General features: G+C 53.8%; 10 protein-coding genes across 30 annotated transcripts; 3 read left to right on the top strand and 7 right to left on the bottom strand.

Moving 5' to 3' along the window:
• Positions 1 to 11152: 11152 nt before the first annotated feature.
• LOC114114996 (large ribosomal subunit protein uL1-like) lies at positions 11153 to 11921 on the bottom strand. The gene has a single exon (XM_042250018.2). It carries the CDS (start codon positions 11887 to 11889, stop codon positions 11236 to 11238), a length of 654 nt encoding a protein of 217 aa, XP_042105952.1. The 5' UTR covers positions 11890 to 11921; the 3' UTR covers positions 11153 to 11235.
• A 5848-nt stretch (positions 11922 to 17769) lies between these two features.
• FCER2 (Fc epsilon receptor II) lies at positions 17770 to 30342 on the top strand. Of its 3 annotated transcripts, none has more exons than XM_042250016.2 (11): positions 17770 to 17913; positions 19765 to 19881; positions 20852 to 20971; positions 21197 to 21250; positions 24965 to 25027; positions 25257 to 25319; positions 25436 to 25498; positions 25628 to 25717; positions 27615 to 27766; positions 27881 to 27987; positions 28259 to 30342. In XM_042250016.2, exons 2-11 carry the CDS (start codon positions 19860 to 19862, stop codon positions 28395 to 28397), a joined length of 873 nt encoding a protein of 290 aa, XP_042105950.1. In that variant the 5' UTR covers positions 17770 to 17913; positions 19765 to 19859; the 3' UTR covers positions 28398 to 30342. The 3 variants fall into 3 exon arrangements, with proteins under 3 accessions (XP_042105950.1, XP_042105949.1, XP_012033354.2); XM_042250015.2 differs by having other exon boundaries at positions 27360 to 27766; XM_012177964.5 differs by lacking the exons at positions 17770 to 17913; positions 19765 to 19881 and adding an exon at positions 20179 to 20273.
• Positions 30343 to 33854: 3512 nt separating this feature from the next.
• TRAPPC5 (trafficking protein particle complex subunit 5) lies at positions 33855 to 36179 on the bottom strand. 6 transcript variants are annotated; one of them, XM_042250013.1, is made up of 3 exons: positions 35773 to 36179; positions 34603 to 34743; positions 33855 to 34464 (listed from the first exon to the last, which is right to left on the bottom strand). In XM_042250013.1, the coding sequence occupies exon 3, from the start codon at positions 34453 to 34455 to the stop codon at positions 33889 to 33891; it is 567 nt and encodes a 188-aa protein (XP_042105947.1). In that variant the 5' UTR covers positions 34456 to 34464; positions 34603 to 34743; positions 35773 to 36179; the 3' UTR covers positions 33855 to 33888. The 6 variants fall into 6 exon arrangements, with proteins under 6 accessions (XP_042105947.1, XP_042105944.1, XP_042105946.1 ...); XM_042250010.1 differs by having other exon boundaries at positions 36142 to 36179; XM_042250012.1 differs by having other exon boundaries at positions 36148 to 36179.
• A 506-nt stretch (positions 36180 to 36685) lies between these two features.
• MCEMP1 (mast cell expressed membrane protein 1) lies at positions 36686 to 40497 on the bottom strand. 5 transcript variants are annotated; one of them, XM_012177959.5, is made up of 7 exons: positions 40416 to 40497; positions 40038 to 40127; positions 39346 to 39474; positions 39131 to 39181; positions 38905 to 39051; positions 38528 to 38596; positions 36686 to 38406 (listed from the first exon to the last, which is right to left on the bottom strand). In XM_012177959.5, the coding sequence occupies exons 1-7, from the start codon at positions 40465 to 40467 to the stop codon at positions 38390 to 38392; spliced, it is 555 nt and encodes a 184-aa protein (XP_012033349.1). In that variant the 5' UTR covers positions 40468 to 40497; the 3' UTR covers positions 36686 to 38389. The 5 variants fall into 5 exon arrangements, with proteins under 5 accessions (XP_012033349.1, XP_060272274.1, XP_060272276.1 ...); XM_042250009.2 differs by having other exon boundaries at positions 38352 to 38406; positions 38528 to 38679; XM_060416291.1 differs by having other exon boundaries at positions 36686 to 38596.
• Positions 40498 to 48219: 7722 nt separating this feature from the next.
• On the bottom strand, positions 48220 to 49533 carry RETN (resistin). 2 transcript variants are annotated; one of them, XM_027969185.3, is made up of 4 exons: positions 49493 to 49533; positions 49202 to 49329; positions 48773 to 48850; positions 48220 to 48473 (listed from the first exon to the last, which is right to left on the bottom strand). In XM_027969185.3, the coding sequence occupies exons 2-4, from the start codon at positions 49317 to 49319 to the stop codon at positions 48340 to 48342; spliced, it is 330 nt and encodes a 109-aa protein (XP_027824986.1). In that variant the 5' UTR covers positions 49320 to 49329; positions 49493 to 49533; the 3' UTR covers positions 48220 to 48339. The 2 variants fall into 2 exon arrangements, with proteins under 2 accessions (XP_027824986.1, NP_001293040.1); NM_001306111.1 differs by lacking the exon at positions 49493 to 49533 and having other exon boundaries at positions 48340 to 48473; positions 49202 to 49319.
• A 21887-nt stretch (positions 49534 to 71420) lies between these two features.
• On the bottom strand, positions 71421 to 80147 carry STXBP2 (syntaxin binding protein 2). Its single transcript, XM_027969722.2, has 19 exons — positions 80085 to 80147; positions 78760 to 78809; positions 78419 to 78500; positions 77869 to 77945; positions 77636 to 77714; positions 77435 to 77538; positions 76899 to 77047; positions 76615 to 76699; positions 76396 to 76526; positions 76191 to 76298; positions 75857 to 75914; positions 75653 to 75718; positions 75473 to 75553; positions 74318 to 74456; positions 73734 to 73843; positions 72923 to 73018; positions 72140 to 72225; positions 71885 to 72042; positions 71421 to 71563 (listed from the first exon to the last, which is right to left on the bottom strand). Exons 1-19 carry the CDS (start codon positions 80119 to 80121, stop codon positions 71478 to 71480), a joined length of 1782 nt encoding a protein of 593 aa, XP_027825523.1. The 5' UTR covers positions 80122 to 80147; the 3' UTR covers positions 71421 to 71477.
• PCP2 (Purkinje cell protein 2) lies at positions 76247 to 86367 on the top strand. 4 transcript variants are annotated; one of them, XM_042250008.1, is made up of 4 exons: positions 76247 to 76373; positions 85026 to 85158; positions 85393 to 85517; positions 86175 to 86367. In XM_042250008.1, exons 1-4 carry the CDS (start codon positions 76365 to 76367, stop codon positions 86292 to 86294), a joined length of 387 nt encoding a protein of 128 aa, XP_042105942.1. In that variant the 5' UTR covers positions 76247 to 76364; the 3' UTR covers positions 86295 to 86367. The 4 variants fall into 4 exon arrangements, with proteins under 4 accessions (XP_042105942.1, XP_042105941.1, XP_042105939.1 ...); XM_042250007.2 differs by lacking the exon at positions 76247 to 76373 and adding an exon at positions 84160 to 84471 and having other exon boundaries at positions 85026 to 85140; XM_042250005.2 differs by lacking the exon at positions 76247 to 76373 and adding an exon at positions 84160 to 84471.
• Positions 86354 to 88106, bottom strand: LOC101122597 (protein PET100 homolog, mitochondrial). 2 transcript variants are annotated; one of them, XM_004008556.5, is made up of 4 exons: positions 88068 to 88106; positions 87285 to 87371; positions 87115 to 87147; positions 86354 to 86503 (listed from the first exon to the last, which is right to left on the bottom strand). In XM_004008556.5, the coding sequence occupies exons 1-4, from the start codon at positions 88092 to 88094 to the stop codon at positions 86420 to 86422; spliced, it is 231 nt and encodes a 76-aa protein (XP_004008605.1). In that variant the 5' UTR covers positions 88095 to 88106; the 3' UTR covers positions 86354 to 86419. The 2 variants fall into 2 exon arrangements, with proteins under 2 accessions (XP_004008605.1, XP_060272273.1); XM_060416290.1 differs by lacking the exon at positions 86354 to 86503 and adding an exon at positions 86591 to 86866.
• Positions 88107 to 88382: 276 nt separating this feature from the next.
• On the top strand, positions 88383 to 97069 carry XAB2 (XPA binding protein 2). Its single transcript, XM_004008555.5, has 19 exons — positions 88383 to 88453; positions 89549 to 89697; positions 89968 to 90091; positions 90322 to 90519; positions 91210 to 91344; positions 91419 to 91583; positions 92844 to 92988; positions 93403 to 93554; positions 93662 to 93781; positions 93895 to 94026; positions 94159 to 94290; positions 94434 to 94547; positions 95294 to 95456; positions 95547 to 95737; positions 95925 to 96047; positions 96138 to 96309; positions 96507 to 96636; positions 96753 to 96862; positions 96957 to 97069. Exons 1-19 carry the CDS (start codon positions 88403 to 88405, stop codon positions 97016 to 97018), a joined length of 2568 nt encoding a protein of 855 aa, XP_004008604.2. The 5' UTR covers positions 88383 to 88402; the 3' UTR covers positions 97019 to 97069.
• A 1193-nt stretch (positions 97070 to 98262) lies between these two features.
• CAMSAP3 (calmodulin regulated spectrin associated protein family member 3) lies at positions 98263 to 114758 on the bottom strand. Of its 5 annotated transcripts, none has more exons than XM_042250000.2 (19): positions 114447 to 114758; positions 107454 to 107707; positions 106975 to 107097; positions 106791 to 106886; positions 106575 to 106607; positions 105643 to 105690; positions 105238 to 105376; positions 104287 to 104426; positions 104118 to 104211; positions 103970 to 104024; positions 103740 to 103813; positions 103343 to 103412; positions 101773 to 103246; positions 100376 to 100515; positions 99986 to 100293; positions 99562 to 99661; positions 99121 to 99233; positions 98922 to 99040; positions 98263 to 98834 (listed from the first exon to the last, which is right to left on the bottom strand). In XM_042250000.2, the coding sequence occupies exons 1-19, from the start codon at positions 114592 to 114594 to the stop codon at positions 98529 to 98531; spliced, it is 3834 nt and encodes a 1277-aa protein (XP_042105934.1). In that variant the 5' UTR covers positions 114595 to 114758; the 3' UTR covers positions 98263 to 98528. The 5 variants fall into 5 exon arrangements, with proteins under 5 accessions (XP_042105934.1, XP_042105937.1, XP_042105936.1 ...); XM_042250003.2 differs by having other exon boundaries at positions 101773 to 103195; XM_042250002.2 differs by lacking the exon at positions 105643 to 105690.
• Positions 114759 to 117662: the final 2904 nt, after the last annotated feature.

Raw genomic sequence — 117662 nt, 5'->3', positions numbered from 1 at the left:
GCAGGGTCTTGAAAAGATATTTGCATACCCATGTTTATAGCAGCATTATTCACAATAGCCAACCGGTAGAAGCAACCCAAGTGTGCATCAATGGATGAACAGATAAACCAAACAAGCTCATCCATACAATGGAATGTTATTCAGCCTTGAAAAAGGAAGGAAATTCTGACACATACTATAACAGTATGCTGTGTGAAATAAACCAGTCACAAAGGACAAATACTGCTGCTTAATGGATGCAGAGTTTTGGTTTTGCAAGAGAAACAATTCTGAAGATCCCTTACAGAACAATGTGAATATACTTTTTTTTGGCAGCACTAGGGATCTTAGGTCCTCTAACCACAGAGGCCTAACCACTGGCCCACCAGGGAAGTCCCCAGTGTGAATATACTTAACACTCCTGAAGCGTCCACTTAGAAAACGGTTAATGTGGTATGATTACAAGGGAAGAAGAAATGTTTGGATGGAGGTAGCTCTTTTTCATCACAAAATATATTCATCCTACATATAATACATTTCATAAAATTTTATGAAACATTTCATGATGTTTTTAATAAAAGGCTGAAAATGCAAAAAGTAGTGGTTAACATGGTGAATTTCATCTTATGTGTATTTTTCCATGATTTCAAAATGTTTATTCTCACTTTATGTTTATTTTTGCCAAGCTGCCCACCTTGTAGGATCCTAGTTCCCCAGTGGGGGACTGAACACATACTCCCTGCAATGGGAAGGAGATATCCAAGCCAGTGGACTGCCAGGGAATTACCCCCAATTTTTATTTTAACTGCACTTATTTGCAAGTTAACAAGTTTTGAGGATTGTATCCAACTGTGTAGCCCCCATTGTATTGCAGGTATAGAACATCTCCGTCAGCCCCTAAAATTCCTCCTTGTCCCTTCCCAGTCAGTCCTCATCCTCTTCCTTCCCCCAGGCCACCATGACCTGGTTTCCATCAGTACTGACTAGATTTGTCTTTCCTCAAATGCCATATAAACTGAGTCATACAGTGTAGAGTGCTGTAATTTCTTTTTCTTTTTTTTAAAAAATATTTGTTTATTTTTGGCTTCAACGGGTCTTAGTTGGGCTTGGTGTTGGGACTCTAGTTGCAGCTCATAGGCTCAGATGCCCTGAAGCATGTGGGGTCTTAGTTCCCTGACCAGGGATTGAACCCACATCCCCTGCATTGCATGCTAGATTCTTAACCACTGGACCACCAGGGAAATCCCTGAAGTTTGTTTCTTTTCATTGCCAGATCATATAACTATTGGCTGGCTGGACTGCCTTCTGTGTATCCAATCACCTGTTGACAGATGTTTGGCTTGTTTCCAATATGGGACTATAAATGAAGCTGCTATGAACAATCTTTTTATGGATTTAAGCTTTCACTTCTCTTGGGCAAATACCTGGGAGTAGGTCAGATAGGAGGTGAGGATTAACTTGATAAGAAATTGCCAAACAGTTTTCCAAAGTGGTTGCACCATTTCTGCACCCCCAATGCTCAGCAATGTCTAGAGCCTGCAGTAGCTGGGAGTGGGGGGCATTTTTTAAAAGATTTATTTACTTGATTTTTGCTTGTGCTGGGTCTTCCTTGCTGCACACAGGCTTCTCTAGTTGCAGCAAGCAGGGGCTACTCTTCATCGAGGTGCTTGGGCTTCTCATCACAGAGACTTCTCATTGCAGAGCACAGGCTCTAGGGTGTGCAGGCTTCAGTACTTGTGGCTCCCAGGCTCTAGAGCACAGGCTCAGTAGTTGTGGTGCAGAGGGGCTTAGTTGCCTCGCAGCATGTGGGGGATCTTCTTGAACCAGGCATCAAACCCACGTCCCCTGCACTTTGCACATGGTTTCTTAACCACTGGACCACCAGGGAAGCCTGAGGGTATTTTTGACACAACAGTCTTCAGCAGTTCTAGAATCAGGTGAAGGGGCTTATCTAGAGAAAAGCAGGAAGGCCGGAAGTGAGGGTGGAAACTGAAGCTGATATTGTGGGAAGGCAGGAAGCACGGGATGACACGTGCCTGATAACACGTGTTTTCACAGGAAGACGAGATGAGGGGGCTGGGAAGCAGGCAGCGGGGGCAGGGGTCTCTGCTATTTGGAATGGCACTCACCCACTCACCCAGAGACAGATAGAAGGATGGTTGACTGCACCACAAAGGGAGGCCTTCTGGGGATGACAATAGATGGTGCTTCAGCAGACCAAGGAGGAGGTTGGCCCCAGAGAGAAGCTGGAGAGAAGAGAGATGATGGAAGAGCAAGTCTCCGTGAACAAGGAGCAATTTCGTTCATTCATTTAATACAATCATTTTCTCACCCAGAAACATTTCTTGGGCACTTATAATGCACCAGGGACTGGAGTTATAGTGGAAAACAAGAGGTCAGCAGCAAGGGACATGAAGGAATCTAAAAAATCTTAGGCTGAGCTGAAGCAGCTACCCACAAAATATCAATAGTTTAGATTCTATGAATCCATTTATATGAAGCTCTAGAAGAGGCAGATAATCAAGCAAATAGAGACAATGTTGATTGTAGAAAAGGATGGGTTTTCATTCTAAAACTCAAGCTTTCTGCATGCTTGGAAATGGCCATAATGAAATGTTGGGGTTCAGCCTGTGACTGCTGCCTTCCTGGGGCTCACAGTCTGGCTGGGAGAGGAGGAGATGGTGAGGCGAGATAGAAGGTGGTGAGTCCACATGGGGGGATTGGAGGTGGAACATTCCGGAAACACAGTCCCCCGCTCCTTGCCCTTCTAGCCTAAGGATAAGTAGGGCTTGTGCTGGGAAGCAGGGGGTTTAGGGCAGAAGAGAACCCTTGTGGCCACCTTCTTATCCTTTTCCAGTAGGTGTCCCTACCAACAATCCCTGTGCAACCACATGACCTCACTCTCCAGGGCTGAGTCAGCAAGTCAGAGGTGACCTTGCAGCCCAGCCAGAGTTTTCTGCATGGAACAGCCCTATCCATCACCCTCCTTTCCAAGGAAGTGACCTTGGGACAGAATAGCCTGTCCTTTCCAATCTCACTCCCTGAAATTCCAGGAAACCCCCAGGAATCCCCGGGGGCTCTTACCAGATTGGCTGGGGTGTCCGGGGAAGCCCCCGGGCCAGGACAGAACACATGCTCCTCTGGCCCCCTTGGCAGCCCCTTCCCCATCCACCTCACCTTGACCCCGCCCAACTCTTGCCTCTATGTCCCCACACCCACTCACAGATGGCTCAAATGGATGGACTTCCCAGACACAGGCAGAAAGGTCACACTGCTTGCCTCTCACTCGCAGGGTGAGCCTAGGCATGTGACTCTGCCTCCCTGAGCCTCAGTTTTTGCATCTGTGAAGTGGGAGCAATAATAAAAACACTCATCTCCTTGGGTACTGTGGTCGGTTGAACAATGGACCCCATTCTAGCCTCTGAAACTTCTGAATAGGGAACCTTACAGAGTGAAGGGGACTTTGAAGTGAGATTCAGTTAAAGATCTGAAGTTGGGGAGATGATCTTGGATGACCCAGATGGGCCCAATGTCATCGCAAGAGCCTTTATAAGAGGAAAGCAGGAGGATCAGAGGGGCTTCTCAGGTGGCTCAGTAGTAAGGGATCTGCCTGCCCATGCAGGAGTCCCAGGAGACGCAGGTTTGATCCCTGGGTCAGGAAGATCTCCTGGAGGAGGAAATGGCAGCCCTCTCCAGTATTCTTGCCTGGAGAATCCCATGCACAGAGGAGTCTGTTGAGCTACAGTCCATGGGGTCAGAAAGAGTCGGACATGACTGAGAACAGCAGGCGGATCAGAGTTAGAGAAGGGGATGTGGCCCCCGGGGCGGAGTCAGAGAATGTGGAAAGATGCCACCCTGGTTCAGAGATGGAGAGAGGGACCACAAGCCAAGGAAGGTGGTGGGTGGGTGGGGCGCTCTAGAAGCTGGAAAAGGTAAGAGAATGGATTCTCTCTAGAACATCAAAAAGGCAGGACTTCCCTAGTGGTTCAGTGTTTAGGACTCTGTGCTTCCACTGCAGAGAGGCCACAGGTTCCATCCTTGGCAGGGGGCGGTGGGGGTGGTGGGGGTGAGGGGGTGGTGGGGGGTGGGTGCTGCGGGGACTAAGATCCCACAGGCCCCACCATGTGACCAAAAGAGGGAGGGCCATTCTGTGAGTGCCTTGATTTTAGACAGTGAGATCTGTGTTAGGCTCTGACCTCCAGAACTGCACAACAACACATGTTGTTTAAAACCAAGCAGTTTACAGTAATTCCTCACAGCAGTCATAAGAAACTCGTGCAGAGGCAATGCCTGTAAAGCACCCACTGTGTGCCTAGCCCTGAGCCACAGGCTGGGGACACTGTGGTGACAACAGGCAGGGCACCTCTCCCCCTGGAACTCATGTTCCAACAGGGCACCATGCAAGGAACAAGCAAACCAGACTCATTCACATGTTTCAGGGCCAGGGGTGTTGTTCACTCACTGAGTCATATCCAACCCTTCAAAATCCCATGGACTGTGGCCCACTAGTCTCACCTGTCCTTCACTATCTCTTAGAGTTTGCTCAAACTCATGTTCATTGAATCGGTGATGCCATCCAACCATCTCATCCTCTGTTGTCCCCTTCTCCTCCTGCCTTCAGTCTTTCTCAGCATCAGAGCCTTTTCCAATGAGTCAGCTCTTCGCATCAGGTGGGCAAAGTATTGGAACTTCAGCTTCAGCATCAGTGTTCCAATGAATATCCTGGGTTGATTTCCTTTAGGATGGACTGGTTGGGTCTCCCTGCAGTCCAAGGGACTCTCAAGAGTCTTCTCCAGCACAGCAGTTGGAAAGCATCAATTCTGCAGCACTCAGTCTTTTTTTTATGGTCCAACTCTCACGTCTCTACAAGACTAAAAGACCATTGAAGGGCTGAGAAGCTAGGGACCGGTGTAGCCGGGACCACTTCCCTCCGAGAGCAGAGACCTGGAGGATGAGGAACGACCAGGCAAAGGGCTCAAAAACCAGAAAAGCGTGCAGGTGTGGCTGGAGCTGAACAAAGTGGGAGCGGTGCAATGGGGAAGGTGCCAGCCGCACAGGGTCCTGCTGGCTGTGGGGGTTTGGATTTTTCTCTAAGAGCCTTTGCACTTTAAGTGTGCGTGTTGGGAAGGGGAGCTATTAATAACGGGAGATATGCAACAGCAACATGTTTCAGGAAATAACGCTAACAGGGCTCCCATTTATGGCAGACTTCTCTCTATGCGGCGGAAGACACCTTTTTTTTTTTTTTTTTTTTTTTTTACTGTGCAGGACTTCAGTTCAGTTCAGTTGCTCAGTCATGTCCGACTCTTTGCGACCCCATGAATTGCAGTACGCCAGGCCTCCTTGTCCATCACCAACTCCCGGAGTTCACTCAAACTCACGTCCATCGAGTCAGGGATGCCATCCAGCCATCTCATTCTCTGTCATCCCCTTCTCCTCCTGCCCCCAATCCCTCCCAGCATCAGAGTCTTTTCCAATGAGTCAACTGTGCATGAGGTGGCCAAAGTATTGAAGTTTCAGCTTTAGCATCATTCCCTCCAAAGAAATCCCAGGGCTGATCTTCAGAATGGACTGGTTGGATCTCCTTGCAGTCCAAGGGACTCTCAAGACTCTTCTCCAACACCACAGTTCAAAAGCATCAATTCTTCTGCGCTCAGCCTTCTTCACAGTCCAACTCTCACATCCATGCATGACCACTGGACAAACCATAGCCTTGACTAGATGGAACTTTGTTGGCAAAGTAATGTCTCTCCTTTTCAATATGCTGTCTAGGTTGGTCATAACTTTTCTTCCAAGGAGTAAGCGTCTTTTAATTTCATGGCTGCAGTCACCATCTGCAGTGATTTTGGAGCCCCCCGAAATAAAGTCTGACACTGTTTCCACTGCTTCCCCATCTATTTCCCATGAAGTGATGGGACCAGATGCCATGATCTTCGTTTTCTGAATGTTGAGCTTTAAGCCAACTTTTTCACTCTCCTCTTTCACTTTCATCAAGAGGCTTTTTAGTTCCTCTTCACTTTCTGCCATAAGCGTGGTGTCATCTGCATATCTGAGGTTATTCATATTTCTCCCAGCAATCTTGACTTAGGCACACAAAAGCCTACGTGGGGGCATTGTGCGTATCCCCACTTTACAGATGAAGAAACTGAGGTCCGCAGGGGAGGGGGTGGAGCTAGGACTCCGAACCTTCTCTCAGCAGCTGTTGGTTGTAGGGAGTCACCTAGTGGGAGGGCGCAGTGACCAGGTGTATCCAGCAGAAGGCAATACTCCTACTGACAGATCTAGGGAACCAGCCTGCACAACCTCCAGATGGAGTGGAAAGAACTCACCATGCTAGACAAGATTCCTAAGGGCCTGGGGGCCTGGGGTCCTAGATTTCTGGGTTCCTGAAAGTCAGGACGAGGGTTGTGGAATCCTGGATCTTCTAAAGGCAAGGGGCCTGGGTCCCTGATGATGGAGCCTGGGGTTTTCTGTTTTCTCAGCTGCCTAGAGATTTCTGTATCTCTAGGCAGCTGGGCTACTTCACTTTCACTCATTGGAGAAGGAAATGGCAGCCCATTCCAGTATTCTTGCCTGGAGAATCCCAGGGACGGGGGAGCCTGGTGGGCTGCCATCTATGGGGTCACACAGAGTCGGATACGACTGAAGTGACTTAGCAGCAGCAGCAGCAGCAGCAGGCGCCTGGGAACTATCTGTTGTCTGGTCTGGTCTGGTCCCCACACAATTCCCATCCTCTCTGAGAACCATGGGCAATGTCCCAGAGCAATCCCTGAATCTCCCAGTACAAGCCCTGGAATGCTCTCAGGATTCCCAGGATGGGCCGACTCAGTCCGCTAGTCCCAGGGAGTGTGCTGGGGCCTGGAGGGGCTGAAGGGGGTGGGCCTGGGGCCTGGGAGTCTCTCCAGAGGGGAGAATGTGGACAAATCAAGCTCTGTGTCCGCCTCACCCTGAGCCCCTCTCCAACCCTTCCCTACCCTCCCAACAAACCCAGCTCCAGACATCAAGGCTCCAGGAGATAAAAATGCAGAGCCAGCCCCTCCGCATGCCACTCAGGCCTGCCCTCTTCCTGCTGACCTGTCTCCCTCCCCCCACCCCCAGGTGAGGAGGAGCTACGTGGCTGTGAGCTCAGGGCCCCTCCAGGAAGGGTGCCCAAGTTCCATCCTCTAAAAGCTCTGGATCCCAGGAGAGCTCAAGTATTGTAGATGGACTGGGGTAAGAGGGATACAGGGGCCTCAGAGGAGGCCCCCTACCTGACCTCTGCAGGCAGGAGGCTCCTTGCAAACCGTCACTGCAAGCCAGCTTGACGCCCTAGGAGTAGGAGCTGCCAGTGCAAAGGCCCTGAAGTGTAAGTGTGTGCCTAGGGAGTGAGGGTGGGGAGAGATGGGGCTAGAGCAGGTTAAAGCCCTTGAACTTCAGGCAGGGGAGCATGGGGAGCGGTGGCTGGAAGCAGGGGGAAGATGTGGTCATGTGGCTGCCAGAAGGGGGGCTGCTGCCATTTCCCAGGGGGGAGGATGGTGATCAGGGTTGAGATCATGGAGGAGAGACCCTGAAGGAGAAAATGGCAACCCACTCCAGTATTCTTGCTGGGATAATCCCATGGACAGAGGAGCCTGGTGGGCTGCAGTCCATGGGGTCACAAAGTTGGACACGACTGAAGCGACCAAGCACACACGCACGCCCACAAGAGGAGAGACAGACAATGAAAAGATAAGGAATGCGGATGATGAGGGTGGGGAGGAGCGGGTGATGGTGGGCAATGCTGTGCTCAGCCCAGGGCAGGGGCGGCATCTGGGCTCTCTCTGCTCATCACACCAGCTGACTTGATTTGCTCCAACACGCCCTCCACCATCCAGCCCAGGGGATCCCCAGGTGTGGGCAGAAGGGGAAGATGGCAGTTTCACAGGGCTGTGTGGGCTCTTCTTTGGCCTTTGCACGTGCTGTTCCCTCTGCTGGGAACCCCTCCCCCATCCGTGAAGCTGGGGATTCTTATTTCCTGCAGGGGTCCCAGCCCAACCATTACCCACTCTGAGAGCCTTCCTGGATCACTAAACAGCTCTGGGGTTTCCCTGGTGGCTAAGTGGTAAGGAATCCACCTGACAACGGAGGAGACATGGGTTTGATCCCTGGTCCAGGAAGATCTCGGAGAAGGCAGTGGCACCCCACTCCAGTACTCTTGCCTGGAAAATCCCATGGACAGAGGAGCCTGGTAGGCTGCAGTCCATGCTAAGGGTCAGACACGACTGAGCGACTTCACTTTCACTTTTCACTTTCATGCATTGGAGGAGGAAATGGCAACCCACTCCAGTGTTGTTGCCTGGAGAATCCCAGGGACAGGGGAGCCTGGTGGGCTGCCATCTGTGGGGTCACACAGAGTCGGACACGACTGAAGCGACTTAGCAGCAGCAGCAGCAGCAGCAGCAGCAGGAAGATCTCACATGCCATGGAGCAAATAAGCCACAACGATTGAGTTTGTGCTCTAGAGCCTGGGAGCTGCAACTACTGAGCCCACATGCTGCAGCTCTGAAGCCCTCGCGCTCTGGAGCCCGCGCTCTTCAACTAGAGAAGCCACCGCAATGGGAAGCATGCACCACAGCTAGAAAGCAGCTTCCACTCGCCGCAACTGGAGAAAAGCACAGCAGTGAAGAGCCAGCACTGTCCACGATAAATACATGAAATTACAGTAAATAAACAAACAGCTCCTCTGACGCCCCTCCTCCCGTCTCCTTTATGACTCTTCCTGGCGTTCAGCACCCTCTGACATTTGTCTGTCTCTCCTGCTAGAACGTCAGCTTCAAGGGCATAGACGTTTGTCCAGTTGGTTCATGACATCAGTCCTAAGGGCCCCATTATGGTGTCCGGCGTCTTACTGAGTGAATGAATGAGGGAATGAATGAGTGCATGACAGCAATGAAATAAAAATTCACATTTTAGGGCAAAACAAGACGAATTCAGACATAAAACTTTTCCTCTGCCCTTTGGCCTCCTCCCTCACTCTCTTGCGTGCACTGGACACCTGTGTTATGTGTGAACCAGACCCCTGCAAAGATAGAGATAACCTGCTTCACCATAAAGATCAGTTTTCTCTTCCTGCACCAGGCCCCGTAAGTCCTTAGACGGCGACATCCCTTCCACAGTCTGAAAGGGGTCACGATGACCTCTCGCCCTGTAGGCACAGACACCTCCAGTGGACTTTATGTACAATGCCAAATAAATCATTTTGCTTCAAGGCAGAGATGGATGCAGAACAGACTGGTCAGATGACCTGGGGTAAACCTGGGCTCTACCTAATGGATACTACTTTATCCATTACATGGATTATGTATCCATTACATGGTTAACGTACCTAACGGATAAATAATACCTAAGTGTTTCGCTTAAATACTTACTTATGGGAGATCCAACCAGTCCATCCTAAAGGAGATCAGTCCTGGGTGTTCACTGGAAGGACTGATGTTGAAACTGAAAGTCCAATACTTTGGCCACCTGATGTGAAGAGCTGACTCATTTGAAAAGACCCTGATGCTAGGAAAGATTGAGGGCAGGAGGAGAAGGGGACGACAGAGGATGAGATGGCTGGATGGCATCATCGACTCAATGGACATGGGTTTGGGTGGACTCTGGGAGTTGGTGATGGACAGGGAGGCCTGGCGTGTTGTGGTTCATGGGGTCGCAAAGAGTTAGACACAACTGAGCGACTGAACTGAACTGAACTGAACTGACTGACTTATGACCTTATTAATGCCACTAGCTACACAACTTGTGCTCTCCCTGTTTGACCAGATAATTGTTTATTGCATCACCAAATGTGTGATCAAGCCTCAGGTAAATTTAAACATGATTAGATGCCTTGAAAGACTTGATTAAATGCGCAGTCCTATAAGATCAATGACTGTAATAGTGTAACTCTAGCTAGGGGAAGAAGCAACAAGAGGGAACAATTTCCTGGACGATAACAGGCTAGTAAGACAGGTGGTGCAGGAGCTTTTGGCTGTTGCTTGTTCGGTCTTTTTAAAAATATCTTTAAGGCGTTTCCTTGGTGGCTCAGTGGTAAAGAATCCATTTGCCAATGCAGGAGACACAGGTTCAATCCCTCATCTGGGAAGATCCCACATGCCGCAGAGCAGCTAAGCCTGTGCGCCACAACTATTGAACCTGTGCTCTAGGGCCCAGGAGCCACAACTACTGAGTCTTTGTGTCACAACTAGTGAAACCTACACACCCACACTCCACAAGAGAAGCCACCACGTTGAGAGGCTTGTGCACTGCAGTGACAGAGTAGCCCCCAATGTTTGCAACTAGAGACAAGTCCATGCAGCAACAAAGACCCAACACAGCCAAAAGTAAAGAAAAGTATTTTTCACTCTTTTAAAATTTATTGTTGTGTCATGCGGGCTCAGTAGTTGCGGTGAGCAGGCTTAGTTGCCCCATGGCATGTGAGATCTTAGTTCCCAGACCAGGGATTGAACCCGTGTCCCCTGTATTGCCAAGTGGAGTCTTAACCACTGGACCACTAGGGAAGTCCCTTTCGGCCACTGTTAACAGTCCACTAATAGCACATTGAGTGGCTCTATCATGAAATCCTTGCCTGATCTGTGTGTGTGTGCTTAGTTGCTTCAGCTGTATCTGACTCTTTGCAACCCCATGGACTGTAGGCCACCAGGCTCCTCTGTCTGTGGGGATTGTCCAGGCAAGAATGCTGGAGTGGGTTGCCATGCACTCCTCCAGGGGATCTTCCTGGAGACCCCGGGATGAACATTTCTAGCGCCATGGGACAAACTGGTCACAAAATACCTCCCAAACTCAGTCAAAATTAAGACCAAAAGGGAGGGGGTTGTAAAACAAAGAATGTTGCACATTCTTGATTCCTCAAGAATCAAGTCATTAGCCACTGCAGTCGCTGACCTATAGCAAGAAACCCAGAGTGAAAATCAGAATGAGGCACTTTGTGCTCTAGGAAAATGGAGAGAACTGGCCTTCAGATAGTTAGACAGTTCCTTGTATTTGCCCAACCTCAAGGAAGCACTAAAACCATGAAGGAAGATATCTGTTTCTTGTGAATAGCAGCAACCTTCTATCAAGATGAGTGCTCAAATATGAAATAGGAAAAAAAATATGTATAACTGAGTCGTTGTGCTGTACAGCAGAAATCAACACAACATTGTCAGTCAACAACTTTTTTTTATTTTTTTAATTTTTATTTATTTATTTATTTATTTATTTTTTTTGATGGTTTAGTATGGTTTATTAAGCTGTGCCTTAGTACAGACGCTGGGGCTTGCCCATGGTGCTCTTAATGTACAAGGCCCTAACGTTCTGCCAATTTTTCTTGAGCAATGATACCAGGAAGTTGACAGCTAAGTGGATGTTGTACACAAGCTCATCATCTGTCATCTTCACGTGGCCAACAGCCACTGCCAGACACAGCACCTTCTTCATCTGGAACTTGATCGTGGACTTCACTTCATCAACTTTGGCCACCATGTTCTCATTGTGGGTCAGCAAGGAAGGGAACTTGCCAGCCTTGTTCAGGCCTGGGCCCAGGATTCGGGGGATCTGCTTGATCAGAGACTCTGAAGCCAAAAAGGCATCATATTTCTTGGCCAGCTTCTTGACCAGTTTCTTATTCTTGTTGAGTTTTTTCAGTGCCTCGATGTCCATGTGGGGGATAGCCACAGCCTTGGCCTCATCACAATGCTGCTGGTCCCCCAAAACACACACGGAGAACTTGGGGCGGGGAGTGGACTTAAGCCTGACGGTGCCCGAGAAACGTTTGTCCTTCTGAGGGTCATAGTTCTTCAGGCTGATCTGAAGCTCCACCGTCTCCAAAAACTTTCTGCGCTTGCGCTGGTTCCCGTGCAGGACTTCCCGCACCGCCTCGTAGAGGGTGTCGCGGGAGACTTTGCTGCTCATAGTTCCCTACGCCGCGATAACCGGAAAAGAGCAACAACTTTTTTTTAAAGGTGAAGGACTTCCCTGGTGGTCCAGTAGTTAAGATTCCAGGCTTCTCATGCAGGGGTTGCAAGTTTGATCCCTGGTTGGGAACTAAGATGCCACATACCACATGGCATGGCCAAAAGTAAAAATTTTAAAAATGTTTAAAAGATGGATGCTCAATTGTATGAACCCCTCTTCTCCAAAATCACATCTATACCATCGTCCCCCTTTATTTCTTTCGAACAGCCCTCAGAGATGAGAGACTGTCTCCTGGGTTATCATCCTCAGGTTGGCTCTAATCAAATTTTCCACTTCTTTCTTAGATTGTTCATGAGTGTTTTCATCGCATGAACAAATGTCACAAGAGATGCACACGGCTAAACAGAGAGATAGTGGAAGTAGAAAGGATGGGGAGTGATTTAAGCCAGATGGTGGTACAGAGCTGGAGGGAGAGGTCCTGAGGTTAAACTGAGCCCTGCAGCGGGGAGGAGGGCTGAGACTAGCAGAAGGGCTGCTGCTGAAGGGGCCTGCTTCTGTCCATCACACCCTCTATTGAAACAGTTCTGCAGAAGCCCAGCAGAGGGCGCACGCGCACGCGCGCGCGTGTGTGAGAGAGACTGTGTACCTGTGTGTGTGTGGTGCATATCTGTGCTGTGTGTCTCTGTCTGGGTGTCTTGTTTGTGTGTGTTTCAGTGCATTTATATGTGTGCTTGTGTTTATGTGTGTGTGATAACATGTGTGTGTCTCTGTGTGCTCACTGGATGTTTATCTCGTATCTGTAGTTCCACTGTGCGGCACACAATGTGGGTGTCTCTTTCTGTGCATTTACACTGGGGGTGTGTGTGTTGTGTGTACCTCTATGCATTTCTGTGTATTTGCATCTGACTGCATCTATGTGTGTGTGCTGTGTGTGTGTGTGGTTTGGTGGTGTCCTGTGGTCTGTATCTTTGTGTGTGTGTTGTGTAGATGCCTCTAGGCTGTGTCTGTGTGTCTGTGGTACATGTGTGGTTTTGTGTTGTGTAGGTGTCTGTGATTGGATTGTGCCTTTTGTCAGTGTGTGTGAGTCTTTGTATTTGTGTTTTGTTTCCATGTTGTGTCTTATATGTGTGTGTTGTGTGAGTGTGTTTGGTTCATTTGGGTAGTGACTGTTTTGTGTCTGTGTTGGGTCTGTGTGTGTGTGTGTGTTGTGTAGGTGTTTGTGGTTCATTAGTGTAGTGACGGTCTTGTGTTTGTGTTGGGTATGTGTGTGTGTGTGTGTTGTGTGGATGTTTGTGGTTGTCTGTTTTGTGTTTGTGTTGGGCCTGTGTGTGTGTGTTGTGTAGGTGTTTGTGGTTCATTTGCCTAGTGGCTGTCTGTTTTGTGTTTGTGTTGGGTCTGTGTGTGTGTGTTGTGGGTGTTTGTGGTTCATTTGGGTAGTGGCTGTCTGTTTTGTGTTTGTGTTGGGTCTGTGTGTGTGTGTGTGTTGTGTGGGTGTTTGTGGTTCATTTGGGTAGTGGCTGTCTGTTTTGTGTTTGTGTTGGGTCTGTGTTTGTGTGTGTTGTGTGGGTGTTTGTGGTTCATTTGGGTAGTGACTGTCTGTTTTGTGTTTGTGTTGGGTATGTGTGTGTGTGTGTTGTGTGGATGTTTGTGGCTGTCTGTTTTGTGTTTGTGTTGGGTTTGTGTATGTGTGTGTTGTGTGGGTGTTTGTGGTTCATTTGGGTAGTGACTGTCTGTTTTGTGTTTGTGTTGGGTCTGTGTGTGTGTGTGTTGTGTGGGTGTTTGTGGTTCATTTGCCTAGTGGCTGTCTGTTTTGTGTTTGTGTTGGGTCTGTGTGTGTGTGTTGTGTGGGTGTTTGTGGTTCATTTGCCTAGTGGCTGTTGGTCTGTGGTGTGCCTGTGCGACTCTGCAAGTGATGTTGCAACACTTCATGCCTCTGTGTGTCCACATTGTTGGGGCCCCTAAACCCCACATCCCTCACCCCAGTGAGTCACTCTGGACCCACCCCAGTTCTTCAGAATTCCTACTTCCGCACAGCGCTGGGGGCCTTCAAGAGGCTATGACGAAACCTGTGGTCCTGCCAGGGAGGAGCTGATTGGTGCTCCAGGGCTCCCAGGAGTCCAGTGCTCTCCTCCATAGGGAAAACTGAGACCTATGGGGTCTGTGTGTAAGTCACAGGGCCAAGGTCAGGGGAGGCTGCAGGGCCCCTGGCCCCTCTCTGGGACCTGGGGCCTCTGGGAATGGATGGTGTGGGTTTCCCCTGACTGTGAGAGCATCCACTCATGACTTAGAGGCGGCAAAGCCCAGGGGAGCAACTGGCAGCATGAAACACTTAGACAAAAGTCCAGCAGCAGGATCTGCTTCTCCAGGGGTGGTCTCCTCCGATGCCCCCCTCCCCCCAGGTTCCTGAGTCCTCAGGTCTAAACCAGCTCTTCCTCTGCGTAGCCCCCACCCTGCTCTCCACCACCTGAAATTGTCCTGCGGATTGATGAATTTTAAACTTTGTTTTTGTGCTGCAGCAGGGATGAACCTTGGGGACCTTCCACTCAGTGAAGTGAGCCAGAGGCTAAAAGAAAATTACTGATTGATTCCACTGCTAGGAGGTCCCTAGAGTAGTCAGATCTACAGAGACAGGAAGTAGAGTGGGGGGCCAGGGGCTGGGGGAGGGGAGTTAGTGTCTAAGGGGGACAGAATTTCAGTTTGGAAAGGTGAAAACATTCTGGGATGGATGGTGAGGATAGTTGCACCCCAACAATGTATTTAATGCCATTGAAAATGATTAAATGGTACATTTTGCGTCAAATATATTTGTACCTGTAATATAAGCAATATGATCCTTGTGTATACTGTATATACAGAATTAAAACCGAAAATCTTTGTTTTCCTCTCTCAAGAGAGCTGGGACTTAATCTTGTCTGCAATGTGGCACACAGTAGGTGCTCAGTGATTGTTGAATGAATGAAAGGGGTCAGAGTTCATCTGTCCACAGCCGATGCAGAGAGAGAGAGGGAGACAGAGCGAAATACAGAAAAGCCTGAAGCCAGTACTTCTCCACTGGAAATCTGCTACGAAGCAGTAGTCCTCAACTGTGGGTGACTCTGTGGATGACCCTCAGGGGTCATCTGGAGTTGCCTGGACATTTTTGGAAGGGAGAGGGGAGGTGCTAGGCAAGCGGCTAGTGGAGGCCAGTGCGCATGCTCAGTGTCTAAGTCGTATCCGACTCTTTGCAACCCCATGGACTGTAGCCCGGCACGCTCCTCTGTCCATGCGATTTCCCAGGCAAGAATACTGGAATGGGTTGTCATTTCCTCCTCCAGTGGATCTTCCCAACCCAGGGATCAAACCCGCGTCTCCTGCATTAGCAGGCAGATTCTTTAACACCGAGCCACCTGGGAGGACCAGAGCAGAGACCGGGGCCATTGCTAAATACCCGGTAATGCACAAGACCGCTCCCCGACGACGAGGAATCATCTGGGTCCAACGTCAACCAGTGCAGAGAATGAGAAACCCAGCTTTAAAGACACCTCGCCTGGAAGTCCTCCTGAAGTTGGCACACCTACTTGCCTCCCCCACCACACACTCACACGCCCTTTCCTTGCCCCTCCTCGCAACATCGGGGAAAAACTGGACAGGTGGGGTGAGCGCTGAGCAGTGCCAGGACACAGTCCGGGTCAAGGTCGCGAGGTTCCTTCCTTCATCACAGCTGCTTTGAGTGTCGGGCCCTGTCCCTGGTGCTGAGAGTCTGCGTGGGCGCCGCACCGTGGACCGGTTAGTGTTGGGGATGGGAGCCTCGTGGGGGACGAATCAGGGTCCAGGGGGTCCGTGTTGTGGCTGGGATCCTGCCTGAGAATTGTTTGCAGTCATTGCCTAATCTCTGACCAGTTCCTACAGAGTCCAGATCCAGGAGTGACTGGCAGCGATGCAGGGATGCCGGCCCTGAAAGCAGAACCGACACCTTTGGGTCACAGCCCACATCCGCGTGGTTTCCTGTTTATCCCCTAACGTCAGTGAGAGACGTGGGTTGTCACTGCCGAAGGGAAGAGGGAGCAGGCGGTCTGTGATACGGTCCCCCGCCCCCAGATTCCGGGTGGGGGGGCAGTGCGTGCCCTTCAAACATCCTCTTGTCTAAATTGAGTCTTGGCAGAGACCCAGAAACGCAGTGAGCCCTCGAGCCCCAGTTAGAATACAGAGGACCAGTGGGCACCAGTAGAGATCGGGGCTGAGTGCATCCACCTGCAGAGCTGTCAGAAGCTGGGAATCTCCAGACTCCATCACTAGCCTCTACTCCGGCCCGCAGCCTGTATCCAGGACTCTGTCCTGAGGCCTAGCCACAGCCCAGCAGGACTTGTTCCCAAACTTTCTCCTCCTCTTCCGGTGTCCTCAGTGCCCGGCTGTCCACCCAGACACTCCTGCCAAGACTGGTCATTTTCCATAGCATCTTCTGAGCACCCGTCCCCATCTCTTTCCTATCACCAAGACCATCTCACCTCAAACCTACCTGCGTCTCTTCATCTACATAGCCACTGCCCCCGGCCACTTCCTCTGGTTCCTGGATCAGATGACAGCCCCCACCACTGTCCCCATTGCCTCCTGGCCCCCATGGACATCCCCCAGTGTCCCCACTCCCCAGGCTTCCTGCCATCTCTGGCCGCTCAGTGGCTCCCTGTGACCTCTCTCTGATGCCCAGCTGATAACTCTCTCCCCAACTTAAAGTGTTTCTCCTCTGTCACTCGGCAAACCATGCCAAGGGTTCAGGCCCCCCCAGTTAGCCCAGATCAAGGTTGCAAGGGACATCTGAGGGCCCAGTATGAGCAGCCTCAGGCCACCAGAGTCATTCGTTCAGTAGACAAGTGCTGAAGGCTACCCATCCCCAAGCCGGGGATACCCTGTGACATGAGCAAGCGCAGTGCTCGCTGTCCTGCAGTCCGCCGTCCAGGGACACGCCAGCCAGCCCCTTCCTGCTTGGTGGACAGCCTGGCCTAGTCCTGGTTGGGAAGTGGAACATGGTGGGCACAGGTTTCTGAGAAGCAGAGCATCAGGCCTGGGGCGGGAAGGCAGCCCAACCAGGAGTTCAGCACAGGACGTTTCCCCACTGAGAAGCCCTGGATTAAGGATCAGGAGACACGTTTCAGGGAGAAAGAGCAGGACGCATGAGCTGTCAGGAAGTTCCCTGTCAGTACAAGGCTAGGTGCATGGTGGGGAAGGCTGCAGACTCAGGACCCACCCCACCTGGGTTCAAATCCTGGCTCTGCCATTTGTGAGCTGTGTGACCTTGGAAAGCCACTTACCTTCTCTGTGCTTTCCATCTTTCATCCGTAAGACAGCATTGGTAACAAAACTGTCTGCCTGATAAGCTGGTTGGTCAGGAACGTTACATTTGTTAATGCATCTAAGACACAGAGGACTGTGCCCAACATGGGCTGCTACTAAAATAAACCATATAACAAAACTCTCAGTATTTGACCGGAAGGTTATCACATTATCTCATATGTTTCTTTTTCATCCTTCCCTCCCTCCCTCCTTCCTTATTTTCTTCTCTCTCCTCCCTCCCTCTCTGTCCATCTCTCCATCTCTTTGTCTCTCTTTCTCTCTCTCCATGTCTCTCTCTCCCTCTCTCTCTCCATCCCCCTCTCTCTCCATCTCTCTGTGTCTCTCTCCCTCTTCCCAGCATGATGATTTGGTCATTTTGGGGTGCAAATCCTGACTCTATCACTTAGCCCCTTTGGCAGTTTGGGAAGGTGACTTGGTGCCTCAGAACTCAGTTTGTTCGCCTGAGAGATGGAGCTCAACATAGCAGAGACCTGCCTGGGTGGCAGGGAGCTTCAGAGGAGCCCATGCGTGGACTGGGGTTATCCGGGTGGCGAGCCCATAATTAGGTCTGTGAAAATACAAGCAGTGGGTGAATCTAGTTTCAGAAGAAAGTATCTCTCTGGGTTTAAACTCCTCGCCACAGCCCGTGGCTTCTGCCAGCCTCTCCCATTGGCCCCAACTGACCAGGAGGACAGCGACACACTCAAAACTCATGTGAGTATGCAACACATGTGATTGTGTGTCCGTGCCTCTGAGTGTGTGTGTGTGTGTGTGTGTGTGTGTGTGATGGTTGTGGAAAGTGTAAAGGCTTCCTGGAAGAACTGACCTCTGGACTGAGGCTCAAGGGATGACCAGGAGGAGGACTGCCTATGAAACGGATGGTGGGCAGGGGGGCAGGGGGGGATGGAATTGCCAGGTGTGTGCAGGGGCCAGGCTCAGGGAAGTGAAACCCAGGCGACTGGCATGACTGAGCAAGAGAGATGGGCTCGGTGGGTGCATGAGGGTCTGATCGTGCCGGACCCTGGGGAGCTATAAAGGCTGTAAGCAGGGGAAGGAGTGCTTGTGTTAGAGAGGTGGGCTGGCATGGGACCCTGTCACCCCAGCCCTCAGCAGCACACACGCACCAGGAGGTCATGTCTCCCAGGGGTGGAGCCAATAGGTTCTGCGGTCACTCAGCCTGGTTTCTAGGTCCAGTCCCACCGCAGTGTGATGTGGGCAGATTCCTTCCCCTCTGAGTCCCTTAGTTCACCAACAGTGTACCAGCACCTCCAATGCTGCCTCCAGGATAGCCAGTGTTGCCACTCGCCCCGTTTACAGATGGGCAAACTGAGTCATTTGTCTAGGGAGAAGCCAGGACTCGGTCCCAGGTCTGGTCAGCACGGGCTCGGGCATGTCCGGCCACAAGACGGTGACCCCTTTGGCTTCCTCCAGGATGGCGAAAGACCCAGTTTGAGCGACAGCCTGGCTGTCCCCTTCTCCGTTTCTCTGAGACTCAGAGAGGGGAAGCAACTTGCCCATCGTCACCCAGCAAGGCAGGGCAGCTAGTGGACCCCAGGCTTCTCTGATGGCAAAGCCCGTGCTCTTCAGCACCTAGTAGGTACTTTAGAGTCAAGAGGCTTTTAAAAATGCCTTGGGCGTGTCGGAAGAGAAAGAAGCTGAGGCCTGGATGACAGAGTCTGCATTTCCCAGCAGGAACTGGCACAGAATGGATACTTGATATAGATATTTAAGACCTAAAGACCCACTGTGTGCAGCTGTGCCACAAGCCTTAAGTCCACTGTTATCTCATTTGGTCTTACCCTGGCTCATGGGTTTCCCCATTTTACAGAGGGGAAAACTGAGGCTCAGAAAGATTGAGTCCTGGGCTGAGGTTGCACTGGCAGCAACAGTAACAATAGCTGATGGTATTTTCGGTGCTTGCTATGTCCCAAAGCACTTTACACATTCACCTAGAGCAGACCACCCTATGGAGTTGCTGCTGCTAAGTCGCTTCAGTCGTGTCCGACTCTGTGCGACCCCATAGATGGCAGCCCACCAGGCTCCCCCGTCCCTGGGATTCTCCAGGCAAGAACACTGGAGTGGGTTGCCATTTCCTTCTCCAATGCATGAAAGTGAAAAGTGAAAGTGAAGTCGCTCAGTTGTGTCCGACTCTTCGCGACCCCATGGACTGCAGCCTACCAGGCTCCTCCGTCCACGGGATTTTCCAGGCGAGAGTACTGGAGTGGGGTGCCGTTGCCTTCTCCAGGGTAGAGTACCTTAATTTTGTCATGTGGTGGATGAGGAAATTGGTTTTGAGGTTAAGCCACTTGCCAAGATGACTCGGGTGCACACTGATGGAATACCTGCTCTGCGCCTCACGTGTGATGGAGCCCTGGCTGCCCACCTCTGGCTTCAGGCCGCTCAGCCTCCGCTCCAGTTGCATCCCCCAGTTAACTGCAGCATTGATTTCCAGTCATCGACTAAACAAAGCCAGCCAATGGTCACTGCACTCCTCAAGTCCCAGGTGCTGGCCTGTGTGAGTAACTAGAGCCTGACATCTAACCCTCACCCCCTGTTAAAACCCAGATCCCAGCCAGGACTGCCACCACTGTGCCCGTCAAGTGGGCTGCCTTGACAGACAGTGAGCACCCCATCACTGGGAGAATCCAAGCAGCGGTGCCATGGAGGAAAGTTCCTACTCAGGTGAGAGAACTCTCTGAAGCTGACCCTGGTCAAATCAAGAACCCTGACCTCCTATTTTCCACCCAGGAGAGGAGTGGGGCTCCAAGGTCCCTATTTGGAATGAAGAGTGATTTTTTTAGCAAAAGCCCAGCAAGGGAAGGGAGGTGAGCCCTGACTGGGGTTCTTGGCACAGAACCAGGCAGACAAAGGAAGCTTCAGGCCACTCCCTTCCCTGACTCAACACCCTCAAAACCAGAAAAAAAAAAAAAACAACCCAGCTCCAGCTGGGGCACGGGGGAGCCTGATAGACTGACAACCATATGAAGGGGACTCAGAACAAGTGGAACCCAACACAATGACTCCTCAGAGCCGGGCTGAGGGCAGGGGACCCCGGCCTGCAATGGAGCAGCAAGGTAGAGTTCTGGGGGAGCCCCAAGGGGGTGAGGGAAGAGTTTGGATTTGGGGAAGAACTGAGACCCAGTGTCTGGTGTTTAGGGAATAGGCATCGGGGTGAGGGCTGGGGGGCCCAGGAAGGAGGACCCAGTCTTCCTGAGATGGTGCTGGGGAGCCAGCATTAGGGTCAGACGGGTAACTGAATCCATACAAGGGAGAAGGGAAGGGGGGTCTGTGGAGGAGGGGGGATCTCAGCTCCTGGCCCCAAGACCCATCTCTCTGGACAGTGACCTGGCACCACGTCAGGCTTGCTGGCTGCTGGAGTGTGGGCAGAAGGAGCAGGCGTCTTTGGGCTGGACTGGCAGAGGGACAGACTCAGAGATGCAGGGACAGACGAAGATGAGGGGTGGTGGCAATCGCTGACGGACAGGAAAGCAGTGTGTGGGTGAATGTCCAGAGCAGGCTGGGGGTCCACGGAGACCCTCTGCTCCATCGTGGGCTCTGGATGAGCTCCTAGGACTCTGGGTGATGGGAAGTCCAGCCGAGCCAGAGCCTAGCCTCACCCTGCACCCCCTGTTGCTCCCCCTGTTCCTGGCAGAATTCACGAAATTTTCCAGAAGGCGGAGGCCGTGCTGCTGTAGGGGAACGCAGCTGGCCCTGCTGGCGCTGGTGACGACGGCGCTGTGGGCTGGGCTGCTGACTCTGCTTCTCTTGTGGCGTGAGGACACCCCTGACCCCTGAGACCCTCATCTCGTGTTCCCTCCCAGACCTCCACTCTCAGACCCTGGGGAGCCCAATTTCCCTCATCCCCCCACCTTGGGACACTTACCACCCCAAACCTCCATCTCCAGCTGGCAAGTGGGGTGTGGATGGATGGGAACACCCGAAATATACCCTTTCTCTCCTCTCCTCTCCCTCATCCACCCCTTCTCCCATGCTCCAGACTGGGAAAGTGCACGAAACCTAAAACAGCTGGAGGAGACCGCTGCCCAGAACGGTATGGAGGGGCTGTGGGGGGAGGCGCGGGGCAGCAGCGGGGCAGAAACCAGGCTCTTGTCTTGCTTCTGCCACTGACTGGTGTGGGATGAGAGACAAAGTCTGGGCTCCAGGGTCTCTCCCAGGATCTAAGGGTCAGTCTGTGCTCACCCGAGGAGGTGGGGTGGGGGATGAAAACCCAGAGACTCTTGGAGGAGAGGCTCTGAGCTGTGCCTGATGGAACTGATGCCTACCTGCTCTGTACCTCAGCTTCCACACCTGTAAAACAGGCATCATGTTAGTGCTAAGTAAGGCAGGGAAAAAACAAAACCAAAAAAAAAAAAAAAAAGACTTTTGAAGAGCTCAGAACCGAGTCCAGTGAGCTTTTGAGAAATGCCTGCTGCTTCTGCATTTTGTTCTGGGTGGAGGAAGGGTAAATAGGTTCACTGGACTCTTGCCTGCACTTGCCTAAGTACGGGCAGACCTCAGACATATCAAGGGTTTGGTTCCAGAATAAAGCCAATGTCACAGTAAAGGAAGTCACAGGAATATTTTGGTTTCTCAGTATATGTAGAAGTTATGATTACATGATACTGCGGTCTGTTAAATGTGTAATAACATTAGGTCTAAAAACAGTGTACATACCTTAATGTAAAAATACCTTCTTGCTAAAAAAATTGCTGATCATCTGAGCCTTCAGCGAGTCATAATCTTTTTTGCTGTTGGAGGGTTTTATTCTGAGATGGCAGCAATTTAGTCCCATCTTCAGTGAAAGTGTTAGTCGCTCAGTCATGTCTGACTCTTTGCAAGCCCGCCAAGCTCCTCTGTCTATGAAATTCTCCAGGTAAGAATACTGGAATGGGTTGCCATTCCCTTCTCCAGGGGATCTTCCCAGCCCAGGGATTGAACCTGGGTCTCGTGCTTCTTCTGCATTGCAGTCAGACTCTTTACCGTCTTTACTCTTCCCACCAGGGAAGCCTGTCTTCAGGTTCGCCTTCTAATTAGAATTCTCTCGCTGTTTCCATTGCATCTGTAGTGATTTCTTCCATTGAAGTCTTAAACCCTCTTGAGGGCTGGAATCAACTCCTCCCAAACTCCCATTAACGTTGGTAGCTTGACCTCTTCCTGTGAATCACACTTGTTCTTCATGTCATTTGGAGTGGCGAATCCTTTCCAGGTTTTCAGTGGACTTTGCCCAGATCCATCAGTGGAATTGCTGTCTGTGGCCACTCGGCGTGCTTAGTCGCTCAGTCATGTCCAACTCTTTGTGAACCCTTGGCCTATAGCCCGCCAGGCTCCTCTGTCCATGGGGATGACCAGGCAAGAATACTGGAGTGGGTTACCATGCCCTCCTCCAGGGGATATTCCCAACCCTCAGGGATCAAACCCAGGTCTCCTGCAAGCGGAGGATTCTTAACCGTCTGGGCCACCAGGGAAGCCTGGCAGCTCCAGTCTTACGAAATGTATTTCTTAAAGAATAAGACTTGAAAGTCAAAATGCCTCCTTGATCTATGGGCCACAGCGTGGATGCTGGGTTAGCGGGCATGAAAGCGACATGAATCTCCTTGTCTGTTTCCATCAGATTTCTTACGTGACCGGATCATTGCCAATGAGCAGTCATATTCTGAAAGGAGCTTTCTTCTCTAAGCAGTAGGTCTCAACAGTGGGCTTAAAATACCGAGTAAAGCGTGTTGTAAACAGGTGTGCTGTCATCCAGGCTTTGCTGTTCCATTTATAGACCATGAGATGAGTAGATTTAGCACAGTTCTTAACGGCCCCAGGATTTTCAGAATGTTAAATGAGCACTGGCTTCAACTGAAAGTCATCAGCTGCACTAGCCCCTAACAAGAGAGTCAACCTATCCTTGGATGCTTTAAAAAAAATTTATCTGTTGACTGCTCTGGGTCTTCATTGCCACATGCAGGCTTTCTCTACTTGTGGAGAATGGGGGCTTCTCTTGTCGTGGGGCTCAGGCTCTAAGGCATGCAAGCTCAGTGGTTGCAGTGGTTTTGTTGCTCTGAGGCATGTGGGATCCCCCCAGACCAGGGATTGAACTCACGTTCCCTGCATTGGTAGGCTGATTCTTAACTGCTGGACCACAGGGAAGTTCCATCCTCTGAAGCTTTGATGCCAGGCATTGACTTTTCCTTTCTAGCTCTGAAAGATGGCATCTTCTTCCAGTACAAGGCTATTTAATCTACAACAAAAATGTCTTGTTTAGTGTAGCCACCTTCATGAATTAGCCAGATCTTCTGGAGAACTAGCTAAACCTTCCGCACCAGCACGGGCTACCTTCCCCTTGCTCTTTCATGTTATGGGGGCGGCCTCTTTCCTTAAACCTCATGAACCAACTTCTGTGGGCTGAACACTTCTGCCACTTCCTCACCTCTCTCGGCTGTCCGAGAACTGAACAGCGTCAGGGCCTTGCTCTAGACGCAGCTTTGCTGTTGTTCAGTCACTAAGTCACGTCCGACTCTTTGCAACCACATGGACTGCAGCACACCAGACTTCCCTGTTCTTCACTATTTCCCAGACTTTGGTCAAATTCAAGTCCATTGAGGTGGTGATGCCATCTCAACCATCTCATCCTCTGCTGCCCCCTTCTCCTCCTGCCCTCAATCTTTTCCAGCATCAGGGTCTTCTACAATGCGTCGGCTGTTTGCATAAGGTGGCCAAAGTACTGAAGCTTCAGCATCAGTCCTTCCAATGAATATTTAGGGTTGATTTACTTTAGGATTGACTGTTTGACTTCCCTGAAGTCCAAGGAACTCTCAAGTCTTTTCCAGCACCAGAGTTCGAAAGCATCAATTCTATGGCGCTCAGCCTTCTTTGGCTTTGACTTCATGAAATGTTGTGGCTGGTTTGATCTTCTCTCCAGATCACGAGAACTTGAAAAAGTATCAAGTATCAAAACTGAGAAGTATCAGCTATGAGGCTGTTTCACTTCCATATCATTTGTGTCTTTATTGGAGTAGCATTCTTAATTTCGTCTGAGAACATTTCCTTTGCATTCACCACTCAGCTAACTGTTTGGCACAAAAGGCTTAGCTTTTGGTCTGTTTCAGGCTTCCAGGTGCCTTCCTCACTAAACTTCATCATTCCTAGCTTTTAACTTAAAGTGAGTGACATGTGACTCTTCCTTTTACTTGAACACTTGGAGGCTGCTGTAGGGATATTCACTGACTTCATTTCAGTATTGTTGTATCTCAGGGGATAGGGAGGCCCCCAAAGAGGGACAGAGATGGGGGAACCGCTGGTCAGCGAAGCAGTCAGAACACACACAGCACTCATCAATTAAGTTCACCATATATGGGCGTGGTTCCTGGTGCCCTAAAACCATTATCAGAGTGACATCAAAGACACTGACCACAGACCATCATAACAGAGACAGCCAGAATGAAAAAGTTTGAAAAATTGCAAGAGTTACCAAAATGTGACACTGAGACAGGAAGGGAGCAAATGCAGCTGGGAAAACGGCACTCACAGACTTTATCAAAGCAGGGTCGCCACAGACCTTTGTCTTGTAAAACATGCGTTAGCTGCCAAGAGAAATAAAACCAGATCTGCTTGTACTCGTGTCCTTGGAATTAAGAACAATTTTTAATTGCTTTTAAATTAAGCAACAGCTGCAGTTATCCAGATGACGTGTTGGGGGTCTGTGCACTTGGGCTGGGGTGGGGGGTGATTCGCCAGCCTGCACTCCTAGCTCAACAGGTCTTCTCTCCCCCTGCCCCAGTCTCTCAGGTGTCCAAAGACTTGGAAAGACACAAGGGTGACCAGATGGCCCAGAAATCCCAGGGTGAGTGAGCTGAGCTTGGGGTCTGAGGAGGATGGATGAACATGTGAACACAGGGCTCCAGCCCTCCATGAGTTGCAAAATGGGCAAGTGACTCTAAAGACTCAGGCGAAGAGACTACGCTGGTGGCAGGATTAGGGGGTGGAGAGTGGGAAAGGAGGTGTCAGGAAGGGACTACTGGGGGGTGAGTCTGAGAATTTGCTTACCACTGAGCCCCCTCCTCTGCAACCAGCTGCCCAGATGATGCAGGACATGGAACGAATCCAAACTGAACAGAAGAGAATGGAATCTCAGGGTGAGAGCTGGGGGCGGGGTGGGGTGCAGCCTTGGGTTCTAGAGCTAAGGCGGGGCTGTGCAGCTTGGGGGCATCATCCCTGACACCAGCCCTGCTCCCGCCACCACCCCCACCAGAGTCTGAGCTCTCCTGGAACCTGGATGGTCTTCGAGCTGACCTGAGTGACTTGAAGTCCCGCGGTGAGTGGCTTGGGAGGAACAGGGGGGTAGGGGGCAAGGAGGTATGCTTGGATCTGTGGCCCGCCCCTCCGCAAATTAAGAACAAACACTTTGACTCCTACCCCACTACCCCTGACCCAACCACTCAAGGCTTGAATGAGATGCGTCAGGCCTTGGATTCACTGGGAAGACTCCAAGAGGAGGTGGGAAAGTTGTGGATCGAGCTACGCGCGTCCAACGGTGAGCATGTGCCCCTGCGGGGGGTGGGGGTGGGGAGGGGGCTTGCTGGCGCATGCGCGAGACCTTGGGTGCGACCTGTTCCAGCCTGCAGTAGAGGTGTGCGCGTGACAGTGTGGATGGGTGTGTACTCGTGTGTGTGCCTGGACTGACATGGGGACACTAGAGAAAACCCTTTCTGATTCCAGCAGCTCCCCTCCACTGACCTGGATGGGGGGCTTCCACGCTTTTTCCTCCTCCAGGTAAAGATGTTGAGCATTCACCAAAAATGGGTTCTCTTTACTGATCTCACCTCTGCCCATCTCCACTCAGGGGAGGGTAGTGGGTAGGAGGCCCTCAGCCACAGCCCTCGGGGAGGACTGTCTGACCCAGCCAGGGGGCAAAAGAGGGAGTCACCTCGCAGTAGTGCGGACCAGGGGAACCGTGGGGTCTTCCCAGGGGTGACAATGAGAGAGATGATGCTGGCAGTCCTGAGGGTCATGGGGTGGTCCCAGCAAGGTGCAGAAAGGGTTCAATCACTGTGCCTGGAACCTGGGGTGGAACCTGGGGGTTCCTGCCTGAAGACCCACCCCCTCACCCCTCTGGGAAGCCCCAGCTGGGTCAGAGAAGAGGAAGGATCTCTGCTCTGTGTGGAGGAGTCTGTCCCCTGGGGCCTGGGGTGGCTGTGGGAATCCCAGCAAGAAACCCCGCCGTGCCCTTCCCCCCACACCAGAAGCTGGATCTCATTCGTTTTGACCCGACTCCTTCCCCCCAAATCTGGCCCCATGGCCTGGGTTCTGAGCCCAGCTCGGTGGCTGTCTCTCCATGATCATGTGACCCAGAGCCAGAGCATCATCCCCCAAAGTTATCCTGAAGGACCAGAGATGCCCTCTTCTGTTTTAACGCTGTTCCCCCCAGAGGGCTGACTTCTAGTTACAGTGGGATGTGTGAGAAGTCTCCCCAGGGCTCCTCAGAGTTCGGTGGACCCATGGCTCCTTAGAAAAATTCCACCCAAGCTATGGAGCCCTCCATAACTTCACTCTAAGAAAATCTAATTTAAATAATCAGAGAGTCAGTCCGATAAGAGTGGTTTTAACCTCCCAGCTGGCAGTGCTGGTGGTGATGAGTGGCTGAGAGTTTCCTTGGGGTTGGGGCAAGGGAAGAAAGACCATGGTGGTCCCTGATGGAGATCGTCAAGACCCAGCCCTCCAATCTTCTCCTACCCTACCCCCACCACAGACTCCCCTGACCAACTAGAAGAAAATCATCTCAATTTCCCAGAAAGTCACCAAGAGTGCTGGTTGGGGGGTGGTGGCCGTGATGGTGGCGAGGGCTACTGCAGGGGGGCAACTGTCGGTGGGGATGGTAGCGGAGAAAGTGACACTGGCGGTGTTGGCCTCCTCGTGCTGTTGGCACTGGACACTAAGATGTGGCTGGCTTGGCACTGGCCGTGGAGCTGGTGGTGGAGAGATGCTGCTGGCCATTGAGGGTACCTGTGGTGGGGGTGCTGGTGATCACGATGTTACTGACAGTGAGGGGGGTGTGCTGATGATGGTGGTGGCTGAGGTGCCCCTGCCGTGGAGATGGTCTCACATGTACATCAACATGGGAGCTCCAGGGAAGAAGGAGACTTTCTGTTAGGCCCTGGGGTTGATCTGCTTTTCAGCCCAGACCCCAGGAGAGATGCTGCCACCCACCCTGCCTGTGGTACCCACGGCACCTGCCATTGCGCTCTCCACGGTACCCAACACAGCATCCACCTTGGTACCCACGACAACAACATCCACTACAGCATCCACCACGGTGCCCAGCACCACAGCAACTACCACAGCAACCACCACAGCAACCACCATGGTGCCCACCACAGCAACCACCACGGTGCCCACCACAGCTGCCCCCCTCAGCCTCTCCTCCACCCCAGGCTCTGTGTGCGACACGTGCCCCGAGGCATGGATCTATTTCCAGAAGAAGTGCTACTACTTCGGGGAGGGCGCCAAGAAATGGATCCAGGCCCGGTATGCCTGCGAAGACCTGGATGGGCGGCTGGTTAGCATCCACAGCCCAGAGGAGCAGGTGGGCCTGGGTTCTGCAGGGGAGGCAGCAGATTCCCACCCCGATCTCTTGGGGGTGAGGGCGGGGGAATCCAGGCACATCTCCCCAGCCCTCCAGCCCTGTCCTCCTCCCCAGGACTTCCTGACCAAACGCGCCAACTGGAGGGGCTCCTGGATTGGCCTTCGGGACCTGGACATTGAGGGGGAGTTTATCTGGATGGACAATCAGCCCCTGGACTATAGGTAAAGAGGGGGGGAATGTAGAGGAGGGGCCCCTTGGAGGGGAGCCTTTCTGTGATGGGAGAGAAGGGTTTTGGGGGGTATGTGCCTTGGGGAGATTGTGGATGGAACCCAAGGGAGATGGTTAGGGTTTGGATTCAGACTCGACTTGGAGGAGGGAGGGTGGTGTCTCCAGGCTGCTGGGAATTGTGATGGGGATCCAGTGATGGGGTGGGGAGGGCCCAGGGGACCCTTCCTCCTTCCTCATCCTCTGACCTGAAGCCTTCTGCTCCAGCAACTGGCAGCCAGGGGAACCCAACGACGGGGGCCAGGGTGAGAACTGCGTGATGATGCTGGGCTCTGGGAAGTGGAATGATGCCTTCTGTGGCAGCGACCTGCACGGCTGGGTGTGTGACCGGCTGGCCACGTGCTGAGCGTTGGCCTGCCACCTCGGCCCTGGGTGCCCTTGCCCACCCTCCAGCTGCACCCTTCTTCGTCACTCCTCCACCTTGAGCACGGGAACAGCTCGATCCACAGCAAGACCCTGAGGACCCCCAGCAAGCAGAAGCAGCAGACTCATTCCCGTGTCCCCAGCAACATCCCCAAGGGCCCATCCCTTGCCTCTCAGCCCAGCGGGCCATCACCACTGCCCTGCCCTCAAGTGCTTGGAGTTCCCAATCTGAGAATCCCCTGCCCTCCAGTTTGGAGGCTAGAAGCCCCCTTCCCTTTGGGGCACAGCGCCTGGCAGCCCAGCCTACCAGGGAGCAGCAGGGAACACCTGAGACCGCAGTGTGCCTCCTCCATCCCCAGCTCACCCTCTCCTGATATAGACCCATATCCTGGCCCCAGAGGACAGAGACCTCAGCTCAGGCCGCCAGTGCACCCCCGCCACCGATCTGCATCAATAGGATGGGGCCATGACGGCCCCTCATGCCCTCTCCTCGGGGCCTTGCTGGCTCTGGTCTCCAGGTGTGCAGCAGGGGTGCTGGGGGTTGTAGGACATGGTGCCTGGGGCCACCCCTGAGTACCAGGAACTGAAATGGCATGGATGGTTCCCCTTTTTTGTTTTTGTTTTTTTTCCTACTTCATTATAAGAAGCATTTACTAGGCAGGACCTGAAGATGAAGACTCGGGTCTGATGAAGCAGAGTACACCCCTAGACACTCAGGCATATTGCAGGGCAAGGCAGTGGACTGCCGTGAACGTAGTTCTCAGTCCAGAATAGGGCCCAGTACACAGAAGGCTGGAGAAGCTCATGGGGGAGGTGGGCAGGTCGCCTGGAGGCCTGTTTGGGTCCTCAGCTGCTGGCCCCACCCCCACACAGGGTCTGGGAGGCCGGGGCAGCACCAACCCCAGATTTGACCAAGGTCAGCCGCACATCTCTGGGGAGCCATGGAGGGAGGCAGACCAGGATCTTAGGCTGCCCCTGGTTAAGCACCTCACCTGCCCACCCTGTTTCTTGTCTAGAAAAGGAAGAGCCAGACATGCTCATGTGATTCTCGGGCACACTTGAGAAAGAGGAGAGACCCATAATGGGCCACCCAGGACCATGCAGAATCCTAAGAGTCAAGGGCCAAACTAAGCCCCAGCCACACGTTTGGAGGCTGTGGAGGGTTCCCTGGGGCCCAGAAAAGGGTGGGGACAAAGCCGACCCCTTGAGTGAAACATGGGCTAGAACCCCCACTCAGCTGTTCACTCTCCCTGGCAGCACCCCGAGATTTTTCTTTCCCCCAAACCCTTCCTCAGAACCCTGAGCCAGTGCACAGCTGCCTACCTAACCTCTCCTCATGGGAACTCAGGCTTCTGCCTCCAGGCTGCTCAGGTTGACAGGGGGTCACCCTCGCCACCTCTTTCTCTCACCAACCCCCTCCCAAACCCATGAGAAAGAGCCAAGGCCCCAGTCAAGCCACATTCAGAATCCCCCCCCTTCTTACCCCCTCCGGCTTCAGCCTTGGTGCAGGCCCCTCCTTGCTCACCCAGGTCTTCCTTTTCACTGCCCTAAGACCCCCAGAAGTTTCCTTCCAGCTCAGGGAAAAAGCCAGAGTCTCACAGGCTTCTTTCTGATTGTGTGGACCCCTCCTGCAGGCTGTATCTCCCCAGGTTCTCCTCCGCCAGCATCCTCACTGCTCCTTCAACATTTAGGCTAACTCCCACCACAGGGCCTTTGCACATGCTCCTCCCACTGCCCTCTCATTTAGAAGGACATCTCTGACTCCCCATCCCTTCTACCCCACTGTGCTTTTGCACCAAAGCCTCTTCTCCTTTCAGCAGGTTGTGTAAGTTACTGATCTGTTTCAGGTGAGCAGGGGCCTTTGTTCTCAGCGGTGTCCCCAGAGCTTGGCACAGAGTAGGCGCTCAATAAATATCGGTTGAATTACATTGACATGTGACTTGCTCTCGGCACCTGCTTCAGGGGGCTTGAAACGAAGGATGCTGCCTGCCTGCCTCACCAAGGACTGGTGCTGGGTTCATCGTCCTCACTCCACTCCCCTCCATCTGGGGGCTTCAGTCCCAAGCATCCGAAGTCAGAGCCCCTGTGATGGGAACCTGCAGGACTGTGGCTGCTAGTTCGTTCCCTGCATCCTTCCCTTGCCCTTAACAGGTACCTGGCCCCACAAGCCTTCTCATCTTGTCCCAAACCTTCTCCCTTTGTCCTGAGTCCCGACATATCTGCAGGGAGCAAAAGACCCTGGGCTCTCCTCTCCCAGCTCCCAAGCAGCCTATGGAGACCAACTGTATCTCCTTCCCCCCTGTCCTATTTCCCTAGGGCAGGGGTCCCCAACTTCTGAGATCTAATGCCTGATAATCTGAGGTGGAGCTGGTGTAATAATCATAAAGTGAACAGTAAATTTAATGTGCTTGAATCATCCCCAAACTCCCCTCTCCCATCCCCCATTCATGGAAAAATTGTCTTCCACGAAACAGGGGAAGGCTGGGGACCACTGCTCTAGGGCATCCTTCATTGCTGGGCTTCTTAATGGAGCTTGTCCTGCCACCCCGACCTCCTGCCCCTCGCTCCTACAATCTGGCCCTGCCCCAGTGGGCCCGGAAGCCTCTCTCTCTAGGGTCCCTGAGGACCTCGGGTTGCTCAGCCCGCAGGTGATTCCCAAGGCTCCCTCTGAAATCCGGCTTCCCAGAGCCTCTGGCTCGCCATCCTCCAGGCACCGCCACTGCCTCCTCACCCCTGGTTCAGGCTGCCACCCCAGCTAGCCCTCTCCCAGCTGCCCGGGGCTGCCTCCCCTCCAGCCCCCCCCCCCGACACCCCCACCCCAATAGCCATTTCCTGATTATCTGTGCGCTACACAGGGTTGTTTTGTTTCTCCTGTTGACACCCAGCACCTCCTTGGCAATGTGCTGAGCCTCATCTCTCGCTGGGATGACTGAAGCTGCCCCCGACCAAGTCTGGCACTCCCACCCCACCGCACCCCCACCTCCCCATCTTGTATCCCCCTCCAAACAGTCTGTGGAAAAGCTGCACCCACTCTGCCCTTAAACCCTTCTCATAAGCCGTGAAGGGGACCCAAGCAAAAGCGTCTGAGATTCCCTCTCAAAACACACTTGTTCAGGTCTTGGGGCTGGGAGAGACAGGAAGTGAAAATTTGAAGAAATTTCCCCCCCAAAAGTCCAGAAGGGCTTTCCTTGGGCGGGGGGGGGGGGGAGGAGGGGAGGAAGGAGTGATCAGGAACCAAGGGTGGTGGGCACAGGGCGCAATTCACCTCAAGTGTAATCATCCTCCTTTTCGAACAAGGAAGGTGTGTCCAGGCATGGCTCACATGTTCAGAAATTAACCGCAAACTATTTTAAGCGCCCAGATGATTCTGCAGAGAGCCTGCCCATTTCCCCTTGAGAAGCAAGCCGCAAGGGCCAGGGTTCTCAAAATGAGCCCCCTCCCCGACACCTCCCCCTTCGGAGTACCAGCAGTTCCTGGGAACTTGTTAGAGATGCAAATCCCCAGCTGGGGCCCAGATCTGCAGAACTGGAAACTCTGGGGAGTGGGGGCCGGGGGCAGCCACCCCAGTGTGCACACAGGAATCCCCTGGGGACCTCACTAAAATACAGACTCTGATGGTTAGTCTGGGGTGGGCCTGAGCGTCTGCATTTCCGACAGGCTCTCAAGATGTGATAGAGACAGAGAAAAGGGGCTTCCCAGGTGGCTCAGTGCGTGAAGAATCCACCTGCAATGCAGGAGAGGTGGGTTTGATCCCGGGGCTGGGAAGATCCCTTGGAGGAGGGCATGGCAACCCACTCCAGTATTCTTTCCTGGAGTATCCCAGGAGGATTCTGGAGCCTGGCGGGGCTACAATCCATAGGGTCACAAAGGGTCAGACACAACGAAAGCGACTGAGCATGCACGTATGCAAACAGACAAAGTAGGTTATTAGATAGCTAATCCTGCTAGGGGATTTTAAGTAGAAAGATATGGGAGATCCCTGTAAATTAATGATTGCTCAAGAAAGCAGATTTGCTTAACCACAAAACTAACCAGGCTTGCTTAGCAACATAACCGTGTATCAGAAGCTCGGGACATGACCCAAAACAATAAAACAATGGTGACATGAGCCCCATCTCCTGCCCAGAACGCTCAGTAAGTTAGTGATTCCTGGGACAAGCTCACTGCACACAAGAATAATTTGCAGCCCTAGTTGGACCACATGGGGACAAGAAAGCTCCCCTGCCCACCCAGAAGCAGCTGATGATAGAAGCATGACGTCTACTCAAGAAAGACAAAGGAGGTCTTCTCCCCCTCCGCACTTTTCCTTTGATTATAAACCTGTAGCCCAGTTAAATTCTCAGGGTGTGGCATTTCTCACCCACCTGCTTGTAAAGCCTTGCTAGTGTCTTGTTCTAATCAATCATTTCTTACCTATCACGTCGCCACTCACTGAATTCTCTTCTTTGCTGAGACATAAAGGACCATGGTACCGGGGCCCTTCAGAGCCCCCAAGATGACACCCAATTGGTTTCAAATGCTGATGCCAAGCCCCAGGACCGCACTGGGAGTAGCAAGGGTCTAAAAAAAGGTGGGGCGGAGGGGAGTTGACAAACTACCTTCTGCTTGTTTTCTAGATGCGCAGCTACATCCACTCCTCGACCTACTGCTGCCTACCCCTGTGGGCGCAAAGTAACCAGAGAGGCTGGGGGGTAGGGAGGCAACTGCTCACTCTGGTTTTTTACATAAAGTAAAGCCAGCCCCTGGTCTAAAGGAAACTCCCTCAGCCAGACCCCTGCCAGAACCCTACCTGAACCCTAATCACCACCGCCCCACACCTCTTCTGCAGATGGATGGCCTCCAGCTGTGATTCCAGAAAGTGCCAGCATTCCCCCCACCCCCCCAGCCAAACCAGCAGGGGCCTTCCCTTGTGGCTCAGCTGGTAAAGAATCTGCCTGCAATGAAGGAGACCTGGGTTGATCCCTGAGTTGGAAAGATCCCCTGGAGAAGGGAAAGGCTACCCACTCCAGTATTCTGGCCTGGAGAATTCCACGGACTGTATAGTACATGGGGGTTGCAAACAGTCGGACCGAATGAGCGGCTTTCACTTTTGGAGCCAAATCAGCAGCTCCTTGGGCCTGGTTTCTCTGCCCTCTGCCCGGCCCCCGCATCCCACCCCACTTCCCATAACCCTCAAGCTAGGTCAAATCTGCCCCCACCCCCACTTCTCCATTGTATTAGGACTCTGGCCACCCTCAGCAGCCTGAGGCAAGGGCCTGGGTCACGGTGGGGTTTGTTTTGTTTGGCAGGGCCCTGTGTGGCTTGCAGGACCTTAGTTCCCCAACCACATTCTCAGCAGTGAAAGTGCTGAGTCCCAACTGCTGGACTGCCAGGGAAGTCCCCGGTCGAGGTGTTGAGGGGATCTCCGAGGCCCTCAAACAAGACACAAGACACACTTGGGAAGGGGGCTGTCTGCTTCCTTTATCTTGGGGGGATCAGCGGCCCTCCAGGGCCCGGTCTCGGGCTATGACTGCCTCCTCGAACTTGATCATCAGCGTGGTGCCCTTGTGCCAGTGCGCTGTGACCTTGGCGGGGAAGCCGCTGTGCGTGAGCACCGCCTCCACGATGCCCGCGGTGAAGCTGGCACAGTTGAGCGTGCTGTTCTCCTTGGGCACGGAGATGTAGGTGTTGATGAGCGGCTCGCGCTCGATGATGTAGAAGGTGCGGGCATCGTCGTTGGCCTGCTCCAGCTTGTCGGCCTCCTTGCCAAAGAGCGCCTTCCACACGGCGCCCTTAACGAACAGCAGGGCACCCAGCACCTTGGTTTCACGCCGGGCACCCTTTTCGCGAGCCACCAGCGCATCCAGGACGCGGGCACCCACCTGGCGGCCCAGTGCCGCCAGGCGCGCCTGCAGCTCTGCCACGGAGAAGACGCGGCTCTGGCAGTGCTGAACCAGCTCGGAGAAGAGCAGGGCAAAGGCACTCAGGCTCACCTCGGTGCGCGGCCGGGCCAGCGCACGTTCCAGCAGTGCCGACTTCCCACGCGTGAAGCGCGCCTCCATGCCGCCTCCCTGCAGGGAGAAGAAACGTGGGTGTCAGAGGCGGGAAGGAGACCCCTCCCAACCACCTCCCGCGTGCATGCCATTGCTGATTTCCCACGTGGGAAGAGATGAGAAGAAAAGGAGAATCCACCTGCGTATAAAGCATACCTCCCTTATGAGGCTTATACCCTTGTCCAGGAGAGGGCTTGGGAGGGAGGCAAGTGGAGGGCTTCCCTGGTGGCTCAGATGGTAAAGACTCTGCCTGCAACGTGGGAGACCTGAGCTCGATCCCTGAGGAGGGAAGATCCCCTAGAGAAAGGAATGACAACCCACTCTAATATTCTTGCCTGGAGAATCCCATGGGCAGAGGAGCCTGGCTGGCTACCATCCATGGGGTCGCAGAATCATGACACAACTGAGCAAGTAACACTTCTATTCTCTGATGGAGAGGGAAAGTGGGAGGAGAGATACCCAGGAGGCACTCGAAACCTCCCCAACCCATGAGTTCCAGGTGATCTTTGTGCATTAAAAGCATCGTCCTGAACCCTTCAAGCCGGGGCCAGTAACGAGAAGACACGTGTGTGGGGAGGGGGCAGGGCATCAGACCTAGGGCAAGGAGGGGACGAGGGTGAGGAGCCGTGAGAGGACACAGCAGTAATCCCTCCCCCACCTCAGGCTCTCCAGCAGCAACAGCGCTGATTTCCCAGGGTGAAGTCAGAGGAGAGAAGTAAGGGGGTGTGGTGAGACCCAGGGCCAGGAGGGTTTGGGGCCTTGGGGAACAAGCAAGGCACATGGAGAGAGCCAGGAGAGGATGCTGGCAACCCTTCTAAACCCGCACCCTCGGGCACACCGAATTTGTCAGGCACGAAGCATGCCTCTTGGAGTAGACCCGCGTTGGTAAAAAGAGGGGAGGGGTGGCCAGGGAAGGCGCTGAGAGCCCCCCACCCTCGTGCTTTCCAGAAAACTAGCTGCACTGTGGGAAACAAGACGGAGGAGGCGGACTATCGGACCCGGGATGTGAGCGGAGCCAGGAGGGGGCGCCGTGATCCTCCCACTCCAGAGCGAGAAGCCATCGGTGGCGGGAAAGACCCGGAAGTGGGGCTGTGGGGAGAAAATCCCTAGGGGATGCTGAGACAAACACACTGTGGATCTGCGATGAGAATGGCCGCGGATGGGCGATGTCAAGGGCTCGGAGACACACACACAAACCCACCGTCAGGAGGGGTAGCTGAGAGCCCCGACCCCCCACTACGCAGGGACGGGACCAGAGGCCGGACGGGTCTGGGGAGGCTGAGACAGGGCCCCAACTAGGGTCAGCGTGGAGGATGAAAAGCGCACCGGAGGGAATTTTAGGAGCTCCAGGGCGTCCCTGCCCCGCTGCGCAGCCGCCTACATGGGGAGGGCCCAGCGCGCGAGATGGGACGGAGAGCGTAGAAACCCCTCCACCCGGCTGCCACGGGGTTGGTGAGCTAAGCCACGGAAAGACCGGGATCCCGTGACCTCGGCGCGGGTGTGGACCAGACAACGGTGCCGGGTAGGAGCCCACCCTCCTCGTGCTCCCCACCCCCGGCGGATGGGACGAGGTGGGGGATGACCGGGGATCGCGAACACCGAGACCCTGGCCCAGGACCCAAAGGCCCGCGGGGAGGGGGTCGGGAAATGGACGCGGCCCGGGCCGGGGAGGGGTCGCGGCGGGCGGGATCTCACCCGGACCTGCGGCCGCCGATTTGGCCGAGCTGCTTTACGGCGCCGTAAAGGGGGGGGCGTGCGCAGGCGCAGCGATGGGACGGGCGTGTGGGCAGGGCGCGCGAGGCGATGCCGGAGAGCGGCCGCAGTGGGGCGCACGTGTCCGTGGAACCCGACGTAAGGGCGCAGGTACCCGGGCAGGGGCCTCGCTGGCCTCGGTTAGCCCACAGTCAAGGGGACAGGGGCATGGGTCATCCCCTGCTCAGGAGTGCACGTCTGATGGTAAACAAGGGGCTCTGTGTCAGGCACGTGTGCGTCTGCTCGTCTTGGGTCACACGTACGCTCACCTTCCGGACAAACATGTCCGTGTGCATGCCCGTGGGCACAAGTTATCTGAGGGAACTTGCGACCCTGAATACATGCTTTGTGGACAGATAACATGCCGGAGCACAGTACCGTACTCAGGGGCTTATATATCCGTGAGGCCAGGCACACTTAGGGAGACGTTAATGTCAATATCTTGATTCTCTGTGCACCGATGTCTAACAGAAGCACGGAGACTACGTTTGGACGAGAAAAGAAAGAGGAGTTTTATTTTTTGCCAGGCAAAGAGGGAACGCAGCTGCCTGGGGCCTCAAGACCATTCCCCAGCCCCCAACCCCAGCCCCGGCCCTGAGGAGTCAGGAGAAGTCTAACAGGTGGGACTTCGAGTCCGGGGGTGCGGGTTGGTGGCAAGGATCAAAATGATGAAGGTCTTGCGTTTTTCTTCTTACATTATTTCAAAACAGTCAGAGCTAGTGTCAGGTGGCTCAGAAGGGAAAGAATCCGCCTGCAATGCGGGAGCCCTGGGTTCAATCCCTGGGTTGGGAAGATTCCCCGGGAGGAAGGGATGGCAACCCACTCCAGTATTCTTGCCTGGAGAATCCCCATGGACAGAGGAGCCTAGAGGGCTACAGTCCATGGAGTTGCAAAGAGTCGGACATGACTGAGCGACTAAATACACAGTGTCAGGCAACCCAATAATTGGGTCCATTGCTCTCCTGGTTATTTACTGGCGACCTGCTTTCTGAAAGGCAGAATGCTGCAAGCAGTGATTTGCTACAAGGGAGTGTAAAACAACAGGAACAGGATGTAATTCACACAGAATTAGAGTGTTAGATGCTGGGTGTAATTCACAGATTCAGAGAGTGTTAGAGGTTAGCCTTGTGAAGGACAGAGTTACAGACACTACAGATTAGTAACATTTAAAATAAAGCTAGGATTAATTAACTCTTCCAGGCCCGTTTATGCTACTTTTCTAGTCGGTTCATTTTTCCCTATATTTTCCTTGTTATCAGAAGAAAACCCTCATTTCTGTTTTGGTCCAAGAGCACACTTAGTGTTTGGTCCACAAACACTTAGTCACCCCTGGGTACAGGTTCATGGACACACAGTGATCCACTGGGTGCATTGGATCTCGCACTCCCTGCTGCCCCCAGGGCTCCTGGCATCAGGTCCACATGTTCCCCACATGACCTTTCCCATTCTCCATTCGGCACACTTACACACCCTCCCCGACCAGGTCCCAAAGCCCCCTAGCCGCACCAAACAGACGGGAAAGCCATGTGGTCTCCCTTTGGGGTTTATCATCGTGAATCATAAAATGTGAGCGCAGAAACAAATGGACACATGCGGGGACTGCTCTGAACCCTCGGCAGCGCAATCAGGCACACTCGTGTTGACACGCACTTGTTCACACCGGCATAGCGTGACAGGACACTCATCCACAATTACAGTGATACCTTCCCACGGCGTACCCACCATTCCACCCCCTCACACCTGCATCACACAACACCCAGCAGGACACATGCGTGTGTTTACGCTGACGGTGAAGTGGGCGCCTGCAACACATGTCACCGACACCCACACCTAGAGTGACACGCCTTTGTGGTCCCCACAGCCGCACACAGTGACACGAACTACACTCACGCCACGCCACAGCCCACACATGTATGTATGCCTATGCACAGTGACCCGGAAGCACACCACACTCACCACAACACCTTCCTGTGCGACACACTGAAATACCCACCCTCCTTGAAGAGCTTACCCTGACACACGCACGCACATGCACACATGCAGCTCCACAACACTCATTCGCAAGACATGAGATGTTCTACGTGTGGGAGGAAGGGCAGCTTCAGACCAGCGTGGGTCCCCATGTTCCTTCTTCAAGGAAGAAGTGCTGTCATTCCTCCACGGTGCAGCCAGGGCTGTGAGATTTTCTCACTCATTGAGGTGTGGGACCTGCAGAGAAGGGGCTGTGGTGAAGGATGGAGACCCGAGATCATACAGATCCCATTCTTGGAAGAGAGCCTGGAGCCAAATTCGGGGCCGCCCTCATTTGCTGCCCCTGGCCCCAGCTTACTTGGTTTTGACGTCTTCAGTATACTGAGGATTTCCTGTAGTGTTTTCTTGACTTCATCGATGTTTGGGACTGGAGTGGTGGGGAGACAGGAAAAAGCTGAGATGGGACACTCTTAGCTTTATTGGAAGCCTGTTCCCTGCCCGACCCCCAACCTGCAAAAGATGTCACACAATCCCAATGTACTTGGAGTTCCCAGCAGCATATATATACTCCCTGAGTGACTCGGGGTATGTTTGTCGGGGGTGACATCCGTCACCCTTCCAAACCTTGTGCTCGGGGAGGGCAGGACCCCTGCTGTCCCCTCCCCAGATTCCCCAGCACCCAACCCAGTACTGGGCACGGAGGCATATTCTCCCCGGGGAGGTCTGCCAGGGCACCTGTGGCCAGCTGCCTCCGTTTCGGGTTCCCTTCCTGGACGTTCCTCATGACTGTGTCGATGCTCTGCTTGGCTGCCGTGACACGCTGTTCCACGTTGCCCCACTGAGTCTTCTGCTCTTCCTGGTACTCTTGCACCGAAGTGGAGACTAAGGGTGTGGACTGGAGTTGTCAGAGTCACCTTCACTCCCCCTACTCCCCCAACCCCGACCCAGCTCTTCCCCTCACCGTTCCAGAGCTCCTCTTTCAAGACCACCAGCTCCCTGGACATCTCGGAATCTGTTCAGGATGTGTGGGGCAGGGGGCAAGAAAACCTTAGAAAAACTTTGGAATCACCCGAGTTCTGCAGTCAGGAGCAGCACTGGGCCTCCCCAGCTTCTGGGGACCCCTCCCCACTGCCCTCAGCCCCTTCCTCCGCCAGCAGAAAGAAACACCCCACTCACTCTTCACCAGAACCACAGCTAAGAGGACCATGCAGGACAGAGTCAAGAAGGTGTTCAGACTCATCATGGCTTTAGGCAACCAGTGGTGTCCCTGGGCAGTGTCTGAGGGTGGCCTGGACTCGGCTGGCACTGGGATAGAGGTAGGACAGCTCATCCCCAGGGCCCAACACCGCTGCTCAGCCCATCGGCACTGACTCTAACACCACTGACAGCTCTTCACCTGTACCTACTGTTCTCAGTACCATCAGCAGCTGTGGCCATCACACACTGCCCCTAGCATGTACCCCAGCCAGCACCACCAGCAGTGGCCCCTAGCACTGTCCCCATGATGCCCTCGTATGACCCCATCACCAGCATCAGTACTTGTCCTTGCCAGCACTGTCCCTATCAACAGGTCATCAGGACCTCATCAACACTTTCATCAGCTCTGTCTAGATGATCCCGTCCCAATCCACCAGCACCACCGACACCCAGAGCTTCACCAACACCTCCACCAGCACAATCACATTGTCCTCTTCATCATCGCCTACCCAGCTACCCCCCGCCACTGTCACACAAAGCCTCGACACCACCACTCCCCCACACCATTGACCCTGAGCTTCACACACTGCCCTTTGTCCCTGCAGGGCCCTCCCACAGACCTCTCCCAGGGCCGTGTGATAGGGGCTAGGGGGCAGAGGGCAGCTGCTTACCCTTGTTCTTGGGTGGTGAATGACTGCCCTTTGGCTGGTTCTGGTTTTTGAAGGTAAAGGTGATGTTCTCATAGTTAGGGTCATCTGCAGCTGTGGGCAAGTCATTGAGAGGCTTGAGGAAACCTGCCCGGAGCTCTGGGGCAGGGGTGAGTATGGGAGAGGAAGCTCAGACATCTTGGTTTACTGAATCCTCCACACAACAGATTTCTTGGGGGCAAAGATAAGGAGTAGGGAACTCTGATCTTCATCTTAATGCATGTGAGCCTTTGGGTGACACACACACATTTTGGGGAGTGGGGGAGGAGCCCTCCAACCTTCACTTTCAGCTCCTCGCTCCTCCCATCCCAACCTCTCCCCACCTCGCCCGAGATGCCTAACCTTTATTGCCTGCGGATCCCCGTCTCTTGTCTTTGAAGGCTACCGCCTGCATCTTGACCTTCTGGTTTATGTTGATTTCCTCAGTCTCTATGGCCCCCGGCAGCAAATCTGTCTTCACACAGCCCCACCCACAGGAAAGTGTCTGGGGAGATGAGGAAATCTCTGGGTTGAGGTGGAGAAGAGGAAGCAGAATGTAGGCTTCCTGCTTTCAGGGATCCAGGAATGCCCCACCCTTGGGGGCATCCTCACCCAAACCCCGGCTCAACGGGAGTCTTAGGCATCCACCTGCCAACGCAGGAGACACAGGTTGGATCCCTGATCCGGGAAGATCCGGCAGTTAAGCCCCTGCACCACAACCACTGAGCCTGTGCTCTAGAGCCCAGGAGCCACAAGTATTGGGGCCCACAAGAGAAGCCACCGCTGTGAGAAGCCCTCCCTCCGCAACTGGAGAGTAGCCCCCACTCGGAGTCTTAGGAGACCAGAGGTCTCAGGAGGGACAAGAAGAGATTCACACAGACCCAGAAACAGCACAAGATGGTCAGCAATTTGTGGAAGAGGTATTAACTAACGCCCTGTTGGTAGTTCAGATGATAAAGATTCTGCCTGCAATGCAGGAGACCTGAGTTCCATGGGGATCGTCATACTGCAATCGAAAAATGTATCAAATCAATATATTGAACATCGTAAACTTACATAAAGTCATGGGTCGATTATATTCAATAAAAATAATTTTGAAATAGGATAGTCAGGAACTTTACAGGAAGCTCTGTGTGTATCTGTGTCCACCTGGGTGAAGCTCATCCTCCCATCTCTTGCTCTCATGGTAGATACTATGGCACCCCACCTTTTGGGGCAAGATTCGTAGGTCCCCACACCTACCTTCCCTCTGCCCTAGTCCCACCCCTCAGCTCCACCCAGAGAAGTACTTCTTCTCCAAGGCCCTTTGGAGGAGAAGAATGGATATGAGGCAATGGGGCTAACCACTGGAAGTCCACTCCCACATCTGGGACTGAGGCCAGATGTCACCTTGACCTAACCCCAAAGCAGTTCCCCTTCCACCTGGAGACCCCCTGCAAAGGAACACTCAGAAACACATTCACACTCATCCACGCGTCGGCTCACCTACCCAGACCCACACACATACTCTTGCACACTCACACTTCTGAATACCCCCACTCGCACATCTGTACACGTGTACATATGGTGTGGTCATTTGCATGCTTGTACATATTCATGTGCGCACACTGTCTCTACTCTGTCTAGGTATCTTTAAAGCTTTCCTTATGTCTATCTGACCTAAAATGAGGCTAAGTCTACAAAAAAGATCTTCATGACCCAGATAATCATGATGATGTGATCACTAATCTAGAGCCAGACATCTTGGAATGTGAAGTCAAGTGGGCCTTAGAAAGCATCACTACGAACAAAGCTAGTGGAGGTGATGGAATTCCAGTTGAGCTGTTTCAAATCCTAAAAAATGATGCTGTGAAAGTGCTGCACTCAATATGCCAGCAAATTTGGAAAACTCAGCAGTGGCCACAGGTCTGGAAAAGGTCAGTTTTCATTCCAATTCCAAAGAAAGGCAATGCCAAAGAATGCTCAAACTACCGCACAATTGCACTCATCTCACACGCTAGTAAAGTAATGCTTAAAATTCTCCAAGCCAGGCTTCAGCAATACGTGAACCGTGAACTCCCTGACGTTCAAGCTGGATTTAGAAAAGGCAGAGGAACCAGAGATCAAATTGCCAACATCCACTGGATCATGGAAAAGCAAGAGAGTTCCAGAAAACATCTATTTCTGCTTTACTGACTATGCCAAAGCCTTTGACTGTGTGGATCACAATAAACTGTGGAAAATTCTGAAAGAGATGGGAATACCAGACCACCTAACCTGCCTCTTGAGAAATCTGTATGCAGGTCAGGAAGCAACAGTTAGAACTGGGCATGGAATAACAGACTGGTTCCAAATAGGAAAAGGAGTACGTCAAGGCTGTATATTGTCACCCTGCTTATTTAACTTCTATGCAGAGTACATCATGAGAAACGCTGGACTGGAAGAAGCACAAGCTGGAATCAAGATTGCCAGGAGAAATATCAATAACCTCAGATATGCAGATGACACCACCCTTATGGCAGAAAGTGAAGAGGAGCTAAAAAGCCTCTTAATGAAAGTGAAAGTGGAGAGTGAAAAAGTTGGCTTAAAGCTCAACGTTCAGAAAACAAAGATGATAGCATCTGGTCTCATCACTTCATGGGAAATAGATGGGGAAACAGTGTCAGACTTTATTTTTGGGGGCTCCAAAATCACTGCAGATGGTGACTGCAGCCATGAAATTAAAAGACGCTTACTCCTTGGAAGAAAAGTTATGACCAACCTAGATAGTATATTCCAAAGCAGAGACATTACTTTGCCGACTAAGGTCCGTTTAGTCAAGGCTGTGGTTTTTCCAGTGGTCATGTATGGATGTGAGAGTTGGACTGTGAAGAAGGCTGAGCGCCGAAGAATTGATGCTTTTGAACTGTGGTGTTGGAGAAGACTCTTGAGAGTCCCTTGGACTGCAAGGAGATCCAACCAGTCCATTCTGAAGATCAATCCTGGGATTTCTTTAAAGGAATGATGCTAAAGCTGAAGCTCCAGTTCTTTGGCCACCTCATGCGAAGAGTTGATTGATTGGAAAAGACTCTGATGCTGAGAGGGATTGGGGGCAGGAGGAGAAGGGGACGACAGAGGATGAGATGGCTGGATGGCATCACGGACTCAATGGACGTGAGTCTGAGTGAACTCCGGGAGATGGTGATGGACAGGGAGGCCTGGCGTGCTGTGATTCATGGGGTCACAAAGAGTTGGACACGACTGAGTGACTGAACTGAACTGAACTGAACTGAAGTATACAAGGAACTTTCTCTTTCAGTCTAGAGCAGTTGCCTTCTGTTAGAAGTAAATATAATGTGAAACACATGTGGGTTTTGGGCAGATTTTTTTCCTCCTTGTTTTTTGGCTGCACTGACCTAGATCTTAGTTCCTGACCAGGGATAAAACCCATGCTCCCTGCATTGGGAGCACAGAGCCTTAACCATTGGACCACCAGGGAAGTCCCTGGCAGGGTTCTTAAAAATTGAAATGTAGTTTACTTATAATATTTTGTTAGCTCCAGGTGTATAGCATAGTGGTTCAATATTTTTGTAGATTATACTCCATTTAAAGTTATTACAAAATAATGGATATATTTCCATGTACTGTAAAATATATCCTTGTTGCTAATCTACTATATACATATTAGTTTGTATCTCTTAATCTCTTGCCCTTATATTGCCCTTCTTCTCTCGCCTGTCTCTGCTGGTAACCACTAGTTTGTCCTGTCTCTGAGTCCGTTTCCATTTTGTTACATACATTCCTTTAAACATTGTTTTTAGATGCCACACAAGAGTGCTAACATACACTAACATGACATACAACTATTTGTATGTCTATCTGAGTTACTGCACTAAGCATGTGCGTGTGTACACTCTCAGGTGCTTCAGCCAAGTCCTATCCTTTGTGTCCCTATGGACTGTAGCACACCAGGCTCCTCTATCCATGGGATTCTCCAGGCAAGAATACTGGAGAGGGTTGCTATCAAGCCCACGTCTCCTGCACTGTGGGTGGATTCTTTACCCACTGAGCCACCTGGGAATCCCACACGAAACATAACACCCTCTGAGTCCATCCATGTTGCTGCAAATGGCAGAACTTTATCCTTTTTGATGGCTGAGTAATATTCCTTTGTGTGTATATATGTGTGTGTGTGTGTGTGTACGTACCTGAATACTTCCAGTTGCACGTCTGCTTGTGTGTACATACGGCATGTCCAAAAGCCATCTCCCAGCTGTCGATCAGGGGGCAAGAGCTTTAAGGGGAATTTTAGGAGTGTATAGGTGGAGGGAGTGGGCGGTGTGCAGAAACAGTACCTCAGTTCTGACAATCATCCTGAAGTTGCTTATGCAGTGGTCTGATCAGTGTCATCTTGATTGTTTTAAGTGCACTTAATCTTCAGTTCCAGGGTTGGATTGTTCCCATTTCCTTGAGGCCAGTTCTTAAAATTGTGTAAGATGTAGCAGCTTAGGTCATGGCTATAGTCTGCTCATCATGTAGTTAGTTTCCCCCCCCGCCGGGGGGTTTGGTAACTGCGAACCAGCTCCAAGCATATGACACAGTATTATCTATAGCCCTTGAGGAGGGACTAAATGTCTTTGACTTGGTTTAATGGTTTATTATTATTTTATTCTGTTTGATCATTTTTCTTTGTTTCTGCACTTTTAAATTTTCTTTGATTAAATTTATTCTTTGGATAAAATTTTTCTGTAGACAAGAGACAGTCAGAGACGTGGGGGGGAGTTGGCGTCTGTCCTGGGAAGGCCCATAGGGTCCCACTCTGTTACACTCCCTTTGGAAAAAATTGGATTAAAACTTCCTATGTGTGAGAAGTGAGTATGTTTTAGGTTTAAAATCTGTGATTAAATTTTAAGTAACTTTGGGCTTCCCAGGTGGTGCTAGTGGTAAAGAACCTGTTTGCTAACATGGGAGATGTAAGACACACGTGTTCAGTCCCTGGGTCAGGAAGATCCCGTGGAGAAGGGCATGACAACCCACTTCAGTACTCTTGCCTGGAGAATCCCATGGACAGAGGAGCCTGGCAGGCTAGAGTCCATAGGGTCACAAAGAGTAGGACACAATTGAAGTGACTTAGCATGCATGCAAGTTTGGAATTACCCCCGAGATCTGGCTGGTGAGGATGATGTTCTCTTTCCTGAAGTATTGGCAATCTTGGGACTTCCTGAGTCAAGTGATTAAGACTCTGAGCTTCCACTGAAGGGGCTGTAGTAGATCCCTAGTTGGTGAACTAAAATCCCACATGCCACACAGTGCAGTATAAACAAACAAAAAGCATTGCCAGTCTCGTCTGCTCAAGGAAGATCAGTTTAACAATAATTAGATGCCAGCTCTTCCATCTCCTCTTACAAAGAAGTCAGTCGTTGAGAGACGTGGCCTCGCCTCCGCTGATGATACAATAGCTGCAGAAAAGATGGACCAATGGGAAACTGACTCTGCTCTGATGGACAGGCATAGGAGGCGGGTCTGCAGCATTGCACATTTCCCTGATTGAAATGAAGCCAAAACCGGGGTAGAGCCCTCTGGACTTGGAGAAAAGGGTAGCCCTGGAACTGAAGACCCACAAGCAACAGTGTCATGGTGGCCTAAGAGGACTCCATGGGGTTGGCTGACCCGATGCTTTCATGGGGCAACAGTCTGAATTTTCTTTAAAGAATGATCCAGGTCCAGCCAATCAAAGACCAAGATTTGGCAGAGAGCGGGTGGGCAAATGAGCCAGACTCAACCAATGAAACTCAGGCCTGGGGCTTTTGTTGGGTTAACCAGGTGAAGGGGCATTCTCTCTTTCCCAGTTCTGTCAGACTGCCAGGATATAAACCTGGAGCCATGACAGGGGAGAACTTGCTTAAAAGTGAGGTCAACACTAAGGAAAGCTGACATGACAAGGACTCGAGTCCTGGAGACATTGTCTGAAACCCTGGATTCAGTCATTCCTGAGTCTGTTGTTCTGAACCAGAGCCTCTCATTTAGGTAATCCAGAAAATATCCTTTCATTTTAGCTCAAACTAGGTTGAGGTGGGATCTGTGGGGCTGGCAACCAACAGTCTTGGCTACTATAGGGGGTTGCTGTTCAGTCGCTCAGTCGTGGCCGACTCTGCAACCCCATGGACTGCAGCATGCCAGGCTTCCCTGTCCTTCCCTATCTCCAAGAGTTTGCTTAAACTCATATCCATTGAGTTGATGATGCCATCCAACCATCTCATCCTCTTTCTCCCCCTTCTCCTCCTGCCCTCGATCTTTCCTGGCATCAGGGTCTCTTCTAATGAGTTAGCTCTTCACATCAGGAGGCCAAAGGTTTGGAGCTTCAGCTTCAGCATCAGTCTTTCCAATTCCTGAATATTCAGGGTTGATTTCCTTTAGGATTGACTGGTTTGAGCTCCTTGCTGTCCAAGGGACTCTCAAGAATATTCTCCAGCACCACAGTTCACCTCTCACAGGGGGCTGGGCAGTTAGCAAATGAGGAAAGAGACTTAAGTAAGGGCTTTGCCTTTTGAAGTCTACACTCTGGGACAGGAGGAAGACTGTGTTGGAACTGAGAGCTCAAAAGAGGCCCTTCTTGCGGTCCAGATACAAGGGGACAATTGTGGGTCTTGAAGACAGAGGCATTCACATGAGAGTCTGGGGACAGTGAGGGGGCAGGATGGGCAAGGTACAATGCTTGCCCTCTCTGGTCCTTAACACATTTCTGACTCTGTGATCCCACTCTAACTCCGAAGCCAAAGTGTTTAAGAGGGAGGACCTAGGAGGGGAATCCCTGGATTGGCACGTAGTGGCTTCCATGAGCACCAGGCGTGTGTGATCTCAGTTCACGATCACTGCGACCAGACTTGAGGGGGTGGTGTACCACCATGGGGGGTGGTTGTCAGTGGGAAGAGTCCAAATCGTCCTGAAAACCAGAAACCCACCCTGTCACCCATTCTTCAGCCTCTGGAGTGTGCTGCTGGGGACTGTGCTGTTTAAGTCTGGAGTCCCTCTTAAACCTGGGCACCAAGTGTTCTGAAGTCTCTGTCTGCATCTCTCAGGGACTGGATTTTAAGACTCCTGGGTTAGGGTTCTCAGGAAACTGGACCTTGAATCACCTGGATTTGTACCCCCAGTGATGCTGAGAATTTCTCTTCTGGGGCATTGACTCCAGACTGAGACCAGCGTCATCCAGGCTGGGATGGGGACTTGATGTTGAAGGCACGAGAGTCCATCCGAGGCACACGAGAGTTCCTGTGTCCCCAGCTCCCTCCCCACAGTTGGCATGTGTGTGTCTACAGGGCGTGGCGCACTTGTGTGACCACGGGAACCGGGTTGTGTGTTTTGTGTGCACAAGGCCATATGTCACTGTGTATATAGGCATAGCATGTTGTACCCAGGGGGTGTATTCACCTGTGTGTCTGGTTGTTTATTCAATGGACATTTCCTGAACACCTTCAATGTGCCATTCTCTCTTCTAAGCAGGATATACCAAAGAGCCAACAAGTCCCCTACGCGTGTTGTCATATTTGAGTGTTCATGAGGAATAGGAACGAGTGTCCCTGTTGCACGTGGGGAGTGAGGGATGGAGCTCAGGTCTCTGGGTACAGCGATGAATAGGGATGCACCCTGACCCCGAGGCTGCTCATGACAAGGCTCTGGAGTGTATGTGGGGTAGGGGTTGGTGGGGGTGGGGTGGTTCCTGTCCTGTCCAGACCCAGATCCCCGAAGAGGCATCATTGTCGGGGAGAATAACCCAGCAACTTCCCAGGAGGCCTAGGACCCTCGCGTGGCCGTCAAGGTGGCCTCAAAGGTAACAGTACGGGACTTCCCTTACTGTCCAGTGGTTAAGACTCCCGAGTTTCCACGCACGGGTTCCATACCTGGTCAGTCAGGGAACTAAGATCCCACATGCCGTGCAGAGAGGTCCCCCACAAAAATAGTCTAACGCTCGCTTCTCCTTTGACAAAGACCATGAGCCTTGAGCGTGCATGTCATTAAAGGAAGTTAGGGCCCCATTTTCAAAAATAGAAGCTGTGGACAACAAGGCAGGAGAGGGGAATAGGGAGAAGAAAAGTTGCGGTTGCCCCCCCAACCCCTCCGGTGCTGATGCACCTTGCTCTTTTTGGAGACGCCACCTCAGTCACCCACACCCCACAGAAGACACAGCTCAGGGCCTGGGCCCTCCCCATCATCTTCTCAAGGAGGTTTATTTCCAGCAGGGGCCTGGCCCAGCCCCTCAGAGATATGACCCGCCCCCAAATGCCTGGCCGCGCCCCCCAGACCTGCACCACGCAAGCGCAGTATTAGGCTACTGGATCCGCAGGCGGCAGCAGCGAGCGCCAGTCCAGTCCATGCCTGCGCACTGGCAGTGGCACGTGGTCTCAGCACGCACGTCCCACGAGCCGCAGGCAGAGCCACACGTGCAGCTAGTGACGGCGAAGCCTGCGAGAGGGAGCAAGGAGGAGAGAGCTTGGACCCCGAGCCAGAAGCTTTGAGTTTGGGCTTCCAGGGGGCTGGCAGCACGGGTGGCGGCGAGGCTGGGGGCCTGGACACCAGTGTCCTGAGGAAATGGGGCCCAGGAGTTGGGGGAAGGGACAAGGCCAGGAGTGCAGACCAGGATATTAAGGAATTAGAGGGTGGGACTCTGTGGTTCTAGAGAAATGGAGCCTAAACACAGTGGAGTGGGGTATGGGGTGCTGAGAATAGAGCCGGGAGACTGGACAACGGAGTTCTGTACCTACCTGAAGGGCAGGTGACCAGGGACCCCCGGGAGGTGACACTCTGGCAGTCCAGGCCAATGTTCCTTACTGCCTCAGGAACTGCAGGAAGGGGTGATGCAAAGTAACTGTGAGACCAAGCTGCCCCAACACCCTTCTCTTGCTGCCTCGGCCCTGGTGCTTTGGAGATGGGCAGAGGGTCAAGGAAACGCCCCTGGGGAAGGCCCAGTAGGTGGGGAACTCCCCACCTCCAAGGATTCTGTCCTGGGTGGGTGTTTTTGAGGGAAGAAGGTTTTGAGCTGTAGTTAGAGGTGGAGACTGGTGGAGATTGGCGTTGGGCTGGGTTTGGGGTTGAGATTTGGTTGGGGTTGGGGCTGGCCTGGTGTTCACTCCATGTCAGGAATCAGAGGGGCCCCTGAGGGCCTGGCTGAGGTTGGATGGGAGGGTTCTCACGTAGGGAGGTGGTGACATCCTGGATCTTCTTACTGACGGCTTTATCTATGGGGCACAGTGACTGGCCACACACCAGCAGCCCCAGGACTGGGATGAAGAGGAAGGAGAGAGCCTTCATCCTGCAGGTGCTGCAAGAAAAAAACCAAGAGATCCCCCAGCTGGGTCTACCTCTCCCCATCCTGGGGAAGCTCAGACCCACAGAGCACATGGGATTGGGAGCTGTGGGTCCCAACTGAGGATGGGGCTGGAGACCCAGGTTTGCCCCTACAGGCAGGAGCGGCTGTCACTTACCCTCTCTGTGGACTCAGCAGGCCAAATTTTGAACACTAATTCCACACCTCTGCCTCCGCTCCTTCTTTAAGGCTGCTGGGTGTGCAGCTTCCTGTCTTGGCTAAGACCCTTGGCATCCTGGGCCTCCCTTCCCACATCCGGGGCTAAGAGGAAGCCCCCACGGTAGAGTCCAGGGACCTAGTATTGCCACAGACTCTGCCTTCCAGAGCCTTCCCTGCCCACATCTAGGCTGGGGGGCTGGTCCAGAGGATAGTACCTGGTGGAATACTTCCAGGAACCTTAGTCAGAAGAGCAGGGAGAGAAACCAGCTTATGTGGAGCAGTGGGAGGGCACACACATGTGACCAGAGTCAGGTCCTTGTGTAAGAACTGCACGCTGGGCTTCCCTGGTGGTCCGGTCGTTGAGGATCTGCCTTGCAATGCAGGAGGCACCAGATCGATTGCTGATCCTGGAAGATCCCGCAGGCCTCAAAGCAACTATGCCCATGCGCCACATCCCCAGAACTCACATTCTGCAAATACTGAACCCTCGACCTTAGAGCCTGTGCTCGGCAACAAGAGAAGCCACTCTCATGAGAAGCCCAAGCACTGTAACTAGAGAGGAGCCCCCACCTCACTGCAACTTGCGAAAGTCCAAGGGCAGCAGTGAAGACCCAGCCCAGCCAATAAACAAAGAAATAATTCTTTTAAAAAGAGAACTACATGCCATGTTCGTTCCCAAATGCCTATCACAATAGAAAATAAAACCACGATTTATTTCTTCAAAGGAATAATGGACAACTGAAGTTGTCAAACTATGGCCCATGGGCTAGATCTAGCCCAGCATCTTTTTTTTTTTTTTTTCTTTCTGGCTACACCATGCATCATGCAGGGCGTAGTTCCCCAACCAGGCATGGAATACCTGTACCTTCTGCGGTGGAAGCTCGGACTGTTAATCACTGGACCATCAGGGAGCTTTGCCCACCATCTATTTTTGTACAACCCATGAGCTAAGAATGGTTTTTACATTGTTTTGGTTTGTTTTTGTTTCCAATATGGAAGTTTTAAATACTGTGGTAAAACACACATAACATAAAATGTACCATTTTCAAGTGTACAGTTCATCGGCACTCGGAGTAACCACCGAGGCAGACACTGGACTGTTGTGGCCGCAAGTAAAAGGATGCCAGCAGCCACGAGAAGCTGGAAGAACTCAAGAACTGATTCTTTCCTAGAGTCTTTAAGGGGAGTGTGGCTTGATTTCCAGTGCTGTGTAATCATCTCCTCTGTCCATTTCCACAATTTAAAAAAATCATTCTAAACTGACTTTACCCATAACCGCTAACTCCCACTTCCTCTTCCTGAAGCCCCTGGTAACCTCTAATCTACTTTCTGTTTCTATGAATTTGCCTATTCATACCACAAATAACTGGAATCCTAGGATGGTTACCCTTCACTAGTGTAACCCTTCACTAGCATGACATTTAAACATTCATCCGTGTTGTAGCATGGATCAAAACCTCATTCCTTTTTCAGGCTAATATTCAATATTATGTACATACTGTATTTTGTGTGTCATCCATTTGTTGATGGACAGTTAGGTTGTTTCCGCCTTTTAAAAACAATGTTTCTTTTCAATGAAATTTTTTTTTTTGCTGCGTTGGATCTTTGTGGCTGCGCACAGGCTTGCTCTCGTTTTGGTGAGGGGGGCTGCTCTGCAGTTGCAGGTGCGGGCTTCTCATCGCAGTGGCTTCTCCTGTGGAGCATGGGCTCTAGGCGCGCAGGCTTCAGTACGTGCGGCACACGGACTTCATTGCTCCATGGAATGTGGGATCTTCCGCGACCAGGGATCGAACCTGTGTCACCTGTGTCAGCAGGCAGATGCTTAACCACTGGACCATAGGGAAGTCCTGTTTCTACCTTCTGGCTGTTGCCAAAGATAGTGCTCTGAACTTGGGACCGCACGTATCCTTCAAGTGACTGCTTTCAGTTATTTTTGCCTTAAACCCAGGAGTGGAATTTCTGGGTCCTTAAACCCAGGAGTGGAATTGGTGGGCTTCCCTGGTGGCTCAGAGGTTAAAGCGTCAGCCTGGAATGTGGGATACCTGGGTCGGGAAGATTCCCCTGGAGAAGGAAATGGCACCCCACTCCAGCACTCTTGCCTGGAGAATCCCATGGAGGGAGGATCCTGGTAGGCTACAGTCCATGGGGTCGCAAAGAGTCGGACATGACTGAGCAATGTCACTATGGTGACTGTACCAATTCTATATTTAACTTTTCGAGGGACTGCCAAACAGTGTTTACATTTTTAAATCATTGACAGAAATTTAACATTTAGTGAAATAGGAAGAGTATGTGCAATTCAAAGTCCAGAGTGCATATAAAATTTTCTCAAAACACAGGCATGCCCGCTTTTGAAGATACCATCCATGGCCACTTTTATGAAGTCACTCACAGAGCTGAGAAGTCACGACAGTATCCATAAGGACCCACAAAGCCGACTGCATTTGCTGTCTGGCCCTTTACAGAGAGGGCTTCCCAGGTGGCACTAGTGGTAAAGAATCGGCCTGCCAGGGCAGGAGACACAAGAGATCCCTGGATGGAGAAGATCCCCTGCAGTAGGAAATGGTGACCCACTCCAGTATTCTTGCCTGGAAAAGTTCCATGGATAGAGGAGCTTGGCAGGCTATGGTCCATGGGGTCGCAAAGAATTGGATGTGACTGAGCACACCTTTACAGAAAAAAAGCTTTTGCCCACCCAGTAGCCATGAGTGTGAATACATAATGGCCATATGAATTTCAGGCAGCTACACGGAACCATCTGGGTGATTTCCACCAACCTAGCGGCGAGCAAAGGAACCCAGGGACAAAAGAGGACATGTTACATCAATCCATCTATTTTAAAGGACCAAAACTAGGAGTCCAGTGGTTAAGACTCAATGCTTCCAATGCAGGGGCTGTGGGTTCAATTCCTGGTCAGGTAACCAAGATCCTGTGTGCTGTGAGATGCTGCCAAATAAATAAAAACTTAAAGAACACAAACCAAAACAAAACAAAACAAACAAACAAAAAAAAACCCACTAAAGCACAGCTAGTCTGTGCTGTTGGGAATAAGAATGAAATTTTCCTGGAAGTAATGAATAGAGATGAGAAAGGAGCAGAAGGAAGGCTTCTGGGAAACTCGTGAAAATTTCCCGCTGCACGTGTGAGTTTGCACATTTTTCTTTATGCATATTAATCTCAGTAAAAGTGTTGTTGTTGTTTAGGCTCCGAGTCCTCTGTGACTCTTTTGTGACCCCATGAACTGTAGCCCACCAGGCTCCTCTGCCCATGGGATTTCCCAGGCAAGAACACTGGAGTGAGTTTCCATTTCCTTCTCCAGGGGGTCTTTCTGACCCAGCGATCGAGCCCGAGTCTCTTGCATTGGCAGGTGGATTCTTTACCACTGAGCCCCCAGTGTGTAAAATGGCTGTGTAAATACAACGGTGTTCACATGGACAAAGTGTAGATAGTATTTATTGAGCTCTTACTAGTGTGGGAAAGATGCTAAACATTGGGCATCCAGTAGGGATCAAAGGGACACTCTTGCCCTCTCACAGTCTGCCCTGTCACAGGAAGACAGACGCCAAGAGAGCACTCAGTCAGCCTCAACCTCCACCTGTCCTTTTCTCCCTGAAGCAGAGGAACCCAATTCTAGGAGGATTTCTGACACAAGAGTCAGTCAGTCAGTCAGTTCAGTCGCGTCCGACTCTTTGCGACCCCATGAATCACAGCACGCCAGGCCTCCCTGTCCATCACCAACTCCCGGAGTTCACTCAGACTCACGTCCATCGAGTCAGTAATGCCATCCAGCCATCTCATCCTCTGTCCTCCCCTTCTCCTCCTGCCCCCAGTCCCTCCCAGCATCAGAGTCTTTTCCAATGAGTCAACTCTTTGCATGAGGTGGCCAAAGTACTGGAGTTTCAGCTTCAGCATCATTCCCTCCAAAGAAATCCCAGGGCTGATCTCCTTCAGAATGGACTGGTTGGATCTCCTTGCAGTCCAAGGGAATCTCAAGAGTCTTCTCTAACACCACAGTTCAAAAGCATCAATTCTTCGGCGCTCAGCTTTCTTCACAGTCCAACTCTCACATCCACACATGACCACTGGAAAAACCATAGCCTTGACTAGACAGACCTTTGTTGGCAAAGTAATGTCTCTGCTTTTGAATATGCTATCTAGGTTGGTCATAACTTTTCTTCCAAGGAGTAAGCGTCTTTTAATTTCATGGCTGCAGTCACCATCTGCAGTGATTTTCAAGCCCCCCAAAATAAAGTCTGACACTGTTTCCACTATTTCCCCATCTATTTCCCATGAAATGATGGGACCAGATGCCATGATCTTCGTTTTCTGAATGTTGAGCTTTAAGCCAACTTTTTCACTCTCCTCTTTCACTTTCATCAAGAGGCTTTTTAGTTCCTCTTCACTTTCTGCCATAAGGGTGGTATCATCTGCATATCTGAGGTGATTGATATTTCTCCCGGCAATCTTGATTCCAGCTTGTGCTTCTTTCTTCCAGCCCAGCGTTTCTCATGATGTACTCTGCATATAAGTTAAATAAGCAGGGTGACAATATACAGCCTTGACATACTCCTTTTCCTATTTGGAACCAGTCTGTTGTTCCATGTCGAGCTCTAACTGTTGCTTCCCGACCTGCATACAGGTTTCTCAAGAGGCAGGTCAGGTGGTCTGGTATTCCCATCTCTTTCAGAATTTTCCACAGTTTATTGTGATCCACACAGTCAAAGGCTTTGGCATAGTCAATAAAGCAGAAATAGATGTTTTTCTGGAACTCTCTTGCCTTTTTGATGATCCAAGAATAGAGGCCCCTAGAAAACCTGAATAGACATTCCTCCAAAGAAGACATACAGATGGCCAATAGGTACATGAAAAGATGCTCAACATCGCTGTTAGAGAAACACAAATCAGAACTACAGTGAGATATCAACTCACACCTGTCAGGATGGCCATCTTCAAAAAAACTGCAGATAAAACTTGTTGATGAGGATGTAGAGAAAAAAAACCCCGTGTACACATTGGTGCAGTCACAATGGAGAACAGTGCAAAGGGGCCTCAAAAAACTAAAAGTGGAACCACTACGTGATCCAGCAATTCCACTCCCGGGCACATATCAGAAGACAAGGAAAACACTGGTTTGAAAGGATACATGCGCTCCAGTGCTGTTCATTGCGGCAGTATTTATGATAGCCCAGATATGGAAGCAACATAAGTGCCCATCAACAGATAAGTAAAGATGTGGTATATATATACATATATACACACACACATATATGGCGATGGCGCCCACTCCGCTGCTTTTGCCTGGAGAATCCCATGGGCGGAGGAGCCTGGTGGGCTGCAGTCCGTGGGGTTGCGAAGAGTCAGACACGACTGAGCGACTTTGCTTTCACGTTTCACCTTCATGCATTGGAGAAGGAAATGGCAACCCACTCCAGTGTTCTTGCCTGGAGAATCCCAGGGATGGGGGAGCCTGGTGGGCTGCCATCTATGGGGTCGCACAGAGTCAGACACGACTGAAGTCAGACATCATATATACGTATGATGGTATATTACTCAGCCTAGAAAATATTATGCTTAGTGAACTAAGACAGAGAAGGACAGATACTGTATGTTATCAGGACACACGTAGAATCTAAAAAATACAACATAGTAGTAAGTATAACAGGAAATAAAGAGAACAAGCTAGTGGTTGCCAGTGGGAAGAGGGAAGGAGGAGGGGGGGGAAAGAGGGGTAGGAGATTAAGAGGTACAAACTACAAAGTATAAAATAAATAAGCTACAAAGATACATATTGTACAGCAAGGGAATAAAGGTGACTTTACAATAATTATAAAGGAATGTAATCTAAAAAAATTTCAATTTTTTGAAATTTTACAATTTAAAATTTTTATTTACAATTTTACAAATTTTACAAATTTACAATTTACAACTATGTTGTACACCTGAAACTAAGGCAAAAGTCATTTTTTGAGTGGTCTGATTTTCTCAAAACCCTTTAGTCTCGGAACTTTTCAGATAAGAGCTTTTGAAGGAAGCAAAAGAAGTGGGCAGCTCTAACTACAGGAGAGGTGAAAAACAAGGACAGTGGGTGGAACCCCCTGGGATTCCCTGGGGACTCAGTTTGAAAACCCCTAGTTCAGCAGCAGGAAAGAGGTATACATGCCCTGATAAAAGAAAGGTTCACATACTGAGGTCTGGAGAAGTCATTCTGGCTTCTACCTGAGTTAGCTTGAATTTTATGGTAGCTAAAATAGCCTGCTTGTGACCTATCAAACCTACATTGTATACTTGCTTTAATTATTAAAGAAAAGGGCACATTGACCAGAGTCAAGAATGTCCATGTTCAAAATAAAGATTAAATGCCTCCCTTCCTGGGACATCAATGCTGGTCCTCCTTTAGTGATAAGACTCCCTTCCCAAGCTCCAAGGCCATGCTGGCTGACTACGCACATGCTGGTCTTGCTTCTTTGAAACTTTGAAGGAGTGTCTCTCTGACTTGTCTGACACTCTTTGCTCTGACAAGACATAAAGTGAAAGTCATCCAGTCGTGTCTGACTCTGCAACCCCATGGACTGTATCAGTTCAGTACAGTTCAGTCACTCAGTCATGTCTGACTCTGAATTCCAGGATGTCTGGCTCTAGGTGAATGATCACACCATCGTGATTATCTGGGTCATGAAGATCTTTTTGTACAGTTCTTCTGTGTATTCTTGCCACCCCTTCTTAATATCTTCTGCTTCTGTTAGGTCCCTACCATTTCTGTCCTTTATTGAGCCCATCTTTGCATGAAATGTTCCCTTGGTGTCTCTAATATTCTTGAAGAGATCTCTAGTCTTTTCCATTCTATTGTTTTCCTCTATTTCTTTGCATTGATCGCGGAGGAAGGCTTTCTTATCTCTCCTTGCTGTTCTTTGGAATTCTGCATTCATATGGGTATATCTTTCCTTTTCTCCTTTGCTTCTCACTTCCCTTCATTTCACAGCTAATTGTAAGGCCTCCTCAGACAGCCATTTTGCTTTTTTGCATTTCTTTTTCTTGGGGATGGTCTTGATTCCTGTCTCCTGTGCAATGTCACGAACCTCCGTCCATCATTCATCAGGCACTCTGTCTGTCAGATCTAGTTCCTTAAATCTATTTCTCACTTCCACTGTATAGTCATAAAGGATTTGATTTAGGTCATACCTGAATGGTCTAGTGGTTTTCTCCACTTTCTTCAACTTCATGGAATTCTCCAGGCCAGAATACTGGAGTGAGTATCCTTTCCCTTCTCCAGGGGATCTTCCCAACCCAGGAACCAAGCCCAGGTCTCCCTCATTGCAGGTGGATTCTTTACCAGCTGAGTCACAAGGGAAGCCCAAGAATCCTGGAGTGGGTAGCCCATCCCTTCTCCAGTGCATCTTCCCGACCCAGGAATTGAACGGGGGTCTCCTGCATTGCAGGTGGATTCTTTACCAACTGAGCTATGAGAGAAGCCCTGACAAGACATAAAACTGCACTGAAAAGCCATACCTCTCCGGAGCACTTCCTCAGAGTAATCTGAGAGGCTGTATTCTAAGTTATAGTCCTCAGTTTGGCTCCAATAAAACCCTATTCTATTCCTATTATAGATGTTTATTGATTATTGTCATCAACAGTCCCTTAATTATCTTCTTTTAAAAAATATATTTTACTTATTTATTTTATTTGGCTGCACTGGGTCTTAGTTGCAGAGTGCAGGATCTTTAGTTAGGGCACGCTAACTCTTAGTTCGGAGAAGGCGATGGCACCCCACTCCAGTACTCTTGCCTGGAAAATCCCATGGATAGAGGAGCCTGGTAGGCTGCGGTCCATGGGGTCGCAGAGTCGGACACGACTGAGCAACTTCCCTTTCACTTTTCACTTTCATGCACTGGAGAAGGAAATGGCAACCCACTCCAGTGTTCTTGCCTGGAGAATCCCAGGGATGGGGGAGCCTGGTGGGCTGCCATCTATGGGGTCACACAGAGTCAGACACGACTGAAGTGACTTAGCAGCAGCAGCAACTCTTAGTTATGGCATATGGGATCTAATTCCCTGACCAGTGATCAAAGCCCGGCCCCCTAAATTCACAGGGGGTTTAAGCCGCTGGACCACCAGGGAAGTCCCACTTAATTCTCTTTTTAAAAAATCCTTTCATTCTCCCTGATTTCTGCCAACAAAAGTGAGCTCTAGTGGCTGTAATTTTACATCTTATACTACCTAATAGAATTCTAGAACCAGGTCTTTTAAAAGTACAATAGGACAATCACCCATCTATAATTTTTAAAGATAGATTTTGTGTGTAATTTCATAAACTAAAATATGTCTATGTTAAGTGTTCAGTGGGATGCATTTTGACAAGTCTATATACCTGCATACTGCATCAATGTTTTGTTTTTCCCAAGTATTGGGTTTTATTTTTAATTGTGTATAATTGACATACAGCAAAATTCACTCTTTTTACTGAGTGACAGAGGATGAAATGGCTGGATGGCATCACTGACTCGATGGACGTGAGTCTGAGTGAACTCCGGGAGTTGGTGATAGACAGGGAGGCCTGGCGTGCTGTGATTCATGGGGTCGCAAAGAGTCGGACACGACTGAGCGACTGAACTGAACTGAACTGAACTGAACTGATGAGTTTCAACAAATGTGTACAGTTGTGTAACCATCACCACCAAATATTTATAATTCAAATTATAATTGGAAAACAAGGAGTCTCCCAAAGAGCTGAAGGTAATGTATGTCCTGAAGTCACAGAAAAGAAGGACTTTTCTGCCCAAACAACTGTTTTTTTGTGCTCTGCAGATCCCTTGAATATTTGTAAGTGTTACTAGCTTGTTCTTGCCTCTGTTAATATACATCTGCCCTTGAAGTAGTTTTGAACAAAGAGGCCAGTATCACTTGGAAGAGGGGAAACTGTTGCCACTTCCTGCCTTCCTGCAGAGGCAACCCGCAATTCTGACTGGTTACTCCCTTGCTTCATAACTTGGCTAATGCCTATGTAGCAATGACAGGTAGCCCTGCCAATCAGAAAAGAATCATTGACACTTGCTTCCTGTCCCACATGAATGACAGGAGATAAAAGTAAAAGTCTTGATAATTATAAGAGAAATGCAAATCAAAACCATAGTGCGATACCTCATGCTGGTCAGAATGGCCATCATCCAAAAGTCTACAAACAATAAATGTTGGAGCGAGCGTGGAGAAAAGGGAGCCCTCCTACACTGTTGGTGGGAATGTAAGCTGGTGCAGTTCCTATGGAGAACAGGGTGGAGCTTCCTCAGAAAACTACAAATAGAGTTGCCATAACAATCCAGAAATCCCAGTCCTGGGCATATATCTGGAGAAAACTAGAATTCAGAAGGACACATGCACCCCTATGTTCATAGAAGCACTATTCACAATACTCCAGAAAGAATCTCAATGTCTGTCCATCAACAGATGATGGGTAAAGAAGATGTGGAATATATATTCTGTTGACACATATATGTCAGTTGAATATTACTAAGCAATAAAAAAGGATGAAATAATGCCATTTGCGGCAACAGGGATGGACCTAGAGATTCTCATACTAGATGAAGTAAGTCAGACAAAGCAAGACAAATACTATATGATATGGCTTATACATGGAATCTAAAAAAAGATACAAATGAACTTGTTTACAAAACAGAAACAGATCCACAGACACAGAAGACAAAATTATGGCTACCAAAGGGGAAATCGGGGAAGGATGAATTAGGAGGTTAGACTTAATATACACCCTGCTGCTGTTGCTGCTGAGTCACTTCAGTCGTGTCCAACTCTGTGTGACCCCACAGACGGCAGCCCACCAGGCTCCCCCATCCCTGGGATGTTCCAGGCAAGAACACTGGAGTGGGTTGCCATTTCCTTCTCCAATGCAAGAAAGTGAAAAGTGAAAATGAAGTCACTCAGTTGTGTCCGACTCTTCGCGACTCCATGGACTGCAGCCTACCAGGCTCCTCCATCCATGGGATTCTCCAGGCAAGAGTACTGGAGTGGGGTGCCATTGCCTTCTCCCAAATATACACACAGTACTATTATAAACTAAATGACCAACAAGGACCTCCTGTATAGCACAGGGAACTGTACTCAATAATTTATAAGAAGTTATAAGATAAATGAATCTGAAATATATATATGTGTGTATATACATATGTTTGGAGAAGCCAATGGCACCTCACTGTGGAAAATCCCATGGATGGAGGAGCCTGGTAGGCTGCAATCCATGGGGTCGTGAAGAGTTGGACACAACTGAGCGACTTCACTTTCACGTTTCACTTTCATGCATTGGAGAAGGAAATAGCAACCCACTCCAGTGTTCTTGCCCAGAGAATCCCAGGGATGGGGGAGCCTGGTGGGCTGCCGTCTATGGGGTCGCACAGAGTCGGACACGACTGCAGCGACTTAGCAGCAGCAGCGGCATATACATATGTTATATATCTAACTGAATCACTGTTCTGCACACCTGAAACTAACACAACATTGTAAGTCAACTATACTTGAATAATAAAAAATAATATAATTTTAAAAGAATAAAAGATAATGGTGTGGGGGCAGAACGGAAAGCCTGGCCAAAGCTTCCTGAGAGCCTCCACTATGTGCCCCATTTCACAGATGGGAAAACTGGTGTTAGGTGGTGAGACTGAGTCACTTTCAAAGGGAAGGTTTCAGATGCAGATTTGTTAGGTGCCAAGGTGCTTAGTCTGTTTTCCGGCTGCGGTGTGGGTCTTGAGGGATCTTAGTTCCCGGACCAAGGATTGAACTCATGCCCCCTGCAGTGGAAGCACAGCGTCTTAACCACTGAACCACCAGGGAGAACCCTCAAAGTCCTTACTTTTAACCAAGGCATTTTCCCCCCATACCATGAGGTGGGGGGAACACATGGAGGACAAAGTAAGGGGCAGCCCAGCTCTTGGGGCCCTGCTGGCCCAGGATGAGCTCTCTCTCCAGCCCCTTTCTGCTGCGCTCTCCACCCCCGCACCCACCCTGCCCAGCATATCCAAACAACAGGAGCAGATGCTAAGGAGTTTTAAGTATGCTGGGGGAGTGATGTCCAGCTTCCTTCCTGGGAATCCCAGCTCAGCCATTAACTAGCTGCATGGCTTTGAGAAAGTGGCTAAAACACCTCTGGGCCTCTGTTTTCCCATTCGTAAAATGGGAGTATTCTCAGTGACTACCTCACACGGCTGGGGTGACGACTGAGTGCTCCTCCCGCAGCTTTACCAAGATAAAGCTGACGTAGCGTTGTGTGGGTGTAAGGTGTGTAACGTGAGGATGTGACATGTCTGTGTTGCAAAATGGCTGCCACATAAGGCTGGTGATCACCCCCATCATCTCCCGTGATTATCTTTTCGTGTGTGTGGTGAGAACACTTAAGACCTTCTCTCTTAGCAACTTCCCAGCACACAGTACAGTGTCAGTTGTAATCACTGTGCTGTATGTTAGGTCCCCAGAATTTATCCATCTTCTAACTGAAAGTCTGTCCCCTTCGAGAAACATCTCCCCATGTCCCCGTCCACCCAGCCCTTGGTCACCACTACTCTGTTCTCTGTTGCTCTGGCTCAGCTGTCTTAGATTTCACTAAGAAATAAATCTGTAAAAACAAAATCAAACTCATAGAAAGAGACTGGCGTTTGCCAGGGCCTGGGAAGTAAGAGAAATGGGTTAAGACTTGTCGAAAGGCACGAACTTCCAGTTATGAGGGGAACAAGTTCTGTCTGGGGGTGTAATGTACGACATACGGATGATGGTTAACAATACTGCATATTGTGTATTGAAAGGTTGCTAAGAAAGGAGAATTGAAAAGTTCTTGGAAATTCCCTGGCAGTCCAGTGGTTAGGGCTCCACCTTTTCACTGCCAAAGGTGCTGATTCAATCCCTGATCCGGGAACTAAGAGCCCATGAGCTGGGCAGTGTGGCCAAAAGAAGAAATAAAGCTAAAAATTTCTCAGAACACACAGGACAACTATGTGAGGAGTTGGATATACTACCTAACCTTATTGTAGTTATCATTTTGCAAAGTATTGTCAACACAAATAATCAATAAATCGTCTGTGTGCATGCCAAGTCACTTCAGTTGTACCTGACTCTTTGCAACTCTGTGGACTATAGTCTGCTGGGTTCCTCTCTCCATGAGATTCTCCAGAAAGAATACTGGGTGAGTTTCCTACTCCCGGGCTCTTCTTCACCCAGGGATCCAACCTCCATCTCTTACATCTCCTGCATTGGAAGGCAGGTTCTTTAACCACTAGTGCCACCTGGGAAGCCCAAACCATCTCTAATAGAAAAGAGTTTTTTCCTTTTTTCTTTTTTGGCTGAGGCCACCCAGCTCGTGGCGTCTTAGTTCCCTGACCAGGAATCGAAACTGGACCCACAGCTGTGAGAGCGCAGACTCCTCACTACTTGACCGGTACGGAAGTCCAAGAGAAGAGTTTTATTTGTGCCAAACTGAGGAATATAGCCCAGAAGGGAGCCTCTCTGATGACTCCGAGGAACTGCCTCAGAGAAGCATGATTTTAGCTCTGTTGTATGTCTTGTTAAAACAAAGAACATCAAACAAGTCAGGGAGACACTCCTTCAAAGTTTCAAAGAAACACACTGGCACCTGCACAGCAAGTCAGTGACCTTGGCACCTGGGAAAGGCATCTCATTACTGAAGGAGGACCGGCGCTGCTGTCCCAGGAAGGGCGGCATTTAATTCTTATTTTGAACATGGACATTCTTGACTTCTGGTCAATGTGCCCTTTTCTTTAATAATTAAAGCAGAAGTACAATGTAGCTTTGGTAGGCTAACAACAGGCTGTTCTAGTTAGCATCAAGTTCAAGTTAACCCAGGTGGCCCAATGGTAAAGAATTCCGCCGGCCAATACAGGAGACACAAATTCGATCCCTGGGTCAGGAAGATGCCCTGGAGAAGGAAATGGCAACCTGCTCCAGTATCCTTTGCCTGGAAATTTTCATGGATAGAGGAGCCTGGCAGGCTACAGTCCATGGGGTCGCAAAGAGTTGCACACGACTGAGCACACACGTAGAAGCCAGAATGACTTCCCCAAACCTCAATAATGGGAAGATTTCCTTTATCCGTATATATGTATTAAATCACTACTTTGTACATTGTAAGCTTACCTCCACACAGCTAGGAGAAAAAAGTAAGTAGATTCCACAGTTAAGTGAGATCAGACAGTATTTGTCTCCCTGTGACTTATTTCATCCAGTGTGTAATTTATGTGAATGACTCGATGGATGCGAGTCTGAGTGAACTCCGGGAGTTGGTGATGGACAGGGAGGCCTGGCGTGCTGCGATTCATGGGGTCGCAAAGAGTCAGACACGACTGAGTGACTGAACTGAACTGACATAGACAATGCATGATGAATGTTTCATAAATGTCTTTTTTGTTCATTATTTCCCCAGAATTTTCCCAATTGCTGGCAGGGATCAAAGCTCCAAGTGGTCACTGAAGGTGGAGGGGCCCCCAACCCAGACTTCCTCTTCCTGTCCCAACCCCTCAACCTCCTCAGCCCTGGGGACTCCATCCTGGCCCCACAGGAATGGAACTTTCCCACTCTTGGGGCTATTTCCACACCGCCAGGAGCCTTTTCACAATATTCTTAGCAGGAGCTGTTGGTTAATTTCTGTTTTCAGATTTTGAGCAACTTTACAGAAAAGAAAATAAGGAAGCTTGCTTTGCTTTCTTGATGTCTACTGGGTTCCTCAGAAACCCTCAGCTCCTCCCCTGGAGGCCTTGGGCACTTCTTGTTCTGTCAGGGTCCCTGGCAGGGGGCGGAGGGTCACCATCCCAGCTCCACCGTCCAGGCTCAGCTGGCAGGTCCAGTGTGTCCCAGACCCTCACTTTTTTTGTTCTTTTTAAAAGCAGCTTTTGTTATTCAGTCACTAAGTCATGTCTGACTCTTTGCCACACCATGGATTGCAGCCCACGAGGCTCCCTCGTCCTTCACTATCTCCCAGAGTTTGCACAAACTCTTGTCCATTGAGTCGGTGATGCCATCCAACCATCTCACACTCTGCTGCTCCCTTCTCCTGCCCTCAATCTTTCCCAGCGTAAGGGTCTTTTCCAGTGAGTCGGCTCTTCACATCAGGTGGCCAAAGTATGGGAGCTTCAGCTTCAGCATCAGTCCTTCCAATGAATATTCAGGATTGATTTCCTTTAGGATTGACTAGTTTGATCGCCTTGCTGTCCAAGGGATTCTCAAGAGTCTTCTCCCAATACCACAGTTGGAAAGCATCAATTCTTCAACACTCAGCCTTCTTTATGGTCGAACTCTTACATCCCTACATGACTACTGGAAAAAAACATAGCTTTGAGAAGCAGCTTTATTGAAGTATAATTTACATGCTACAACATTCGATGATCTGCAGTAAAATTTCACAGGGTTGTGCAGCCATCACTGCAATCCAATTCTGGAACATTTTCATTGCCCTTAAAAGGAATCCTGTGCTACTTTTTGGTCCCTGTCTATTCCTACTCCCATCCCTAGGCAACCACTTTCTGTCTGTGAATTTGCTTATTCTGGACATTCCATATAAATAGAATCATACAGTATGTGGTGTTTTTGTTTTTTTTTTAAGATTTTTTGATGTGGACCATTTTGAAAGTATTTATTGAATTTGTTGCAATATTACTTCTGTTTTTCATGTCTTTGGTTTTTTGACTCCGAGGCAAATGGGATCTTAGCTTCCTGACCAGGGATGGAACTGTCACCCCTACGTTAGAAAGCAAACTCTTAACCGCTGGACCACCAGGCAAGCCCCCCAGTATGTGTTCTTTTGCATCAAGCTTCTTTCACTTAGCATAGTGTGTTTGAGGTTTATTCATGTTGTAACAAGTATTTTGGGCTTCTCTGGTGGCTCAGATGGTAAAGAATCTGCCTGCAATGCTGGAGACCTGGGTTTGATCCCTGGGTTGGGAAGATCCCCTGGAGAAGGAAATGGCCACCCACTCCAGTCTTCTTGCCTGGAGAATTCCATGGACAGAGGAGCCTGGCATGCTGCAGTCCATGGGGTCACAGAGTCAGACACGACTTAGCAATTGAGCACACTTTTTTTTTTTTTAAGTAGAGCAAATTCAAGACCACAAACCTTTCCCTCCTGTCACTTGGGGAAGATAATACTTTAGAAAAGCCCCCTGCCCTGCATAGCATGAACTGAGAACCAACCCCTGCTGTGATGGGTTCCCAACCTCCCCTCCGGAACATCAGTGCTCACCACCCCAGGGGTGCCCTCCTGACCTTCCCAAGCCCTGCTGCTCACCTGAGGAATTCCCTTCTCACTTTGTGGGGCTCTCCTTCTTAGTACATCCTGGGAACTACACCACCCAGCCCAGAGCCAGACCCCTTTTGGGTGTTCAATAATAATAATGAGTTATTACATCAAGACTACATTATTAGAGTGTCTATTAATATTACATCCGTATATTATTATCACTGTGGCAGCCAGGGGTTCCTAAGTGTTGCCTCTAAGGTTATACTGTGACCCAACAGTGACTCTGGCGTCTGTTTGCACCCCAGGCCTCCCTGATGAGCTCACATGTTCAGTTGTCTCCTGGGGATCCTGGGGACCTAAGCCACACCCACAAGTAATAGGTAAAAAGCCTTAGGTTGCTACTTTCCCTACAAACCAACTACAGTTGTTTCTGAGGGACAGTCCTTCTGAGGGACTTCCCTGGTGGTCCAGTGGCTAATACTCCATGCTCCCAGCGCAGGGGATCTGGGTTCAATCCCTGATCAGGGAACCAGATCTCATAAGCTGCACCTAAAGACCTGGTGTGGCCAAATAAATACATATTAAAAAATTAAAAAGAAGGATTCTAGCTGATTCCAGTGTGAGGAATGACAGGGATGAAAATAATCCTCAAGAGTTATTGGCAATAGATAGGTATATAGATTGGAGTAGGAACTGGCAACTCACTCCAGTATTCTTGCCTGGAAAATTCCATGGACAGAGGAAGCTGGCGGGCTACAGTCCATGTGGTTGCAGAGTCTGACATGACTGAGCATGCACACACACAGTTACATCAAAGTGTTAGTCGCTCGGTTGTGTCCAACTCTTTTGCGACCCAATGGACCGTAGCCCACCAGGCTCCTCTGTCCATGGGATTCTCCAGGCAAGAATACTGGAGAGGGCTGCCATTTTCTCCTCCAGGGGATCTTCCCGACCCAGGAATCAAACCCAGGTCTCCTGCATTGCAGCCAGATTCGTGACGGTCTGAGCCACCAGGGAAGTTTCAATACTGGGGGGAAAAAGATTTAGGAATTCCCTGGCTATCCAGTGGTTAGGACTCCTTGCTTTCCCTGCGGCCTGGGTTCACTCTCTGGTACAGGAACTAAGATCCTGCAAACCTCCAGACACGGCAAAAAAAAAAAAAAAATTGAAAAAGGGAGATGGAAGGAATTCCCTGCGGGTCCAAGGTGCAGGCGGCAAGTTTCAATCCCTGGTAGGGGAACTAGGATCCTGAACGTCCCCAGGCAGAGAAAAAAAATTTTTTTAAGGTGTAAACTGACAGGAATCCACGACTGCTAAAATACCTTTATGCGGAGAGTTGTTGGGAATCAGAGACCTCCCCCCTTGCCCTCACCCCGCCCACCGACTAACCGTAGGGACATGACATCATGGAGCCCCTGACGTAATGCATCATGGAACGCAGAGAAGTTGGAGTTCACGCTCCTGAGAGGGTTTGGAGAAGTCTGTGCAACGCGTGTGGGGCACTTGGCGTAATACCTGGGGGCGTGGTCAGGACTGACACTACTGGCTGGCTGCTCTGGTCCATGGTGGGTGGGGTCCGTGAATATTCTTAGAATAAAATGCCCTTAGGTGGGAGATTTTACAACATCATTTAGGTACAAATAAGTGGCCAAGGCCGAGGCGACTTAAACAGTTTCGTTGGGGCTGAGAACTACGGAGTAACTCATGACCTACTCTCCCTCCTCCAACCCCCCTCCTCCCGCCCTGCCACTGCCGAGGTCTCTAATTAGGGTCACCCAAATTCCCGGTTACAGACGCTTTTTGATCTTTCTATCAAAGCCACCGGCAAGTTGAGCCACAGCGTCCCCTTGCGCTCAGAGCGCTTACCTGCCTAAGCGGGCCCCGGAGGGAACACCGTGACTTCCCAGTTCAGTTCAGTTAAATTCAGTAGCTTAGTCGGGCCCAACTCTTTGCGACCCTATGAATAGCAGCACGCCAGGCCTCCCTGTCCATCACCAACTCCCGGAGTCTACCCAAACCCATGTCCATCGAGTCGGTGATGCCATCCAGCCATCTCATCCTCTGTCGTCCTCTTCTCTTGCCCCCAAGCCCTCCCAGCATCAGGGTCTTTTCCAATGAGTCAACTCTTCGCATGAGGTGGCCAAAGTATTGGAGTTTCAGCTTCAACATCAGTCCTTCCAATGAACACCCAGGACTGATCTCCTTTAGGATGGACTGGTTGGATTTCCTTGCAGTCCAAGGGACTCTCAAGAGTCTTCTCCAACACCACAGTTCAAAAGCATCAATTCTTCTGCGCTCAGCTTTCTTTATAGTCCAACTCTCACATCCATACATGACCACTGGAAAAACCATAGCCTTGACTAGATGGACCTTTGTTGGCAAAGTAGTGTCTCTGCTTTTTAATATGCTGTCTAGGTTGGTGATAACTTTCCTTCCAAGGAGTAAGTGTCTTTTGATTTCATGGCTGCAATCACCATCTGCACTGATTTTGGAGCCCCAAAAAATAAAGTCCCACACGGTTTCCACTGTTTCCCCATCTATTTGCCATGAAGTGATGGGACCAGATGCCATGATCTTAGTTTTCTGAATGTTGACCTTCAAGCCAACTTTTCCACTCTCCTCTTTCACTTTCATCAAGAGGCTTTTTAGTTCCTCTTCACTTTCTGCCATAAGGGTGGTGTCATCTGCATATCTAAGGTTATTGATATTTCTCCTGGCAATCTTGATTCCAGCTTGTGCTTCCTCCAGCCCAGTGTTTCTCATGATGTACTCTGCATAGAAGTTAAATAAGCAGGGTGACAATATACAGCCTTGATGTACTCCTTTTCCTATTTGGAACCAGTCTGTTGTTCCATGTCCAGCTCTAACTGTTGCTTCCTGACCTGCATACAGGTTTCTCAAGAGGCAGGTCAGGTGGTCTGGTATTCCATTCTCTTTCAGAATTTTCCAGTTTATTGTGATCTACATAGTCAAAGGCTTTGGCATAGTCTATAAAGCAGAAATAGATGTTTTTGGAACTCTCTTGCTTTTTCCATGATCCAGAGGATGCTGGCAATTTGATCTCTGGTTACTTTGCCTTTTCTAAAACCATCTTGAACATCTGGAAGTTCATGGTTCTCGTATTGCTGAAGCCTGGTTTGGCCAGTTCAGTTCAGTCACTCAGTTGTGTCCGACTCTTTGAGACTCCATGAACTGCAGCACACCAGGCTTCCGTGTCCATCACCAACTCCCAGAGTTTACTCAAACTCATGTCCATCTAGTCAGTGATGTCATCCAAACATCTCATCCTCTGTCGTCCCCTTCTCCCCTCTTCAAACTTTCCCAGTATCAGGGTCTTTTCAATGAGTCAGTTCTTTGCATTAGGTGGCCAAAGTATTGGAGTTTCAGCTTCAGCATCGGTCCTTCCAATGAATATTCAGGACTGATTTCCTTTAGGATTGATTGGTTGGATCTCCTTGCAGTCCATGGGACTCTCAAGAGTCTTCTCCAACACCACAGTTCAAAAGCATCAGTTCTTCTGAGCTCAGCTTTTTTTATAGTCCAACTCTCACATCCATATATGACTACTGGAAAAACCATAGCTTTGACTAGATGGACTTTTGTTTAATATGCTGTCTAGGTTGATCATAGCCTTTCTTCCAAGGAGCAGGCGTCTTTTAAATTTCATGACTACAGTCACCATCTGCAGTGATTTTGGAGCCCCCCAAAATAAAGCCTCTCACTGTTTCCATTATTTCCCCATCTATTTGCCATGAAGTGATTGGAATGGATGCCATGATCTTCGTTTTCTGAATGTTGAGTTTTAAGCCAACTTTTCACTCTCCTCTTTCACTTTTCATCAAGAGGCTCTTTAGTTCTTCACTTTCTGCCATAAAGTTGGTGTCATCTGCATATATGAGGTTACTGATATTTCTCTGGCTTCCCAGAGCAAGGTTTAAATGTTCAATTTTGAGGTCTATCTTCCCTGGTGAAGTAGTTAGAACCCACTCTTCCACTGCAGGGAGACGCAGGTTCCATCACTGGTCGGGGAACTAAGGTGCCCCGCGGCCAAAAATAAACAATTTTTTTTAAAGTTGAACTTTTAAAACCATCTCCCTCCCATTGCATCTCCCACCAGTTGAAAGGCCTGCCTGCTGAGTCTGTGAAGGGAGCCTCGCATCTAGGGCGGGATGTCTCAGGGGTCCGAGATGACCCACTTTCTTCCCTGCATCCTATCTACTTGCATGTCCATCTTTCTGCCGTCAGGAGTTTCTTGTAAGTCTTAGTTGTTGCTATTGTTGTTGCTTAGTCACTCAGTCATGTCCGACTCTTTTGCGACCCCATGGACTATAAGGCTGCCAGGCTCTCTGTCCATGGGATTCTCCAGACAAGAATACTGGGGTGGGTTGCCATGCCCTCCTGCATCTCCTGCATTGGCAGGCAGATTCTTTCCCACTTAAGCCACCAGAGAAGCCCTGTAAACCTCAGAAGAAATGCTGAATTGGAGGGGCTTTTGCTTCTCCAAGGCCCCAGCTGCAGAACTGTGTGTGTGATTTTTCTGGTTAGGGTGTCTTTAGATTTCTCCAGATTCTCAAAAGGAGAGGTGACCTCAGGACTTCCCTAGTGGTCCAGTGGTTAGGATTCCATGCCCCTATGCAGGGGGCAGGACTGTGACTCCCGGTTGGGGAAACTGGGATCCCGTATGCTGCACAGCCTGCCCCCACCAAAAAAACAAAAAGGATAGGTGACCTCAAAATCAGGACCAAGTCTTCAGTGGGTGGGAAAGGAAGGGCCTAGGTGTCCCGTTTCTGCCCACACTCTCTTGGTCCCAACCTCAGATGGGCCACAACTCCGATTACAGGTGGGGTAGTGCTCTACCTGGAGGGGGGTGGTCACGAGATTCAGCTTATCCCCCCATCAGGGTCCCCTTCCCAGGCACCCATCCCAGCTGAGCCCCATCAACCACATTACACTTGGACCCCACCTGACCCTGCTGAGATACCTTCTGCAATTTCCCATCACTCCAGCAGGGGTCATATCCAGGGGTCATATTCTCACTCAGGCCCCAGGTGGCTATTAGACCTTGACCCCTTTCTCTTCACATTAAGTGCCCCCTCCTCCAGGAAGCCTTCCCTGACTGCCCCAGGCTGAGTGGATTATGGTGTTCTCAGGGCTCCCTTAGCCCCATGTGGTACAGACTTCTGACCAGGCTATGTGTCTGTGCCCCCAGAGGAAAGGGCCTTCATAGCTCTCATTCAGGCTGTAAAATTCACATCTCATTTTAGCTGAGGGTTACGGACTGAACTGTGTCCCCAGAAAATTCATATGCTGGAGTCCTAAGCCCTATGTCTCAGAATGTGACTCTATTTGGAGATGAGACTTTCAGAAAGATCATTAAGTTGGGAGTTCCCTGGTGGTTCAGTGGCTAAGACTCCATGCTCTCAATGCAGGGGGCAGACGTTCCATCCCTGGCTGGGGAACTAGATCCCACATACTGCAACAAAAGATCCTGTGTGCTGCAACTAACAGGCGCTGCTGCTAAGTCACTTCAGTCGTGTTCAACTCTGTGCGACCCCATAGACAGCAGCCCACCAGACTCCCCCATCCCTGGGATTCTCCAGGCAAGAACAATGGAGTGGGTTGCCATTTCCTTCTCCAATGCATGAAAGTGAAAAGTGAAAGTGAAGTCGCTCAGTCATGTCCGACCCTCAGCAACCCCATGGACTGCAGCCTTCCAGGCTCCTCTGTCCATGGGAGTTTCCAGGCAAGAGTACTGGAGTGGGGTGCCATTGCCTTCTCCGAATTAAGAGTCGGTACAGTTCAAAAAAGTTTTTCTTTGACAGTGTCAGTCGGGGAGAATAAATCAAAGGGATGATCCAGATTGGAGAGAAGTGATTAAAAAAAAAGATAATTAAGTCCAAATGAGGTCAGTAGTGTAGACTCTAAGCCAATGTGACTGGTGTCCTTAAGAGGAGACTAGGATACAGACACGCACAGAGGCAAGAGCACGCGAGGACACAAAGAGAAGACAGCCATCTATGGGCCAAGGAGAGGGGCCTTTGAAGAAATCAACCCTGCTGACACCTTCATCTTGGACTCCTGCTTTCCACAAATGGGAGAAAACAATTTCTGTTGTGTAGGTCACCTGGAACGTGGGACTGGGTTATGGCAGCCCCGGCATACTAATCCACCCAGTAAAGGCCCTGATAAGTCCTGCAGTTAGGAAGCCCTGTGAATACCCTGCCGGAAATGGAGAGGAAGAAGCAGGAGGAGCTCCAGCTCTCTGGGATGGGAGCTGGGCGGGCATCGTGTGCCGTGCTCCTACAGGAAAAGGAAAAGACTCCTGATCTGTGCGGCTGCAAGTCCCAAGGAGACAGTGCCAGAAGGGCTGGGGAAGTCTGTCTGGTCTGCTGATGCCCTACTACAGACAGTCCCATCAGAGTGGTCAGGAGAACCATCACTGGTTCCCAGGTTCTGGAAAGGCCAACCCAAGACGCTGGCTGGAACCTGGAAGCTAGTAGATCTTGGAGTCCATGTTCACCTTAGAGTGTGGAATGCCCTCCAGAAGAACAGGGTTGGGTGGGGCCTGAGGCACAAAGTCAGGGGACGGGACCCAAGAGAGGGGGGCCCCATATGGCTCCTTTGAAAAGCAAGCAAGGTGGGTGCCAGCTGGCAGAAAGATGGGAGTTTATTTCTCTGGAAAGGGACGCAGCAGGTCAGGCAGGGGTCAGGGCAGGGAGACATCCTCTAGTTTCTGGTCCAGAGTCTTCAGATCATCCAGGAAGCGGGTTGGGGTGAGGATGTGTGAAGAGCCTGGGCGGGAGGGAGGGGGTGTGGGAGTGGCCTTGGCCCCTGACCCTTCCACCCAGAGGGTTGTTCAGGAAAACCCTGGCTCTCAGGACTTAGGAGTCTCACCTCTTGGAAAGGGAAGGGTTCACTCCCAGGGGACCCCATCCCTGGGAAGCCAAGCCCTAACCCCTCTCACCTAGGGCTCCCAGACGCCAGCCCTGCAGAGGCTCCAGGGTTTGGGGACCCAGAAGGCACACAGCTATCAGTTCCCTAGGAACCCACAGGCGGGAGAGTCGGGCTCCCAGCCCCTGCCCAGCCCAGGAGACCCCAGTCTTGGCCACTCACCGATGAGCACCTCCCACTTGCCCTCAGTGGCCCTGGTCACTTCATAGGCGGCCCGCATCTCTGACATGGCCACGCCACCCACGATGTAGACAATAAGCCGGGGCCCTGCCCGGGCCTCCACGCCCGCCTTGTTCTTGTGCCAGTGGCCGAAGCGGGCACTGTGCGAGGAAGGCAGGCAGAGGTCAGACTGGATAGCAGATCACCCCCTCACCCAAGCCTCACTTCCTGTGGGTCTGGGCATGTCCCTGGCCTCACCTGACGGCAGCCTGGGAGCTGGGTGTGGGGGCAGGGTCAGATACAAAGGGCCACAGCTTTCGGTCCAGCCGGTCTTCCACAGCATCCTAGGGCCGGAGAGGGAGGCTGAGGAGAGGGGCCCAGGCAATGAGGCCCAAGGTCTGGAGCGTCCTCCATCGGGTATGTTCACAGGCCAAGATCCTGGCAGAAAGGGGCTGCCACCTGTACCTCCGGCCCCTTAATGACCCAGGGACCCGAGCTCTTAGCTTCTTAAGGACCCTGCTCCTGCTCAGCTCCTCAGTGACCCAGGAGTGTGGACCTCCAGCCCCTGGAGAAGCCAAGATTCTGAGCCCCCCACCCCTCAGGAACCCAGAGGTCTAGGCATCCAGGATCCATAGGGATAAGGGGGCCTCTAAGCAGGCAGAGATGCCAGGACTCCATACAGATGGCAAGAAGCAAGAAGCCAGGTCTTTTAGGCTGCCACTGCTTTTGGCTCCCCCAGTGGGGCGGGGGCTGGTATGGGCAGGGCAAAGGGGGACCCAGGTGGCGTCCTGGGGGGCAGGAGTGAATAGAGAGGGACAGAGGAGGGGACCAGCAAGTGGAGAGAAGATGAAGCTCTTCTCTCTCTCTGCTCCCCAGTTCCTCCAGTGTGGGATGGGGTTGCCCCTAGAACCCAGGCAGAGCCACGGAGATGCCCATAATGAGGGATTTTCTCTTAAGCCCTGGGGCTTAGGACAGTGAGCAGGGAGGGGGCTGAGGGTGGCCTGGATGGGGGAGGTCAGATCCCACCCCTACCAGCAGTACCTCCATCACGTCCTTGATGATGGGGGTCCAGCGAGACAGCTGATAGGTGGGCTCTGAGCGCTCCCTCCGCTCCAGTCGGCTGGTGGTCCCAGAGCTCTACAGGTGGGGCGGGTGGGGTCGGTGGGGGAATTAGGGAGAAGGAGGCAGGTCACAGATGGGGCCTGTCGGGCTGGGGGAGGTTGCAGACAGAGCGAGGAAGGGAAAACAAGAGAGAGGAAGGAAGAAATACACAGGTGATGAAACCTAGATGAGACAAAGAAGAAGATCAGGACTGAGAGAGAGACGGGGACGGACGACAGAGGACGTAGAAACAGGGGAGCTGAGAGGCGGTGGACAGGGCGACAGGCGGGGGCCCGGGAGAGGGGCAGAGGACAGGCACTGGGAGAACATGAGAGGCACCCGCAGTCGAGCAGCAGCAGAGGGCAAGGTCGAGGGCGGAGGCACGTGCCGAGAGCCGAGCCCAGGAAGCTGCTGTGTGTGTTCCGGCTGGACTGGTGGCCCTGAGGCCTCCGGGAGCCCAGGGTCACCCCCGTGCCCCGTGCTGGGGACCCAGCTATCGGCCTGTGGGACTTGGACTGCATGCCCCACACGGCAGCACCACTAGGATTCGGGCTCCATGCCTCGTAGGCCCCACTTCTCCTGTGACTCTCAGACTGGGAACAGCCCTGCTGCCCCCCCACCCCCAGACCCTACTCAGGGCTCCCTGTGCTCCAAGAACCACAGCACGCCTGGTGTGTCCCCGCCCTGGTAATGTGCCCTCTGACCCCAGTCACTCCCCTCTGACTCAGTGTCCTCTCCCTGCCCAGCGTACCCCGGGGTTGGTGACAGTGCCCCCCAGCTGCTCCAGGTTCCTGATGAGGTTGCTGTACGCCTGCACATTGGCGTGCTGAATCAGCTTGGCCAGGTTCTCCTCGCTCACACCTGGAGGCGGCCAGAAGGCGGGGCTTTTGTGGAGGCTCACAGGGTGGTGGTGGGCAAGGGGGAGGGTACAGAGGTAGCCACGCAGGCTTCTGGGTTGAGGGGCTTGGGGTGGGGGCATCCAGCAGTCGAGACACCCTAGGGACCGGGGGAACCACCTACGCTCACAGAGAGGGCGGATTCCTCATGTTAGAACTCTGGATGGGAATCCCAGAGGCGGTGATAGATTGGGGGAGCCTCTGGAATCAGCTGAGGGGGCCAAATTTGGAGGAGTCCTAAAAATAGATTCAGAGGGTCTCCATGCCAATGGAGGCCAATGGAGGGTGGCCCAAGGTCCAGAGGGGTATCTGTGGGGTTTGGCATACCTGGTGTGTGGGGGCATCTGTGGGAGTGAAAGCCTCCCACAGTCACCGGAGACCGGAGTGAATGATGGTATACCAACCTCCTCCCCCCTTCAACTCCAGGCCCCCTACCTACCATTCCGTAGCAGGATGTAGAGCAACAGAACCCGGATCTTGTCGTAGGCTGGCACAGCGGCGTCCAGCAGCACCGGTACAATCAGCTTCATGGCGTCCTTGATCTTCTCGCCCTCTGCGTCTGAGCCCATGGCTAAGTCCTGGGGCAACATGGGGGTTAGCCACCACGTTGGGGGACGGGGCAGGGGAGGGACGTCCCCATGGGCCTCGGCAAGACCTCTGGGCTTCATTTTGCTCTACCAGTCTCTGAAGGTTCTACACCTGTTCGCCATGAGGCCCCACCCCTCACACAGGCCCCTCCTAGCCATAGGCTTCACCCTCTCCGAGGTTCAGCCTCTTCCCCTTCAGGCCACATCCCTCGCACAGGCCACACCTCTCTATAGGCCCCACATTTCCAATGGTCTGTGTGTTAATTCAGAAAAGGTAATGGCAACTCACTCCAGTACTCTTGCCTGGAGAATCCCATGGATGGAGGAGCCTCGTAGGCTACAGTCCATGGGGTCACTAAGAGTTGGACACGACTGAGCGACTTCACTTTCACTTTTCACTTTCATGCATTGGAGAAGGAAATGGCAACCCACTCCAGTGTTCTTGCCTGGAGAATCCCAGGGATGGGGGAGCCTGGTGGGCTGCCATCTATGGGGTCGCACAGAGTCAGACACGACTGACGCGACTTAGCAGCAGCAGCAGCGTGTTAATTGCTCAGTGGTGTCGGACTCTTTGTAACCCCATAGTCTGTAGACCACCAGGCTCCTCTGTCCATAGAATTCTCCAGGCAAGAATACTGGAGTGGGTTGCCATTTCCTTCTCCAGGGGGATCTTCCTGACCCAGGGATCAAACCTGGGTCTCCCTCATTGCAGGCAGATTACCGTCTGAGCTCCTTAGGCCTGCCTTCCCCACAAGAAACTGCCTCTCCAAGGGGCTGGCCCCCACAGGCCCCACGCCCACACTCCAAGTCTCCTCTCCACAGATCCCACCCCTCACACAGGCCATACCTCTCCAGAGGCCCCAGCCCTTACCCAGGTCCTGCCTTTTTCCAGGCCGGGCCACCACCCACAAGCCACAGACTGCCCCAGAAATGCCTCTCCACAGGCCCTGCCCCACGACTCCCAGCCCAGCCCATACAGACCCCACCCCTGCCCAGGGCCCACCCACCTGCTCCACGCTGCACAGCTTCTCCACGCAGCCCTTGAAATGCTTCATGCAGTCATCGGCTAAATGCAGGTGCGTCGAGTACTGCAGGGTAGGTGTGGGAATCGGGGGTAACACTCAGTTAGGGTGCAGACGGGGTGACAGTTGGAGGCGGCAGGTTCCTGGTCCCCGCTTACCGCTCACCTTGTTCAGCTCCTTCTGGTACTGTGGCATCTTTTTCAGGATATGGGACAGGTCTTTGATGTCGGCCTGGGAACAAGGCTGAGCGTGAGGCCAGGCCCTGCCTATCCAAGGCCCCCAATCCAGGTTAGGGCTCCAGACTGAGGCCCCACCCCTCCCAAGTGGCCCACCCTGCCCCGGGCCTGCACCCTACACCCTACAGCCTACCTTGTCTGTGGTCAGCCTCTTGCTCTCACAGAAATTCTTTAGGAGCTCCGTGACCTTCCTGGCGGTGAGAGTGGGCAGCGGTAGGTTGGGGACTGGTGCCAAGATGGTCATTTGAGGGCAGAGCTGGGGGGTGGGGGAGTCACATGGCCCGGGGATGCCAGCCAGGGGACACAGGCCCACACTGGAGAGGCGTGGGGAGGCCAGCAGAGGGGTGTGGCTTGTTGACAGGCATTCATGGAGTACAGGTCCACAAGGGGATGAAGGAGTGGGGACTGCGTGCCAGAGGGCCCACAACCCCAGTGCCCACCACGAGCACACACACGCACACACGTACTTGGACACGTCCGCGATGTGCATGTGCCGAAGCTCCACCCACAGGTCATCATCCTCGTCCAGCAGCACCGCCTTCTCCCGGGCCTCACTGAGCCCGGTGGTCTCGTACCTGGGAAAACCAGAGACATGAAGGTCGCAAGCACTCGCTGAAGACCAGGGACCCAGGCCTGCAGCGATGGCAGGGGTGAGTTCCAGGGTCTGCCCACCTGTAGGTGTCCTGCTCGATGTCCAGCAGGTCGTAGGCCATGGCCTGGAAGGTGAGCTCATGCAGCAGTGGGGACACGGGGTCGGCCGCCCGGTCCATGATGAGCAGCTGCGAGCGAGTCTTCTCAGGGCCCTGGGGTGCAAGGGGTGGGCAGGGGGATGAAGCCCTTGACCCTGACCCTGGCTGGGGCCTCCCTCCACCTCCCCAGAAAGCCCCTCACCTCGCCCAGGTTGGGAGTGTCTGCCTTAAAGGCGTTCAGCTTGGCTAGGACGGCGTGGGCCAGCTGTGCCGTGTCCTCTGGGCCCCTGCAGGTGGGGTGGGCAGACACGGGGTGGGTGCCTCAGGGTGTGGGGTTGGGGAGGGCCAGTCAGCACAGACTGGGAGTCAGGGATGGGGTTAGGGATGGGAGTCAGGGGTCAGGGTGAGGTCTGGAGCTGGGAGAGAGGTGCAAGGTTGGAAGCAGGATGGGGTCAAGGTCAGGGCGGCATCTGGCTGGGGACCCACCTGCGGTAGCGGATGGCCGGGTACTCTTGCAGTGTGGCGCACAGGGTGGCGATCTGCTGGGCCAGCACCTCCAGCTGCCGCGCTCGCTCGCCCGCCCGGAAGGGGCAGTAGAGGTTGTAGGTGCTGTGGGGGGCATCCAGGGAGAACACCTGCGAGAGCACAGAGCCGCCACCACTGGAGGTGCGCCCCTGCCCAACTCCAGCCGCGGCCATGTGCCACTCCCCGGGGCTTCCTCTGGTCTCTGGAGCCTGCTTTGCAGGCCTGGGGGAGCCCCCTAACTACTGTTTTCTGGAATACCGCAGCCCCCTCCGCCTTGGGTGGGAAGACAGAGCGGTGAGCTGTATGCTGCCCCCTGCTATTGCCCAGGGAGACAGAACTCCAGGTGACTCCCACTAAGAGCTCATTCCACCGGTTGTTAGCTGCTTTCCTTTCTGATTCAGCACCCCCTTTACTTATCGCCTTGCCTATTTCCGAGGGAACCTGGGATATTTGGTGACGAAGCCCCACTTCCTACCCAGAACTAGGCTGGGCTATACCTGAGCTTCGTAGGGGAGGAAAGCAAGGTGGATCTCTTTCAGCGTCTTCACCACCTTTGCCAGACGGGAACGACCCAGCTCGCTGAACAGGGGCTCAGGGCAGGCTGGGAATGGGCAAGATGGGGCATCAGGCCAGGGCAGCCCTCACACCCCCTTACCCTGACCCCCACACCGCACCCCTACCCGGCTCTCCTCACTCACTGTCGGTGAAGAAGACGTGTGCTGCTTTGTAGGTGAAGGTCGGGGTCCCCCGGAAATCTGCGATCAGGGCCTGTACCGACTGGGGAAGGCGGATCACTCTCCAGGCTTGGCCCAGTACCCTTAGACAGACCATCCCCTGACCCAACCTCCCAGCCACTGCCTGCTCCTCAGACACATACAGACATGCATGCCGGCACACACGCATGCGCACACACACCCACTATCATAGGCACCTTCTCCGTGGGGCTCAGCAGATAAATAGCCTCCAGGCTGGGGATGGGTTCTCGCCTTTTGTTGATGTCCTCCACAACTAGTAGGAACAGAGAAAGGGGACACGTGTGGATGGCACTGGGGCCAGGGCACATGCAGAGTCGCACACTCAGGGAGCTGGACACTTGGGGTGCAGAGGCAGCAGGGGATATGCACACTCCCTGAGGGTCCTGAGCTTCAGGGGACACATCCATGGATCACAAGAGCTACATGGGCAGGGCTCTGCACATGCAGGATCACACAGTCATCGCCTCCTGGGGATCGACCTTAGAAAGTTACACATTCTCGGGGTCACATGCTGAGAGCTCCACACAAAGGGGTTGCACAGCTGGGGAGGCTGACCCCTTAGGGGTTGCAGCTGGGGAGCCCCTTGCGTGGGAAGCCTGCCTATCTAGGGGTTGCCATATCAGGGCTGTCTGTACAGGAAACTGCATTCTTGGAAGTCCTGGACAATTTCAGGGGACCCAAACTCTGGTCCCAGCTGGGAAGCCTGGGGTTGGGGCAGCCACTCACTGGTGATGCCCTCGGCCAAGATGTCTGACATCTTGCAGCAGGACGACAAGATGCGCATGCTCGGGTGGTCCATGATGAGCACCTGTCCAGATGGATGGAATGGACAGAAAAGAGGGTGGGAGAGGCTGAAGCTGTCCCTGAGGAGGGGCTAGAGCCACGGGCAAGTCTGTCAGCTTCATGAGCTGATTGAACAAGAGGACCCAGGACCCCACCCAAGCCCATCCCAGACCCACCCACGTGACCTCTGTGGACCAGCAGCCTCCTCAGGGAGCTGGAGGGGGGCTGTCCCACATTCAGGGCCCTGACATGGGTTTAGACAAGGCATTCTATCTCGCCCCTACCTTCCACTCCCCATCTTTCTTGACGCTCCGAATGACTCCACTCAAAATTTCTGCAGGGAAATGAGGGGCGGGCTCAGAATGTGGGGTCCTCTGGCCCCACGGTGCCCCCCAACATTCTGGGTCCTGGGCTGGACTTCCATTGGAACTCCATTTACTCGTCCCCCTCAGTCCTTTGAGGTAGCTCCTGGTCACCCCCAAATTATAGTCAGGGCCACTGAGGTTCAGAGAGGAGAAGTAAGTTGCCTAAGGACCCTCAGCACCTAAGTGGCAAGTGCCTGGAGCATAAGTAGTAGATAAATATGCTTTAGATAAACGAATAACTCGAAAGCCACGACTCACATAACAGGTCTACCTGCCTCCAGAACTGGGCTCTCCATCCCCCTATCTACTGGAGTACTCCTGGCATGTAGATTTCAGCCACACCCTCATTCCACCTCCATCGTTTACCCTGAACCAGAACGCAGGACCCCTGGATCCCTGTCTGAAACATGCGTGGCTGTGGTTATCCCATTACCCAATATCCAGCCTCAGTTTCCTCATTTGTAAGATGGAATCAGTGACTCTCCTGTGTCTCCATCAACCCCTTCATAGGAGGAGGCCCCTTTTTCAGTTGGGGTCTGGGGAGTTTGAGCCACACTCGGCTCTGCCTAGCGGAGGGAGTGGGCAAAAGTGCCAGGGCGGCCCCGGCCAGCGAGAGTGTCTTGTCCACTGTTATCAGCACTGCCAGGGCGGAAGGAGACTCTGAGGCCGGAACTACCGGAGGTGGGGGAGGGGACGACCTCCAGTCCCCCCGCGCCATCCCCCCACCGCCCAAGAACCCGGCCCGGGAGGCCTGGATGCCAGGGTACCCAGGCTACAAGGGACTCTTGGGGGCCGGGCAAAGAGTAAGGCGTCCCCCGCCCTTGGATCTGCATTGGAACCTGGACGCGCATCCTGAGCACTCTGACCAGCTGGGGTCGCTGACCAGCGCACCCAGGCCCGGCCGCGGTCCGCACCATGGGGCCCCAAGAGTCCAGCCCGCCGAACTTTGCCAGGTTCAGAGACCCGGGAGCCTGGCTGTCCAGCGGTGCCCTCCCCACGCCCATTCTCTAGGGGGTCCAGAAGTCCATACCCAGCGCCTGTCTATGCCACCCTTAGTCTGATTCCTTTGGGTCCCCGCAGTTTAGTCTCCCAACTTTGTTCCGCTCCTTCAAGGGAGAGCCAAGTCCCCGCCCACCCCCTCGAGGGTCAGGTGCTCGACGCCCTGCCAGGTCCCCAACTCCCCGCCGCTAGACTCCCAGAGTCCGTGCGCCCCCGGCCCCCCGCCCCCAGGGGGCGGCACTCACTTTCTCCTACCACCGCCTTCAGCCCTGAGGGCGCCATCTTTCCCTAGGGGCGCCGCCGCTTCCGGGTCTGTCCCAAGGTGGGGGCGTGGCTCCGCGCGTCATCCACGTGGACCCCGCCCCGCGGGTCCGGGACACGCCCCCTGCCCACCTGGCCCCGCCCCTCCACCCGTTCTCAGAGAAGTTGTGTTCCCTGCTGAAATGACAGGCGAAAGTGTCCCAGCAGAGATCTTTAAAGTCGCCGGAGGAGCACGGCCCGACGACACGTTCATAGACGTGAGCTCAGACACACTTCCTTAGCTTGTGGGCAGCGAGAAAGCGGGATCGCAAGGCAATAATAACCCCTTTATCTTCCCCAGGCATAGTTCCACCCTGGCAGAAATTTCTCCCCTGTGTCTAGAGGATACTGTGTATGCCTACCTGGAGCTACGGGACCACAAACCCGTGATCCAGTTACCTTCTGTTCCCGAGTTTAGTAGCAGCAATGGGCTTGGGCAACACTTGATAAGGAGGCCTGGGGGGAAGGTTGGAGCTAAGCCAGCAATTATTGGGTGCTAGGTTCTCAGTCGGGGCTTCTCTGGTGGCTCAGATGATAAAGAATCTGCCTGCAATGCAGGGGTTTGAAGATCTTCCCTGGGTCGGGAAGATCTCCTGAAGAAGGAAATAGCAAACCCACTCCAGCATTCTTGCCTGGAGAATTCCACAGACAGAGGAGCCTGGCGGGCTACAGTCCATGGGATCACAGAGTCTGACACGACTGAGCAGCTAACATGCATACACAGGTTCTCAGTCTACCCTGCAGAGGCCCTGATGGGCAGTGGAGGTTGGACAATGAAACTAGCTCGGACTGACCCTTGTCCAAGGCCCGGTGATGGATAGGCCTATTGCAGTCTGAAGCACGAGTCGGTCCCAGGAGGTATGCTAGTCACAGACTTGCTGATGCACACGTGAACTCAGTGGCATGTTCAGCCGCTTGCACACATACATACACACACATCTCAATTTACAATCGACTTAAAGTATCAGGGCCTGCCCTGGCTGTGTGCCAGACAAGGGCTGACACCTTATCACACAGCAGGCACAGTCCAGCCATCACCTTCTCCTTTCGATGAGGATTTAAGGTGTGTGACACTCATGTGTGGATGCAGACTCCTGAGCTGGCTCAGTCCTGAACGCATGCTTTTATCTGGCCATGTTTTTTTAAAGAGTTTAGCCGAGTGCCATGCCCTCTGCTACTTTCACAGGACGGGCATGGGACCGACCATAATGAGTAAGACCAGAAAGCCTGCCAGGCACACTTAAAGTTGAATGGAGGAGGAGGGGAGGGAAAATGATCAATCATGCTTTAAGGAAAGAAAGTGATATGATAGCAAATTTGGGGGTGGAGTGCGGGCACTCTATTGGGGGTGGTGCCAGAGGGGTATCCTGAGGGGGTGATCTTTTAACCCTGAGTGATATTAGGGAGCAGCCGTGCATAGAGAAGCAGGAGGTGAGATTGGAGGAGTAGCTGGAGTGAGATGAGGGTGGGGATGCCCCCCTCCCCGACAGAAGCTGAGGTTGGAGGGGCCACAGAGACCAGACCCCAGTGGGACATGGCAGGACTAACCTAGCCCAATCTGCATGGGATTGAGAGGTTTTCGGGACCCAGGGCTTTCAGTGATAAAACTGGGACAGTCCTGGCCAAACCAGGAGGGCTGGCCTGTCTACAAAGGAGCTTGGGTTTTTCTTTTTTCTTTTGTTTCTCTCTCATCTTCTCTCTCTCCCCCTCTCTACCATCCTTTTTTCCCCCCTTTTTGTTTCTTAGCTTTATTACAATATAATTAACATACAATTTAACCACAGAGAAGGGACAATCAATGGCTTTTGCCATATTCACGGTTGTGTATTCATTACCTGTCAATTTAGTTTACTGAAGTAGAGTTGATTTACAATGTCAGTTTCTACTTTACAGCAAATGATTCAGATATACATGCACGTTCTTTTTCATATTCTTTTCCATTATGGTTTATCACAGGATATTAAATACAGTTTTGTGCTATACTCTATATAGAAGTTTGCATTTGCTAACCCCAAACTCTTAGCCCACCCCTCCTCCACCCCTCCTTGCATGTGACCACCACAAGTCTCTTTTCTATGTCTGTTAGTCTGTTTCTGCTATGTAAATAATTTGTGTTGTATTTTAGATTCCGTACATGAGTGAAATCAGGTGCTGTTTCTCTTTCTCTTTCTAACTTACTTCACCTAGTATAATAATCTCTGGGTCCATGTTGCTACAGATGGCATTATTTCATTCTTTTTAATGGTTGAGTAATATTCCACTGTGTATGCGCGCCACATCTTTATCCATCCATCTGTTGATTCTCCATCTGTTACCCATTCATCTGTTGCTTCTGTGTCTTAGCTCTTGTGAATAGTGCTGCAGTGAACACTAGGGTGCATGTATCTTTACAAATTACAGTTTTGTGCAGATGTATGCCTAAAAGTGGGATTGCTGGATCATATGGTAGCTCCATTTTTAGTTTTTTGAGGAACCTCCAATACTGTTCTCCATAGTGACTGCACTCTCTTACATACCCACCCACAGTGTAGGATGGTTCCCTTTCCTCCACATCCTCTCCAGCATTTATAAGATTTTAAAATGATGGCCATCCTGACCGGCATCACCAGTCAAGTTTAGAACATCTCCACGATCTCATGGTATTCAGGTTTTCTCCTGAGGACAATGGGGGCCAAGGGAGAGTTCTGAGTGGGGGAGGGAGGAGACCCCTGTGGTTCCTGGGAGGAAGGATGGATTGTAGGGGCAATGGGGAGGGGAGAGGGAGCTGGAAAACCCGGAAGAAGCTGGGACCACCTCTAGCATCTGTCTGTCCTCTGGTGGTGAGACTCTGTAGGGTCTGGCTTCACTCTATCAGGTGAGGATAATTGTCTACTGCTGCTATGGGCTCAAGGGTGTGCTAACCACCCCCTTGAAGAAAAAAAAAAAGTACGTTACAGCCCTCACTCCCAGCACCTTAGGATGTGCTGTTTTGGATATATGGTTTTTGCAGGTGCAGTTAGTAAAAGATGAAGTTGTAGGGTGAGTCCCCAAAGCAGTGTAGCTAGCGTCCATGTGTTAGGACAGCCGCGTGAAAACAAGTACATGATGGGGATGTCTGTGATGACAAAGGCAGGGACTGAAGTCCTGCAGCGACAAGCCACAGGACACTAAGGACTGCCGGCAGCCACTCGAACCCAGGGAGAGGCAAGGAAAGATTCTCTCCTCTGCATGGCCCTGCCAACACCTGGATTTTGGACTTCTGGCCTCCAGAACTGTATGACAATAAATGTCTGCTGCTCTAAGCTGCCTCGTTTGGCACACTTCATTAAGGCGCCTGGGAACTAATACGTCTGCGGAGGAGGAGGACAGCACTTTGGCATTTGGGATCATGGGGCCACGGGGAGGATGTGGACAGGGGCTCCAGAGGGCAGTGGGCTGTCTGGGGAGGAGGACCAAGCTTTACAATCTGGCAGAAGTGGTCATGGTGCAGCCCCTTTATCCTGCGAAGAAACTTTAACTGGTTTCCAGAAAGACATCCTGGGGAGGGGGTGGGGTGCACATGGAGTCCTCCCAACCCCTCTCCCGGGGCACTGATGGGGAGCTGCTCAGGGGAGGGGAGGGGGTTTCCTTCTTGCCTCCCTCGCCAGGACTCTAGCCTCTCATTCCTAATTGGGACTGGGAGAGGGGGGGTCAAATGGGAGGAGACAGGCCAATTTGGCATTGGTGATGGGGAGACAAGTGCTCCCATAAATTCCAGTTTTGGGGGGCATGGGGTGGGGACAACCAGGCCTGCGGACAGTAGTAGAAGGGATGGCCAGGAGACAGAGGTGGAGCCAGGCTAGCTGGTGGTGGCTCAGGTGTCCTTGAGCTTCCTCTCCTCCCACCACCTGTGGATGGCAACTGCCTTTCCAGCAAATACGGGTGGGCAAGGTGGATGCAGATCTCACCTGAGCTGTCCCATGGTCCAGTCCTCTCCCAAGGGGGTCCAGTCAGCTCAAGCTCTCCACTGCGGAGACCCTGCACTCCACCTGAGTCCTTGAGGCCCAGCAGGTCCTAAACCCAGGTCACCCTGCCTCCTGCCCCCACAGCAGCCCCAGCCTCACGCTGCAAAAACAATTATCTGGATCATCTTTATGGGGCTTAAGCTTGGGTGGGAGCAGATGGGGCATGAGCTGGGGATTTGGGGCTGGGTATCCACTACACACCCCCCCCCCAATATCCCAGTCTCTTAAAAAGCCTTCTCTGGTCTGGGACCGGGGCAGAGGCCAGCAGAAGGTGGACGGGATCCAGGGGAGGGCAGCAGGGACAACGATGGACCAGGAAGAGGAGAATGTGGGCTCTGCCTGCAACAAGGTGAGCAGGCCCCACCCTCCCACCCCCCACTCAAGGGCCTGTGAATGACAAGACTAATTCATTTGTAGGGCACCTAATTAGCAAGGAGTCTTCTGGGACCCCTGACCCAGTTGCCACCTAAGAAGGTGCAGGAGGGCACTTGAGGCTCTGAGTGCCTAGTCCAGCCCCCAGTGAGGTCAGGGCTCTCAGTGATGACCCTATGGGGGAAGGAGGTTGGGATAAGGGAGCAGCCCCCGGGACGGTCCCCTGGCTAGTGTCCCAGTCCCGGGCCGCCCTGCAGTCAGGCCCCTATGTAGGACGTCAGCCCTCTCTCGGGGCAGTGCTGCAGTCACGTGACACTGCTGGTGGGGCCCCTGGGGCAGGGGCCAGGGTGAGATTGAGAAGGAGACTCATGTCTCATTTGGAGCAGCTCTGCAAAGCAGCACATCGGCGGGGACCATGGTGAGAACCACGGAGAAGCTCAGGGCGGGCCTGGGAGCCAAGTGGAAGCTGGCTGGCTGCGTTGACAGGTCTCCTGGTTGAGGCCGGCTGGACTGAGCATATCTGTTCCCCAGGCTGGCTCCCCAGACCAGGAGGGCTTCTTCAACCTGCTGAGCCACGTGCAGGGCGGCCGGATGGAGGAGCAGCGCTGCTCGCTGCAGGCGGGGCCGGGCCCAGCCTCTGACAGCCGTGAGAGTGGGCAGCAGGGTGTGCAGAAGTGGCTGTGATGTGGGTGGCCGGGCATGAAGGGGGCAAGTGGCCACCTGGGGGGCCTGCGGGCAAGAGTCTGAGAAAGTGAGCTGGTGACTGGGGACAGAGATGCCCACGGGTTGGGGGCAGATACCAGCATGCTTCTTGGAGGATGTGAGTGGGGGGTGGCAGGGTGGGCTGGGGGGCTCCAGCTGGGCTGTCTGAGCTCCCCACGGCCTTGGCTCCACGCAGAGAGCGCCCCTGCACCCGAGATGGACAGCCTCATGGACATGCTGGCCAATACCCAGGGCCGCCGCATGGATGACCAGCGAGTGACGGTCAGCGCCCTGCCTGGCTTCCAGCCTTTGGGCCCCAAGGTAGGTGATGTTCTGTCTGGGCTGAGGAGAGACCGACCAGGCTGAGGTCTTTAACCCTGCCTTCCACCCCCAGCCAGGAGCGCAAGGGGCCCCACCCCCACCTCTGTCCGTCCATTGTCTGGTCGGTGCACTCATCCTGAGTCCCTGCCAGTCACAAGACCCCGGTGGATCCAATACCCCAGTTCAGAGGGAGGGCAGAGGCCCAGACAGGGCTGAAAAGGGATCGAGGTCATGTCTGGGGCATGTTCAAGTCAGAGACATGGCGGGAACTCACAGCTCCTGAGCCCGAGTGTCTGAGAGCTGAGGAGGTGACAGAGCATAGACCCCTTCCTGGGAAGGCACCCCGAGGGTGGAAGACAGGTGAGCTTGTGCACAGGATGCATCCAGACCCCCACATGTCCACATCACACATACTTGCCCACAGCTTGGGTTCTGATCAGGACCCCAGTGAGGCCCCCAAAACCCACCAGCCCCAAAATACCACCCTTAATGTTGAGTAACTGAGGAGCACAGAGGCTCAGGGACGGTGGCAGCAGGTAACGGGAGGGGGGAGGTGTGACCCAGTTGCCATCTGCCGCCTCCCTCCAGTGTCTGCGTCCCCCTCTGGTTGGCACTACCCTCGGCCCCTCTCTCTGGTTGACCCCTTTGTATCAACAGGATGGAGTGCAGAAACGAGCTGGGACCCTCAGTCCCCAACCCCTCCTCACCCCCCAGGACCCAGCTGCTCTCAGCTTCCGTCGGAACAGCAGCCCCCAGCCCCAGACACAAGCCCCCTGAGGGCCTGAGGTGTCCTGGGCCCCACTTGGCCCCTGAGAACCGACAATAAAGCACTTCCATGAGCAACAAAGAACCGTGTGTGTGTTATTCTGCGAAGCAGGCTGGAAATCCGGCACGTAGAGGCCTCAGGGACTCTGCTGGGCAGCCCGAAGGAGTTTCTCCTCCCGCTGCTTCCGTATCCTCTCTTTGAATTCTTCTAGCTCCCGGCGCTGGGGAGGTGAGATGGGAAGGAAGGAGAGGCAAATGCACCTCAGGGCCTGGATCTTGTTCCCAGCCCACCTCCCCTTAACCCCCCAGACCGTGGCTTCAGAGTTCCTGTCTACAATGAAGCCTGTGCCAATTACAACCCCAGATTAGCTTCGACCTTCAGGGAGTTCCCTGATAGCTCAGTTGGTAAAGAATCCACCTGCAATGCAGGATACCCCAGTTCAATTCCTGGGTTGGGAAGATCTGCTGGAGAGGGGATAGGCTACCCACTCCAGTATTCTTGGGCTTCCCTTGTGGCTCAGGTGGTAAAGAATCCGTCTGCAATACAGGAGACCTGGGTTTGATCCCTGGGTTGCGAAGATCCCCTGGAGAAGGGAAAGGCTACCTACTCCAGTATTCTGGCTCAGCGAATTCCATGGATTGTAGAGTCCATGGGGTCCGCAAAGAGTCAGACACGACTGAGCGACTTTCACTTTCACTTTCAGGGAGAGGGCAGTTAAGGAAATCATATGTCCCTCCACTCTAGGTTCCCTGCCCACGACTGAGGGTCCCATCATGGCCACAGGAATCCAGGCCCCTCCCCCCTCCGGTGGGAGGAAAATTACATGCTTACCTGGTCCTCCTTCTCAGGGGGCCACAGCTCCCTCTGTAGGGACAAAGTCATAGATGGAGTCACAAGCCAAAAGCCTCCAGAGCCCCGCATCCAGGGCGGGGTCGGCTCAGGGGAGGCTGACCCTGCTCCCTCATACCCTTCCCCACCCCTTGGAATGAACTGATGCCCACCTTGCGCTGTATGACATAGTCCTCAAACCACTCGGCCTGATTGGCAATCCAGAACATAGCCACAGGGAAGGTGAGGTAGATGGTCATCTGGAAGGGAAGGGGAGGGATGAGTAGTCAGGAATTACCATCCCCGCCTCCACCCCTACTGTACAGCGGCTGCTCAGAGTCGGGAAAACCATCCTCTGGCCGAGACCAGAGGTGTTTCCTCAGGACCCTCCAGAACCCCAAAACTCCCAGCAAGGGTGCAGAAGTCACACACCTTGAAGTCTAGTCCCCAGAATCCAAGAGTCACCCCCCACCTCGAAAGCCCCCTCCGAGTCTAAAAGACTCTTTCTCAAAGAAAGACAGACATATTGGCCCCGGGGCAGAAGAACTCGTACAATAAAGGCATCTCTCTGAGACCTCAAACCACCCCCAGCGAGATTCCAGAGCGCCCTCAGACCCAGAACTCATTCTTCGGAGTCTAGGAGTCGGTCTAGGAGAAAGACGCACACCCACTGTAAACCAGAGAGCTCCGCCAGAGCCTGAAGTCTTCCTTCTTAGAGCCTCCTTCCCAGGTCACATCTCTCAGAGGGCTTTCCTCACACCTGCCCTCCCAGAGCCCCCAACCCAGAGCCCCCAACCCAGAGCCCCCTCCTCTACGTCTCCAACTGTAAAGGTCCCTTTCAAATCAATGGAGCTTTCGCCCCAGAGCCCCTCTCTCGGAGGCCTCCCTTTTGAGCCTTCTCCTCATCCAGGAAGAACCCCGCGCCCAGCCTTCCGACCGCTCCATTGCTCACTGACCCGAAACACCTCAAGCTTCACCCCCATGTTCCTCCTCTTAGGCTTCACAGCCGCTTCCGCCCAAAGCCAACAGCCCAACAAGACAGTAGGTCATTGGGAGTCGGCGGGCTCCACTGCTAAAGTTGATTGGTCCAAGTAGCTTCGTGATGACGTCATCTTAGAGCGCTCGCCTCTGCTTCCGGTAGCTGGGGTGGTCGAACGGAAAGTCAACAACACCTGGCGCATGATCGGGAAGAGTTCAGCCAATGGGAAATTAGTTTGGGTCGAGAGAGCAGGCCTTTAGGCCTAGACGTCATCATACCGCGACTCCTGTCCGTACCTGGAGAGCCTGGAAAATGGTGGTGATGGCGCGGCTCTCGAGGCCCGAGCGACCGGACCTTGTCTTCGTGAGTCCGCGGCGGGCCGGGGGTGGCATTCATAGGGGCACCGGGGGTTAGATACCTCAGGGGATTGGGGCTTGGCCACTTGGGGTATTTAGGCTAAAACTGTGCCGGTCTGAGAGCAGGAGGACCCTTACGGGCCGAAGACCGGCTCGTGATGTCTGGACCAGGCTGGTCAGGAGCAAAGATCTGGTGCCGGAGCCCAGGTGACCTCAGTAAAGAGCAAATGGTCGAAGTTAAGGGGCTGGCATCCCGGATCTGGGGCGGAAATGGGAGCGCGCGGGGTGTGGGCGGGAACGGAAATTCCTATAGCTAAACTTTGAGAGGCCTGGTGTTTGAAGTAAAAGTATGGTGACTAGTCCAGGTTTCATTGGTAAAATCTAAATGTTCCGGGTAACGGTCCAGGTCTGGTCCTGAGCGTTGTAGTTTCTGGGATAAAGGCATGGTGTCTGGACCGGGAGAGTCTTGGGAAAAGAAGTAAAGACCTGGTTATGTGGAGCTGAGTGGGCGACGGCCAGTAGAATCCTGGAGAGTCAGTCTTGGTGTTTGGAGTAGAGGCGTGGCATTTTCACTAGATTTATTCTTGATGTCTCGAGTTAAAGGCTAGGGAACTTGTCCATACCTTTCTTCCTGAGATAAGGATCTAGCTTCCAACTTCTGGGGGAGAGTTGAGCTAAACTGGCTGGTGGGAGCCTGAGATGCCAAAGGTCTGGTGTCTGGGGAGTCATGCTCTGAGGAGGTAAGACTTGGTGACTAGGGCGGAGGCCTAGCGTTGGACCAGAACCTTGGTGTCTGTAGAGTCTGGTGACCTGGGCCAGAAAGTGGATAGCTTGATTCGGAAGGCCAAGAGAGTGATATCTGGGTGATAGTTTCATGCCTGGCCTGGAACCCGGTGACCGAGGAGTCTGATAGTCTGGGTCACGTTGTAGGTCATCAGATTCTGAGAGGTAGAAATCTGGTCCATAGTCCTGGTATCCAGGTGACTGGGCTCCAGGGGTGAGCAGTGGCATTTGGGACCTGGGTCGGGGTCCCAGTAGGAGTGGTGCTGTGCGCAGGCTCTGAGAGCAGGTCTGTCCCTTCTCCACACCCCGGCCCTGGCAGGAGGAAGAGGACCTCCCCTATGAGGAGGAGATCATGCGGAACCAGTTCTCCGTCAAGTGCTGGCTCCGCTACATCGAGTTCAAGCAGGGGGCCCCCAAGCCCAGGCTCAATCAGCTGTATGAGCGGGCGCTCAAGCTGCTGCCCTGCAGGTGAGATTGGCAGCAGCTGCCCTGCCTGCCCCCGCCCCCTGCCCCACCCTATCTTATCCCATCACACCAGAACTGGCTAGTAGGTCCCAGGTCCCTCTTAGGTGTTGTGTCAGCGAGTAGACATCCCAGGAATTGCCGAGCACACCTTCCCTGATGTCCTGGCCATTCTCCCCAGGCCCCTGCTCCTAGCACTTGTCTCATAGGGCAGAGGGAAGGGTCCTGGGAGTCCATAAAAGCTGACCAGTCACTGCCCCTCCCTCCAACTCCCAGCTACAAACTCTGGTACCGCTACCTGAAGGCCCGCCGGGCGCAGGTGAAGCATCGCTGTGTGACCGACCCCGCCTATGAAGATGTCAACAACTGCCATGAGAGGGCCTTTGTGTTCATGCACAAGGTGGGGAGGGGGCATGGCTGGGCCAGGGAATGAGTAGGGAGGTGGGGCTCAGAGTCCATGGAGGTGGACAGAGCAGGGGTGGGAATTCTGTGACCTTTGTGCATGCCGGGCTGAGTGAGATTTAGTTCCAGGGCCACTGTGGTTCTGGGTCCTGCTGCAGGGGACATCCAGCATCCTGGGGCCCAGTGGTGAGGCTGGCAGCTCAGCCCCTCCTCTCCCTACCCCTCCAGATGCCCCGGCTGTGGCTGGATTACTGCCAGTTCCTAATGGACCAGGGACGTGTCACGCACACACGCCGAACTTTTGACCGGGCCCTCCGGGCATTGCCCATCACCCAGCACTCTCGTATTTGGCCCCTGTACCTGCGCTTCCTGCGCTCACACCCCCTGCCTGAGACTGCCGTGCGGGGCTACCGGCGCTTCCTCAAGGTGAGCCCCCTAAAAGGGCAAGATGGGGCCAGGTTCAGGCAGGTGGGCCAGTACCCTAGGTCAGGACTTTCCAAAAACGCGCTCACTGGGGGCACCGTCTGCCCTGACAGACAGGAAGTGGGAACATGGCTCGTGGAGACACACAGGGTTTTATTTGTGAGTTCTGTGTTCAATTTCCAGAGAGTTTGTGAGCAACCGCTCTACGTCAGGCATTGGGATACAGGTTCTGAGGATAGCGTGGCTAAGACAGTCCCTGCTTGCATGGAGTTTTCAGTCTCACCTGGCAGACAAATGCTTGTGACCTGACTGCGTAAACCAGAGTAAATCTGCAACCGTGAGAGGGCAGGGAACAGGAGATAAACACATAACAGGCAGGGCTGAGAGTCGAGGGGCAGATGGTATGGAGGCCTCCTGCGGTTTCCCCAGATTTATAGTCTCTAATGCATCGTGAAGTCCTTGGTGCAGTGCTGTTTTAGGTAGGGGGCTTATGATGAAAGCAAGGCCTGGTCTGTGCAGGCTGGACTGCTGGTGTCTAACCCAGACCAGCGAGGGCTGGACCTGGACTGGAGAGGGCTGGGGCTGAGACTGGAAGTGCAGCACTAGCTCCTGCCCAGGACAGTGGTGGGGGGCTGACCCGAGGTGGGGTGGCCCTGTGGCCCCACTGACGGCCGGTGGTGTGTGGGTGCCCAGCTGAGCCCCGAAAGCGCTGAGGAGTATATCGAGTACCTCAAGTCAAGCGACCGGCTGGACGAGGCGGCGCAGCGCCTGGCCACCGTGGTGAACGACGAGCGCTTCGTGTCGAAGGCCGGCAAGTCTAACTACCAGGTGGGCCCTGGGGTGCTGGCCGGGCGGGAGGGCCAGCCCCTTGGGGCCGCGGCTGACTTTCCCTCGCCCCGCAGCTGTGGCACGAGCTCTGTGACCTCATCTCCCAGAACCCTGACAAGGTGCAGTCTCTCAACGTGGACGCCATCATCCGCGGGGGCCTCACCCGCTTCACCGACCAGCTGGGCAAGCTCTGGTGCTCACTGGCCGACTACTACATCCGTAGCGGTCACTTCGAGAAGGTGCCTGGGCAGGCAGGGGTCTGGGAGCAGGGCGGGACCTCCCTCCAGCACTCAGCCTTTGGGGACACCTGTGGACGTGCATATGGGCAGGAAACACGTGCCAGTGTATTGCTAGTGCACACTTTTGCACGTGCTTTCCTTAAGGTGGGGCGAGGCAGACTGGCCCTGCCAGCGAGCGCACCCACCTTGAACCAGCGAGACCTAGTTTTCCTTGGTGGTAGCCTTGGACCTGTTTTAGCTTGGGTGTCCTCGTTTGCTGAAGTTTCCTGAGAATGAACTTTTGAGAGTGACAGTTGCCTTCCCACCTATTGGGACTCAGGCTGGAGTCGGGGTTTGGTGTGAGTTTGGTGTGAGGGTCCCTGCTGAGGTGCTGGTGTTGCCATCTGTTCACGTTGCTGCTCTCCTTGTGACAGTGGAGTGGCAAGCTTGGGGATGGGGGCCATGTGGGGGGGCTCTGAGAGGTCCCTGGAGGAGCTGGCTGAGGTTGCAAGGGAGGGGAGGGGGTGGGCCAGGGGCCATCAGAGCAAGAGGGTGGATTGGGGCCCAGAGGGGGCTGTGCAGGCCTGGGGGAAGAGGGAGCCCTGCAGGCCAAGAAGGGGCCGACTGTGTCCCGCTACAGGGAGCTGCCAGTTAGCCAGCCGTGAGCAGGACACAGGCCTGACCAGCTGTGCATTTTACAAAAATACAAAGACCCTTCAGGCTGACACTGAGTGGACCGCATAGGCCGGGGCCAGCAGCAAGAGACGGGCCAGGCAGGGGCAGAGTGATGGGGCCTCCCACCACTTTCCTTTCATACTACCCGTCCCCTCAGGGTTTGGGGGATGACTGGGAGAATGTGTGCTGGAAAGAGGGGTCAGACTGGTGTGAGGGGCACTTTGTAGCAACAGGTGAGCCCTCCGTGGCCTGCTGAGGTTCAGGTCCAGGCAGGGTGGTTGGTCCCCCCTTGGGTCCCATGGGGGCTGGGCCGCCATGTATCTCACTTGAGCCCCATGGTTACTACACGAGGAGCTGTCACGCTGTTTACTGATGAGGAGCCGAGGTCCCCAGATCATCTGGCAGAAGAGGGGAAGGGAGAGCTCCAACCATTGTTGGGTGCTGGCAGGGCTGGGCAGGCCCCAGGGAGTACCCTGCGGGGATTCTGATTTGGGACGGGTGCTCAGAGGCCGGTTCTGTCAGATGCCTAGGCTCTCTGTGGTGGGCACACACGCCTCTCCCCTGCACTTTCCTTACACCCTCCTCCCCCACTTCCCTTCCCTGCAGGCTCGGGACGTGTACGAGGAGGCCATCCGGACTGTGATGACCGTGCGGGACTTCACCCAGGTGTTCGACAGCTACGCCCAATTCGAAGAGAGTATGATCGCAGCGAAGATGGAGACCGCCTCGGAGCTGGGGAGGGAGGAGGAGGGTGAGCTGGGGGAGAGGAGTCCCTAGTGACTTGCTTGGGAGTGAGTGAGTCTTGGGGTCAGAGGACAGCAGCAGGGGAGTGTGAGTGGGTGGGTTGCTAGGACTGGGGACACTTTTAAATGGGGCTTGGGTTGAACGCTGGTGGGAAGGGAGAGCAAGGTAGACAGCGAGGTGGAGAGGGGGCCTGGGCCAGAGCTTGGCAGGGAAGGAGGGCTGGTGTGTGGGGGGGTGGGATTGAAGGGTTTCCATGGTAGCCTGGACCCTGCGCAAGTGTGGGTTCAGGGTGGCCCTGGGGCAGCTCGGGGAGGGAGTGCTCAGATGGACAGTGGGGGCGGGTGGGGCTAGGGACCGGCTGCGAGCAGGAGGTGCCCTGGGTAAGTGAACTGACGCCCTCCACCCTGCCCCGACTTCCCAGACGACGTAGACCTGGAGCTACGCCTGGCCCGCTTCGAACAGCTCATCAGCCGGCGGCCCCTGCTCCTCAACAGTGTCCTGCTGCGCCAGAACCCGCACCACGTGCACGAGTGGCACAAGCGTGTGGCCCTGCACCAGGGCCGCCCCCGGGAGGTGTGTGACGGCCCCGCCCCCAGCGCCTGTCTTCGCCCCGCCCTCCTCCGAGGCCCGCCCCTCCCCACCAGGTCCCCGCCCAGCCTGACCCAGCCCTTCCCGCACAGATCATCAATACGTACACGGAGGCTGTGCAGACGGTGGACCCCTTCAAGGCCACCGGCAAGCCCCACACGCTGTGGGTCGCATTTGCCAAGTTTTACGAGGACAACGGGCAGCTGGACGATGTGAGTGTGGGTGTCAATGTGAGTGTGGGTGTCGCGTATGGACGTCTTATGAGTCCTCTGCCCCACCCCTCTTGGTGGGCGGGGTCTCAGCCTGGCCTCTGCCTGCCCCGCAGGCCCGAGTCATCTTGGAGAAAGCCACCAAGGTGAGTTTCAAGCAGGTGGACGACCTGGCCAGTGTGTGGTGTGAGTGTGGCGAGCTGGAGCTCCGGCATGAGAACTATGATCAGGCCTTGCGACTTCTGCGGGTGAGCATAGGCCCGTGAGGGGTGGGATGGGCAGGTGAGGGGTGGGATAGGCGGGCTTGGGTGCTGCAGGGTGTGCAGTCAGGGTTCCGGACGCCCCCTGAGCACCTACCCCTGCTGTCCTTGCTCCTGCAGAAGGCGACAGCGCTGCCTGCCCGGCGCGCTGAGTACTTTGATGGCTCAGAGCCTGTGCAGAACCGTGTGTACAAGTCTCTGAAGGTGTGGTCCATGCTGGCCGACCTGGAGGAGAGCCTCGGCACCTTCCAGGTGAGTCCCTGGAACGGGGTGGGTGGGATTGCACCTTGCAGCGGAGTCCCTGGGATGGGGTGGGGGAATGGGAAGCGTTCCCTGGGGAGAGGAAGGGGGCTGACTCCACCCCCGGGGTATGCCGCCCTGTCCCCGCTCCGCAGTCCACCAAGGCAGTGTATGACCGCATCCTGGACCTGCGCATCGCCACGCCTCAGATCGTCATTAACTACGCTATGTTCCTGGAGGAGCACAAGTACTTTGAGGAGAGCTTCAAGGTACGGGGGTCCCCACCCAGGTGTCAGGGACACTGTGTTCGTGTGCTCAGGCCACCCCACAAGGTGGAGGCTTAACCACCCACTGGGCGGCTTAACCCACAGAGGTGCGTTTTTTTCGTCGTGGAGGCCTGAAGTCTGAGATCAAGGTGTGGGCAGGGCCGTTTCCCTCCGAGAGCCCCCTCCCTCTGGCTTGCAGAGCTCGCCTCTCCGTGGTGTTCTGGCGTGGCTACCTCTGCTCTCATGAGGATGTCAGTTGTGTTGGAGTGAGGTCACCTTAGTCATCTCGTTTTAACTTGTGTTACATCTTGTAAAATTTTTTTCCAAACAGTCTTGCTCTGAGGTACTGGGAGCTAGGGTTTCGACTTGAATTTGGGGAGGGCACGGGGACACGGGGGGCTGTTGTACACACGTGAGTGCCGCCTCTGAGTGTCAGGCCTGCCCCTGCCTGTGTGACCTTTCTCCTCAGGCTTCAGTGTCTGTGGAGCTGAGGATCTACTCCCATTTTCAGCCGTAAAGTTGCTGAGTTACCTTAGTGAGTCCTAGTCCAGCTCTGTCTAGGGTCCTGGCAGCCTATAGAGGGAGACAGGCCACGCACTAGCCGCCAGGCTGGGTTTTGATTGTGTGATCACGGGGAGGAGCAGGAGGGAGAGGCAGGCAGGCCAGGGGCCCGCTGAATGAGCCAGAAGGGGACATGGGCGTGAGGGGTCCTCCTGCTGAGGGCTCACACACAGCACTCCCTTGGGCAGGCATACGAGCGCGGCATCTCGTTGTTCAAGTGGCCCAACGTGTCGGACATCTGGAGTACCTACCTGACAAAGTTCATTGCCCGCTACGGGGGCCGCAAGCTGGAGCGGGCACGCGACCTCTTTGAGCAGGCGCTGGATGGCTGCCCTCCCAAATATGCCAAGAGTAAGGGGGGCCAAATGGTCTTGGGGGGTGGGGACGCATCCCGGGCCCAACCGCTGACCTCTGACTCCACCTCCCTTCGTTCTGCCGCAGCGCTGTACCTGCTGTACGCGCAGCTGGAAGAAGAGTGGGGCCTGGCGCGACACGCCATGGCAGTGTATGAGCGTGCCACCAGGGCTGTGGAGCCCGCGCAGCAGTATGACATGTTCAACATCTACATCAAGCGGGCGGCTGAGATCTACGGGGTCACCCACACCCGCAGTATCTATCAGAAGGCCATTGAGGTGCCCGCGTGAGGGGGTGGAGGGCAAGGGGGGAAGAAGAGGGTCTTGCAGGCAGGGAATCTGAGTGAGCCTGTGTGTGTGTGGCAGAGGGCCGGCTCACTGCCCAGGGGCCAGCCTAGTGTGCAAAGAGGGGTGTGTGCACCCCCGCCCCCATCCCAGCCTCCCTGACCCGTCCCAACCCCACCAGGTGCTGTCTGATGAGCATGCCCGGGAGATGTGCCTGCGGTTTGCTGACATGGAGTGCAAGCTCGGGGAGATCGACCGCGCCCGGGCCATATACAGCTTCTGCTCGCAGATCTGCGACCCCCGGGTAGGGACGGTCCTGAGCCTGGGGAGGGATTGGGGGGTGGGAGGTTGTGGCCAAGCTGACCAGCTCACGTTCCTGCTACCCTCTCTGCAGACAACCGGGGCCTTCTGGCAAACGTGGAAGGACTTTGAGGTCCGGCATGGCAATGAGGACACCATCCGGGAGATGTTGCGGATCCGCCGCAGCGTGCAGGCCACGTACAACACACAGGTCAACTTCATGGCCTCGCAGATGCTCAAGGTGTCGGGCAGCGCCACGGGCACTGGTGAGCAAGCCCTTGCTGTGGGCGCTGGCCTCCCAGGTCAGAGCGTCAAGGTTCACCCTGTCCCCCATGCTTCAGGCTGGGAACTCCCTGGGGGACCGGGGCCTCAGGCTCACGTTGGGGGTGCCCAGCAGCACCCAGAGCAAACCAGGCATGGTCCGCACGGTGTCTGACCTCCCATTCCCTGCCCCCACCCCCAGTGTCCGACCTGGCCCCGGGGCAGAGCGGTATGGATGACATGAAACTGCTGGAGCAGCGTGCCGAGCAGTTGGCGGCAGAGGCGGAGCGGGACCAGCCCTCAAGGGCCCAGAGCAAGATCCTGTTTGTGAGGTGAGGGGGTCGCCCTGAGGCTGGGGCTCGGAGCCAGCCAGCTCTCAGGAGGGGAGGCACCGGGAGGTGGGGGGCCGCCGGGCCTGGCTGAGCAGTGTGGCCCCTGCCTGCCCCAGGAGTGACGCCTCCCGGGAGGAGCTGGCTGAGCTGGCCCAGCAGGCCAACCCAGAGGAGATTGAGCTGGGCGAGGACGAGGATGAGGATGAGATGGACCTGGAGCCCAACGGTGAGGGGCCAGTGGGCCAGGTAGGGTAGAGGGTGGGGGCGAGAACTGCTCCCAGAGAGTGACCAAGTCCTCCTCACACCCCACCCCCATCCAGAGGTGCGCCTGGAGCAGCAGAGCGTGCCAGCCGCTGTGTTCGGGAGCCTGAAGGAAGATTGACTCCTGCCCCTGCCCACTCTGCCTCTCCCCTCAATGAAGCTTGTGTTTGTACATCCTGGTCTGAGCCTCCTTCCTGCTTGCCCTCTCCTGCTGCCCAGGTGCCTGAGGGGTTTGCCAAGTCAGCGCTCCGCCCCCCTCCACCCCTGGATTGGCTCGTGTGGGAGGTGGGGCAGCTGGGCTCCAGGCCAGGGCAGGCACCTGCCCCACCCTCACCCCACCAAGCCAGTTCTGGACTCTGAGAGGCCAGTCTCTCTGCGGCCTGAGGGCCTGATCCTGGAGGGCCCTGCCCTGCTTCCCATCAGCAGGTAGACAGCACCCCACCTCGAACCCTTCCTCCCTGGGCGAGGGCGGCACCCCCCCACCCTTGGGAGGTGACTAGTCTGAGAGCTTTGGAGGCAGGCAGGCCCTGACCACCTCTGTGATCTTAGCAAGGCTATTCTCTACCTGGACAGCAGCCAGGAGCCAGGCCTCGGCCCTGGGCCACAGCCAGGGCGTGGTCCTTAGTCCTAAGCTCTGGGAAGCCATTATCGGGCTCTAAGCTATTAAAGGATTTGAAGCATTCAGGGACTTAATCAGATTTGTGCCCTTAACAGGCCAGGCAGACTGCTGTGGGACCGGCTGGTGGCAGGAGGTGACTGGGGATGCAGTCATGGGGACAGAGAAGCGAGTGAGCAGGTAGGCCTTCAGGAGGCGACTGTGCAGGATCAGGTGACCTTGGGGAGGCTGAGGTTCCCCACTTGAGCTTGTGACATAGCTCCTCCATCTGAGACATCCGGGGGCCACGCCCAGGTGCAACCTCAGACCTGGAGCTCCGATGAGAGAAACAGGACCCCCTGGCCCAGAGGCAGTCTAGAAACGTAGCCAGGCGGCTTGGGGAGAGAAGATCAAATTTAGCAGTTGGCCAAAGACCAAATGGCAGGAGGGGCTGATAATAACAGCCAGGCTGAGGAGGAAAATGAAGCCAGTGGGGGTGGGGAGGGCTGGCCGGAAGCCCCAGGTGCCCAGGAGTTCAGCGAAGAGGCAGCTGGGAAGCGGCCACGGGGCCCTGGCAGGGGAGTCATGCCAGAGCTTGGCAGGAGCTACACCAGAGCCATCGAAGGGGGCAGACAAGAGGCTGGAGCAGGATCAAGAGAGAACTGGGAGACAGGAAATGGTTGGCGAGTGTGGGAAACCCTCTCCTGCAGAGATGTCCCCAGACCCCCAGCCAGCCTCGGGGAGATGCCAGTAGTCTCCAGTAGTCTCACTCTCTTTAAATTACTTTATTCAAGAAGGTGAGGAGGACAGACAGTTGGGGGGGACTGAGCTGAGCCCTGAGTCCCTGAACCTCCCAGCTCAGCCCCCCACAGCAGGACGGGACAAAAAATAGGGGGTGGGGACTCCAGCCCCACCCAGATAAGGTCGGGGACAGACAGGACCCAGGAACACCGACTGTCTGTCCTCCGGGCTGGTCCCTGGAGGGGGCGGCAGTCGGAGTACACAGGGCCCGGCCTGCGGACCACCCAGGACGGGGCTATTTGGGGGTGCTGCTGCCCTTCTTGGGGGTGGTGGGCTTCTTGCTCTGCCAGAGGTGTCCCTGGATGGTGAAGGCATCCACGCTCATGGACATGGTCTTGGCGGGGATCTGCGTGAAGCGCTTGCGGTCTGAGTTGTACTTGTAGATGCCCTCGACCATGGCTGGTGTGACCGTGCGGGGGCCGTAGCCCGCCAGCCGTGACAGCTCCTCTGTTTCTGCGGACAACGTGTACAGGGCCCGAAACTGGCAGCTCGAGTCGCGGAAGAGGATCAGGAAGTGGTTGGCCTTGCTCTTCTCGATCTCCTGGTGGGCGGCAGACACAGTTAGCCAGGCCACCAGAGAACCCCACCTGCCCCCGACCCCCCCCATAAAGCCCTGGTGAGGGCCTACCTCAAGAATGCGGTTCTTCTGTGGCTCATTCACCTTGCCTGCCAGGCAGCAGTGTGACAGGGCATTGTGGATGATGAACTTGTTGGACTTGGCACTCGGCTCCTTGTACAGCCGCGGACCTAGGGGGCAGGGCAGTGAGCAGGGACTCGTGGGGGCTGGTGCTCACCACCCCGCCACCCCCAAAAGTCCCACCACCTACCCGTATACTCAGGCACTGAGGCCGGGGAAGATGCATTGCTGCCATTGTCCCACTCACGTTCACGGCTGCCGGGCAGGCGGCTTGGGGACATGAGGCCAGATGGAGATGGAGCCCTGCAGGGGGAGGTGGGATGGGGTGGGGGTGCAGTCAGTGGTGGATGAAATCAGTATGCAGTGAGACCCAGCAGGGGTGCGCCCAGGACACGGCAAAGCAGGATGTATCCACAGATTCTGTCTATGCTCCTAAGTCCCTACAGGGCCAGGGCCAGCCCTGGGCATGCTGAACATGAGAGCAGAAAGGCTCATCCTTGGGTTCTGTCTCAGGTATGTGACCTTTCATCTCTGGCGCCATATCACACTCCTAGGTGCACACACACACACACACGCACACTCCAAGAGGCCACCTGCCACATAAGCACCTGCACGTCCAGGCCAAACTCACCGAGACGTGGGCCTCTTCACGCCAAGGCTACCGGGGGCCTCGTTGGCCACCGTGGACAGAGACAGGGTGGACTGAGAGTAGATTTTGCTGAGCCGAGAGCCTGGGAGCAGAGGGTGCCAGGTCAGGCACCCCCTGCCAAGCCCCCTTAACTCCACGTATGCCCGGGGGCCCGACCTGGCCAGTGGGAGAAGGCATATGGGGGTCAACCCTGCCTAAGACCCTCACCCTACACTGACCGCCCCCCGTCCCCCGTAAGCCAGGCTGTAGGGAAGCAGTACCTGACCTGTTAAGCTGCAGAGAGAACTCTGGGCCAGTACCCTTTACCCTGCTGTGGCCCCCACATCCTTCTGGAAGCCTTGATCCCCCACACCGCAGCCCTGTGTGTATACCCCAAGCCGCCCTGCTTGCCCCCGGGGGGCCTCACCCAGCAGTCCACGGGCTGGGCTCCGAGCCAGGGCCGAGTCATCACAGCAACCAGAGCGTGGCCGAGGGGCCCTCCGACCGCCGCGGCCCGGCCCCCCACTCCCCGATGCCCGGGGCCGCAGCACCTTATCAAGATCGTCCATCAACTTCAGCTGGGCCCGGCGTTCATACTCCAGCCGTGTGAACTCCCCCCGCCGGGGGCCCACCTCCTCCTCAGGGGGGGCCCGGGCAGCTGGGGCTGGGGTTGCAGCAGAGGCTGTAGGAGCTGTGGGTGCAGGGGGGCTGGGGGCCACCTCCTCCTGGGCCAGCCTACACACAGAGGAGATGAACACAGTCAGACAGGTGGCTGGGTTGCCGGGGGCAGAGGTCCTGGGGCTGAGCTCAGCCTCACCTCGAGGCCTCCTCCCTCCGCTGCTCCTTCTCGGCCTCCTGCCACTGTTTTCTCCGCCTCGCCTCCTCTGCTCGCCGCTGCTGCCGCTCCAGCAGGCTGGCCCGCTTCTGGGCCATCTCATCCTCGGGCTTGTCTTCATCCTGGGGGCAGGCATCGAGTGTAGCTGGCTGTCTCTCCCCTGGTTTGGCTGGAGTCTGTTTTGACCCAGCCTGCCAGCCACTCGAATGTCCTTGAGTTTTTGTCATTGGTCTGAAGGCATTTGGTGGGTGCCTGCTGTGTGTGTGACCCCATGCTGGGTTTTGGACACACAAAGGCCTCAACCCAGCTAGGACACAACACTGGTGAGCACACTGGTAGGGCAGGATCTATCCTAGTCTGGAGATAGCAGGAGAGGCTTCCTGGAGGAAGCAGCCTAGGAGAATGAGGTGGATTGAACTGGGTGGGGTTGAGTGGTGAGGAGTGCATTCTGGGGAGGGAACAGGAAGTGCAAAGGCCCTGAGACCAGAGAAGGTTGAGCAGGTGTGGAGCAGGGAGGCCAGTTTATTCTAGGAGCAAAGGGGAGCCACAGGAGGGTTTTAAATAGGGGAATGTGTGTTAGTCACTCAGCTGTGCCCGACTCTGCGACCCCATGGACTATAGCCTGCCAGGCTCCTCTGTCCGTGGAATTCTCCAGACAAGAATATTGTAATGGGTTGCCATTCCCTTCTCCAAGGGATCTTCCCGACCCAGGGATCGAACTCCAGTCTCCTGCATTGCAGGCAGATTCTTTACTGTCTGAGCCACTGGGGAAGACCACAGACAGGGGAGTGACAAGGTCCAATTTACATTTTAAATAAATGCTAACTGCTCACTTCACAGTGGCCAGGGATTGGTGTGTGGTGAGGGGTGGGCAGTGGAGACCAATCAGGACAAGACTGCTGGTGTCCAAGTAAGAGGTGCGGGCCCAGGCTGGGGATGCCAACAGGAAGAAGAGTGATTGGATGTGGAAGAATCAAAAGAATTAGTAGGGCCATGCTGGGAGTGGGGAGGAGAGAACAGGAGGGAGGGGCTGCTGTGGAAGACGCCAGCCTCATCTGTCTGTCTACCTGTTCCTGTTCATCTGTCCATAACCCACCCACCCATCCATCTACTGGGCCACCCCTGTCCATCTGTCTACCACTTACTTTCTGTTCACCCACTACCCACCCCATCTACATGTCCATCTGACCGCAGCTTGTAGGTCTGCCTGCTCCCACCTGGCTAACCATCTATCTGTCTCTGTTCCCCTACCAGCTCTGTTTGATCATACACTGAGAAAGCCCCATCCGTGTGACCACCTGTCCACCTGCCTGTCTGGTCATCCATCCATTCGCCCACCTGCCCCCCCCCCCCCCCCACCCCCCCGCTCAGGTGCTTACCTTATAGAAGAAGCCCAGTCCGGTGCGGGGCTCTCCCTCTGAAGACGCTTCCTCCTCTAAGGAGTCCTCAGCCCCAGGGGGGCTCCCATCTCCCTCGTCCTCAGCCGCTGGCTCCTCCAAGCTGCTCAGTGGGATCTCGATGAGGCCAGGCCGTGCTGCAGGCTCCTCAGGGGGCGGCCCCTCAGCCAGGAGGATGGAGGAGCGCGTCTGCACCGGCACCTGGCTCGGCGAGAACTTGCGCAGGTGGGGAAGGCTGTCCACGTCGTGTGGGGGAGTGAGCACCCTGGTCAGGGGTGCCAGCCGCAGCTCTGCTGGCCGCGCGTGTTTGGGGCTGCGGGGTGTGGGGCTGGGGCCGGGGCTGGGGCCCGGCCCGTGGCTGCGCCGGGCAGCTGGGGTGCGCCGGGCGGGGCTGGGGGATGCAGCTTTGGGGCCCGCTGTGGGACCAGGGATGACCCACGCGGCGGCCGCAGGAGTAGGGGCAGCCGCGGAGGGCTCGGGTGGGGCCAGGAGCCGCTGCTGCTGGTCTGTGAGCCTCTGCATGTCCCGTTGCAGAGAGTTTAGCGCTGCGCTCAGCTTGCTCACTGCCCGGTTATAGTCCCCCAGTCCTTCGGGGGGCACCGGGCCCAGTTCTGGTGAGAAGGTCACCGCCTTTGGCCGTGGGGACGGCTCACCCTGGCCCTCACCCGCTGGCCGCTCCCCGCCAGGGGCCGGGCCTAGCTCTGCCTCCGCTTCCCCACCGGCCTCCCGGGGCTGCACCTGCAGGAAAGCATTCTTGCCCAGTCGCTGGCGGTGCTTGGCAAAGATGGCCTCAATCCGTCGCTTCTGGGCCTCAATGGCCCGGCGTTTCTCCTCTAGCCGGGCTCCAAGCTCACTCATCTCCGAGCTCAGGGCCTCCGGTGCCCCTGGGGTAGCCACCGGGGACCCGGCCTCGACCTCAGCCTTCACCAGCTGCTTCTTGCGTTCAGCAAAGCTGGTCATCTTCACTTCAGAGTTGCTGGCTGCTGGGGACGAAGTTGCCACCTTTGGGGAGCCCTCAGGCAGGGCTGGTGGTTTTGATACCTCCCCAGCTGGGCAGGGAGCCGGTTTTGAGGGGCCCTCGGGGTGGGGCAAGTAGGCAGGTACTTTGGTGGGCCCCTCAGGCAGTGGTTTCGAGGTGCCCTCCGGTGGGTAGGGGGAAGCCAGCGGCAGTTTGGAGGACCCCTCAGGGGAGTGGAGGTAGAAGCTGCCATCGGCAGCCCCGTCTGGCAGCAGCCGGGGCTCGGCACTGTGGATGATCTGCAGGGCCTCCTCGATGGTAGGCAGGTCGCCAGTCTCCGGGGGTGGCTGTGCGGGGGTCCGGGCTGGCACAGGGCGCTGGGGACCCAGGCTGTCTGAGCTGACGGAGCGCAGTAGGACGGGGTCTCCCATGACAACATCCACGTCGCTGTCCAGGCCAAAGGGGGTGCTGAACGACACGGCCTGGGAAAGGGGACGGCTGGGCGGCCGGAGGGAAGGGTCAGCCCCTGGGACAGGTCCAGGCCCCACTCTGGCCCCTCTGACTCCACTGCCCGGGCCCTTTCGATGTGCTCACCTGAGCTGACGGTTCCAGGCTTTGCCGAGGGCCTCCATGTGGGACATGGACGGGGAGGACTTCAGCGAGCCTGGGGAGGGGTGATGAGTGGTCATTCTGGGGTCACTGGGGACCCTGGGTGGGGTGAGCCATGGAGTGTCAGTGGGTGAGTCACTGATGGGGCATTATGTGGATGGATAGCTGGGGGCCACGTGGTGTCACTAGGGGGTCCTTGTGAGCCCCTGGGGAGGTCATTGTGGGGGCCAGTGAATGTCACCAAGGAAGTCATTCAGGTACCAGACAGACCCAATGGAGGGGTCACAAGGTGCCCACATGACGTCAGCAGGGGCAGTCTGGGGGTGGGGGTGGGGGTGTGGGGGGGGCGGATCTCCAGTGACAAGCCCTCCCCTGCCCTCACCTGTGGATCCTCGGAGTGGGGACTGGGGGCCCCCAGGTGACAGGAGTGGATGGCGGAAATTGAAGACAGGAGAGCTGCCAAGACAGGTGTGTCAGCCAAGGTCCCCCCCTCCCTCCCCATCCCCCCCGGGAGTGGAGACCAGAGTGCCCCCCCACACCTCCCCTCTAGCTGACCCAGTCAGAGGAGGAACCTGTCGTGGCTGGGAAGTCTCCACCTGCCAGGGGATGTACCTGCTGCCGCTGTTGTTCTGGGGAGTAGAGGCCTCTGTGGCCTGGGGGGAGGCGGCTGCACACAGAGTAGAGGGTCAGGCAGGGCTTGGTCTTTTCCCCACCATCCCCCTCAACCCCACCCCACCCCAGGCCCAGGGCCAGGCCTTACCGTGACCATCAGGCAGATCCTTGACCTGCACAAAGTCGGGTTTCAGCACCTCGAAGCACATGAACAACTCAGCCAGCAGCACCATCAGGTTGACCTGGAGGCGAGAGGCAGGGTCAGCCACCTGGACCCACAGCCCCGGATGCCCATGAGGCCCACGAGGTAGCCTTACCTTGAGGGGCGGTGGAACATAGAGAAGGTCCTCCAAGGACAGCGGGCAGCCCCGAGGGAGGCGGGAGGCACAAAAATCCTGCACCAGCTGGAGGTTGTACAGGCTGTCTGCCACAGACATGGGGTCCTTGAGGCATACCTCTGTAGGGACAGGATGCCTGGGTCCCTGGCTCTCCGGGAAGGAGGACAGGGTCCCAGCACACAATATACACGGACACCTTCGACTGATGAGCTGAGCCGGGCCCCCTTCATAAGGTGGGTGTCATGACAGGCTGTCTGTCCCTCAGGTCTTTGCATCTACTGTCCTCACCGCCTGGAATGCTAGTCCCCCTAGAACTCAAATGGCTTCTGACTACCCAGCACCTAACAAAGTACCTAACATCCAGGACATTCCTCGAGATGAACTTATGGTTCATTCTCTCTCAACTACGATGTGAGCCGCCTGAGGCCAGGGGCAGGTCCATATTGGTTTGGTTGGATCTCTTGGTGCCTACAATAGGATCTGGCACACAGTTTGTACTCTACTCATATTTGCTGCAGGACTGAATTATGGAATCAAACAGTGTGGCTCAGATGGGAAAGAATCTTCTTGCAATGCAGGAGACCTGGGTTCGATCCCTGGGTTGGCAAGATCCCCAGGAGGAGGGCATGACAACTCACTCCAGTATTCTTGCCTGGAGAATCCCATGGGCAGAGGAGCCTGGCGGGCTACAGTGGGGTTACAAAGTGTCACACACGACTGAGCAACTAACACACACTGAATTACAGGCAGCACAGAGAGGTTTAGACACTTGGGCAAGGTCACACAGCTCATTAATAGAAGACCGAGGTTCAAACTCGGGTCTGCCAATCCTGGGAGCTACACAAAATCTCTGCGATACCTGGAGACAGGAGCCAAGGCCTGGGCGCCAGGCTCGTTGGGACAGGATCTGGCTCAGAGCCGCTCACTCACCCTCAAGTCGCAAGAGCTGGGGGCAGTAGCAGTGGATTGTGGCAGCCAGCGCAGCCCCGCTTGCCAGGTCCTGGAGGCTGGTCACCGTCGGAAAGCAGGGGGCACGCCGGGCCACCGCGCGGTCCTTGCGGTATCGAATCTGCGGGTGGGAGTCATGTCAGGTCAGAGGTCGGGCTGGCCTCCAAGTCAGCGGTCATGCAAGCTGTGTGGGGAGGCCTGGGGTTTCTACCACGAAGGGGCGTGAAGCCAGGGGGCGTCCCAGAGCCAGAGTGGGAGGGGGGCCAGCCTAGAGCAGGGTGGGGAAGGGCAGCAGCAAGAGGCAGAGGAGGTGTCTGAGAGCAGCCAGGCCAGCAGCGGGGGCTGGGGGCAGGGACTCCTGAGACCCTGGGGTGGGGGATACATTACCATGGGGGGTTTGCTCCCCGACTCCTTCAAACAGAAGGCAATTGCGTGCTGGGGGGGAGAGGAGCAGCCGTCAGCAGGGCGGGAGGGGTGCTGACTTGCTGGGCCCCCAAGCACACCTCTGGGATGGGGGACGGCCCTGACCCCTGTCCTGAGCCCTGGCCGTCCAACTCCCTGGCTGTGCTCTGGCCGGCTTTGGGGACCCCAGCACCTCCCAGCATGGAGGGACCCAACAGAGCAGCCTCTCATGCAGGAAGTCCTCCCCCACCCACTCAAAAGACGCAGGCCCCGGCTGGGGAGGGGATGCAGAGGAAGCAGGTAGGCAGGAGAGGAGCCCCCGACCCAGGCCCTAGGGTGGGGGGAAGGAGGAGGCCCTGAAGTGAGCAAAGGCAGGGGCTTCAGCCCAAAGCACCCCCACCCTCACCCCACTTGCAGTGGTCAGTTTCCCCTTGTTGCACTTCAGGGATGGACACCCCAGTGCCTCCAGAGCTGGGAGCAGGGAGCTGTCCTTAGGGAAGCTGGAGGCTCAGTTAGGAAGGTTCCTCTCCCCTCTTTTGGGTCTGATGATCTTCCTCTTGGCCAGAGGGGTCTTCTCCCTGTGCCCTGCCTGCTGGGGTCAGGATCCATGGGTCTGATGGGTTGGGGTCCTCCCTTCAGAAGCCCCAGAGGTCTCCCCACCTCGGCTCAGGTGGACAAGCCTCTGGATTACTGGGAGGGGAGTCATGTACCAGGGGAGAAGTAAGAGCAGAGATGACCCTCTTGCCTTGGTTCCCCAAAGGGCTTCCCTCTGTCCCCCAGGGCTGGGTCCCACTTCCTTTGCTCATAACTGGGAGCAGGGGAGAATAGGAGAGGGAGCGGGACAGGCAGGCAGAAAGAGACACACAGACAGCGACAAGCGGGGCAGGCAGACAGGGCAGAGAGACAGCCCCACTTACAGGAACCAGCTTCCAGTACCAGCGTGTGGGGCACTGATGCCAGAGAGGCAGAGAGGAGAGTGTGGCAGGAGTGGGCAGAGGCAAGGGGGCAGAGAGAAAGAGAGAGTCACTTCCGGCCCCCCCAAGAGCAGGAATGGCCTCGAGGCAGCCCCGACCTACCCATCCAGCCCTCAAAGATCCGCCCCTCCATCCTTCCATCCATCACCCCAGCCTCACCGAAGGCTGCGCTGGGGCCACCCCATCTGCAGGGGCCGCCGGAGATGCTCTCTGGGCAGCTTCCTGCTCCGTCTTCTCCTGCAGCCGCCGGATGGTCTGCGGAGCAGGGAGAGGTTAGCACTCCAGTCACTGGACCAGTCCTGGCCACCTCCCGCACCCCCATCTTGGCCCAGCCCCCACCTACCGTGTCTACCCAGAAAAGGAGCTTGTGCTCCAAGCTGGCTAGGGCCAAGGGACCAGGCAGTGTCTTTGTCCACTCGAAGGCGAAGGCAACCATGAGGGCATCAATGACAGCTAGGTGGGCTCCCTGTGGGGGCAAGGGCTGAAGGGTGAGCCCAGAGCGCAGGTTGGAGGCCTCCAAGGGAAAAGAAACAGGAAAAGCCTGGAGGTGGGAGGGGCTTACAGTGGGACGGGCTTGGGAAGCAGGCCAAGCTTGAACAGGAAAGTTAAAGTCGCTCAGTGTCTAACTCTTTGCGACCTCATGGACTATACAGCCCATGGAATTCTCCAGGCCAGAATACTTGGAGGTCACAAAGTAGGCCTTAGCGATCTGGCGTCCAGAGTAGCGCCTTTTGGGGAGGTGCCTGACTTGGTAGGAGGAGCCAGGCATGATGGGCGGAGCCTTGGTGGGGGAGGGACCTTGTTTGGTGGGGCGGGGCCTACCATGAGGATAGGCTGGTGCCTCAGGTCGGCCTCCTGCACCGGGCGCTCGGGCAGCGCGGGCACTGTGCCCCTCCGTGCCAGCAGTGCCAGAAGCGCAGAGGGGTTAGGGGGTGCTTCTAGCTGAGGCAGCGCCTGGCGCCAGGCCCGGCAGTACAGCTCGGCCGAGAGCAGCAGCCTTGTCACCGGGGGCTTCACATGCTCCTGGGCGTACTGATCCGTGTAGAAGGGCTCCCACAGCTCCGAGGGCACATGCTCTGCGGGGGCGGAGTGGAGGTAATGGCAGGGTCAGGGCCACGGGGCACAAACCCCCATACTTGCAACCCCATGGACTATGTAGCCTACCAGGCGCCTCTGTCCATGGAATTATCCAGGTAAGAATACTGAAGTGAGTAGCCATTCCCTTCTCCAGGACTCAGGGGTCAACCCAGGGATCGAACCCGGAACTCCAGCATTGCAGGCCGATTCTTTCCCGTCTGAGCCACCAGGGAAGCCCTTACATACAATTACTACTGCCAAGTCTCTTCAGTCGTGTCCGACTCTGTGCGACCCCATAGACGGCACCCCACCAGGCTCCCCCGTCCCTGGGATTCTCAAGGCAAGAACGCTGGAGTGGGTTGCCATTGCCTTCTCCAGTGTATGAAAGTGAAAAGCGGAAGTGAAGTCGCTTTGTCGTGTCTGACCCTCAGCGATGCCATGGACTGCAGCCTTCCAGGCTCCTCCATCCATGGGATTTTCCAGGCAAGAGTACTGGAGTGGGGTGCCTTCTCCATTACATACAATTACATGGCCCCAATTAAAGCAGGGGGTGGGTGGGATGTGGGTTGGGGCAGGTCTGTGCCAAGGAGGATGGCACCAAGATGGGAGAATAGGGGAGCTGGGCTAAGACAAGAGGCGCAAATGTGGAGGAGTTTCCCAGAGGAAGAGATGCTGGTGTTTCTGGCAGGGGGATCTGCATACAAAGGGGAGACGGTGGGACGGAGCACCGTGCCTAGAGGAAGTGGCGGGCACTTGGACCCAGAGTGGAAATGGAGGTCAGATAGGCGGGGTCTTGAAGCCACGCCTCTCATCCTCACCTAAGAACAGCAGTGACTAGAAGGGTTAATGGACATTCCTGGTGCTTCCCCTTACAGCAACCCTAGGAAGAGGCAGCCTGGACACGAGTGGTAACTCCGCTTTATAGATGAGGAAACCTAGGCACCAAGGCCCCACAGCTCATCAAGGCTGGGACTTCGCTGGTGGGCCAGTAGCTAAGACTCCGCACTCCCCTGGTTAGGGAACTAGATCCCACATGCCGCAACAATATCCAAACAAATAAATATTTAGGAAAACAAAAAAAAGGTTGGGACTGGGATTCAAACCCAAGTCTCAAGGAGACTACACCCTTAGAGTGGAGGCTGGAGGTGGGATGAGCTGTGGAGCACGGGGCTGGCTGGAGGGGCATAGAATGGAGGAGGGGACAGACTGCAAACACATTGAGAGGGGTGAACGGCCTGAACTTGGTGACTGAAGGGAGGGGGTGGGGGGAAGAGAGGCACCCAGAGCCCTATCTGGATGGGGAAGACAGGCGGGAAAAAGAGGGTGTTGGCTGAGATGGGGGTACAGGAGCACCTGGGACTTAGAGGCAGCCAGGGAAACTCTGAAAGAGAGGGACAAGGTAAGACGAGGAGGCTTGAGGAAGCCCTGGGGGAGGGGGGCAGTAGCAGAACCCCAACCAAGTAGAACCCAAGGGTGAGGAGGAGAAAAATCAGAGCCACTAGGAAGGACTTGGGAGGTAGAGAAGGAGGATCCAACCCTCCTGGGCCTGCCCTCCTGGGCCTTCCAGGGAGCCCCAAGTCTTATCCCAGTCAGAGCTGCTGCTCTGTACACTTGGGTTCTGCCTGTGTTGGAAGAATGTGAGGAGGCGGGATTGTACTGTTTAGAAACATTTGTTTAGAAACATTTGAACGTGATATACCAGGCCTTCCTCAGGTGCCTGAATTCACAGCAGTGCTCCCCCGGGGTCCTGGCCCTCAGCTACCCTCAGCTTCAAGGACCCAGGCACCCTTGCCTTCAACCCCTCCCTGGCCCCCCTGATCTTTCCCCACCCCTTAAACTCACACTTGACCTTCTTCCCACTTAATACCTAAACCTTGCAAAGAGTTGGGCCATCTCCCTGACCCTTGAAGGGAAAGTTCCCCAGAGCGAGAGATTATATTATGTGAAGTCAGACAGAGAAACACAAATATCAAACCCCATCACTTGGAATATGTGGAATATTCCATATGTGGAATCTAAAAAAATGATACAAAGGGGCTTATTTACAAAACAAGACTTACAGACACAGAAAACAAACTTAGGGTTACTAAAGGGGAAGTGGGGAGCGATTAATTAGGAATTTAGGATTAACATATACGTAGTACTATGAACTAGATAACCAACTAGGACCAATGCAGAGCACAGAAAACTATACTCAGTATCTTGTAACAAGCTATACTGAAAAAGAATCTGAAAATGAATGTGTGTGTGTGTGTTCAGTCATGTCCAGCTCTTTGCAACCCCATGGACTGTAGCTCGTCAGCTCCTTTGTCCATGGAATTTTCAAGGCAAGAATCCTGGAGCAGGTTGCCATTTCCTACTCCAGGGGATCTTTCCGACCCAGGGATTGAACTCATGTCTCTCGCATATCCCTCACTGACAGGTGGAGTCTTTACCATTTTGCCGCCTGGGAAGCCTATATATGTATGTATAACTGAGTCACTTTGTTGTTCACGTGAAACTAAACACAACATTGTAACTATACTCCAATTAAAAAAAAGAAAAAAGAGTTCTCCAGGTTCTCTTTCCTTCCACCCTACTCCCGATCCAACCCCTCCCCATCCTCCCCATCCGTTCCTTCCCTTGTAGCTCCCAGCCTTCCCAAGGCCAGCAGTGGCCTTCCAACACCCACTATCTTGCCTGGGCTCTCTGCCGAGCACCTCCTTCTTTGGGAAGTCTTCCTCCCTCTGGTGTCTCCCAACATCCTATCTCTTTTCTCTTTCTCCCACCACTCAAGCCTGGCTGCCTGCCTCCATGCCTTTTCATTGCTGGGCTCCTGATAGTTCTGTCTGAGCAGCCCTGTCAATGGACACGCTCTCCCCACCTCCTTCCCACCGCAATGATGGCTTCCATAGTCATCTGAGCACTGCCCCCTGCTGCAGCCCAGGCATTGCCCCTAATCCTTAGCATCTTTCTCCTTCTCTCTTCCCATCACAGTGAGAGAACACCATCCCTCCTTCTCTCTCCCCACCTCCAGCATCCAGCTTCGACTCACTGGGCTGCAGCTCCTGGCATCCCCTGAAGCCAAACCCTCCTCCCTCCCTCTCTAGCTCCAGGTTTCTTTCCTGCTCTCATCAACAAAATGAAACAAGTTTCTTTCCTGCAGGACATGTCAGGGCCTTGAAGATGACAACTTGAGCTAGAGCTACTGATGGCTACTGTTTACTAAGGGGCTTCCGAGGTCAGGGGCTTCCCAGGTGGTGCGGTGGTAAAGAATTCACGTGCCAATGCAGAAGACACAAGAGATGTGGGTTTGATCCCTGGGAGGGGAAAATCCCCTGGAGGAGGGGCATGGCAACCCACTCCAGTATTCTTGTCTGGGAAATCCCAGGGATAGAAGAGCCTGGTGGGCAACAGTCCATAGGGCTGCAAAGAGTCAGACACAACCAAGCACTCTTAATGTTTATCAAGTACTTAGGTTATACTAGTGTGTCTTTGCCGAGGCACAACTGGGATTTGTGATGATGTGTGTTTAGTGGGGCTCTAGGTGTGGGGAATTGGGGCAGGGAATGCTGTTCTGGGCATTGTAAAATGTTTAGCAGGCTTCCTGATCTCTCCTCAAGAGCTGACAAGAGCACTGTCGTCTCTAATAGTGACAACCAAAGATATTCCCAAACACGGCCCCTAAGTGACAAACTCATCCTCGGTTGAGAACTGCGGCTCTATGCTATTTTTATTGGCTCTACGCTATGTTTATCGGAGCACTTAATACTGTCCAACAGGAATAGAATACGAGCCACACAAGAAGTTTAAATTTTTCGATTGCACCGTTTAAAAAGCAGCAAGGAGTAACAAGACCTTATAATATATCTCACCCTATATATATATATATATATATATATATATATATAGGTAATATATATCTTAGTAACATATCTCTCACATATATATACCCAAAATATTATTTCAACATGTCAACATAAAAACATTATTAATGAGATGTTCACATTTTTTTTCTCTCACAAGTCAGATCAGCCACATGTTGCTCTTGAGACTCCCTTGGACTGCAAGGAGATCAAACCAGTCAGTCCTAAAGGAAATCAACCCTGAATATTTATGGGAAGGACTGATGCTGAAGCTGATGGCAAACACACTGGACAGCACAAGTAGCCTTTGGGCCACCCTCCCGTGTGCATCTGCTCATGGCATTCCTCTTCTTTTTTTAACTGGAGGATAACTGCTCTACGATGTATTGGTTTCTCCCATACACCGTGAATCAGCCATAAGTATTCATATATCCCCTCCCTCTTGAGCCTCCTCCCGCCCCCCTTGCTCATGGAATTCTTATGAAACTTATCCATGGTACAGATGGGAAAACATAGACCCAGACTTGGCCAAGATCAAAGAGCTAGTAGAGGGTGGAGCCGACAGGACCCTAGCTCCCTAGAGCATCACAGGGAAGTTCTGGCGGCCTGAGGGACTGCACGTAGTGTTTCCCAAACTTGTGTAAAGATGGCACCCTTCCTTATCTTATCTCTGAGCTCACTGTGGAGCCCACTAGCCTGCATTCCTGCCCAACCTCCTCAGGCCTGTGCCCTGGGCCACCAGAAAGACCCCTTCCCCCTAGCCATTTTTCCCCAGAGGGGCAACTGCATAGCTGATCTCATCTTCTCAGTCCCCAAACACCTTCCCCGGCTCCCCAAGGCCCTTAGATCCCCACATGTGGCCTGAGAGGACCTCTCCAATGGCACCAGACTCCCTCATCATCCCCAGCCACTCCTGGGCACAGCACAGAGAACTCCCTGTGGGTCTCCTCCCCCTAGAAAACTCCTACACACCCTTCAAGGTCCAAATGCTCCCTCTAGTGAGCTGTCTGTCCTTTCTACCCCCTTCCCTGGAAGACTTCTAGGATTTCCTCCCCCAGCCCCTCTGCAGGGCTGGCAGCCCTCTTCAACACTGCTTGGACATCACCGGCTTTATCACCAGAAGAAGCAACCGTCTGGTTTCAGGGCCCATCATCCTCTCTCCAGAGTTCATCCCCATCTTTTCTGTCCTGAGAGCCCAGCACTGGCCTGGCACCCAACAGGCATCAGTAAAGAGTTCCAGAGTTCATGGATCAAGCAGGGCTCTGCTCACCACTTCCTGCTTAGAGCCTGGGGTCCCCCCTTCCTCAGTCCCCCTCTGTTCAGAGAACATGGGTGAGGGGACAGACTGAACTTGACCCTCCGGGACCATATCACACAATTTGGGGGAGCTGAGTCAGTGAAAACAGAACTGGGTGAGTCAGGGCATCCTCCCAGAGACCTGACTTTTCTTTCTGCAAAATGGAATAGTAATTTCTCTTTGGTCCCCTGGCCAGAGGACAAATAATATTATCTTTAATAAAAATACCACCAGTCATGGCAGCAGAAACAGCGACATCCACTTAGTGTGTACAGTGGGGCCAGACACAGAAGAATCCCATGGTCTGTCTGTCTCACCTTGTGAAAGATGGAACTGGGACCCCACTCACCCCAGCACTGCCCTGGGGCTTAGTGGACAATTGTGAAGTGGATAACAAAGTGAATACATGCTTTCTTTTACAGAGGACTCAACAGAAGCTTAGAGAATTGGGTTAATTCGGCCACATTCTGGGGGAGCGTGGCACTCAACCCAGCTGATTCCCAAAGCTGAGTCCTCTGCGGCCTCCTAACTTGGGATGCCGGGGACTGGGGCAGGCTGGGCTCTCTCCCCGCCAATCCTTCCTCTCTTCCTCAAGCAGGTATTTGGGGGTGGGTGGGCCCTCGAGTGGGCCCTGCCTGGGAGACTGCAGGGAAAGAGACTGGGAGAAAAAGACAGGCTCAGGCAGAACCAGGAGACAGACGGACAGCTGTCACCAAGACCCACACCCAGAACAGGTTGATCTGGGAAGGCCACTGAAGGGGGGATGGGCTGCGCTCAGCTGGTGCCAACACCAGTGGGCAGGACCCGTAGGCGGGCAGGGCGTCCCCCCAGAAGGCCCAGACCTTAATTAACTCCTCTTCCCCATGGCCAGGCCCTGACTCCTGGCTCTGGCATAAGGCCATGACTGAAACTGCCTTGGGCCTCAAATCCTAGGGATGTACCCGCATCCTCCTCCCCCATGGGGTGGCCCGAGGTCTCCACCATGTGGGTCTTGGGGAGGAAGTGGGACAAGGCCCCACACCTGGGCCCCCACTCCCAGCGATCATGGATAAGCCATTTCCCTTCTGCCGGGCTCGCCCTCCTCCTGAGTAAAATGGGGCAATAAGTCACAGCTGCCAGCCGCCGGCCGGGGCCATGGAGGCGAGAGAGGGGCTTCCTGGAGCTCCCTTCGCCGCCCGCAGCGCAGGCAGGGCCGACGCGGGGTGTGTGTGTCCGGCCTGGACAGGGGCGGGGGTCCTCGCGGGCGCGTGATATGAGGGTGTAAAGGGTGGGGGGAGGACGTGCCAGAGGCGAGGCTCGCCCTGGGGACCCCACTCGGCCCACAGACCCTGCCCGGCTCACCTGGGGACCCGGACGCCCCGGTCGTGGCGCGGAGCTGGGCAGCCGGCCCCACCCCCACCGCGCTCCCGCAGCCGCGCGGGCAAAGTCCACCGCCCGGGCCGAGCAGGAAGCCCAGAGGCCCGGCGCCGAGGGGCCCAGGCCCGGGGACCCCCCCGCCCCCGGCGGCCGGCGCTATTGTTCCCACGGCCCCGGCCTCCCCAGCGCGGCGCCCCGCCCCCCGCACCTGCCGCCCCCCTCTTCCCCCGGCCCCGGTACCTGCGCCCCCGAACGCGGCCCGCAGCACCCACGCCAGGCTGGCCGCCGCCTTGGCCCGCGAGAAATCGTACTGGTCCAGCGACTTGATCTCGGGCACCAGGAAGGTCCTCCGCAGCGGCCCGGGCCCCGGGGGCGCCGCCTCCACCATGGCGGCGCGGGGGCTGCGGGCACCGGCTCCGCGCTCGCTCGGGCTGGGCTTCGCCGCGCTCGCACCCGGGCCGGGCCCGCGGCCGCCACCACAGCCGCCGCCGCCACCACCACCACCGCAGGCGAGCCAGGTGCGGCCGCTCGCGCTCGCGACGCTGCGTCGGCCCCGCCCCGGGGCGGAGCCCAGGTGCGCCCCGCCCCCGGCCCTGGCCCCCTACCCGGTCCCCTCGCCTGACCCGGTCCCCTCGCCTCGCCAGGTCCCCTCGCCTCGCCCGGCCCCTCGCCGCCGCAGGGTGGGGCGGGCCCAGACTGCGGCGGCGGCGGGGGCGGCTGCGGAGGAGTGTCTGTGTGTGTGCGCGCCCGCGCGCGCTTGTCTGTGTGCGCGCCCTGGGGAGGATGAGGGACCCTCCGCTTGCGGCGTGGGAGCCGGCACAAGTGTTGTTCCCTTAGATGAGGATGTGAGCTTGTCATTCCGGCCCTGGAGGCAGCGCGCGCGTGGGTGCACCTGTTTCTCATTGTGTCTTGGGAGCGTCCAAGAATGGGTGTCTGTGTCCGCACCAGTGTGTGGTCTCTGCAAGTTTGGGTGGTGCACGAGTGTGTTTGAGGGTGTCTGCATGTGCGTATCTGTGTGAGTGTGTGACAACGCGTGTGTGTGTCCTTGATTTTCATGAGTGTTGTGTTTTCAAGGATCTATATTGTGTAGGTGCCCGTGTCCTTAGAATACAGGAGTATCTGTGTTTTGTCATTGTGCTTGCGAGTGTGCCTATTTGTGAGCATTTAAATGTACTTGTATATGTATCAGAGTGTGATGAATGTCAATGAAGGAGGATATGTGAAAAATTGAGTATGTGTATTTATAGAGTGTGACGGCTTGTAGCTGTGAGTGTGTTTGAGTGGCTGTTACTGGGTATATCTGCAAATATATTTACATTCCTGTGTGGATTTGTGATGTCAACAGTATTGGTTGGGGGCGGGGCTTCACCTGTGTGTAGATGGGGATTATATATTTGTATCCAAGTGCATTTGTATATGAGTCTATGAGTGTGATTGTGTGCATTGGATGTCTATGGGGGGAGACATGGCAGAATGTGCCTTGCGCATACATGTATATTGACATGTAAGTGTATTGTGGGTGACTGCATTTGGGTATATGGTGTGAATCAAGGTGGTGTGACAGGGTGTGTAAATCATGGAAGGGGATGTAATTGTGTAAGAATGTCCATTTCTTGGATGCATTTATGAGTGTGGGTGCATGTTAAGTCCTTTCAGTCGTGTCTAATGCTTTGAGACTCCATGGACTATAGCACACCAGGCTCCTCTGTTCATGGAGTTCTCCAGGCGAGAATAGGTTGCCATTCCCTCCTCTAGGGGATCTTCCTGACCCAGGGATTGAACCCATGTCTCTTGTGTCTCCTGCATTGGCAGGCAGGTTCTTTACCACTAGCTAGTGCCACCTGGGAAGCCCTGTATGAGTGTTTGTGCCTATTTCTGTAGGAACTGCAGATATGTGTGAGCAAATCTGTGTGTGGTATGAGCCTGATTGTGTATGTTGGCATGGAGGTGTGTCTGTATGTGTGACTATATGTGTGTGAGCTCAGGTATTTGTGTACATGATGCAATTGTGTGGATGTTACTGGGTGTACTTGTAAATGTCTGAGCGCCTATTGGTGGATATTTGTTTAATATTTGCTTGTGTGTTCCATAGTGTTTTTTTTTTTAATGTCAACTGTGGGCCTCTTAACTGTGTGTAATTGTGAACACAGGCGTGTTTGTGAATGTTAGGTATTTGTGTAGATCTAGATGTGTATATCAGAGTGCAGTTTTGTGTGTATAGTAAATGTACGTATATGCTTGGGTTTATGTTATCTGTTTATATGAGCATTGACCTGTATCACTGAGTGGATTGTGTGTGTATTTGTGTGTGTGGAGCTGGTGTTTACCTCTGTGGGTTTGTGGATATTGCACCTGGAAGAGTGTGTGTATCTGGTTTCTGAATGTAAACTGAGTGCCTGAACGTATCTCTTTATGTATAAGTGCTTTTGTGGGTGCCTAGTTGTGAACATATGGCTGTAGTGTGTGTGTAGGTGTATGTGTGTAAGAAGTCATACTTTGAATGGCTTTGTGGGTGAGTAAGGGTAAGTATTTGTGCATCTAGATGCACTTGGGTGTCATATATAAATAAGACTGGGTGGGTGAATTCTGTGTAAGGGAACGTAAGTGAGTCTGTGCATTTGCAACTACAGAGGGGTTTCAATCTATAAACACACAGAATAGTGTTTTCTTGACTGTGTAAAATTCTGTGAGATGAAACTGACTACAGCAAATCAGTCTCTTGACAACCGCCCCCCATAGGGGTCCCTGAGCCCCATCCTTTGTAGAAATTGCCCATCCGCTTAACATACAAGGTACAGGGGTGCTTGAGGAGTGGGTCTCCTGGTCCAGAGCCTGTTGGGGGGCAGGAGGTGGGTGTGCCCAAGGGAGGAGAGCTGGGGCGTGGGCCCTCCTGTCTGGATGTGCCCGTGCAGGAGTGGGTGTGGGCGCACTCACAAAGGGGCCAGTGTGGATGTGTCTGAACACACGTGTGGGATGTGTGTGGCGCACGTGCCCTGGCCCCTATCCCAACCCCCTGCTCCTCCCGCCTGAAAGACATGCATGAGTCCTTTTTCCCTTGGGCTTCAGTCCTTTTTCCCTTGGCTTCGGTGTCCCCGTCTGCAACACAGTCAGGGGATCCCGGGCTCCGGGGCTAGGGAGGTGACCTGGCGGGGACGGGCGTGCCTGCGTGCCCTGCCCCTCCTGGGAGCGTGGCGTGTCCTGCCGGGGCACACGTGTCTGTGCTTTCCTTGGGGAGGTTCTCATGACCTTTGTGGACCCCAAGGGCAAACACGGGTGAAGCCGGTGCCTCCCGCTTGTGGGCACTCTCCCGGGGGACACATTGTGACCAGGCAGCCAAAGGCTTTCCCGCCTTGGGAGGCGCCTCCGCTAGCCTTCAACCGCCCGGGGTGGGAAAGGCAGGGGGCTTCCGGTGGTGTAGCGAGCCGGAGCCAGTGGCCTCCTGGCGCCCAGCCCCCA

This window comes from Ovis aries, chromosome 5 (genome assembly GCF_016772045.2).
Source record: "Ovis aries strain OAR_USU_Benz2616 breed Rambouillet chromosome 5, ARS-UI_Ramb_v3.0, whole genome shotgun sequence".
In the NCBI taxonomy this organism is placed as follows: Eukaryota; Metazoa; Chordata; class Mammalia; order Artiodactyla; family Bovidae; genus Ovis; species Ovis aries.
Note: the sequence above shows the minus strand (reverse complement) of the source record. Positions and strands in the feature narration are given on the sequence as shown.

Coding starts and splice junctions, on each gene's coding strand:
- LOC114114996 (XM_042250018.2), bottom strand. CDS start 11,889: ATGAGCAGCAAAGTCTCCCGCGACACCCTCTACGAGGCGGTGCGGGAA.
- TRAPPC5 (XM_042250013.1), bottom strand. CDS start 34,455: ATGGAGGCGCGCTTCACGCGTGGGAAGTCGGCACTGCTGGAACGTGCG.
- STXBP2 (XM_027969722.2), bottom strand. CDS start 80,121: ATGGCGCCCTCAGGGCTGAAGGCGGTGGTAGGAGAAA. Junction 74,457..75,472: donor AGCTGTGCAGCGTGGAGCAG/GTGGGTGGGCCC, acceptor ATGTTGCCCCAG/GACTTAGCCATGGGCTCAGA. Junction 72,226..72,922: donor TCATCAAGGACGTGATGGAG/GTACTGCTGGTA, acceptor CTCCGGCCCTAG/GATGCTGTGGAAGACCGGCT.
- RETN (XM_027969185.3), bottom strand. CDS start 49,319: ATGAAGGCTCTCTCCTTCCTCTTCATCCCAGTCCTGGGGCTGCTGGTG. Junction 48,851..49,201: donor GGATGTCACCACCTCCCTAC/GTGAGAACCCTC, acceptor CCCTTCCTGCAG/TTCCTGAGGCAGTAAGGAAC. Junction 48,474..48,772: donor CCTGGTCACCTGCCCTTCAG/GTAGGTACAGAA, acceptor TCCCTCTCGCAG/GCTTCGCCGTCACTAGCTGC.
- MCEMP1 (XM_060416291.1), bottom strand. CDS start 40,467: ATGCAGGCGGTAGCCTTCAAAGACAAGAGACGGGGATCCGCAGGCAAT. Junction 40,128..40,415: donor GGGATCCGCAGGCAATAAAG/GTTAGGCATCTC, acceptor ACTTGCCCACAG/CTGCAGATGACCCTAACTAT. Junction 39,475..40,037: donor TTCACCACCCAAGAACAAGG/GTAAGCAGCTGC, acceptor CCTCTATCCCAG/TGCCAGCCGAGTCCAGGCCA.
- CAMSAP3 (XM_042250000.2), bottom strand. CDS start 114,594: ATGGTGGAGGCGGCGCCCCCGGGGCCCGGGCCGCTGCGGAGGACCTTC. Junction 107,098..107,453: donor GGCACCAGCCTATCCTCATG/GTAGGCCCCGCC, acceptor TTGCCCCCACAG/GGAGCCCACCTAGCTGTCAT. Junction 103,413..103,739: donor CCCACTCCGAGGATCCACAG/GTGAGGGCAGGG, acceptor ACCCCTCCCCAG/GCTCGCTGAAGTCCTCCCCG.
- LOC101122597 (XM_060416290.1), bottom strand. CDS start 88,094: ATGGGGGTGAAGCTTGAGGTGTTTCGG. Junction 87,148..87,284: donor ACTATGTCATACAGCGCAAG/GTGGGCATCAGT, acceptor TTGTCCCTACAG/AGGGAGCTGTGGCCCCCTGA. Junction 86,867..87,114: donor CCCCTGAGAAGGAGGACCAG/GTAAGCATGTAA, acceptor TCCCTTCTCCAG/GGGATCTTCGCAACCCAGGG.
- XAB2 (XM_004008555.5), top strand. CDS start 88,403: ATGGTGGTGATGGCGCGGCTCTCGAGGCCCGAGCGACCGGACCTTGTC. Junction 96,048..96,137: donor CGCAGATCTGCGACCCCCGG/GTAGGGACGGTC, acceptor CCCTCTCTGCAG/ACAACCGGGGCCTTCTGGCA. Junction 96,637..96,752: donor AGCAAGATCCTGTTTGTGAG/GTGAGGGGGTCG, acceptor TGCCTGCCCCAG/GAGTGACGCCTCCCGGGAGG.
- FCER2 (XM_042250015.2), top strand. CDS start 19,860: ATGGAGGAAAGTTCCTACTCAG. Junction 21,251..24,964: donor GGAGACCGCTGCCCAGAACG/GTATGGAGGGGC, acceptor CCCCTGCCCCAG/TCTCTCAGGTGTCCAAAGAC. Junction 25,499..25,627: donor GAGTGACTTGAAGTCCCGCG/GTGAGTGGCTTG, acceptor CAACCACTCAAG/GCTTGAATGAGATGCGTCAG.
- PCP2 (XM_042250005.2), top strand. CDS start 84,286: ATGAGCTGGGGATTTGGGGCTGGGTATCCACTACACACCCCCCCCCCA. Junction 85,159..85,392: donor CCGTGAGAGTGGGCAGCAGG/GTGTGCAGAAGT, acceptor GGCTCCACGCAG/AGAGCGCCCCTGCACCCGAG. Junction 85,518..86,174: donor TCCAGCCTTTGGGCCCCAAG/GTAGGTGATGTT, acceptor TTGTATCAACAG/GATGGAGTGCAGAAACGAGC.